Source organism: Mustelus asterias, unplaced genomic scaffold (genome assembly GCF_964213995.1).
Source record: "Mustelus asterias unplaced genomic scaffold, sMusAst1.hap1.1 HAP1_SCAFFOLD_47, whole genome shotgun sequence".
NCBI classification, from domain to species: domain Eukaryota; kingdom Metazoa; phylum Chordata; class Chondrichthyes; order Carcharhiniformes; family Triakidae; genus Mustelus; species Mustelus asterias.
The window spans coordinates 343982-484594 of NW_027590122.1; the positions used below are offsets into that span (position 1 = coordinate 343982).

At 45.9% G+C, this 140613-nt stretch overlaps 4 protein-coding genes, 1 long non-coding RNA gene, 2 other non-coding genes and 1 pseudogene across 8 annotated transcripts; 3 read left to right on the forward strand and 5 right to left on the reverse strand.

The window, feature by feature from the left end:
- Window positions 1–61201: 61201 nt before the first annotated feature.
- Window positions 61202–62972, reverse strand: LOC144483169 (uncharacterized). Its single transcript, XM_078201965.1, has one exon. The coding sequence runs from the start codon at window positions 62970–62972 to the stop codon at window positions 62022–62024; it is 951 nt and encodes a 316-aa protein (XP_078058091.1). The 3' UTR covers window positions 61202–62021.
- A 6104-nt stretch (window positions 62973–69076) lies between these two features.
- Window positions 69077–115601, reverse strand: LOC144483165 (uncharacterized). The gene is made up of 2 exons (XM_078201962.1): window positions 114855–115601; window positions 69077–69600 (listed from the first exon to the last, which is right to left on the reverse strand). The coding sequence occupies exons 1-2, from the start codon at window positions 115599–115601 to the stop codon at window positions 69094–69096; spliced, it is 1254 nt and encodes a 417-aa protein (XP_078058088.1). The 3' UTR covers window positions 69077–69093.
- LOC144483163 (uncharacterized) lies at window positions 75065–76357 on the reverse strand. Its single transcript, XR_013495977.1, has 3 exons — window positions 76133–76357; window positions 75421–75532; window positions 75065–75214 (listed from the first exon to the last, which is right to left on the reverse strand). It is a non-coding gene; the product is annotated as an uncharacterized LOC144483163 (long non-coding RNA).
- On the reverse strand, window positions 81184–81256 carry trnav-cac (transfer RNA valine (anticodon CAC)). The gene has a single exon. It is a non-coding gene; the product is annotated as a tRNA-Val (tRNA).
- trnar-acg (transfer RNA arginine (anticodon ACG)) lies at window positions 90999–91071 on the forward strand. Its single transcript has one exon. It is a non-coding gene; the product is annotated as a tRNA-Arg (tRNA).
- Window positions 100950–104900, forward strand: LOC144483155 (uncharacterized). Its single transcript, XM_078201950.1, has 2 exons — window positions 100950–101379; window positions 103585–104900. The coding sequence occupies exon 2, from the start codon at window positions 103908–103910 to the stop codon at window positions 104649–104651; it is 744 nt and encodes a 247-aa protein (XP_078058076.1). The 5' UTR covers window positions 100950–101379; window positions 103585–103907; the 3' UTR covers window positions 104652–104900.
- Window positions 115602–116965: 1364 nt separating the features above from the next.
- LOC144483152 (uncharacterized) lies at window positions 116966–121688 on the forward strand. The gene is made up of 2 exons (XM_078201947.1): window positions 116966–117445; window positions 117882–121688. Exon 2 carries the CDS (start codon window positions 118645–118647, stop codon window positions 119536–119538), a length of 894 nt encoding a protein of 297 aa, XP_078058073.1. The 5' UTR covers window positions 116966–117445; window positions 117882–118644; the 3' UTR covers window positions 119539–121688.
- Window positions 121689–124454: 2766 nt separating this feature from the next.
- On the reverse strand, window positions 124455–128109 carry LOC144483147 (uncharacterized; annotated as a pseudogene). The gene is made up of 2 exons (XR_013495976.1): window positions 128039–128109; window positions 124455–126590 (listed from the first exon to the last, which is right to left on the reverse strand). The product of XR_013495976.1 is annotated as an uncharacterized LOC144483147 (transcript).
- Window positions 128110–140613: the final 12504 nt, after the last annotated feature.

A 140613-nucleotide genomic window follows, 5' to 3' on the forward strand; every position in this document is an offset into this window, starting at 1 on the left:
TTTTCTATGTTTCCATGGGAAGATTAGGCTTCTTAATGGTCAACTCTCACAGGACAACAATGCCTCAATCATTAATGACAAGTGGGGATATGTACAGTGCGAAGATCATAATTCTTCACCCAGGAGGACCCTTAAGCCCGGGCTCATGCCCTGGTGCACAGGTTCAAACCCCATTACAGGAGCTGTGTTAATTTAAATTCACTTGGCAGAAAATACTATTTAAAGTTATTGTCAGTAATGCTGAACGTGAAACCATTGTAGATTGTTGTTAAACCCCATCCAGTTCCCTCATGTCCTTTTGTCATGGTTCAAGTTAAAAACTTCAACGCACTTTTTGGAGACTTTTTGCATCTTGGGTTTGGCTCGGATGAACAGGATAAGTTTCACTTCAGGTATGATTCACCAACCGACCACAGAGCTTTTATCAAACTAAGTTTCTTAAGAATATAGTTAACATGTATAGACAGAAAATTAGCAACACCTTTCATCAATTACAAACAAAAACAACAGAAGGAAAACAACCATAATGATGAATTAACCCTTAATTGAATATTAAATATGATCCAATAAACCAAAACCTTTCACAGTCAAAACCCTTTTCACAGGCTTCACACAGAATAGATTAAAATCTCACTTGAATGTTTCGAGACATGCACTTTCCTTCTGGAAGGTGAAACGTTGCCTTGAGATAACCATGATGTGGAGAATCCGGCGATGGACTGGGGTGAGCACCGTTAGATATCTCACAACACCAGGTTAAAGTCCAACAGGTTCATTTGGAATCACGAGCTTTTGGAGCGCTGCTCCTTCATCAGTCACCTGATGAAAGAGTAGCTCTGAGGACGCTCGTGATTCCAGATAAACCAGTTGGACTTTAACTGGTGTTGTGAGACTTTTTATTGAGATAACCAACAAACTTTCCATATAGAACAGGGAGACAGAGACTTCAGCTTCTTTCTTGCTTGATGCCCCTGTTAAAACTAAAAACTAAACTGCAGGCTTACAACTCTTCCAAATTAAACCTCAAACACACTGGAAAAAAACTGTCCAAAAACAGTTATTTTCTCTGAACAATGCAGGATCATAAAACAAACCCCAGAGTAAACACAAACAACCCAATGTACCACTTAAGTAGAAATGACAGCGGAAACATTATGCTTGGGCTTCTCCGGCCTACCCCAGGACTGGAAAATCCCGCCTGAGGTCAACGGACCTTTTCATGGTCAGTGTCCCGTCCGCTACGATACCCGTGATGGGCGGGACGGGAAAAAAACCCATATCATTATATAATTCATTTAACCCTTCATAAAGTTGAACACGTCGATCAACTCTCTCAATATTCTTCTCAGCTCTATGGAGAACAAAACCAGCTTCTCTAGTCTAACCAGGTCACTGTATAATCCGTCCTCCCTGAACAATTCGAGTAGATCTCTTCTGTACCCTCGCCAAAGTCTGTCCATCCTTCCCAAAGTGTGGAGCTCAGTATTGGACACAATATTCCATGTGGGATCAAAGTAGACTTTTATTGTTGTTTCCCATAACTTCTTTTTGAGCAGATTTATTATTGTCACATGTATTAGCACACAGTGGAAAGTATTGTTTTTTTGTGCTTTACAGACAAAGCGTGCCATTCATAGCGAAGGAAAGGATGGGCTGCAGAACGCAAAAGTATCTGTACACAGAGAAAAGAGCTGACGTTTCGAGTTCAGATGATGCTTTGTCAAAGCTGATTTGTTTCAGATTTCAGAATCCACATTAATTTGCTTTTATATGGGGAATGCAGAATATAGTGTTATAATCATAGCTAGGATGTAGAGAAAGATCAACATAATATATGGTAGGACCATGATGTTCTTGGGTTGGTTGATGCACGGCCCCAGACATACGTATCTTTTTCCTGATGGAGGAAGGTGGAAGAGAGTATGTCCGATGTGCTTGGAGTCCTTGATTATGCTGGCTGCTTTTCCAAATGATGTGGAGATGCCGGCGTTGGACTGGGGCAAACACATTAAGAAGTTTAACAACACCAGGTTAAAGTCCAACAGGTTTATTTGGTAGCAAAAGCCACACAAGCTTTCGGAGCTCCAAGCCCCTTCTTCAGATGAGTCACTCACCTGAAGAAGGGGCTTGGAGCTCCGAAAGCTTGTGTGGCTTTTGCTACCAAATAAACCTGTTGGACTTTAACCTGGTGTTGTTAAACTTCTTACTGCTTTTCCAAGGCAGCAGAAACTGTAGACAGGGTCAATGGATGGGACGTCGGATTGTGCAATGGACGTTTGCAGTTACTTGCGGTCCTGGACAGCGCAGGAGCCATACCAAGTTGTGATACAACCAGAAAGGATGCTTTTTATTTTGCATCTGGGAAAGTTGGTGAGCGTGGGAGCGGACATGCCAAATTTCCTTAACCTACTGAGAAAGTAGCGGCTTTGGTGGGCTTTCTTAATAATACTGTCGGCGTGAAGGGTCCAGGACAGGTTGTTGGTGATCAGGACACCTGCAAATTTGAGACTCTCTTGTACTGTGTACACCCATACATATTACAAGCAGGAGTAGGCCATTCAACCCCTCAAGCCTGCTCTGCTATTCAAAATGTTCAAGATCTGATTGTAAAGTCAATCACACATTCTTGCCAACCCCTGATAATATTCACACTGCCTTCTTAAAATCATTCAAAGACTCTGCTCCCACCGATTTTAAGGAGTAACCAACCAAGTAGAAGAGAGTAGTGCAGCTGACGTGGGACTTTAGCAAGGCCTTTGAAAAGGTACCGCGTGGTACATTGTTGCATAACGTTAAATCGCACGGGATCCAGGCTGAGGTAGCGAATCGGACACCAAATTGGCTTGATGACAGCAGAGAGCAGGTGCTTGTATCTAGCGGGGTGCCTCAACGATCAGTGCTGGTTCCACTATAATTTGACATTGATATGAATGATTTGGATGGAAATTTAGGAGCCATGGTTAGGAAGTTTGCAGATGACAAAGAACAAAGAACAAAGAGCAATACAGCACAGGAGCAGGCCCTTCGGCCCTCCAAGCCCGCGCCGCTCCCTGGTCCAAACTAGACCATTCTTTTGTATCCCTCCATTCAAACTCCGTTCATGTGGCTATCTGGATAAGTCATAAACGTTCCCAGTATGACAACAGGTTTGGTGGCATAGTGGATAGTGAAGAAGGCCATCTGGAATTGAAACGGGATCTTGGTCTATTGGGCCAATGCGCTGATGAATGGCAGATGGAGTTTAATTTGGATCAATGTGATATGATGGATTTGGTAGGTCGAATCGGGACAGTTAATGGTAGCGAGTTGAGGAGAGTTATAGAACAAAGAGATATGAGGGTATGAGGACGAGTTGTGAGGACCTCGTCTGTGGAAATGAAGTCCATTGAGGACACCAGGCAAGATCGAGGGCAAAGGTATGTGCCCCTTGGGCAGTATCCACTGGGCAGTACCAATGGGTGTGGCTTGAGGTGGTGGGGTCTACAGGAGGGGGCCTGAAAGTAACGGGGCTGACAGGCCGTGGCGTGTATGGGCGGGTCCTGAAGGGGCGGGACCTGAAGGGGTGGGGGGGCTGAAGGCAGCTTGGCCCTTGTGGGTGGGCCAATCCCGTAGGGAGGGTGGACCAATGCCAATCTGCGTGTCATTGGTGGTGGGGGAGAGGGGACCATGCCACTCTGTATGCGATCGGTGGCATAGAGAGGGCGGCCGCGCACCAATCTGGACGTGACTGTTGAGGGCACAGGGGGTCCTGCTTCCATCCTGCACGCGCTTGGTGAGGTAAGTTGGTCCCTGCGCCACTCTCACGTGCTGGTTGGGGGGACAAGGTCCCGCTGTCACTCTGCACGTTGTCTGTGGGTTGGGGTGGTCCCCGCTGCCACACTGCACGTGCGGTTGGTGGGCCCTACAGCCACTCTGCACGTGATTAGTGCTGTAGGGAGTGGGCATCGCTGCCTCTCTGCATGCACAGTGGGGCTTTGAGCGGGCCTCGCTGCCTCTCTATATGCACAGTGGGTTAAGGAGGGGGGTCTCACCGCCTCTCTGCATGGACAGTGGGATAGTAATGGGGTTCTCGCTGCCTCTCTACATGCACAGTGGGGTAGGGAGGGGGTCTCGCTGCCTCTCTGCATGCACAGTGGGGTAGGGAAGGGGTTCTCAATGCCTCCCTACATGCACAGTGGGTTAAGGAGGTGGACCTCGCTACCTCTCTGCATGCGCAGTGGGATAGGGAGGGGACCACTCTGCCCTTCTGCATGCACAGTGGGGTAGGGAGGGGGTCTCACTACCTTTCTGCATGCATAGTGGGGTAGGGAGGGGGTCTTGCTGCCTCTCTGCATTCACAGTGGGGTTAGGGAGGGGGTCTCGCTTCCTCTCTGCATCCACAGTGGGGTAGGCAGGTGGGGCCTCGCTGTCTCTCTGCATGGACAGTGGAGTAGGGAGGGGCTTTCATGCCCCTCTGCATTATCAGTGGGGTAGGGAGGGGGTTTTGCTGCCTCTCTGCATGCAAAGTGGGGTAGGGAGGGGGCCTCGGTGCCTCGCTGCATGCACAGTGGGCTAGGTGGGTGGCCTTGCTGCCTCTCTGCATGGACAGCGGGATAGGGATGGGGGTCTCGCTGCCTCTCTACATGGACAGTGGGGTAGGGAGGGGGTCTCGCTGCCACTGTGTATGGACAGTGGGGTAGGGAGTGGGTCTCGCTGCCTCTCTGCATGCACAGTGGAGTAGGGAGGGGGTCTCGTTGTCTCTCTGCATGGACAGTGGGGTAGGGAGGGGCTCTTGCTGCCTCTCTGCATGGACAGTGGAGCAGGGAGGGGGTCTCACTGCCTCTCTGCATGTAATTGGTGTGGAGGAAGGGGGCTGATAGTTCCAGGTGGTGGGGCTGGTTCTATATCCGGTCGGGGGCTCCTGACGACGAGCTGCAGCCCCTGGAATATCTGGGGGCAGCTGCTGTGTTGAAGCTGGCTGCATCAGCAGAGAGCTGACAGATGTCTTTCTCAGACAAGGCAGCTCACTGCTGGCTGCAACTGTACATTTTCAACCAGATAGGTTTGGTACGTGAACATGCAACATTACAGTGCAGTACAGGCCCTTCGGCCCTCGATGTTGCGCCGACCTGTGAAACCAATCTAATGCCCATCTAACCTACACTATTCCAAAATCATCCATACGCTTATCCAATGACCATTCACATGCCCTTTATGTTGTCGAGTCCACTACTTCTTTTGTGGGCAAAGTTTTGGAAAGGATTATAAGAGATAGGATTTATAATCAACTGAAAAGGAATAATTTGATTAGGGATAGTCAGCACGGTTCTGTGAAGGGTAGGTCGTGCCTCACAACCATTATTGAGTTCTTGAGAAGGTGACCAAAGAGCTGGGTGAGGGTAGAGCAGTTGATGTGGTGTATATGGATTTCAGTAAAGCGTTTGATAAGGTTCCCCACGGTAAGCTATTGCAGAAAATACGGACGCATGGGATTGAGGGTGATTTAGCAGTTTGGATCAGAAATTGGCTAGCTGTAAGAACAGTAAGAAGTTTAACAACACCAGGTTAAAGTCCAACAGGTTTATTTGGTAGCAAAAGCCACACAAGCTTTCGAGGCTCTGAGCCCCTTCTTCAGGTGAGTGGGAATTCTGTTCACAAACAGAACTTATAAAGACACAGACTCAATTTACATGAATAATGGTTGGAATGCGAATACTTACAACTAATCCAGTCTTTAAGAAACATGTGTTTCTTAAAGACTGGATTAGTTGTAAGTATTCGCATTCCAACCATTATTCATGTAAATTGAGTCTGTGTCTTTATAAGTTCTGTTTGTGAACAGAATTCCCACTCACCTGAAGAAGGGGCTCAGAGCCTCGAAAGCTTGTGTGGCTTTTGCTACCAAATAAACCTGTTGGACTTTAACCTGGTGTTGTTAAACTTCTTACTGTGTTTACCCCAGTCCAACGCCGGCATCTCCACATCATAGCTGTAAGAAGACAGAGGGTGGTGGTTGATGGGAAATGTTCATCCTGGAGTTCAGTTACGAGTGGTGTACCACAAGGATCTGTTTTGCAGCCACTGCTGTTTGTCATTTTTATAATTGACCTGGATGAAGGTGTAGAAGGAAGGGTTAGTAAATTTGCAAATGACACTAAAGTCGGTGGAGTTGTTGACAGTGCAGAAGAATGTTGCAGGTTACAGAGGGACATAGATAAGCTGCAGAGCTGGGCTGACAGGTGCCCAATGGAGTTTAATGCGGAAAAGTCTGAGGTGATTCACTTTGGAAGGAGTAACAAGAATACAGCGTACTGGGCTAATGGAATATACTTAATAGTGTGGATGAGCAGAGAGATCTCGGTGTCCATGTGCATAGATCCCTGAAAGTTGGCACCCAGGTTGACAGAGTTGTTAAGAAGGCGTACGGTCTGTTAGCTTTTATTGGTAGAGGGATTGAGTTTCGGAGCCATGAGGTCATGTTGCAGCTGTACAAAACTCTGGTGCGGCCGCACTTGAAGTATTGCGTAGAGTTCTGGTCGCCGCATTAGAGGAAGGATGTTGAATAATTGGAATAGGTGCAGAAAAGATTTACCAGGATGTCGCCTGGTATTTGAAAGGTGTTATGAGGAAAGGCTGAGGGATTTGAGGCTGTTTTCATTAGAGAGAAGAAGGTTAAGAGGTGACTTAATAGAGGCATACAAGATGATCAGAGGATTAGATGTGGTGGGCAATGAGAGCCTTTTTCCTCGGATGATGATGGCTAGCACGAGGGGACATAGCTTTAAATTGAGGGGTGATAAATATAGGACAGATGTCAGAGGCAGGATCTTTACTCAGTGAGTAGTAAGGGCATGGAATGCCGTGCCTGCAAAAGTAGTGGACTCGACAACATTAAGGGCATTTACATGGTCATTGGATAAAAATATGAATGATATTGGTAGGTTGGATGGGCTTCAGATTGTTTTCACAGGTCGGCGCAACATCGAGGGCCGAAGGGCCTGTACTGCGCTGTAATGTTCTATGTTCGAATTACCAAATTGCCCTGGATCCCCTCGAATATTACTTTCTTGTTCTTTCTCCTATGAGGAATTTGTCAAAAGTTTTTCTGAAGTCCATGCAGACTACGTAGGCTGCACTTCCCTCATCTACTCATCCAGTCACCTCCTCAGTATATTCCAGTAAATTGTTAGACATGATCTCCCCCTGACAAAGCCATGCTGACTATTGTTCATAAATCCTTTCCTTTCGAAGTGGAGATTAATTCTGTCCCTCAGATTGTTTTACAATCATTTCCCGACCACGGATATGCTGATAATGGTGTCCTGGGCACGATCTTGGATGTCTCCAGGGCAACTTGTAGGATGGCAGTATGGCACAGTGGTTAGCACTGCTGCCTTACAGCATCAGGGACCCTGGTTCAATCCCCGGGATTCGATCATCACCAGTGAAGCTTTTTTTTAAACTTTGAAACCATATTGCCTGTTGGGATTCCTCCTGTTACAAGAACGTGTCGTGAATCTCTGGAAAGGATCCATTTTGAGCAAGTCCAGTTTGTCGCATCTCCCCAATGTCCACATTGAGCCTTGTAACTCCATTTTCGATCACAGCCATCCTGTGTACATCAACAACCTGCATAAGGTCATTGGTAAGGCCCGGGCACATCGTGCTGATGTTCCAGTTTGAGATGTGAAAGCCTGATTTGATTTGATTTGATTTATTTTTGTCACATGTATTAGTATACAGTGAAAAGTATTGTTTCCTGAGTGCTATACAGACAAAGCATACCGTACATAGAGAAGAACAGAGTGCAGAATGTAATGTTGCAGTCATAGCTAGGGTGCAGAAAAATATCAACTTCATGCCATGTAGGTCCATTCAAACCTCTGCTGGCAGCAAGAAGAAGCTGTTCTTGAGTCATCAGCATGGTCGCACAATGGTTAGCAATGCTGTCTCACAGCGACCTGAGATCGATTCCCGGCTTGGATCATTGTCTGTGTGGAATTTCCACATTCTCCCAGTGTCTGCGTGTGTTTCCTCCAGATGCTCAGGTTTCCACCACAGTCCAAAGAGGTGCTGGTTTGGTTGATTGGCCATGTTAAATTGCCCATTAGTGTCCCGGGATATATATGTTAGGAGGATTAGCATGGTGCGAATGCGGGACCTCGGGGAGAGGGGTTGGCTGGGATTGTTGTCAGTGAAGACTCGATGAGTCGAATGGTCTCCTTCTGCACTGTAGTATTCCTATGATTCTATTAGTCGGTTGGTACATGTCCTCAGACTTGGTATCTTTTTCTTCCGATGGAACAAGGTGGAACAGTTTGTGTCCGTCGTGCGTGGGGTACTTAATTAGGCTGGCTGCTTTTCCAAGGCAGCAGGAAGTTGAGACAGTGTCAATTGGTGGGAGGTTGGTCTGAGTGATGTACTGGGCTTCATTCACGAAGCTCTGAATTTTCTTGCAGTCTTGGACAGAGCAGAAGAAATACCAAGCTGTGATACAAACAGAAAGGATGTTTGCTATGGTGCATGGTAAAAGCTGGTGAGAATCATAGCTGACATTCCAAATGTCTTTTTACCTCTGAGAAAATAGAGTCGTTGGAGGGCTTTATAACTACAGGATCATCATGGAGGGAGCAGGACAGGTTGTTGGTGACTTGGACCCCGAAAAACCTGAAGCTGTCGAACATTTCAACTTCATCCCATTGCTGTAGACAGGGACATGTACTCCACTCTGCTTCCTGAAATCGATGACTGTCTCCTTGGCTTTGTTGACATGGAGGAAGATATTATTGTGGTCGTATTAGTTCGCCAGATTTTCTGTCTCTTCCCTGTTCTCGGTCTCATTGTTCTTTGAGTCCCGACCCACTACGTGGTGTCATCAATAATCTTGGAAATTGAATTGGAGGGGAATTTGGCCACACAGTCATCGGCGCATAAGTAATATAGTAAGGGGCTGAGGACACAGCCTTGTGGAGCACCTCTGCAGATAATGATTGTGGAGGAGGTGTTAACATAGAACATAGAACAGTACAGCACAGAACAGAACGATGTTGTGCCAAGCTTTATCTGAAACCAAGATCAAGCTATCCCACTCCCTATCATCCTGGTGTGCTCCATGTGCCTATCCAATAACCGCTTAAATGTTCCTAAAGTGTCTAACTCCACTATCACTGCAGGCAGTCCATTCCACACCCCAACTACTCTCTGCGTAAAGAACCTACCTCTGATATCCTTCCTATATCTCCCACCATGAACCCTATAGTTATGCCCCCTTGTAGTAGCTCCATCCACCCGAGGAAATAGTCTTTGAATGTTCACTCTATCTATCCCCTTCATCATTTTATAAACCTCTATTAAGTCTCCCCTCAGCCTCCTCCGCTCCAGAGAGAACGGCCCTAGCTCCCTCAACCTTTCCTCATAAGACCTACCCTCCAAACCAGGCAGCATCCTGGTAAATCTCCTCTGCACACTTTCCAGCGCTTCCACATCCTTCTTAGAGTGTTGTGACCAGAACTGCACGCAATATTCCAAATGTGGTCTCACCAAGGTCCTGTACAGTTGCAGCATAACCCCACGGCTCTTAAACTCCAACCCCCTGCTAATAAAAGCTAACACACTATAGGCCTTCTTCTCAGCTCTATCCACTTGAGTGGCAACCTTTAGAGATCTGTGGATATGGACCCCAAGATCTCTCTGTTCCTCCACAGTCTTCAGAACCCTACCTTTGACCCTGTAATCCACATTTAAATTTGTCCTACCAAAATGAATCACCTCACATTTATCAGGGTTAAACTCCATTTGCCATTTTTCAGCCCAGCTTTGCATCCTATCTATGTCTCTTTGCAGCCGACAACAGCCCTCTACCTCATCCACTACTCCACCAATCTTGGTGTCATCAGCAAATTTACTGATCCACCCTTCAGCCCCCTCCTCTAAGTCATTACTAAAAATCACAAAGAGCAGAGGACCAAGCACTGATCCCTGTGACACTCCGCTAGCAACCTGCCTCCAATCAGAAAATTTTCCATCCACCACCACCCTCTGGTCTTCGATCAGACAATCAGTTACCTTTCCAATCGGCCAACTTTCCCTCTATCCCACACCTCCTCACTTTCATCATAAGCCGACCATGGGGGACCTTATCAAACGCTTTACTAAAATCCATGTATATGACATCAACTGCCCTACCTTCCTCAACACACTTAGTTACCTCCTCAAAAAATTCAATCAAATTTGTGAGGCACGACTTGCCGTTCACGAATCCATGCTGACTATCCCAGATTAATCCGCATCTTTCTAAATGGTCGTAAATCCCATCCCTAAGGACCTTTTCCATCAATTTACCAACCACCGAAGTAAGACTAACCGGTCTATAATTACCAGGGTCATTTCTATTCCCTTTCTTAAACAGAGGAACAACATTTGCCATTCTCCAGACCTCTGGCACCATCCCCGTGGACAGCGAGGACCCAAAGATCAAAGCCAAAGGCTCTGCAATCTCATCCCTTGCCTCCCAAAGTATCCTGGAATATGTATCATCAGGCCCCGGAGACTTATCGACCTTTAGTTTATTCAAAACTGCCAGGACATCCTCCCTCCGAACATCTATTTCCTCCAGCCTATTAGCCTGTAACACCTTCACTTCCTCAAAAACATGGCCCCTCTCCCTTGGTGAACACTGAAGAAAAGTATTCATTCATCACCTCGCCTATCTCTACTGACTCCATACACAAGTGTTGTTGACTGTCCTTATTTATTGCTGTCTGTGGGCTAGGAAGTTCAGGATCCAAATGCAGTGGCCGCAGTCGAACCCCGGACCATGGATATTGAACATGAGTTCCGTAGGAATAATGGCGTTAAAGGCTGAGCTGAAGTATGTGTTCTCGGTTTGACTGTAGGGCCAGGGACATGGTGTCTCTGGACCTGTTGCGGAGGTAGGTCAACTGTCCTGGATCCGGGCAATCTGGGAGGCCGGAATTGATTCATGCCATGACTATCCTTTCGATGCATTTCATAATTTTGGATATCAGAGTCACTGGACGATAATCATTAAGGCAGGCTGCTTGGCTTTTCCTTGCTACTGGCCTTGGTTTGAGTTTTTCTTCCCTGGTGCATACATTAGCAACTCTCCAACCGAGAGAGGACTCACTGAGCTTCAGTGGTCCAGTTGGCCATAGTGGGGCAGCAGCAAATGCACTGGGCACTATGGACGGTAGCTATTCCCAGAACCCTGAAGCTTTCTCCCACTGTGCAAATCAAACCCTGGCACTTGTGTTCTGTGCCAATCGAGTGTGAGATTACTGTTTCTTCCTGTGTTGTGCTAACGGTGGCCACAATGCTGTGGTCTCCTCTCCAGGGTACAGTTCTGGGTAAGTATAATAGAGTCGGAACTGTTGAGGCATCAGGATCGCCCTCTGACAACTGTTAGTATTGCCCAGAGGGAAGGGTGAAACCAGCACTGTTTGGTACCAGCTCTGCTGCAGGAGTTGTCAGTAAGCTGTCTGAGAGACAACAGATAACCACCTACAGGACTCCAGTTTGGATTTTCTATCAGGGTTTACTCCCTCAGTCTTCTTACCCTCCAAATCTCCCACAAGGTAGAGGGGCTATTTACTTGTAGTTAAATGAGGGTCAATGTTGTGGACTCCCCGGAAAGCTCGCTCCCAAATGTATACCATTGCGTCGCTACTACGAAGCAGCATGGCGACACAGTGGTTAGCACTGCTAACTCGCAGCATCAGGGACGTGGGTTCAATTCCAGGCAATTCCAGTCACTGTCTGTGTGGAGTTTGGACCTTCTCCCCGTGTCTGTATGGGTTTCCTCCAGATGCTCCTCTTTCCTCTCACACTGCAAATGACGTGCTGTATTTTTTTTAAAAAGAGATTTAATTCTTGCGCGTGTGTGCACATTTTATTTAATTTTAACCTATCCTCAGTCTAAATGGTAACTTCTTCCCCTGGATCATGTCTAATTCTATTCTTTATTTCCCTTCCTGACAGTGAACATAATCACAGTTGTGACACTGACGAGCAGAAACTGTGGTCTGTCCAAATGTGTCACTCGTTACCTGGTGGCCATGTCAGTGGGGGATCTGCTGGTCGTTATCCTCGACCTGATATTGAGACACATTCCCATTGTTTATCAGGAACAGTTTGATTTCCTGCTGTCGCTCCCCGTGTGTAACATCCATGCCGTCCTGCTTTATGCAGCCACTGACTGTTCTGTCTGGTTCACCGTCACTTTCACCTTTGATCGATTTGTGGCCATTTGCTGCCCCAAGTTGAAAAGTAAATATTGCAGTGAGAAATCGGCAACTGTGGTTCTGGGAACAGTGACGGTGCTGAGCTGTTTAAAGAACATTGTCTGGTATTTTATGTTATCAAATAGATATTGGGGGGGGAATGTCCCCTGGTTTTGTGGTTTCACAGTGGATGTTTTGTTCTCTCCGGTCTGGACAACAATCGAGTTCCTCCACCACATTCTAACCCCGACTGTCCCATTCGTCCTGATTTTGCTGCTAAATGTTTTCACCGTCAGACACATTTTAGTGAGCAGCAGAGCCCGCAGGAGACTCCGGGCTCACAGCAGTGGGGAGAATCCCAGCGACCCAGAGATGGAGAGTCGAAGGAAATCCATCATTTTGCTGTTTGTTATCTCAGCCAATTTTATCCTCTTATGGTCGACATTAATGGTTTACTTTGTATGGAGTCGAATGTTTTATTTCGGCATCCGTTCAGTATGGTTAGATGTTTTTGTGATGGAATTGGGCTTCATGCTGCAACTCACAAGTTGCTGCACAAACACTGCCATTTATGCTGTGACACAGACTCACTTCAGGCAGCAGCTAAAAAATCTGCTGAAATATCCCCTTACTGCAATTCTTCAACTCATTAAACCCTGAGAGGAAACTACAACTACAAGACACCTGACTCTTCCTATTTGGCATTCAAACTATAAATAACAAACAGCCTCACAAAGACAGAATGACAGATAGAGAGAGAGAGAGAGGGCAGTGAGAGCAACAGTGAGAGTGATAGAGAGAGACAGAGATTGACAGAGAAAGGGAGGTCACAAATACATGGAGCGTAACAGAGTTTGGAAGAGTTTCTAACAGGTACAGGGAAAGAAACAGAGAGAGCGAGAGAGAGACAGAGAGAGACAGAGAGAAAGGACAGAGACAGATAGGGACTCTCACAGAGCGAGAAAAACAGGGATAGAGACTGGGGGAAATGGGGAGGGAGATGAACAGGGAATGAGAAAGAGAGGCAGGGGGAGACAGATGGGAGGATATAATGAGAGAGGGAGACTAAGAGGGAAAGGAACACAGAAAGGGAGGCAGAGAGTAACAGATACAGAGACAGAGAGCGTCAGTGAATTTGAAAGATTGAGAGGGAATAAGTACAATGGACACAGCAAGAGCTAAAGACAGAGCGAGGTAGAGAGAAAGAAAGACAGAGACATAAGAAAAGGGGGACAGAGAAGGAGAGGGAGAAGGAGAGCGAGACTGAGAGGGGGAGGAGACACAGAGGAAGAGTGTAGAGAGAAGGTAAGTGAGGGAGATGCAGAGAGATAGTAAGAGACACAGAGAGACTGGCAGAGAGAGACAGAGAGAGAGAGAGAGAGATAGAGAGAGAGAGTGATGCACAGAAAGACAGAAAGAGACAGAGAGAGAGACATACTTAATTCCTTTAACGATAACCGTCAGGTGGAGTTATTGGAATATGAGCTCCCTGATTTACGCAGTTAATGCTGTCCAATCCGGGACCCCTGCAGGCGTATATAATATGGTGTGTCTAGGTTACCGGAGCTCAGGGTGTGTACACTGAGGATGTGGATGTGATTGATTGCTGGTTTTATCATTAGACTATTAATACAGAAACTCAGCTAATGTTCTGCGCTCCCGGGTTCGAATCCCGTCACGGCAGATGGTGGAATTTGAATAAATATATCTGGAATTCAGAATCTGCTGGTGACCATAAAACCGTTGTCGATTTTCCGAAAAACCCATCTGGTTCCCTGATGTCCCAGGAAAGGAAATCAGTCGTCCTTTCGTGGTCTGGACTAAATGTGACTCCAGGTTGTGACTCTTAAATGCCCTCTGAATAAAGGCAACTGGGCATGGGCAATAAATGCTGGCCGGCCAGCGACACCCAAGTCCCAAGAGTGAATAAAAATACTTTGTACTGGGAAATTTTAAACAAACGGTAAACTGTTTCTCGCAGCTGGATAAATAGCCAATCCCTCGGATCGAGGACCTAAACTCAAAGCTGGCAGGAGGATTCTTGTTTCCGATTATGAAATTATTCACGTGCACTTACACTAACAGCTAGATGAGGATTCCCAGCGATATCCAACAATTCATACTCAGAGGAAGTTTAACATTTATAAAGTGTCAAATGTAGGCTTACATTAACACTGCAAAAAAGTTACTGTGAAAATCGCCCAGTCGCCACACACTGGTGCCTGTTCGGGTACACTGAGGGAGAATTTAGCATGGCCAATGCACCTATCCACACGTCTTTCTGACTGTGGGAGGAAAACAAAGCAACCAGAGGAAACCCACGCAGATACGGAGAGAATGTGCAGACTCCCCACAGTGACCCAAGCCAGGAATTGAACTCAGGTCTCTGGCGTCATGAGGCAACAATGCTAACCACTGTGACACCTCGTCTATGGTGATAGTTTAGGCAAAGAAGTTCTAGAAGTACCTGCATGGCGGTGCAGCCCACAACATCGGCACAAATCTAGCTGTGGCTTTTATGACTGTCGGCATACCATTATCGATTGGAGCAAACTCTAGGAGTCCGAGTCGTTAGGGCAGATGCCTTGAGTCAGCGACTATTAACATACACTTGTCGCACCCCCAATGGAAGAGATGGTAATCATGAACTTTTCCAAAACTCTCCCAGTGGCTGCCGATAATATTGGCTGTTGACGTAAGACTCCAGCTTCCACCCTAAACACGTTAAAGACGCCATCCCCTACGGAAAAGCCCTCCGCATATACAGGATCTGCTCGGATGAGGAGGATCGCAACAGACACCTCCAGACGCTGAAAGATGCCCTCATAAGAACAGGATATGGCGCTCGACTCATTGATCAACAGTTCCAACGCGCCACAGCGAAAAATCGCACGGACCTCCTCAGAAGACAAACACGGGACACAGTGGACAGAGTACCATTCGTTGTCCAGTACTTCCCCGGAGCGGAGAAGCTACGGCATCTCCTCCGGAGCCTTCAACATGTCATTGATGAAGACGAACATCTCGCCAAGGCAATCCCCACACCCCCACTTCTTGCCTTCAAACAACCGCACAACCTCAAACAGACCATTGTCCGCAGCAAACTACCCAGCCTTCAGGAGAACAGTGACCATGACACCACACAACCCTGCCACAGCAACCTCTGCAAAACGTGCCGGATCATCGACACAGATGCCATCATCTCACGCGAGAACACCATCCACCAGGTACACGGTACATATTCTTGCAATTCGGCCAACGTTGTCGACCTGATACGGTGCAAGAAAGGATGTCCCGAGGCATGGTACATTGGGGAAACTCTGCAGACGCTGCGACAACGGATGAATGAACACCGCTCGACAATCACCAGGCAAGACTGTTCTCTTCCTGTTGGGGAGCACTTCAGCGGTCACGGGCATTCGGCCTCTGATATTCGGGTAAGCGTTCTCCAAGGCGGCCTTCGCGACACACGACAGCGCAGAGTCGCTGAGCAGAAACTGATAGCCACGTTCCGCACACACGAGGACGGCCTCAACCGGGATATTGGGTTTATGTCACACTATTTGTAACGCCCACAGTTGACTGGACCTGCAGACTTTCACTGGCTGTCTTGTCTGGAGACAATACACATCTTTTTAGCCTGTCTTGATGCTCTCTCCACTCACATTGTTTTGTTTCTTAAAGACTTGATTAGTTGTAAGTATTCGCATTCCAACCATTATTCAAGTAAATTAAGTTTGTGTCTTTATATGCTCTGTTTGTGAACAGAATTCCCACTCACCTGAAGAAGGGGCTTAGAGCTCCGAAAGCTTGTGTGGCTTTTGCTACCAAATAAACCTGTTGGACTTTAACCTGGGGTTGTTAAACTTCTTACGACGTAAGATAACCCATTCCTGAATGAATTGAAGCAGCTAGTGCTGATGGGAGAATCCAAAATGCCATTACAACCTGAATTGTACCCATATTGGAGTGGCAGAGAGCAGCTGACTGTGGAAGATGGCACACTCCTGTGGGGTTCAAGAGTGTCATCCTGAGTTAGGTTCACCATCCCATCCTGGCTGAACTTTACCATGGCCACCCAGGAGTTGCAAACTGAAGATCCTCCAAGTTGCCATGTCTGGTGGCCATGTATGGATACAGATATTTGACCGTAGGTCAGTGTTGGCAATATCAACAAGGGCAGAACTATCACCAGACACTACTCTTCACACATTTCGGAATGGCCAGGGCATCCGTAGACGTGGCTGCACATGGACAGTGCCGGTCTGCTCATGGGGTCAATGTTCCTGGTAATGGTAGATGCTGATTCAAAATGGATGGCCGTACACAAGGTGAATGAATCAAACACAAGGACAAGAGTGGAGAAACTTCACGCCTTTCTTGACACCCGGGATCCCGCAGGTGTTTGTTTCTGAAAATGGACGACCCTTCATCAGCCAGGAATTTGTGCATTAGATGAAGTTGATCAGAATTGAACACGTTAGGACAATGCCATATTACCCATCATCCAACGGCCTGGCAGAAAGTGCGGCCCAAACTGTAAAAGCAGTTTCAGAAAACCAGCCCACAGCCTCCTTGGATACCAAACCATCCAGATTAAGCTTCAATTACAGGATGACACCACCCCCTCCCCACCCCACCTCATTCCCTTCAATGACCGGAATAGCCCCCGCAGAGATGCTCATGGGAAGATGACTCTGCCCAAGGTTGAGTCTGATCTTCCCGAGGGCAGGAGGTTGGAAAGGTATCAAAACACCCAGTGCTGATCCCACCAGTGGGGAGAGGCACTTAAAGGCAGTTGACCGGTTATTAGTAAAGAATCATGACAATGGATCCGCGTGGTTATGAGGCCCGTTCGAGTCCGGAAGAGGGCCAGTTTCCTTTCAAGTCCGCTTGGGAGATACCATTCTATGGGAATGGTTCAATCATGTAGAAGCCATGAAACCCCAAGGCATGCAGGAAAAATCAATTCCCTGCACACCGGCAACTTTGGAAAGAATTCCAGGCACTCCGGCTACTGCTCTCCACCTCCGCCAGTGGGAACCTCGGAGTCTGAAATGGACACAGCAGGCTTAGCCTCTCCACCACATTGCCATCCGATAAAGGGAACTCGGGCCACAACGCTCATGACAGAAGTGGCGAGCTCCAGTCTGCTGAACCCCACTCACTTCCGAGGCTGAGCCGGAGGAACCGGACCCAGCATTGAAACTCCAAAAACGTCTTCCAATGAGGTCAACCAACGGCGGTTACTCAGAAAACGGAGGGGGAGGGGTGCAATGACGTCAAACAGGTTCATAGTTGGACATGCGCAAATACAAACTACAGAACTGAGGCCTGTGAAATCTGCCCACTCAGCTCCAAGCTGCAAAGGATGAAGCACTGAGAGTTGGGCAAGTGTGGGAGTTCAGGGATGTGGATGGAGTGGTGTTGCTGTGTCTTGTGTCCCTTACTACCCGGTGCCTTACGACCAGGTCCAGTGCGGGCAGGTGTCCCGCAGACATTACAGTTCAGAAAGTAATGTGAGCAGATGGGTTCATTGAGACGTTGGGAAGGCTTTCGACAAGGTCTCACATAACGGACTACCATGTAACGTGAAAGCGCATGGGATTGCAGGTAATGTTTTGAGATGGGTAGAAAGCTAGGTAGCAGATAAGAAGCAAAGAGTTGGAATAAATGGGCCTTTGTCTGATTCGCACTTCAGTGTCTAGTGGGGTGCTGCAGGAATCTGTGCACGGACCCTAACAGTTCACATTATATATTAATTATTCTGAAAATTGAACTAAATTTATGATCTCCAAATTTGCAGATGACAAAAGGTGGGTGAGGGTGAGCTGTGAGACGCATGCAGACATGCTTCAGTGTGATTTGAACAGGCTCAATGTGTGGGCATTTGCAAAGCAGTTGCAGTAAAATGTGGGTAAATGTGAGGTTATCCACTTTGGCAGCAATAATAGGAAGACAGTTTGTTATTTGAATGGGTGAAAATTGAGAGAGGTGGATACTCAGCGAGACCTTGGTGTCCGCATGCATCAGTAACTGAAAGTAAGCGCGCATGTACAACAGGCAGTAAAGAATGCCGATCGTATGCTGGCCTTCATCGGGAGAAGATTTGGGTACAGGAAGAGAGATGTGTAACTGCAATTGTACAGGGCATTATTGAGGCCACACTTCGAGTATTGTGTGCAGTTTTGGTGTCCTTATCTGTGGAAGGATGTACTTGCTATAGAGAGAGTACAGGGAATGTTTACCAGGCTGATTCCTGGGATGGCAATTTTTGATATGAAGAGAGACTAAGTCGGTTAGGGCTTTATTCATTGGACGTTATTGGGGTGAAACATACAATATTGGAACAGGTTTAGACAGGGAAGATTCAGAAAGAACGTTCGCGGTGCTCAGGAAGTTGAGGACGAGGGCTCATGGTTTGAAGATATCATCAAACCTTTAGAACAGAGATGAGGAGAAATTTCTCCACACAGATAATCTTTGGACTACACGACCACAGGAAGCAGTTGAGGCCAAAACCTTTAGTGATTTAAGGAAGAAATGATATCTAGCTATTGGTTCTAAATTGATCACGGGATATGGGAGGAAGGGGTGATCAGGATATTGAAGTTGATGATCAGCTATGATCAAACTGAATGGCGGAGTAGACTCGAAGGGCTGAATGGCCTGCTCCTGCTTTTACCATATTTCAATGTTTCTATGATTGTGAAGCTGAGGTGAGTCTGTACATGGTCTGAATCCGAACCTTGTGTAACTCTGAGCCTCGTCTGATCCGAACCTTATGTGCATCTGTACTGCGTCTCTGTCTGAACCTGAGTGGGTCTGAACCTGGTGCGGGCCCGAGCCTGGTGTGGGCCTGAACCTGGTATGGGGCCTCTCAACATGACTGCCAGCATTCCATTTGCCTTTCTAACTGCCGATTGAACCGACTGGTTAACCTTTAGAGATTCTTGAACAAGGAATCCCAAATTCCTTTGTGCATCAGATTTTCGAAGTATTTCCCCATTTAGAAAATAGTCTATGCCTCCATTTCTCCTTCCAAGGTCCATAATCGCACACTTTTCCTTATTGCCTTCCATCTGCCCCCTCTTTACCCACTCTCTAACAGGTCCAAGATCTCTGCAGCCCTCCTCCCCGCCACCCCCCCACCCCCGAATTCCTCAATACTTGCTGTCCCTCTACATTTCTTTGTATCATCTGCAAACTTAGCAACAGTGCTTTCATTTCTTTTTTTCCAAATCATTAATGTATATTGTGAAAGTTTGTGTTCCCAGCACCGACCACTGAGGCACACCACTCGGTCACTGGCTGCCTTCCGAAAAAAAGATCTCTTCATCCCCACTCTTTGCATTCTGCCAGTCAACCAATCCTCTATCCATGCCAGGATCTTGCCCTCAACACCATTGGCACGTAACATATTTAACAATCTACTATGCTGCGCCTTATCAATGGCCTACTGGAAATCGAAATAAAGCAGGTCCACTGGTTCTCCCCATCTAACTTCCTTCTTACCTACTCAAAGAACTCTAACAGATTTGTCAGACATGAGCTCCCCTTGACAAAGCCGTGCTGACTCAGTCCGACTTAATCATGCACTTCTGCGATCTCATCTTTAATAATGAACTCTAAAATCTTGCCAATGACCGAAGTCAGGCTAACCGGCCTGTAATTTCCCGTCTGCTTCCCCCCTCCCTTCTTAAACAGCGGTGTTACATTAGCTACTTTCCAGTCCTCTGGTACCGTCCCTGTCTCCAGTGATTCCTGAAGGATCACCACCAATGCCTCCACAATTTCCTCAACTATCCCTTTTAGAACCCTGGGGTATAGTCCATCCACTCCACGTGATTTATCCACCTTCTGACATTTCATTTTCCACACAACCTTCTTAGTCATGGCCACTACATTCAGCTGTGCCCCCCGACTCTCCTGGAGCTCTGGCATCCCACTGGTGACTTCAACCGTGACGACTGATTCAAATTAACTATTCAGTTCCTCTGCCATTTCTTTGATTCCTATTATTCCTTCTCCAGCCTCATTTTCCAGTGGTCCAATGGCTATTTGTGCCTGCCTCTTAGCTTTTTATATATTGAAAAAATCTCTTCCTATCTTCTTTTATATTACAAGCCAGCTTACACTCTTATTTCATCTTCTCCCCCCCCCCCCTCCCCCCGCCCCCCTTATTGCTTTTTTAGTTGTCCTCTGCTCGCTTTTAAAGGCTTTCCAATCCTCTGGCTTCTCACTAATCCTTGCCACTTTGTATGCTTTTGTTTTTGCGTTTATACTGCCCTTGACTTCCCTCATCAGCCATGGATGTCTCATTCTCCCTGTGGTATGTTTCTTCCTCCTTGGGATGAATTTCTGTTGTGCCTCCTGAATTTCTGTTGTGCCTCTCAAAAACTCTTGCCATTGCTGTTCCACTGTCTTCCTTGCTGGGCTCCAGTTCCAATCAACTCTGTCCAGCTCCTCCCTCATATCCTTGAAGCTACCTTTATGTAATTCCAATACTGTTACATCTGACCCCAGCTTCTCCCTCTCAAACTGTAGGGTAAATTATATCATATTGTGGTCACTGCTCCCTCAGGGTTCCTTCACCTTAAGTTCCCTAATCAAGTCTGCCTCATTACACATCACCAAATGCAGAATTGCCTGTTCCGCAGTCGGCTCTGTCACAAGCTGCTCCAAGAAAAACATCTCTTGGACATTGCACAAATTCAATTTCTTGGGATCCACTACCTACCTGATTTTCCCAGTCCACCTGCATATTGAAGTCCCCCCATGATTATTGTAACATTGCCATTTTCATATGCCTTATATATCTCCTGATTTATTTTCTGCCCCTCATTCTCTCACTATCCTCATCACTACCCTCAGACTGTACTTTGCCCTTTACTCCGACAATCGTACCCGACGTTTACATTTGAAGGCCAGTTTCCGATGTTGAAAGTCTCTCTATTTTTCCTTCTCCCTTTCCCTTGCCTCCTTTTTTTCCTTTTGCCTGTAATTCACATCGTTTTAATTATTTTGCTTGCTGTTCCTCCCGTTCCTTTCGCCTGTAATTCAGAGTTTTATTTATTTATCATATTCAGTCAGTTCCATTTGTAACTGAATTCTCGCCATTTCCAACGATTCTGACTGTACTTCTGACATTTCCAAATGCTGTGCTATCGCCACAATTATCTCTCCTTTCCGTACTCTGTCAAGCAATGTCAACTGCAATGTGTTTGCCATTTCCAAGAGCTTTGCTTTCGTCACTTTCTGTAAGGTAACTTGTGTGACTTCCTCCACCCGCAGAAACTTCTGAGCCTCTGAAAGAGCCATTAATCCAAACCACACTCCCTATTGAAACTTGAATACAACACCTGAAAATAAAACACAAATCTGCGCACCACTCACTGTCTTTGAGTTCATTAATCCCAAATCAATCAAAAAATACAGATTTCAACCCCGGAGCCCCCAATTGTTATTTCATATCGGTAACTAACTGGCAACACAAGTTCCAATAATTCATGGTGTTCAATGGTTGGCATCAAATGCAGATTGAAAATACTCAAGGACAACATCTTTATCTGTATTAACAACTGAGGTTTCTAACTGATTAATCTCCTGCAGTAACTTGGGATCATCAGAACTACTATTCATTTCACTAATTTCATACACTTCAAACTGACTCAGAGACAGTATATTCACCTTATTCATTTGTTCCTGCTTTTATTTGTTTTCACAAAATTACAGGCTGTCTTTTAACCCGTAATTAAACTCAAAACAGGAGTAAATTCAAGCAGTCTTATCACTTTAATCTCTGACCGTTTGTAACAAACACTTCCTCAGCATTTTCTTATCTCCTTTATTCCACTGAATTATTTCCCTCATCTCTAATTATATTGAATGGTCAATTTGGCATTATAGGCGGGCACTCCCTTTTAGTCCGTCTGGCATTTAATACAGCTTCAACCTTCCAATATTCCAAGTGTGCTTTGTGTTCAGAACTACTCCTCCAGTTTCTTATAACATGAAGGATTAATTTTCTGCTTTTTTCAGCAGAGAGGCGGAGGAGTAAATTCACTCAGATGAACATGAACAAGTGGTTAATGATCACTTCAAATACGCAGGAATAATTTTTTCCATTTATCTTTTCATTGTCAGTTCCATCAAAAATACATTTTCAAATTTAACAAAAGCCTGATCCAAATACTCCATTTCTTTTATCACTTTTGAATATGTCTACTAAATTAAGACATTTACACTTTCTTACAGGCTCTCCAGTTTAAGCTCAAAATCCCCATAGTTAATTATTTCTACAGTTCTGCTTTTGTAACCAACACAGGCAGATACAAGATCGAATCTACTGTGTGCCTTTGATTAACTTTCCTTACAATTTTCCAGATGTAATGTAATGCTACTTTTCCCACATCCCTCAAATCTCTGTCCGATGCCGCTGTCGTAAAATTTACTGGGGAACGTAATTTATTAAACTCGCACTCAAAGCAAACAATTCACTTTGATCTGCTGTACCCTATTCCACCACATGAGGCTCTCGATCGCAATTACATCTCTCTCCGAGAAAGAGAGAGAAAAACTTATAGCCTGCTGGTGTTTAACCCTTTACTCTCCCTTTTAGTCTCATCACGCTTCAAACTAACCAAGTTAGCCTGACTTGAGTAGTCCCTTCTGTCTTTGCAGCGGCACTGGCGCTGGTGTCTGTCTTATTCATCGGGGCAATGACGGCTACCTCAGATGTCTGGTGATTATCTACACTGGGTCAATTCCACCACTCCTGTTCATCCGTATCGGTATTTTGGAACAACGTTGGCAAGCCAGATACCACTTTATCTTTCCTTTGATTCTCACATACACTGATCCATCTTCTGTGTGCATTCTTCCCCCTCTTAATTGTTTTGTTGTGGTAATTCTGCTCCAATTAGTGGGAGCATTCCCTAATACTCTCTGAATCTCCCCTCTGAATCTCTGTTTTACACTGGGTGAAGGGTTTATAATTTTGCTTTTGGCTGCGCACCAATTCCCCTCCGGGTTACTGGCGCTGAGTTGTATTCCAGCACTTCCCACTCCTCTGGAGGAGCGGTTGGTCCCTGGGTGGACTCATTAGGAGGTAGAGGAACAGTTTCCCCTCTCCATTGTTTTTCTTCTAAGACTTGGTTTCGTTTCTCCAATTCTCTTATTCTGAATTATAACTCTCGAATATTTTCTTTATCTTGCTCAAATAGTCCAGCTAACTGATGTATTAACAATACTCCTCTCTTTGTCTTATTTCTCTTTTCTTCATCTACCCACGTTTCCTGCCACTCTGAAGTCTGAGACTTATCACAGGCATCCTTTTGCATCCTCTTTATTAATGATTTTTTCATTGATATGTACACGTCAATGAGAGGAACTGCAGATCCCCTCATTACTTCATTATCTGCCATTTCACAGACTTCACCACCCCCTTTGGAGCCCTACAGTGCCTGACACAGTGATCCAGTTTTCCACAATTATGGCACGCACCCTTTGGTTTAGCTCCTCCACTGTTTGCACTAACATTTTCCTGATCTATTTGTAGGTATGGTTTCTCATCTGGTACATCTCTAATTCCAGATGCCCAATCCACTAATTCATCATAATTCTGGGTATTGAGAACTCCCATTTTAAGGATTTTTTGGTGAGCTGGCGACAGCCCATCTTTAAATGCTTGGCAAAATGCTCTATCTGTTCGGATAGTTTCGGGTATTCCCCAACCTTCTTGGTCTACTCGAAAGAGTCGCTCCCTAAATTCGGAGGCTCTTTCACCCCTTTGTTGTTTAACATTGGTAATTCTGGACCAATTGGCTGGCCCCACTCCATCACTCATTTGTCTCCACGTATCCTGTGGGCCAGTGGCCCATACCAACTGGTGCATATCCCGCAAATATAAATGGAGCCTTCCCAGGAATGCCAAAACTTGTTGTCTTTCTTCTGGAGTAAAGGGTTCATATCGGGTGGGACTCTGCAATGTCCCACCCTGAGTTATGGGAGCGAGATCATAGAACATAGAACATAGAAAGCCACAGCACAAACAGGCCCTTCGGCCCACAAGTTGCGCCGATCACATCCCCACCTCTAGGCCTATCTATAGCCCTCAATCCCATTAAATCCCATGTACTCATCCAGAAGTCTCTTAAAAGACCCCAACGAGTTTGCCTCCACCACCACCGACGTCAGCCGATTCCACTCACCCACCACCCTCTGAGTGAAAAACTTACCCCTGACATCTCCTCTGTACCTACCCCCCAGCACCTTAAACCTGTGTCCTCTCGTAGCAACCATTTCAGCCCTTGGAAATAGCCTCTGAGAGTCTACCCTATCCAGACCTCTCAACATCTTGTAAACCTCTATCAGGTCACCTCTCATCCTTCGTCTGTCCAGGGAGAAGAGACCAAGCTCCCTCAACCTATCCTCATAAGGCATGCCCCCCAATCCAGGCAACATCCTTGTAAATCTCCTCTGCACCCTTTCAATGGCTTCAACATCTTTCCTGTAATGAGGTGACCAGAACTGCGCGCAGTACTCCAAGTGGGGTCTAACCAGGGTCCTATAAAGCTGCAGCATTATCTCCCGACTCCTAAACTCAATCCCTCGATCATGAACCTCTTCCTCATCGGGGTCTCCCACTGGTGCCGTGGATTGTACGGCCAGCCCAGAGGGAGGCAAGGATCCCCAGCCGGGTCCTCTAAACGTTGGTTGCGCTTGTCTAATTCTCTTTTTGCTTTGACATCAGCCCATTTCTTACCCAAGACTGAGGAACTGTTCAATTAATCCAGCCAATTGGTGACCGAAGAGAACTCAAATTTTCTTAGTTCTGTTGTTCTTTTCCTTTTCCAACCATTTTCGTTGTTGGTCGAGTGGGTGGTCTAAATCCCATCCCCCTTTTATCATCTGTTTAATGAGTTTGTCCCACTTAATCATATATTCGTTTAGAAGGGACCCAGGGGGTCTCCACTGTCTTTGTCCCGCCATAACACTGATCAGGTAATACTCACCACCTGGAATGATCTACTCTCCTTTCTCACTCTCCTCCTCCAAGGTCGCTCTTATCGGAGTCCGGTGATACCTGCAAGGGGTGATCAGATTCCTCCGTACCACCGCTTATACCATATATTTGTTCAGCCAGCTTCTCCACAGAAGGCTTTTCCTTCTAACTCTTTCACATGAAGGCTTTTCCTGCAAATTCCGGCGATCACTCAGACAGTCTCTATTTCACTCACGACTGAACATCACACACACTTTTCACAGATGATTACCTACTGCAGTTTGACCCATTCTATTTAAAGTTCGGTCATCTGTTCCGGTGTCCGGGTTGTGGCCATCCAACCGGACTGTAAACGGATTATCCCAGATGGGCCCCCAATTGTTGTAGGTAAAAAAAAACCTCTGACACTATTCGTGGATCAAAGTGCAGGTTTATCTTTACAATTGTGGGAGACGTGAGGTTCCTAACCGGACCTTGATTATCCAAAGGTTGGCCAGAATCCTCTCCAGTAACTTACCCGCCACTGTTGTCAGGTTCACAGGCCTGTAATTACCAGGTTCCTCTTTGCAACCCTTCTTAAACAACGGAACAACATGAGCCACACTCTAGTCTTCCAGAACTTCCAGAACGCGTCATCGCGGAAGAGACTGATTAATATTGGCTGATGCAGGCAGGCTCCATTGTGACGTCACAATGTGGAAGTTGGTCAATGAGCTTCAGAGTGAATCTTCCTCCTCTGGGACACATCTGGGAGGAAATCAATGTTTCCCCCTTTCCATTTCTTTTCTCATTCTGGGGGAAATAGGGGTCTTGCAGCAACTGAAGGGAATGAAGTGAATCCAGTCTGTACATTCCACACATTTTTACTCCAGTAATGTAGGCATTTATCTGTCTGGCAGCCTGCATGGAGATTTCCAGCTGTGTGACAGGAAGCACTGAGCATGGATCTGTCAATCAGCCTCAATCAGCACCTTCAGGAGAATTGGGAGGGTGAATATTAGATACAGCAGAGTGAGAATGGAGGGAGAGTGTGTGGGATGGAGATTTACAGCTTTTGGGGAATGAGAGAGGAAAGAATGTTCCATAGAAACTAGAACTGTCTGTTCTGAATTTCTATCCTGTGCTGACAGTGATGACTTTTGTAAATTCCCTTTGCAGGATATCAGAAGGTGAAAATTTAAAGACGAATATCAAACCAAACTTCACATCAAAATCTAACATCATCACTCAGTTCATTGGGACCTGAATATCATCGACCTTTGAATCTAGAATTGAAATGTTTCTCTGCTCTGTCTGCTTCAGGAGATTTTAAACATCAGTGTGAATGGAAAAGAACTGAGACACACACACACTGAAACATGCACACACCTGAGTGACTGTGGAAAGAACTTTAACCAGTTAAACAGCCTGAAAATACATCGCAGCAGAGAGACCGCACCCATGTTATGTTGTGACTGAACTGATTGTCAAGCCTGGAGAGTCACAAGGACACCCGCACCATGGAGAAATTGTGTAAATGTGGGGACTGTGGGAAAGGATTCAGGGACCCATCTGCACTGGAAACTGATCGGCGCAGTCACACTGGGGAGAGACCATTCACCTGCTCTGTATGTGGGAAGGGATTCACTCAGTTATCCCATTGACAAACACACCAGGGAGTTCACACCGGGGAGAGACCATTCACCTGCTCTGTGTGTGGGAAGGGATTCACTCAGTTATCCAACCTGCTGACACACAAAGTCTCTCACACTAATGAGAGACCCTTTAAATGCTCTGACTGGAGGAGTGGTTTCGAAAGTTCTGGAGATCTGGTGTCCCACCAGCGCATTCACACTGAGGAGAGACCGTTCAGCTTCTCTCACTGCACAAAGAGGTTTAGAAGGTCATGCAGCCTGCGAGTACACCAGGAAATTCACACTGGGGAGAGGCCGTTCACCTGCTCTGTGTGTGGGAAAGAATGCACTCGGTTAAACAATCTGCTGACACACCAACGGGTTCACACCAGAGAGAGACCGTACACCTGCTCTGTGTGTGGGAAGGGATTCACTCAGTTGCCCAACTTGTTGAGCCACAAGGTCACTCACACCCAAGACAGACCCTTTAAATGGTCTGACTGTGGAAGTGGCTTCAAAAGCTCTCAGGAACTGATGATCCACCAACCCATTCACACTGACGAGAGACCGTTTAGCTGCTCTCACTGCTCAAAAAGGTTTAGGAGGTCATCCACACGGCGGAGACACCAGCGAGTTCGCACCGGGGAGAGACCGTTCACCTGCTGTGTGAGTGGGAAAGGATTCAATCGGTCATCCAACCTGCAGAGACACCAACAAGTTCACAAGTGATTACAGGGGTTGGATTCTTTCTCTCTCAATCTTTCTCTCTCTCTCTCTCTTTGTTTCTCTTTCCCCCCCTGCTCTTTCCCACCCCTGCTCTTTCCTCCCCCCCCCCCCCCCCCCCTCCCGCCCTGCAGGGTGGATGAATCTCTGAATCCCTTCCCTCACTATGAGCAGGTGACTAGCCTCTCCTCAGTGTGAATTCGCTGGTGTCTCAGCAGATTCGATGAATGATTGAATCCCTTCCCACAAGTGGAGCATATGAACAGTCTCTCCCCGGTGTGACTGCGTCGATGAAATTCCACCTCAGATGGGGCTCTGAATCCCTTCCCACAGTCTCCACATTTCCATGGTTTCTCCATGGTGTCTGAGTCCTTGTGTCTTTCCACAATCAGTGCACTGGAACACTCTGATACGGGTGTGAGAATCTCAGTGCTTTTCCACTCACACTGATGTTAAAAAGGCTGATGATTTTCACGTCCTTATGAATCAAGTGACTCTTTTGAGATTTCCATTTTCAAAACCTCTCCTTCCGATATCCACTGAAAGGAGTTTACAAAAATCATCACTGTCAGCACATGATAGTAATTCAAAACAGACAATTGTAGTTTCTATGGAACATTCTTTAAATCTCCACCCACGCCCCTCACACATACACTCTCTCTCTCTCATTCCATTTAGCATTCTGCGGCACGGTGGCACAGTGGTTAGCACCATCAGCTCCAAGTTCCCCTCCAACTCACACACCATCCTGACTTGTCTGACATCCAGGACTAAGAGAACAGAAATGTTTTCCATATAAATACTGGGAAGTCTGAAGCCATTGTCTTCAGTCCCCACCACAAACTCCACTCCCTGTCGAAGCCGGAACCAGGCTGTTCACAACCATGGTGAAATATTTCACGATGTGGAGATGCCGGCGTTGGACTGGGGTGAACACAGTAAGAGTTTTAACAACACCAGGTTAAAGTCCAACAGGTTTATTTGGTAGCAAATACCAGTAGCTTTCGGAGCGCTGCTCCTTCGTCAGTTGGAGTGGAAATCTGCTGTCAAACAGGGCACAGAGACACAAAATCAAGTTACAGAATACTGATTAGAATGCGAATCCCTACAGTATTTGCTACCAAATAAACCTGTTGGACTTTAACCTGGTGTTGTTAAAACTCTTACTGTGTTCACCCCAGTCCAACACCAGCATCTCCACATCATGACTACCATCGACACCGCAAACTGTCGGCTCCAAGTGGAGAGGATCTCCAAGAAGATCGCGCATATCGACACAGACATCAAGTTTCTACAAAGATGCAAGAAAGCAGACAAGATAGTGAAAGGACTACAGATCACGAACACACTCAGGTCAACCTTTAATACAGACTACGCTGAGAGACTTTGCCGTCGCACCTCTCTCACACTCCTCAAACACCTCATTCACCAGCTCTACAGCAAACGCCGCAGCCTGGAAACCAAGATCGAATCCATATTCTCAACTTGCGCTCAGGATGCAGAACAGCTGCGAAACTCTGCCAAGCAGACGAGACAAAGGAACTACACCATCTACATGCACACCAAGAACAGGAAACTTGAGAAACTCGGCATCACCACCAGCAGCAACCAAGCCTCCCCCGGTACCACAGCAGAAAACAGTACCACTGCAGGGAAGTCCATTGTCAACTTGTCGGACTACACCCTTCAGCCAGATGAAATCGAAGTTCTCAGCCGTGGGCTCAACTTTTGCCCCACTACCAAAATAGACCCGATCAGTCTCGCAGCGGACACAGAGGAATTCATCAGGCGTATGAGGCTGCGGGAGTTCTTCCATCAACCCCAAGAGGCCAACAGCGAACACAATGAGACAGCCAATGAACCGGAACAGCCGACAGAGAGATCCGCAGTGCAACCGAAGAGGAAAGAGTCGAATTGGACTCCTCCGGAAGGCCGCTGCCCTCGACTTGACATGTATGCCCAAGCGATCAGGAGGTGCGTCAACACCAAATTCATCAGCCGCACTCACAAGACAGCACTGAACATCAGCCAAGCACAACGTAACGCCATCCACGCTCTCAAGACCAAACGCAACATTGTCACCAAACCAGCAGACAAAGGAGGGGCCATCGTCATATTGAACAGAACGGATTACTGCAAAGAAGTGTACCGACAACGGAACAACGAGGAACACTACAGACAGGTACCTGCAGATCCGAACAAAGAACACACCTGTCAACTCAACACTCTGATCAAGACCTTTGATCCGGACCTTCAGAGCACCCTCCGTGCTCTCATCCCACGTACTCCACGCGTTGGAGATCTCTACTGCCTCCCAAAGATACACAAGGCAAATACACACGGCCGTCCCATCGTATCGGGCAATGGGACCCTGTGCGAGAACCTCTCCGGCTATGTCGAGGACATCTTGAAACCCATTGTACAAAGAACCCCCAGCGTTTGTCGTGACACTACGGACTTCCGACAGAAACTCAGCACACATGGAGCAGTTGAACCAGGAGCACCCCTCGTCACAATGAATGTCTCGGCACTCTACACCAGCATCCCCACGATGATGACATTGCTGCAACTGCCTCAGTACTCAACGCCGTCAACTGCCAGTTTCCAGATGCGATTTTACAACTCATCCGCTTCATCCTGGACCACAATGTCTTCAGCTTCAACAACCAGTTCTTCATCCAGACACACGGAACAGCCATAGGAACCAAATTCGCACCTCAATATGCCAACATCTTCATGCACACGTTCGAACAAGACTTCTTCACCGCACAGGACCTTCAGCCGATGCTATACACTCGATACATCGATGACATTTTCTTCCTTTGGAGTCATGGTGAGCAATCACCGAAACAACTATATGATGACATCAACAAGTTCCATCCCACCATCAGGCTCACCATAGACTACTCTCCGGAATCGGTTGCATTCTTGGACACACGCATCTCCATTAAGGACGGTCACCTCAGCACCTCACTGTACTGCAAGCCCACGGATAACCTCACGATGCTCCACTTCTCCAGCTTCCACCTGAAACACGTTAAAGAAGCCATCCCCTACGGACAAGCCCTCCGTATACACAGGATCTGCTCGGATGAGGAGGATCGCAACAGACACCGCCAGACGCTGAAAGATCCCCTCCTAAGAACAGGACATGGCGCTCGACTCATCGATCAACAGTTCTGACGCGCCCCAGCGGAAAACTGCACCGACCTCCTCAGAAGACAAACATGGGACACGGTGGCCAGAGTACCCTTCGTCGTCCAGTACTTCCCCGGAGTGGAGAAGCTACGGCATCTCCTGCGGAGCCTTCAACATGCCATTGATGAAGACAAACATCTCGCCAAGGCCAGCCCCACACCCCCACTTCTTGCCTTCAAACAACAGCGCAACCTCAAACAGACCATTGTCCGCAGCAAACTACCCAGCCTTCAGGAGAACAGTGACCACGACACCAATCAACCCTGCCACAACAACCTCTGCAAGACGTGCCAGATCATCGACACGGATGCCATCATCTCATATTAGAACACCATCTACCAGGTCCACGGTACCTACTCTTGCAACTCAGCCAACGTTGTCTACATGATACGCTGCAGGAAAGGATGTCCCGAGGCATGGTACATTGGGGAAACCATGCAGACACTACGACAACAGATGAATGAACACCGCTCGACAATCACCAGGCAAGACTGTTCTCTTCCTGTGGGGGAGCACTTCAGCAGTCACGGGCATTCAGCCTCTGATCTTCAGGTAAGCGTTCTCCAAGGCGGCCTTCACAACACACGACAGCGCAGAGTCGCTGAGCAGAAACTGATAGCCAAGTTCCGCACACATGAGGATGGTCTAAACCGGGATGTTGGATTTCTGTCACATTATCACTAACCCCACAGCTTGCCTCCTGCACTTGCGGGCTATGCTGTCTGGAGACAATACACATCTCTTTAACCTGTGCTTAATGCTCCCTCCAACCACATTGTCTATATCTTTAGGATCTGGTTGGCTGTAGGGATTCGCATTCTAACCAGTATTCTGTAACTTGATTTTGCGTCTCTTTGCCCTGTTTGAGAGCACATTTCCACTCCATCTGACGAAGGAGCAGTGCTCCGAAAGCTAATGGTATTTGCTACCAAATAAACCTGTTGGACTTTAACCTGGTGTTGTTAAAACTCTTACTGAAATATTTCACTCCAGGGTGGGCTTCCAGCCACATCATCATCAAGACTGCCCATTTCCACCTCAGTGACATCATCCGACGCCAGCACCGACGCCTGAGGCAAACCACTGGTCACCGGCTGCCATCCTGAGAAAGACCCCTTTATCCCCACTCTCTGCCTTCTGCCAGCCAATCCTCTATCCATGCCAGGATTTTACCCTGAACACCATGGGCACTTAACTTATTTAACAGTTTCCTATGCAGCACCTTGTCAAAGGCCTTCTGGAAATCTAAATAAATCAGGTCTAACTTCATTGTTACCAGATACCATCTAAGGAGATCCATCAAAGATGCCAAAAGATAATACCGGACCAAGCTAGAGTCCCAGGCTCACCACACCAATCCCTGCTGACTATGGCAAGGTCTGCAAGACATAACAGGCTACAAGATGAAGACATGTAAAATCGCTGGCTCCAACGCTCCTCTCCCTGATGAGCTTAATGCATTCGTTTTGAGCAAGAGGTCAGCGAGAGCATGCTCTCCACCCTGGAAGCCCTGGATGAACCTGTATCTGGGGTCTCCATTGCAGATGTCAGAACAGCTTTCTTGAAGGTCAACCCACAGAAAGCAACTGGCCCGGATGGGATACCCGGACGTGCACTCAGATCCTGTGCGGATTAGCTGGCAGAGGTATTCACAGACATTTTCAACCTCTCTTTACAACAATCTGAGGTCCCTATCTGCTTCAAGAAGACGACCATCATCCCGGTACCTAAGAAAAACCAAGCAGCGTGCCTTAATGACTATCGGCCGGTGGATCTGACATCCATCATTATGAAGTGCTTTGAAAGGTTACTCATGGTACGAATCAATTCCAGCCTCCCAGACTATCTGGATCCACTACAGTTTGCCTACTGCCGCAACAGGTCCACAGCAGACGCCATTTCCCTGGCCCTGTACTCAACCCTGGAACACCTAACAAGGACACTGATGTCAGACTCCTATTTGTTGACTACAGCTCAGCCTTCAACACACTTCTTCCCACGAAACTCATCTCCAAACTCCGTGGCCTGGGTCTCGGCAGCTCCCGCAGCAACTGGATCCTGAACTTCCTAACTCACAGACCACAATCAGTAAGGATAGGTAACAACACCTCCTCCACGATCACCCTCAACACCGGTGCCCCACAAGGCTGTGTTCTCAGCCCCCTATTATACTCTTATACACCTATGACTGTGCGGCCAAATTCCCCTCCAATTCGATTTTCAAGTTTGCTGACGACACCACAGTACTGGGTCGGATTTCAAACACTGATGAGACAGAGTACAGGAATGAGATAGAGAATCTGGTGAACTGGTGCGGCAACAATAATCTCTCCCTCAATGTCAACAAAACAAAGGAGATTGTCATCGACTTCAGGAAGCATAAAGAAGAACATGCCCATGTCTACATCAATGGATACGAAGTAGAAAGTGTCGAGAGCTTCAGGTTTTTAGATGTCCAGATCACCAACAACCTGTCCTGGTCCCCCCATGTTGACACTATAGTTACGAAAGCTCACTAACGCCTCTACTTTCTCAGAAGACTAAGGAAATTTGGCATGTCAGCTACGACTCTCACCAACCTTTACAGATGCACCATAGAAAGCATTCTTTCTGGTTGTATCACAGCTTGGTATGGCTCCTGCTCTGCCCAAGACCGCAAGGATCTAGAAAAGGTTCTGAATGTAGCCCAATCCATCATGTGAACCAGCCTCCCATCCATTGACTCTGTCTACACTTCCCGCTGCTTTGGCAAAGCAACCAGCATAATTAAGGACCCCACGCACCCTGGACATTCTCTCTTCCACCTTCTTCCCTCAGGAAAATGATACAAAAGTCTGTGGTCACGGACCAACCGACTCAAGAACAGCTTCTTCTCTGCTGCTGTCAGTCTTTTGAATGGACTTACCTTGCATTCAGTTGATCTTTGTCTACACCCTCGCTATGACTGTAACACTACATTCTGCACTCTCTCCTTTACTTCTCTATGAATGGCATGTTTTCTCTGTATGGCGCACAAGAAACAATACCTATCACTGTATGTTAATACATGTGACAATAATAAATCAAATCAAATCAAAACCTCCTCAAAGAACTCGAACAGATTTGTCAGACGTGACCTCCCCTTGACAAAGCCGTGCTGACTCAGTCCTACTTTATCCTGCACTTCCAAGCACTCTGCGATCTCAGCTTTAATAATGGACTCGAAAATCTTGGCAATGACCGAAGTCGGGCGAATTTGGAACTCTCACCCATTCCACTGTGACGTCACACACTCACCCATTCCATTGTGACCTCACACCCTCACCGATTCCATTGTGACCTCACACTCTGACCCATTCCATTGTGACCTCACACTCTCACCCATTCCTTTGTGACATCACTCCGACCCATTCCATTGTGACGCCACACCCTCACCCATTCCATTGTGACGTCACACTCTCACCCATTCCATTGTGACGTCAGGGCTTCACTCTCCGATCACAATCCCTGCCGGCCTCCCACATGCAGCCTCAATGGCGGCAGTCAGCCCGGGTCTAACACTACAAGCTGCCGTTCCATTTGGTACAAAGGGGGGGACCGGGAAGATCTTTTCCGGGGACTGGGTTTGAACAACATGTTTACAAAGCCTTTCCACCCACCCGCCACATTTATCATTCCCCGCACGCCGCCCTCTACCTCGTATCGATCTCGCTTCCAACTTAAAACTGTCCGTCTGTCCGTCGCCATTACCCGCACTGCGCATCCTTCAGGTCCTGCCCCTCATTCACTCCGATTGGCTGGAGGACCAGCCGCACCCACTCGGTCGTCCAGCCCCGCCCCTTGATTGGAGGACCCGCTCGGTCCTCCAGCACCGCCCCCTCTTCCTATTGGTCCGGAGCTGCCGTCAATCAGTGCCCGGGAATTGTGATGTGGAGCATGCGCAGTGTCATTGCTGGCCTTGGCGCTTGCTTGTCCCGGAACAAAGAACAAAGAACAGTACAGCACAGGAAACAGGCCATTCGGCCCTCCAAGCCTGTGCCGCTCCTTGGTCCAACTAGACCAATCATTTGTATCCCTCCATTCCCAGGCTGCTCATGTGACTATCCAGGTAAGTCTTAAACAATGTCAGCGTGCCTGCCTCCACCACCCTACTTGGCAGCGCATTCCAGGCCGCCACCACCCTCTGTTTAAAAAAACATCCCTCTAATATCTGAGTTATACTTCGCCCCTCTCACATTAAGCCCGTGACCCATCGTGAACGTCACTTCTGATCTGGGAAAAAGCTTCCCACCGTTCACCCTATCTATCCCCTTCATAATCTTGTAGACCTCTATTAGATCTCCCCTCATTCTCCGTCTTTCCAGAGAGAACAACCCCAGTTTACCCAATCTCTCCTCACAGCTAAGACCCTCCATACCAGGCAACATCCTGGTAAACCTTCTCTGCACTCTCTCTAACGCCTCCACGTCCTTCTGGTAGTGCGGCGACCAGAACTGGACGCAGTACTCCAAATGAGGCCTAACCAGCGTTCTATACAGCTGCATCATCAGAATCCAGCTTTTATACTCTATACCCCGTCCTATAAAGGCAAGCATTCCATATGCCTTCTTCACCACCTTCTCCACCTGTGTTGCCACCTTCAAGGATTTGTGGACTTGCACACCTAGGTCCCTCTGTGTTTCTATACTCCTGATGACTCTGCCATTTATTGTATAACTCCTCCCTTCATTATTTCTTCCAAAATGCATCACTTCGCATTTATCCGGATTAAACTCCATCTGCCACCTCTCCGCCCAATTTTCCAGCCTATCGATATCCTGGTGTATTGCCCGACAATGCTCTTCGCTATCCGCAAGTCCAGTCATCTTCGTGTCATCCGCAAACTTGCTGATTACACCAGTTACACCTTCTTCCAAATCATTTATAAAAATCACAAATAGCAGAGGTCCCAGTATAGAGCCCCGCGGAACACCATTGGTCACAGACCTCCAGCCGGAAAAAGACCCTTCGACCACTACCCTCTGTCTCCTATGGCCAAGCCAGTTCTCCACCCATCTAGCCACTTCTCCTTGTATCCCATTAGCCTTAACCTTCCTAACCAACCTGCCATGTGGGACTTTGTCAAATGCCTTCCTGAAATCCATATAGACGACATTCACGGCCCTTCCTTCATCAACCGTTTTTGTCACGTCCTCAAAAAACTCCACCAAATTTGTAAGGCACAGAGAAGCGGAGTCAGCGTTAGGCGGTGGCTGGGAGGATTTGGAAACACTTTGTGGATCCGCAAACCCTTCAGAATCATTGTCAGCTCCCTGGTTTGCAGCTGCGGGGCTTCTCCCTCCCTCCCTCCCTCCCTCCCGGGAACAGGCCCAGGTTAACGGCCCCATCCTGGCTCAGCCACTGGAGGATGGTTCACATCAGAGGATGGGGGAGGGGGACAATAAATAAGAGGTTACACTTTGGCCTCAAATCAATGAGGACTCTCTTCTCTGGGAAGGAAGGAAACCCTGGGAGGTGGGCGGGGAGGATTCACAAACACCCGCTGGAAGCCCCAACACCCCCAGTAAAAAGCTGCAGCTCCCGAGTTTGCAGCTTTTTCCCGGGAGGGAGTTGGGGAAGTTTTGTGGAGACAATTCCCGGCTGGTTCAGTTAGTGGTTCCTGGAGCTCAGAAACCCTGAGTTAGAATCCTGAACCCCACAGTGAGTGGTTGTTTTATTAAATACTTTTTATTTATTAATCATCTGTTGAAGAAAATATTAATTTGTTTTGAAAAATCATTTTATAGACTTTGTGAAAATACCCATTAAAATAGCAATTCTCCCAATGTATTTCATAGAATCCCTACAGTGCTGAAGGAGGTTATTCGGCCCGTCGAGTCTGCACCGACAACAATCCCACCTAGGCCCTATTCCCATAACCCCACAGATGTAACCTGCTAATCCCTCTGACCTACTCATCCCAGGATACTAAGGGACAATTTAGCATAGCCAATGCAACTAACCTGCACATGTTTGGACGATGGGAGGAAGCTGGAGCATCTGAAGAAAACCCACGCCGACATGGGGAGAACGGGCAGACTCCACACGGACAGTGAGCCAAGTTGGGAATCGAACCCAGGTCCCTGGAGCTGTGAGGCAGCAGTGCTAACCACTGTGCCGCCTACATTGCTGATGAGAATTTTAATTTACTGACTTGGGAATTAATTCTCGGGAATAGTCATTCTGAAAATGACCATTAAAATGTGTTTTAATTTACCCCATAATTGCAGATTTCAGTTTGCTTTTCAAAATTGAATTGTGACTGTCTGGGAGCAAATGGTAAAATGAGGTTTGAGACACCAGCGGCAATTATTTTCTGTGACTGATGATACCCATGTGTCTGTGCAGGAGGTAATTCCCCTGGTGCTTGGCACAAATAAAATAGAGCCTTTCCTCTGAACAGGCCCATGTTAATGGTCACCGTGGTGTTTCATTGGTGAACAGAGGAGGAGGATTCACAGACAGGAAACTCAAGCTAAACTTCAGGTCAAGATCTGACAGAGCCATTCGATCCATCATGACCTAAATATGATTGCTTTTGACAGTGGCGGGAGAAATCGTTCCCTGTTTTGTCAGTGGAAGAAAATTTCAAAATTCAAAGTGACAGCAAAAGAACTGAAACACACCCAAGTGAGAGTGCTCCAGTGAACTGACTGTGGATAGAGCTTTAACCAGTTACACAGCCTGAAAAACACCACACCATTCACAGTGGAGAGAAACCATACACATGGTCTGTATGTGGATGAGGCTTCAAGTAATCATCCAACCTGGAGAGACAGAATGACACCAGCACCATGGACAAACCGTGGAAATGTGAGGATTGTGGTCAAGGATTCAATTATCCATCCCGGTTGGAAACCCCATCGACACGGTCACATTGGGGCTGGGAAAATGGAGAAACCATGGAAATGTGATGATTGTGGTAAAGGATTCAATTATCCATACTTGCTGGAAAACCATAGACACAGTCACACTGGAGAGAAGTCATTCATCTGTTCTGTGTGTTGGAAAGGATTCACTACCTCATCCCACCTGCTGTTACACCAGCGAATTCACACAGAGGAGAGACCGTTCAGCTGCACTCCCTGTGGAAAGAGGTTCAGGTCTTCATCCAACCTCAGTGCACACAAGCGAGTTCACGCTGGGGAAAGGCCGTTCACCTGTTCCACATGTGGGAGGGAATTCACCAATTCATCCGGCCTCCTGTCACATCAGCGAATTCACACTGAGGAGAAGCCATTTATTTGCTCATACTGTGGAAAGAGTTTCAGGCAGTTATCAATCCTCACTGCACATCAACCGACTCACACTGGGGAGCGACCATTCACTTGTTCCATGTGTGGGAAGGGATTCACTCAGTCTGGCAGCCTGCATTTACATGAGCTCACCCACACTGGGGAGAGGCCTTTCACCTGCTGTGTGTGTGGGAAGGGATACACTCGGTCATCCCACTTGCTGACACATCTGTAAGTTCACAATTGCCTGCAGGAGTTGGATTTTGCTATTACTGCAGCTGTTAATCACATCCAGGATTGATAGTCTGACAATATTTGGTTTGTTTCTGCTGACATTAACAATCGCTACAACTGGCTGAAGTTTAATATTCTGAGATGTCACTGATTTTCAGGGCTGTTGTGTCCCTTTTTAAAAGCACCATCTGTGATTTTTTTAAAATTCAGCAACTCTCAACAGGAACTTGTTTCTAATCATTTTATGAACTTTTCCTGCAATTTTAAATTGATGTTTGGTGCAAACTGTACAATTCAGTGTCTGAAAGGTTCCACTGATTAATATTTCCAATTAGAAAATGCTGACAATTCTTACTGACTTGCACATTATTCACAGTGACACTTCCACGATCACATTTAATTATCAAGGAACATAAAACAATGCACAGATACTTGTTAGAACTGAACTTGAATATTGCTGAAAGGAGAGACGTGTTGCTGAATCTCTTCATCATGCACTTATCAGGACAAACAGAAGAATGCCAAATTTCAAATGATCACTATTGGTGGACTCTCATTGACTTGAAACATTACCATGCAGAAATCAATAGAAGACTGTAGGTTTCTCAAGCTTCTGGGAAATTCAAAAAAGGTGCAAGGCTTGAAAATTCTCCTTTTGTTTGCAGGGAAAGGATCGCTGCGTATAAATGTAAGTTGCTTTTCGCGACTATAACTGAGCCGCATTATGAACTCGATTGATCATCTTCAATTGATTATGAGTGTAGCTATTGGCACACTCAGGATTGTTCAGCAAGTGCTGCCCAATCTGTAATCACAGTAAACATTGTATTTTTGGTTTTGTGAGTGTGGGCTGCTGAAAAAAAACCACTGCCTATTCTGACAAATCAAGGAACATGCTGTTTTATTCTATCAGCCACTCACTTGCTCATTTGTGTGGGAGGCTGAATGCCTTTTTGGTGCTGGCAGCTAATTAGTGGAAAGTATCACTCGTGTAACCACGACATGGTCGCAGAATGAAACAGATTAGTGTTCCCTCTGTATTGTGCAGCCTTGTGATTGTGGTAAAGGCCATCATTTTCAGATCTGAAAAGTGCCTGGGTCAAGGTCAAATTACCCCAGAAAGGGAAATTTTCTCTCAAATCTGAAGCAACAGGTGAAGCAAATCATTTCACACTGAAACACATCTTCAACGTTGCGGTAGTTTGTTCAGTTACACACTTGGTGACCACGTGACTCTGGTTGCAACATTCCTGAGCCTCATTGGAGGGATTCCTCACATGAGCCGAGTTTGAGGACAGTATCTCTGGCCTCCAGTGATGCAGCCGCTGAATCTATTCCTGGAAAAAACACATTTGGAATATTGTGATAATGCTGTCTGAATCCATCAGGACAATTTTGTATTCAAGTGTGGGGGGGATAATGTTCACTGTTTTATATTCGGGTCTGGGGGGGATAATGTTCACTGTTTTATATTCGGGTCTGGGGGATAATGTTCATTGTTTTATATTCGGGTCTGGGGGATAATGTTCACTGTTTTATATTCGGGTCTGGGGGGGATAATGTTCACTGTTTTATATTCGGGTCTGGGGGGGATAATGTTCACTGTTTTATATTCGGGTCTGGGGGATAATGTTCACTGTCTGGGGTTTGTTAGCTCGGGTTGATTCTGCCTATGGTGCATTCTCGGTAAGAAGTTTAACAACACCAGGTTAAAGTCCAACAGGTTTATTTGGTAGCAAAAGCCACATGGTGCATTCTCGGTTGTCAGAGCTCTCATTAAAAGACCTAATTTCCAGTCAGTGACTGAGTTGTCTCTGATGGGATGGAGAATCAGAGTGGGGGTAATGTGCTTCATGGACAGCGATGGGTGGGAGTGAGTATAAAATAAACCCAGACTACACCAGGTAATTGGGAGAACATTAAAACAATCTCAAAAAAATCATCGCACCATGTTGGAAAACAGAATATTTTGGCTCAATCTTTGATCAATTTTGTTTGATTCAATATTTTGTGTGGCTTTTTGGATTGCTGGTTATTTTCTAACGGCAGCTCAGCATCATCATTTTGACCATAAACTCGGCCCCGGTGACTGCTGCATTTTTCCAGCACTTTCTGTTTTAATTTTAAGTGGAACCTTAATATCTGCTTCGTACACAGGCCAATTTATCTTTCTAGGGGTGAGTGTGTGTTGTGCCTGCTGCACAGCCTGTTTCAACCCTTATATGATGGACAAAGAACTGCGAGTAGACGTCTTGTTAGTACAACCAACATTTATTTAAAACACACAATCAATAATCACCCACCCAACCAACAATAAGTTATCTTACAGAAAATAGTAAAGTTCAAATCCAATCCAAGACCTTGACTTAACTTTGCGTGACTGGCAAGGACCCAAGCAGATATTGGCCTTTATCTGTGCGCTGGCCTCGGTCGCCCTCTGCATAGTCTGGTCCTTTGGTCTGGTCTGGTACTCTGACTCTGGTCTTCCCTCCTTCTCGGGTGTGGTGGCTCTCCTCGTGCTGGTCGTTGCTGGCGATGGTCACCACTGTTGTAGCTCGTTCGTGGAGTCAGAGAGAGAGAGAGATTCTTGGTTACGCAGCACCCTTTATACCCCATTGGGTTTCGTGCCCCTTTTGGCCATTGCCAATCAATCGATCAGGACTTGATCACCCTGATCGATAAAGTCCAATCGGGTGCTGCCACACCAATCTCTGGGTGTATCCCCAACGGCCACGTCTGTAGGTGCTGGGGGCATGTAGAAAACACGCCTCCCTCCCAATAAGGGGTTACGGCACCCCTATGTCTGATAAACGACCCAGCTTGACCAGAAAGTCTCTATTGTCCTCGAGATGACCCATATCCTGTGTATTAACTCGTCTGGGTTGCAGCCCGTTTATCTCTGTCTTTTAGGCTGCAGCCTGTCGTTTTAGTTCTTGTCCAATTGTCCCAGAATGCTTTACAAATCATCATTTCAGGTGGCCGATTTGGCTACAGTGTGTCTGAGAAGTATGCAACTGGAAAACATTTTCCATTCACCTCCTGCATTGCTGCAGTAAATAGATATTGTTCTCACTCTGCCAGCAGGGCTGTGGGATTAACTGGATAGATCTTAAAGACAGCCCGACTGGGCAGGATTAGCCAAATGGTTTCCATCTGTGATGTATCATTCCATAAAACAGAATATTCAGCATCAGGAGAAAGAAAGTGAAAGAAACCAGTCTCTGTGGGATTTACCCAACCAGTGTGAGCACCTTCAGGACAGAAGAGAGAGAGAGGGAAACCAATGGGAAAAGTTTTAAAAACTCGGGCTATTCCCACAGGAGAGCACTGGTTTAAATCAATTTTAGAAATAGAGAATGGCAGCGCACAAATTCCGAGGAATGCATTTTTAAAAATTAATTGATCTGAATTGCACAAGATAATTTTCTATTATCGTCTGTGACAATGACGCCGTTAATTCCCAGGTGCCCCTGCGGTTGTGAACGTGCCCCAGTCATTCCACAGGAGCCTATTGCGCAGGCGCAGTGCTGTATCTGGAGCATGCGCAGTGTCACTTTGCTCGGAGTCCTGTGAATGTGGGAGACGCTTTTTTCAGTGGGTGAGTCGGTGGGGCTGCGGGAGTAATGGAGTCGGGGGAGGAAGGGAGCTGTGGCTTCCAAACACCCGCTCTCGGCCGCACGGCCCGAATAGACCCTGCAGGTCCAGACATCTCTTCTCTCAGAGGATTTCTCTTCCACAGGGACCAGTGGAGGCTGAGGATCATTGAATATATTCCAGTTAGACAGATCTTTGACTGACAAGGGTGTCAAGAGTTATGGGGAACAGACAAGAAGATGGAGCAAAAGCTAAGATGTGAGGGGATTTCTTCACTCAAGATGTGGTAAAACTTTGGGATTCTCAACCACTGAGGACAGTGAAGCCTCAGTCATCAACTATTTTCAAGAGAGAGATTGGTTTCTAGATATTGAAGATATCAAGGGATATGGCTTTAGTGTGGGGAGAATGATGCTGAGGTAGATGAATGAATTATCTAATTGAATAATTTAAAAGGCTCGATGGGCCAAATGGCCGACTGCAGCTCCTATTTGTTATGGTCTCTGTGTCCAGGACAGGAAGCAGTGAGCATGGATCTGTCAATCAGCCTCAATCAGCACCTTCAGGAGAATTGGGAGGGTGAATATTAGATACAGCAGAGTGAGAATGGAGGGAGAGTGTGTGGGATGGAGATTCACAGCTTTTTGGGACTGAAATAGGAAAGAATGTTCCATAGGAACGAGAATTGTCTGTTCTGAATTTCTATCCTGTACTGACAGTGATGACTTTTGTAAACCCATTTTACAGGATATTGAAAGAGGAATCACAGGCCGAAATCTCAAACGTCACGTCTAGATCTGACAGAGTCATATTCCTTGAGAGCTGAATATCATCGGACTTTGAATCCAGAAGCAGAAATGATTTGAAAAGATTTCAAACATCAGTATGACTGGAAAAGTACCAACACACTGCCACACTCGAGTGAGAGTCTTCCAGCGCACGGACTAAAGAGTTTCAACCAGTTACACAGCCTGAATAAATATCACATCATTCACAGCAGGGAGAGACTGTACTCGTGTTGTGAGTGTGTTCGAGGCTTCAACTGATTGTCCACCCAAGAGAGCGGCAAGGACACCCGCACCATGGAGAAACCATGGAAATGTGGGGACTGTGGGAAGAGATACAGTTACCCATCAGAGCTGGAAGCTCATCGACGCAGCCACACTGGGGAGAGACCATTCATCTGCTCTCAGTGTGGGGAGGGATTCACTCAGTCATCCAGCCTGCAGAGACACCAGCAAGTTCACACTGGGGAGAGACCGTTCACGTGTTCTCAGTGTGGGGAGGGATTCAGTCATTTATTCACCCTGCGGAGGCACCAGCGAGTTCACACTGGGGAGAGGCCCTTCAGCTGCTCTCAGTGTGGGAAGGGATTCGCTTGTTCATCCAACCTGCGGGCACACAAGCGGGATCACACTGGGGAGAGGCCATTCACCTGCTCTCAGTGTGGGAAGGGATTCACTCAGTCATCCAGCCTGCAGTCACACCAGCGAGTTCACACTGGGAAGAGGCCGTTCACCTGCTCTCAGTATGGGGAGGGATTCACTTGGTTATCCCACCTGCAGAGACACCAGCGAGTTCAGACTGGGGAGAGACCATTCACCTGCTCTCAATGTGGGAAGGGATTCACTCAGTTATCCAGCCTGCAGACACACCAGCGAGTTCACACTGGGGAGAAATCATTCACCTGCTCTCAGTGTGGGAAGGGATTCAGAGTTTCAGCCCAACTGTTGAGACACCATCAAGTTCACGAGTGATTCCAGGGGTTAGATTCTGCTGTCATTGTTTCTGCTCTCAATTACATCCAGGACTGCATTTTGTTCATTCTCACAGTTGGTCAATGGGGAGGGTCGGAGGGTTTCTTTCTGCTGGACTGGTCGGTCTCATGACTTTGCCTCCAGTGGGCTGCGACTTGTTGCGAATACCTGGTTTCAAATTTCACAAGGATCACAGAGTGACAGGATGTTAGGAGGTTCAGAGATATTTAGTCAGCATTTCTGTTTGAAACCCCCCAAATGTCCATCCAATTTCCTTTGTAATTGTTTATTGTCTCCACTTCCTCCACCCTCGTCGGCAGCAAGTTCCAGGTCATTACCATTCACAGCATCAAAATATTCTTCCTCACATCCCCCCCTGCATCTCTGACTCAAAAGTTTAAATCTGTGACCCCTCATCCTTGTCCCATCAGCTAATGGGAACAGCTTTTCTTTGTCCACCTGATCTAAACCTGTCAGAATCTTGTCAGGAATGTGTAGCTGGAAACCTCTCCCTAACAGCACTGTGGGTGTACTTACATCTCAAGCATTGCAGCAGTTCAAGAAGGCAGTGTTGGGGTTGACCATGGCCGAGGCAGCTACAGACAGCCACATATCCTGTTATAATTAAAGGACAGCAGATTGAATGTGAAGCATTATGTGACTGGACCATCTTAACCACATTCCTGTGACTGCTCAGATTCTGCTATCAGGGACCATTAAAGCTGCTTAGCAGGGCACCAACAGAGGAGCTGGTGAGAATATTTACTCAGAATGACTTAGAATTAAACTGGGGTGGCACGGTGGCACAGTGGTTAGCACTGCTGCCTCACAGCGCCAAGGACCCGGGTTCGATTCCTGGCTGGCTTGGGTCACTGTCTGTGTGGAGTTTGCACATATTCCCCGTGTCCCAGTTTCCTCCAGGTGCCCCGGTTTCCTCCCAAAGTCCAAAGATATGCAGGTTAGGTGAATTGGCCAAGCTAAATTGCCCCTTAGTGTCAGGGGGACTAGCTAGGGTAAATACATCGGGGATAGGGCCTGGGTGTGATTGTGATCGGTACAGACTCGATGGGCCAAATGGCCTCCTTCTGCACTGTAGGATTCTATGAATCTATGAATAACCAGCTGGTATTCAGCGGCTGAGATATCCAAATCTGTAAAAAGGGGGTCTGATCAATCAACAAACGGTGGTAAGTAGATTAAGAAGCGTTCTCAGGCATTGCTTAAATTATTTTATCATAGATTTGTGATAAGAACTGTGAAGGTCTTGTGACCCGGTAGTCGGTGAAGTGACAGTACACCAAGTAGCACTGGACTGAAAAGTGGACCTCTAAGAGTGGATTCTAATGCTTATAGTCCAACCCAAGCATGGCCAGTGACAAATCAGAGCTCGAGTGAGCACCAGACAAATTTCTTACCTGTCTTTTGGAAACTAAGAACAAGAAACCTATCGATAAAATGATAGAGCCAACATTTTGAGTCTGGGTGACACTTCATAGGAGCTCTCATGAAGGATAATCCAGACTTGAAACGTTGGCTCTATTCTCCCCCTACAGATGCTGTCAGATCTGCTGGGATTTTCCAGCACTTCCTGTTTTTGTTTTACTTTTATAATCAATGATTTGGTCTGATTGGAATCCCCACGACCCTCCCGCAAAACAGAGAGAGTGGTGGCAAAAGGAGAAAAAGGAAATGGATGATAGAGTCTGTGTTCTGATTGTCTGAGCCCATGTAGAATTAACAAAATGAGTGAACCAGTTTGTAAAGAATAGAAATTACCCATCCCTCACAAAAACTGATCAAATTAAAATAGGTTGAGGAATATAACAAAAACATTAATAGATGAAGTTTAAAATCAAGTTTCTTTTGTTGTTAGAGAGGGGATTTTTCACAGTAACTTCATTGCAGTGTCAATGTAAGCTTACTTGAGGCTAATTATAAACTTTAAGTTTTTTAAAGTTATTTTGTTAGAAGAGTTCAGAATACCTTGAGATTAAAAACTAATAAAGGCTATTGAAACAGGGTGGGCTGACTTAGACTAACGTAGAATAAGGACTACAACGTGCCTTATTTATATTATACAAAGGTACTGTCTGCATAGAGACACATATAACCACTGGTAGAGAATTTAAATATGTATTTCAGATTTAAATATGTACTTTTTGTACAAAAATGTATACCTTGGCCAAACTGCAGACTGCCCTAAAGCATAATGGGATAAAAGCTGAGTGAGACAGGCCACATTCTGTCAGAACAGTGAAGCCACAGAGCACAGTTTGTATCATAGAACCATAGAACCATAGAAAATTACAGCTCAGAAACAGGCCTTTTGGCCCTTCTTGTCTGTGCCGAACCATTTTATGCCTAGTCCCACTGACCTGCACTTGGACCATATCCCTCCACACCCCTCTCATCCATGAACCCGTCCAAGTTTTTCTTAAATGTTAAAAGTGACCCCGCATTTACCACTTTATCCGGCAGCTCATTCCACACTCCCACCACTCTCTGCGTGAAGAAGCACCCCCCCCCAATATTCCCTTTAAACTTTTCTCCTTTCACCCTTAACCCATGCCCATGCCCTCTGGTTTTTTTCTCCCCTAGCCTCAGCGGAAAAAGCCTGCTTGAATTCACTCTATCTATACCCATCAAAATCTTATACACCTCTATCAAATCTCCCCTCAATCTTCTACTCTCCAGGGAATAAAGTCCCAACCTATTCAATCTCTCTCTGTAACTCAGCTTCTCAAGTCCCGGCAACATCCTTGTGAACCTTCTCTGCACTCTTTCAATCTTATTTACATCCTTCCTGTAACTAGGTGACCAAAACTGTACACAATACTCCAAATTCGGCCTCACCAATGCCTTATATAACCTTACCATAACACTCCAACTTTTATACTCGATACTCCGATTTATAAAGGCCAATGTACCAAAGGCACTCTTTACGACCCTATCCACCTGTGACGTCACTTTTAGGGAATTCTGTACCTGTATTCCCAGATCCCTCTGTTCAACTGCACTCTTCAGAGTCCTACCATTTACCGAGTACGTTCTTCTTTGGTTTGTCCTTCCAAAGTGCAATATCTCACACTTGTCTGCGTTAAATTCCATTTGCCATTTTTCAGCCCATTTTTCTAGTTGGTCCAAATCCCTCTGCAAGCTTTGAAAACCTTCCTCACTGTCCACTACACCTCCAATCTTTGTATCATCAGCAAACTTGCTGATCCAATTTACCACATTATCATCCAGATCATTGATATAGATGACAAACAACAATGGACCCAACACCGATCCCTGCGGCACACCACTAGTCACAGGCCTCCACTCAGAGAAGCAATCCTCCACAACCACTCTCTGGCTTCTTCCATTGAGCCAGTGTCTTATCCAATTTACTACCTCCCCATGTATACCTAGCGACTGAACCTTCCTAACTAACCTCCCATGAGGGACCTTGTCAAAGGCCTTGCTGAAATCCAGGTAGACAACATCCACCGCCTTCCCTTCATCCACTTTCCTGGTAACCTCCTCGAAAAACTCTAATAGATTGGTCAAACATGACCTACCACGCACAAAGCCATGTTGACTCTCCCTAATAGGTCCCTGTCTATCCAAATATTTGTAGATCCTATCCCTTATCACACCTTCCAATAACTTGCCCACCACCGACGTCAAACTTACTGGCCGATAATTTCCCGGATTTCTTTTGGAACCTTTTTTAAACAACGGAACAACATGAGCCACCCTCCAATCATCCGGCACCTTCCCCGTGAATACTGACATTTTAAATATGTCTGCCAGGGTCCCTGCAAGTTCAACACTAGCTTCCCTCAAGGTCCGTGGGAATACCCTGTCCGGTCCTGGGGATTTATCCACTCTGATTTGCCTCAAGACAGCGAGCACCTCCTCCCCTTTAATCTGTAAAGGTTCCATGGCCTCCCTACCAGTTTGCCCTATTTCCGTAGACTCCATGCCCGTTTCCTCAGTAAATACGGATGCAAAAAAACCATTTAGTATCTCCCCCATCTCTTTTGGTTCCATACACAGTGTACCACTCTGGTCTTCAAGAGGACCAATTTAATCCCTCACTATCCTTTTGCTCCTAACATACCTATAGAAGCTCTTTGGATTTTCCTTCACTCTGTCTGCCAAAGCAACCTCATGTCTTCTTTTAGCCCTCCTGATATCCCTCTTAAGTAGCTTCTTGCACTTTTTAGACTCCTCGAGCATCTGATGTGTTCCTTGCTGCCTGTACATTTCATACAACTCTCTCTTCCTCTTAATCAGTGTTACAATCTCCCTCGAGAACCAAGGTTCCTTATTCCGATTTACTTTGCCTTTAATCCTGACAGGAACATACAAACTCTGCACTCTCAAAATTTCTCCTTTGAAGGCCTCCCACTTTCCATTTACATCCTTACCAGAGAACAGCCTGTGCCAATCCACACTTCCCAGATCCCTTCTCATTTCATCAAATTTGGCCTTTTTCCAGTTCAGAACTTCAACCCGAGGACCAGATCTATCCTTAGCCACGATCAGGTTGAAACTAATGGCATTATGATCACTGGATCCAAAGTGTTCCCTCACACTCACATCCATCACCTGCCCTAACTCATTTCCCAATAGGAGATCCAATATCGCATCCTCTCTAGATGGCACCTCTATATACTGATGTAGAAAATTCTCCTGAACACATTTTACAAACTCTACCCCGTCTAAACCTTTAACAGTATGCGAGTCCCAATCTATATGTGGAAAATTAAAATCCCCTACGATCACAACTTTGTGTTTCTTGCAGTTGTCAGCTATCTCTCCGCTGATTTGCTCCTCCAATTCTCGCTGACTATTGGGTGGTCTATAATACAAGCCCATTAATGTGGTCATACCTTTCCTGTTTCTCAGCTCCACCCATAGGGCCTCTGTAGACAAGCTCCCTAATCTATCCTGTCTGAGTACCGCTGTAACATTTCCCCTGACCAACAATGCCACCCCCCCCCCCCCCACCTTTTATCCCTCTGCCTCTATCCCGCCTGAAACATTGGAACCCTGGAACATTGAGCTGCCAGTCCTGCCCCTCCTGTAGCCAAGTTTCACTAATGGCTATAATGTCATATTTCCATGTGTCTATCCACGCCTTCAGCTCATCTGCCTTCCCCACAATACTCCTGGCATTGAAATAGACACACCTCAAAAAATTATTTCCACCACACTCTACCCTTCCATTTGTGATTTTGCTTGAACTAACCTGTCTTTTTACCCCTGCTCCACTATCTGCTCTGGCACTCTGGTTCCCATCCCCCTGCAAATCTAGTTTAAACGCTCCCCAATAACACTAGCAAATCTCCCTGCAAGTATATTGGTCCCCTTGTAGTTTAGGTGTAACCCGTCTCTCTTGTACAGGTCCCACCTACCCCAGAAGAGGTCCCAATGATCCAAGAATTGGAAACCCTGCCCCCTGCACCAGTTCCTCAGCCACGTGTTTATCCGCCCAAGCATCCTACTCCTGCCCTCACTGGCATGTGGCTCAGGTAGCAATCCTGAGATTACTACCCTCGGGGTCCTGCTTTTTAACTTCCTTCCAAGCTCTTTGTACTCACTCTTTAGGACTTCCTCACTCTTCCTTCCCACGTCATTGGTACTGACATGTACCAGGACATCTGGCTGATCACCTTCCCTCTTTAGAACGCTGTGCACGCGATCAGAGACATCGCTGACCTTGGCACCTGGGAGGCAACAAACCATGCGGGAGTCTCTGTCCCGACCACAGAACCTCCGGTCTGTACCTCTGACCATCGAGTCCCCTATCACTACTGCTCTCCTCTTCTTCATCCCACCCTTTTGCGCTGTAGCACCAGACTCAGTATCAGAGTTCCGGCTGTCGCAGCTTGTCCCAGGTAAAGCATCTGCCACAACAGTATCCAATTCAGTATACCTGTTGTGGAGGGGTATGTCCACAGGGGAACCCTGCTCTGCCTGTCCTTTCACACTGCCATTTCCTCTCCTTACAGTAACCCAATTTCCTGTGCTCTGCTGTTTAGGTGTAACTATCTCCCTATATCTACTGTCTATATACGTCTCATTCTCTCGAATTAGATGGAGGTCATCAAGCTCCTGCTCCAGTTCCCTAACACGCTTTGCTAGCAGCTGCAGCTGACTACATCTTTTGCAGGTGCTGTCGTCAGGGATACCGGAGGTCTCCCTGATCTCCCACATCCTGCAAGAGGAGCATTCCAACATCTTGCCTGGCATATTTTTTTTACTCTGGGGAAATACAGGAACAAACTTTCTGAAAAAGAAAAAATAACCTCCTCTCGCCTCTGCCTGTTCTCGCCAAAGCCCGTTTTGAGCCAAAGCCCTTCAGCTCTCACTCTGTCCCCTGCTCACTCCACTGCCCGCTAACGACGCTGCCCGCTCAAAGGTGCGGCCTACTTTTAAACCCTCCAAAACCTTCCCAGGCTGCTGCTGGGCCTATTTCCTGTTTTGAAAAAAACCTCCGATTTTTTTCACAAATTTAACTGAAAAATAAATAAATAAATTAGTGCACAAACAAGCTCCCTTACCCTCAGCCTGCTCCTGTGGAACAATGAGGCTGAAACCTCCAAGGTAAGCACTTTTAAACCCTCCAAAACCTTTCCAGGCTGCTGCTGGGCCTATTTCCTGTTTTGAAAAAAACCTCCGATTTTTTTCACAAATTTAACTGAAAAATAAATAAATAAATTAGTGCACAAACAAGCTCCCTTACCCTCAGCCTGCTCCTGTGGAAGAATGAGTTCAGTATGAGTTATAAAAGTAAACGCTTCCCAGAAACTAGAATGAATAGAATTATTCATTTTTTACTGATAAGGGATGGCTCAGCAGACAGTGGAAAGGAACGTTTGAACCCTATAACCTATGTAATAGAAGTTGCTGAGAGTCAGTTAGAAAGCAACCTTTGAACCCTATAGACCGACGTAAGTGAAAGTTGCAAAGTAACAGTGGGCATGAACTGTCAGATTCGACAGACCAATGAATTCCCATTCTGCCAGAAGATAGGATGTTATTGGCCAAGGTAAATATTGTGCATGAACATGATTGGAGCATCCAGTTGGGATGACAGAGTGGGTGGGTGAAATGAACTTTCAAAATAGTATAACTACACGGCCAATGTATTGTAACTTTAGAAAGGAGTTGGACTCCCAGCTGCCTTTCTCCCAGTGCGTGTTGGTCAATAAATAATGTCTTTAACCAGTATACTGTCTTTTGCAAATCTTTGTATTAACTGGGTTCAGCTCAATACTGAGCCTCTGAGAAAAACCCCCATCATATGTGAAGTGATGTAATTGTGGGCCAAGTTTTTTCTGCTCACTCCCGACCCCTTTAGGTTCTGTAGAAAAGTTAACCCTTTCAGCAGACAGTTCATTTGTTTTTAAATCACCTGGAAACTCATGTGTCTATTTTAGTTTTTGATTGAGGATTTATGGGAACCAGTGAAACGTGGAAATTTTAAGCATGGCCTGGAGGAATTTGGAAGAACTGTGAGGATTTTATCATGTTGTCACCTCAACCCCAGATAAAGAACAAACATTTTGCAGGTGGTAACGTGTTGAGGATTTTAAATCAACAAAGACGAGATGTTGCCTATAAATCAGGCTTTGGAAGTTAGCTTAAAAAAGATTAACTTATAATGAAGAGGAATGAAGGATCTTGTATCTTATTTTAATCAAGGACTTGTGAGCTTAGACCATAAGACCATAAGACATAGGAGCAGAATTAAGCCACTCGGCCCATCGAGTCTTCTCCGCTATTCAATCATGGCTGATATTTTTCTCATCCCCATTCTCCTGCCTTTTTCCCATAACCCATGATCCCCTTATTAATCAAGAACCTATCTATCTCGGTCTTAAAGACACTCAATGACCTGGCCTCCACAGCCTTCTGCGGCAAAGAGTTCCACAGATTCACCACTCTCTGGCTGAAGAAATTCCACCTCATCTCTGTTTTAAAGGATCATCCATTTAGCCTGAGGTTGTGCCCTCTGGTTCTAGTTTTTCCTACCAGTGGAAACATCCTCTCCACGTCCACTCTATCCAGGCCTCGCAGTATCCTGTAAGTTTTAATAAGGTACCCCCACATCCTTCTAAACTCCAATGAGTACAGGCCCAGAGCCCTCAAACGTTCCTCATACGACCAGCTCTTCATTCCAGGGATCATTCTTGTGAATCTTCTCCGGACCCTTTCTAAGACCAGAATATCCTTCCTTAGATGTGCGGCCCAAAACTGCTCCAAATACTCCAAATGTGTCTGACCAGAGCCTTATACTGTCTCAGGAGTACATCCCTGCTGTTGTATTCTCGCCCTCTTGACATGAATGATAACATTGCATTTGCCTTCCTAACTGCCAACTAAACCTGCACATCAGCCTTAAGAGAATCTTGAATAATGACTCCCAAGTCCCTTTGTGCTTCTGATGTCCAAAGCATTTCACCATTTAGAAAATAGTCTACGCCTCCATTCCTCCTACCCAAGTGCATATTCTCACACTTTTCCACATTGTATTCCATCCGCCACTTTGCCCACTCTCCGAGCCCATCAAAGTCCTTCTGCAGCCCCCCTGCTCCCTCAATACTAACTGTCCCTCTACATATCTTTGTATCATCTGCAAACTTAGCAACAGTGCCTTCAGTTCCTTCCTCCAAATCATTAATGTATATTGTGAAACTTTTGTGGTGCTCTGTCACTTTAAGAAGCTATAGCTGCGAGAGAGAATGCTGAGGATTCATTTGAAATTTACGAGCTGTGAGAATCTGTGTGTTTCATTTGTTTTATGTGGATGTTTGCAGATGTGTTTTATCATTGTTTTGGGCTACATTTGTTAAGGTTTATCTTTCTGGGGAATTAACCTTATCTTGAGTCTTTAATTAAAGGCATTTCTGGAAGTTTAGAAACAGAACCACAAGAACGCTTAAGGAATTAATTTCAGTTATTGTTGTAAAGCACATGCTATGTTTCTCTGTTTGTGTGTGGATGATATTTGTGGGTTGAATGCTTCAAGCTTTCAGGTTTTCTGTCTGTGATTTAAATCAAACAGATTTAAATAAAGGACGTGGAATTAATAAAGCTTTTTTTCACAAAAGTTGTGAACCTAGAGCCACATTCACTGGCCAGAGACATGATTCCAGGATACTTTGCTAAACTTGTGGGAATTTTAATCCGGATTCAAACTCACACATGTGAGTATGAGATAGTTTTAATTGTAATGGTTATTTAAAATTTGGGACATGTGAAATAATTCTGACCATTCCTGTGTTCATTGAATCATAGAATCCCTCCAGTGCAGAAGGGACCATTCGGCCCATCAAGTCTGCACCGAGTCTCTAACAGAGCACCTTACCCAGGCCCTCTCCCCCATCCTATCCCTGTAACTTACACAGTTACCATGGCTAACCCATCTAATCTGCACATCTTGGGACACTAAGAGGGAAATTAGCATTGCAAATCCACCTAACCCGCACATCTTTGGTCTGTTGGAGGAAACTGGAGCACCCCGAGGAAACCCACGCAAACATGGGGAGAACATGGAAAGTCCACATGGACACTCACCCAAGGCTGGAATTAAGCCCGGGTCCCTGGCGCTGTGAGGCAGCTGCGCTGACCACTGTGCCACCATGCCACCCTATAGTTGAGGCCAAAACATTGTCTGATTTCAAGAAGATATGAAATATAGCTCTTGGGACTAAAGGGATCAAGGGATATGGAAGGAAAGTGGGAATCAGGAAATTGAATTCGATGATCAGCCATGACCAAGATGAATGGTGGAGCAGGCTCAAAGGGCCGAATGGCCTACTCCTGCTTCTAGTTTCTATGTTTCTCTCCACTGGGCCAGCAGTCCATCCAGTGGCACAGTGGTTAGCACTGCTACCTCAAAAAAACAAATACAACAATGGCTTTGGCATCTGCTACAATGTGACTGACAGTTTGACAACGGAGTCAAGGGCATCAGAAGCAAAAGATACCCTGGGAGGTGTAGAAGAATGTGATGGAGATTACGAGCGGGTCCTTGATAGGTTTTCTAAAGAGATTCAGAAAGGAAATAGCGAGTTGAAAACGTCCAGAATAAATTAATTTCCAGTTACATTGGAAACCTGTTGCCTCACAGCTGAGTACAAAATATAAAGAGTTGAGGGAACTGGTGGATAAGCTGCAGAATGGAGCTGATTGCTGGCAGGAGAGCACGTCTGACCTGGACAATCAGTTACATTGGGAACAGGGGGCAGATGATAGGGTGAGTGGAGCTCAGAAAAATCTACTGCTGTTCGGCCAAACTCTGGAACAAGATATCAATTTACAGTCAGAAAATATCAGATCAAGTGAAGAGTTAGAAAATGCCATGGGGACATTGAGGAAGTGAATTCAGCCACAAAGTGACACCTCCCCTGAAGCAGACCACTCCCCGTGTTTAGCTAAAATCAAACAACCTGAGACACAAATCAGTCACCAGCGAGCAGATGTAGTTGTTTTCTCCAAAACCAAGGCCACTGAAAGCACTCCCCCCTCTCCTCTGCCTCTCCTGTGTGATAAGGAAATACCGGTGTATGAGGTTAGCCATGACTTCTGCACCATCATGATCCACAACCCTTACTCCAAGTTGGTTTGCCCAGTTGAAGGAATTCTTAAAGCAGCGTGTTTTTTGCAAGTATCATAGATTCGAAGAATTAGTTTGGAAAGGGAATAAAAATTAATTTAATTTGAACTGCCGTGTGTTTCTGTTTGAAATAAATTCAGACTGTACTAAAATGTGAAAGAAATTAAGTTGTTCAAGGTTAGAATTGTGAAGGCCAATTTGCTCCCAAAACACAAAGATAAGGCTGCAGTTTGGCAGCAAACCAGTTCCAACTTTCCAAAACATCTGAGTTAAAATTGTTGAGATTTGGTTAACAACACATTTCACAAAGTATTTCTTTCAACTTTGATTAAGTAGCAAATATTGGAAATTGGCATTTACAAAAAAGACAGACAAAAGAGATGAAATTTGAGCAAAATTGAAGAAAATAACACAAGAGAAGTTTTTTAAATTATGTAAGTTGATGCAGTTGCCAAGTTTCCTCTGCCCACTCCCCGCCTCTCTCGGTTCCACAGAGAAGTTAACCCTTTCAGCAGACAGTTGATTTTTATAAATCTCCAAACAGCCTTTGTTTTTCAATGTAACCTGTGATTGGACATATTAACTCACTGGGATCTTGGCCAGAGCCAGATGGATTTTTTTTTTAAACAGGTGATGACGGTTTCACTCACAAACAATCCGAGTGAAGGCCGCAGTTTTGAGAATTAAAGCAAAGAATAAAAGACTTTACCTTTCAGAAAGCCAACAAGCCTGCTTTTGAGATTAGAATTGATAAATATCTGACATGGGTTGCTATTTCAAGCATTTAAAATGGAAATTACCTGGTGTTTAAGGGAAAGAACAAAATTGATAATGCCTGGAATCAAACAGAAATGTTCGGTTTCTGTTAAAATATGTTATGAGAATACTTAATGATTTATTTGACTCCAAAGATTCTCCAGAACTCCTGAAAGTGTAGTTTAAAGCAATCCATATATTTGGGTGTTTATGAAGATTTGAGTGAAAGGGAAGTCCAGATGAGATGAATGAGGTGACAGTTTTCTCTTGGAGATATTTGTTTCTTTGTCTATGAACTATTTGAGAGAACTGAATTTGATAATCTGGCCATCATCTGAGACATTGGGACTGTACAGGGGGAAATAAGCAAAGACATTGAGATGAAGAACCCCTTTGACTCTGACTTTTGACTTTCTTCTGAAGATTCTTCCAGAATTATTTAATGGTGCTTCCTTTGTAAGAAAGTGGAATCTAGGATGATGAAACTGATTGGTAAAAAACATAGCACAATCCTAAAAGACCTGATAAACCTTCCACAAATGTAAAACAATGATTTGTTGGAGAGGGAAAAGAGATGCCAACAAGCATGACAAAAGAACACTGTCTGGTTAAAAATAAAATGAGAGGCAACGTTTAACAGGGAGGGACATGTGTGAAGATGGCTTATGAGCGTGAGACTCCAACAGAGGGTTAAGGAAGGAATTGGAATGTGAGATTGCAGAGGTGGTTTGTAAATTGTGAAGGAACTGACATCCGACAGTACACGGTGGAACTGCACTGAAGAATAAAGGGTGGCATGGTGTCACAGTGGTTAGCACTGCTGCCTCACAGCGCCAAGGACTCGGGTTCAATTCTGGCCTTGGGTGACTGTCTGTGTGGAGTTTGTACATTTTCCCCATGTCTGTGTGGGTTTCCTCCAGGTGCTCCAGTTTCTTCCCTCAGTCCAAGATTGGCAGGTTAGGTTGATTGGCCATAGTAAATTGTCCCTTCATGTCAGCGGAACGAGCAGGGTAAATAAGTGATATTATGGGGATAGGCCCTGATGGGATTGTGGTCTGGGGAAATACTTAGGAAATCAGAAGCACAAAGGGACTTGCAAGTTCTGGTTCAGGACTCTCTTAAGGTTAACATGCAGGTTCAGTTGACAGTTTGGAAGGCAAATGCAATGTTAGCATTCATGTCGAGAGGGCTAGAATACAAGAGCAGGGATGTACTTCTGAGGCTGTCTAAGGCTCTGGTCAGACTCCATTTGGAGTATTGTGAGCAGTTTTGGGCCCCTTATCTAAGGAAGGATGTGCTGGCCTTAGAAAGGATCCAGAGGAGGTTCACAAGAATGATCCCTGGAATGAAGAGCTTGTCGTATGAGGAACGGTTGAGGACTCTGGGTCTGTACTCATTGGAGTTTGGAAGGATGAGGGGGGGGGGGATTTAATTGAAACTTACAGAATACTGAGAGGCCTGGAGAGAGTGGACGTGGAGAGGATGTTTCCACTAGTGGGAGAGTGTAGAACTCGAGGGCACAACCTCAGAGTGAAGGGATGATCCTTTAAAACAGATGAGGAGGAATTTCTTCAGCCAGAGTGGTGAATCTTTGGAAGGAGAGCTGTGAAGACCAGGTCATTGAGTGTCTTTAAGACAGAGATACGCAGGTTCTTGATTAATCGCTGGATCAAGGGTTACAGGGAGAAGACAGAAGAAGGGGGACAAGAATCAGATCAGCCATGATTGAATGGCAGAGCAGATTCGATGGGCCAAATGGCCTAATTCTGCTCCTATATCTTATGGTCTTATGATTCCATTAGAACGGTCTGGGTATTCTGTATCTGAGATCATCAATATAATTTCTCCCATTGATCACTGGTTTTTAATAAAGTTTTACCTTTATACTGTGACATTGGTTTCCGGAGTATAATTGCCACCTTGTCGGAGAAACCCACTAACAAATGGTGTGGAAGGGGTTCTGGGTTAATTAGCAGAATGACAGGCAGAGTCTGAGGTTTAGCAACAGCTGGGGAGGAAAGAGTTACTGGGATTCCCTGTACTGCCAGGAGTGGTGGTGGAGGCAGATACAATAGGGGCTTTTAGATAAGCACATGAATTTGTAAGGAATAGAGGAATATGGACCAAGAGCAGGCAGAAGGGATTAGTTGAATTTGGCATCATGTTTAACGCAACATCGTGGGCTGAAGGGTCTGTTCCTGTGCTGTACTGTTCTACGTTCTATTTGTGATCTCCATTTAGAAAAAGGAAATAGAGGCACTGGAGAAGGGGCAAGAAAGATTCACAAGAATAATCCCAGAACTGTAATCACTTGTGAACTCACTGGTGTTTCACCAAGTTTGCTGACTGAGTGAATCACAGTCAGAGCAGGTGACCAGCCTCTGCCCAGTGTGAACTCACTGAAGTACCCATGGGTTGGATGACTCAGTGAATCCCTTCCCACACTGAGAGCAGCTCCCCACTGTGAACTCACTGGTGTTTCAGCAGTGCTGAAGATATTCTAAATCTCTTTGAGCAGTGAGAGCAGCTGAACGGTCTCTCCTCAGTGTGAATGCGCTGGTGGGACATCAGCTCTCCAGAGCTTTTGAAGCCACTTCCACAGTCAGAGCATTTGAAAGGCCTCAGATTGGTGTGAGCGAGATTGTGTCTGAGCAGGCTGGATGACTGAGTGAATCCCTTTCCACACACAGAGCAGGTGAATGGTCTCTCCCCAGTGTGAACTCGCTGGTGGGACACCAGTTCTCCAGAGCTTTTGAATCTGCTCCCACAGTCAGAACATTTAAAGGGTCTCTCATTGGTGTGAGTGAGATTATGACTCAGCAGGTGGGAGAACTGAGTGAATCCCTTCCCACAGTCAGAACAGGTGAATGGTCTCTCCCCCGTGTGAACTCGTTGGTGTCTCTGCAGATTGGATGAGCTTTTAAACCTCTTTGTGCAGTGAGAGCAGCTGAACGGTCTCTCCTCAGTGTGACACCTGGTGGGACACTGGTTCTCCAGAGGTTTTGAAGCCAATCCTACAGTCAGAGCATTTAAAGGATCCCTCATTGGTGTGAGTGAGATTGTGACTCTGCAGGCTGGATAACTGAGTGAATCCCTTCCCGCACACAGAGCAGGTGAATGGCCGCTCCCCAGTGTGAATGTGTCGATGAGATTCCAGCCGTGATGGGATCCTGAATCGCCTCCCACAGTCCCCACATTTACACAGTTTCCCCCTGGTGCGGGTGTCCTTGTGACTCTCCAGGTTAAACAATGAGTTAAATCTCACACAGAACACGGGTACAGTCTCTCCCCGCTGTAAATGCTGCGATGTATTTTCAGGCTGTGTAACTGGTTAAATCTCTTCCCACACAGTACACTGGAACACACTCACTCGGGTGTATCTGTGTCTCAGTGATTTTTCAGTTACATTTATGTTAAAAAAATAATTCTGAAGCAGACAGAACAGAAAAAGATTTCTCCTTTTAGATTCAAAGGCCAATGATATTCAGGTCCTGATCAAATGAATAACTCTGTCAGGTCTTGATGTGTTGTTTGATTTGAAATTTCTGCCTGTAAATCCTCACCTTCTGCAAATCTATCCTGCAAATGGAGTTTATAAAATTCATCAGTGTTAGTACAGGCTAGAAATTCAGAACAGACAATTCTCGTTTCTATGGAACATTCTTTCCTCTCTCATTCCCCAAAAGCTGTAAATCTCCATCCCACACACTCTCCCTCCATTCTCACTCTGCTGTATCTAATATTCACCCTACCAATTCTTCGAAAGGTGCTGATTCAGGCTGATTGACCGATCCATACTCACTGCTTCCTGTCCTGGATGTGAAGATGTCGGCGTTGGACTGGGGTAGACACCCAGTCTAAGAAAGAAGTTTCACAACACCAGGTTAAAGTCCAACAGGTTTATTAGTAGCAGGAGCTTTCGGAGCACTGCTCCTTCATCAGCTGTGTGCAGGATTTGGTTCGCAAACAGGGCATATATAGACACAAACTCCATTATAAGATAATAGTTGGAATGCGAGTCTTAACAGGTAATCAAGTCTTTCCAGGTACAATGTGAGTGGAGAGAGGGTTAAGCACAGGTTAAAGAGGTGTGAATTGTCTCAATGTTGTCTCAATTGTCTCACGTTGTTTGTATCTTAAAGACTTGATTAGTTGTAAGTATTCACATTCCAACCATTATTCATGTAAATTGAGTCTGTGTCTTTATATGCCCTGTTTGTGAACAGAATTCCCACTCACCTGAAGAAGGGGCTTAGAGCTCCGAAAGCTTGTGTGGCTTTTGTGACCAAATAAACCTGTTGGACTTTAACCTGGTGTTGTTAAACTTCTTACTGAATTGTCTCAAGCCAGGACAGTTAGTGAGATTTTGCAAGCCCAGCAAGTTGTGGGGGTTACAGATAGTGTGACGTGAACCCAAGATCGTGGTTGAGACCGTCCTCATGTGTGCGGAACTTTCTGCTCAGCGATTCTGCACGGTCGTGAGTCTTGAAGGCCGCCTTGGAGAACATTTACCCGAAGATCAAGGGCATTCAGCCTCTGATCTTCGAGTAAGTGTTCACCAAGGCGGTTTATAGTTTAGTTTTGATTGTTTATTAATTAGTGTCACAGGAGGCTTACATTAACACTGCAATTAAGTCACTTGAAAATCATGAAAAAAGTGCAAACAATCTATGAAGTTACTGTGAGAGTCGGTATGGACTCGAGTTGTCCAATGGACTCCTTCTGTGCTGTAATGACTCTATAACTGGAAATATATAATGTAGCTACAATACAATATGACAAGATTGGAATGATAAATGTATTTATTGCAGGACCAGGAATAAACCTGTCTGATACAACAACATTGGACATATCTCTGTCCGATATTAATTTACTGTCCCCTTAAATGTCAGCCATCCCCTGGGGAAACCAGCCATTTAATTGTGAACATTAGGAAAGAGACCATCCTTTTAGATAGACAAATAAATGTGTCAAACTGAGGGAGCAAAGGATGTCAATGTCTTTAAGAGACAGAGCCCTGGGCCAACCTTTCCAGAGTCTGCACCCTCCCTGGATTCACTTCCATTGCCTTCAGTTGCTGCAAGTCCCCAATTTCCCCCAGAATGAGAAAAGAAATGGAAAGGGGGAGAAAATAAAGTGTTTTACTCACAGATGTTGGAGACAGGAGGAAGTTTGAGTCTGTCTGAAGCTCAATCTTCATTCACGCAAAGCCGGTGCTCTGATCAGCTGGAGGACCAGTGTCCTTCCAGTCCTCCAACTCTTCCCATTGGTCAACACCTCAGGTCAGGGGGTGGGATCTGCCCTGCAATTCTCAGCATCCCCCTCCCTTGGACCTGCGCAGTCCCGGGCCGGGGGGAGGGGGAGATCACTGAGCGGCTTCTCGCTCTGGCCGGAGCCGTCAGCCGGTTGCCTGGAAACCTTGGCTCGATGTGGTGTAGGGGGAGGGGAACTATGGGTGGGGGCGGGGCTCCCGGGTCCGCGCGCCCGGGCCTGAGCACTGGAACCCGGAGACGTCACCGCGGAGCAGAGTGATTCCTATTGGCTGATTCAAAGATGGCTCCGCTGTGACATCACAAAGGGGAAGTTGGCCAATGATGATGTAATTTAAACAATGCCTGAGATCACTTCACTTCTTGGTCAGACCCCCTTTTCAGTCCAGTGCTACTTGGAGTTTACCGTCAATTCAACAACTATTGGGTTACAAGTCCCTCACAGTTCTGATCACAAATTTATGATAAAATAATTTAAACAATACATGAGAACGCTTCTTAACTAACTACCGACCACTGTTTGTTGATTGGTCAGACCCCCTTTTTACAGATTCGGGAATCTCAGCCACTGAACACCTGCCGATCCTGGAATAAGTTTAATTCTAACTCATTCTGAGTAAATATTCTCACCAGGTCCTCTGTTGGGGCCCTGCTATGCAGCTTTAATGGTCCGTGATTGCAGAAACTGAGCAGTAACAGGAATGTGGTCAAGATAGTCCAGTCCCATAATGCCTCACATTCAATCTGCAGTCCTTCAATTATAACAGAATATGTGGCTGTATGTAGCTGCCTCGGCCGTGGTCAACCCCAACACTGCCTTCCTGAACTGCTACAATGCCTGAGGTGTAAGTACACCCACAGTGCTGTTAGGGAGGGATTTCCAGCTACACATTCCACACTTCCTCTAGACTGTGGGTGGATGCGAGATTGATACATTTCATTCAACTGCACTCAAGCTGAGTTATTCAAATCCCTTTATTGTACGGGACAATATATTCACAATATCTTTAAAACAGAAATTAAACATTCCCATTTGATTTCAGGTATTAACATATTCTGTTAGTTTGTTCTTTATTGTCAATGTCAGGCTGAGGTTGTTCCCCTTGGAGCAAAGGAGGTTCAGGGGAGATTTGATAGAGGTGGACAAGATTCTGACAGGTTTAGATAAGGTGGACAAAGAAAAGCTGTTCCCATTAGCTGATGGGACAAGGACGAGGGGGGTCACAGATTTATGGTTTCGGGTCAGAGTGGAAGGGGGGAATGTGAGGAAGAATATTTTGATGCAGCGAATGGTAATGACCTGGAACTCGCTGCCTACGAGGGTGGAGGAAGTGGAGACAATAAACAATTACAAAGGAAATTGGATGAGCATTTGGGAGGTTTCAAACAGAAATGCTGACTAAATATCTCTGAACTTCCTCACACCCGGTCACTCGGTGATCTGTGTGAAATCTGAAACCAGGTATTCGCAACAAGACTCAAAGAGCATCAGCCCACTGGAGGCAAAGTCATGTGACCAGCCAGTCCAGCAGAAAGAAACCCCCCGACCCTCCCCATTGACCAACTGTGAGAATGAACAAAATGCAATCCTGGATGTAATTGAGAGCAGAAACAATAACAGCAGAATCCAACCCCTGGAATCACTCGTGAACTTGTTGGTGTCTCAGCAGGTGGGATGAATCTCTGAATCCCTTCCCACACTGAGAGCAGGTGAATGGCCTCTCCCCAGTGTGAACTCGCTGGTGTCTCTGCAGGCTGGACAACTGAGTGAATCCCTTCCCACACTAAGAGCAGGTGAATGACCTCTCCCCAGTGTGAATGCGCTGGTGTCTCCGCAGGCTGGATAACTGACTGAACCCCTTCCCACACTGGGAGCAGGTGAATGGCCTCTCCCCAGTGTGAATGCGCTGGTGTCGCTGCAGGTCAGATAATTGACTGAACCCCTTCCCACACTGAGAGCAGTTGAATGGCCTCTCCCCAGTGTGAACTCGCTGGTGTCTCCGCAGGACGGATAAATCAATGAATCCTTTCCCACACTGAGAGCAGGTGAACGGTCTCTCCCCAGTGTGAACTCGCTGGTGTATCCGCAGGGTGGATAACCGAGTGAATCCCTCCCCACACTGACAGCAGGTGAACGGCCTCTCCCCAGTGTGAACTCGCTGGTGTCTCCGCAGGGTGGATAAATCAATGAATCCTTTCCCACACTGAGAGCAGGTGAATGGTCTCTCTCCAGTGTGAACTCGCTGGTGTATCCGCAGGGTGGATAACCGAGTGAATCCCTTCCCACACTGACAGCAGGTGAACGGCCTCTCCCCAGTGTGAACTCGCTGGTGTGTCTGCAGGGTGGATAAATCAGTGAACCCCTTCCCACACTGAGGGCAGGTGAATGGCCTCTCCCCAGTGTGAACTCGCTGGTGTCTCTGCAGGTTGGATAACCGAGTGAATCCCTTCTCACACTGAGAGCAGGTGAATGGTCTCTCCCCAGTATGAACTCGCTGGTGTCTCTGCAGGCTGGATAACTGAGTGAATCCCTTCCCACACTGACAGCAGGTGAAGGGCCCCTCCCCAGTGTGAATTCGCTGGTGTGTCTGCAGGTGGGATGGTTGACTGAATCCCTTCCCACACTGAGAGCAAGTAAATGGTCTCTCCCCAGTGTGGCTGCGCCAATGAGCTTCCAGCTCAGATGGGTATTTGTATCTCTTCCCACAGTCCCCACATTTCCATGGTTTCTCCATGGTGCAGGTGTCCTTGCCTCTCTCTTCAGTTGAAGACTCGTCCACACACAGAACAGTCTCCCCCTGCTGTGAATGGTGTGATATTTATTCAGGCTGTGTAACTGGTTCAAGCTCAGTGCACTGGAACACACTCACTCCAGTGTGGCAGCGTGTTGGCTCTTTTCCAGTCACACTGATGTTTGAAATCTTTTCAAGTCATCAGACCGGACAACCATTTCTCCTTGATTCAAAGGCCGATGATATTCAGGTCCCAAGGAATGTGACTCTGTCAGATCGAGATGTGACGTTTGAGATTTCGGCCTGTGATTCCTCTTTCAGTATCCTGTAAAACAAGTTTACAGAGATCATCAGTATCAGTGCAGGATAGAAATTCAGAACACATAATTCTAGTTTCTATGGAACATTCTTTCCTCTCTCCAGACTCGAAACATTGGCTCTATTCTCTCTCAATCTGGGGGATAGCGTGGGAAATGATGCTGCGGTAGATCAGCCAATTCTCAATGAATGGTTGAGGCAGTTCGATGGGCTGAATGGCCAACTGCAGCTCCTGTTTCTTATGATTTGTGTGTGGTGGACAGGAAGCAGTGAGCATGGATCTGTCAATCAGCCTCAATCAGCACCTTCAGGAGAATTGGGAGGGTGAATATTAGATACAGCAGAGTGAGAATGGAGGGAGAGTGTGTGGGATGGAGATTCACAGCTTTTGGGGATTGAGAGAGAAAGAATGTTCATTAGAATCTAGAATTCCTACATCTTATCAACCGTCCCTGAGCCTTCAAAATGAATCTCTCTTCTCAGGACACTCTTATCTCTGACTTGTCTGTGCTGCTCGCAGTCTCACAAAGCAGCTGCCTGTGTGTTGACACAAGGGGCCCTGCGAGGCAAGTTTAATGCTCCATGACTGTGTCTTTAATGACTGAATAACTATAGGAATATGGTCAAGTCAGCTAAATCACATGATGCTTTATATTTCGGTTAGTAACTGTCCATTTTGTTAACATAGCACATTTGGATATATAAATACAGATAAAGGCAAAATGTTGCGGATATTGGAAAAAACAAAAACAGAAAATGCTGGAAAATGTCAGCAGGTCTGACAGCATCTGTGGAGAGAGAGTAGAGCCAACATTTAAAGTCTGGATGACCCTTGTTCTGACAAAGGGTCATCCAGACTCAAAATGTTAGTCTATTCTCTCTCTATAAATATATATACGACAGCTGCCTCAGGCTTGGCCCACTCTAACTCCCTGCAAAAGGAGATTACAAGAGTCATGTGTCAATTGTGGCTTGAAATTAAGAAATACACATTTTTTGGGGGGTTTGAGATTGCTGTCAAAATCCTCTTCTTCTAACCATCTGTAAAAGGAAATTCCAAAATCACAGAATCTCTGCAGTGCAGAAGGAGGCCTTTTAGCCCATCGAGTCTGCACCAAGTTTCTAACAGAGCACCTTTACTCAGGCCCTATCCCTGTAACCTGATGTACGTACATCACTAATCCTTTCCTTCCCCCTCATCTTGGGACACAAAGGGACACTTTAGCACGGTCGATCAACCCACTCTTTGGAGTGTGGGAGGAAACCAGAGCACCCAGAGGAAACCCACACAGACAGAGGGAGAATGTGCAAACTCCATACAGACAATCACCCGAGGCTGGAATTGAACCGGGTCTCTGGCGCTTTCAGACAGAACTGCTAACCACTGTGTCACCCCCAACAGTCATTTGTCAGACCTGAATATAAATCCATAACATTCTCCCCTCCTGTTTTCGAGCATAAGATTACTTAAGATGGAATATACTTACATTGGAAGCAATTCAGACAAGGTTCACTCGCTGATTTTGGGCATGAAGGGGTCTGTTTTTTGAGGAAAGGTTAGGCAGGGTGCATCTATGCTCGTTGGATTTTAGATAAATGAGATGAGTGTTGGAGTGAAACTAAGACTGCGACCTTTGAAAGTGAATGCGTACGGGACTGGCTGTGCCCAGCACTTATCCTGTGGTTAACAAAGATCATTCTGTTGCTGACTAAATAACGAACTAACCTTTGAGCTACATCCTGTTATTGTATAAAAAATACGGAACAGACAAAAAAAACCAGACCGCGAGGTCCAGATGGTCAGCTTAGCTTAAGATAAAGGTGAACTGAAACAATAAGTTGTGGGTTTCTGTTAACGGTTGTTTTTGAAGGAATGTGATTGGAGGTCAATTATTGCGAGGGGAGCCCAATTGGCTAAGTACAGGTAACCACCCAAAGCTAATGACGAAGTAACCGCTAATGTCTGTATGATCAAAGTGTATAAAAGACGGCGAGCCGCCGCTCCAAATTGAGAAGGTGAAAGGCAGCATCCATGAACCCGGCCTGTCAGTCAATGACTCAAACATTGTCTCTCCTGGTCACCCAAATCCTGAAACCCCGCCCACTGGCCGCGCATGCGCTCTGCTCCCCGCTAAACAAAGATGGCAGCCGCGGCACCGCGCCTGATCCCGGATAAAATCCACGGAGCTGCAAAGCCGGGACCGGAAGGCTCTTATTCAGATCTTGCGGCCTACAGCAGATGTTTATGAAGCCTCTGTTCCCTCCCCACCCCGAGTCCCGGCTTCATTCCTCCCGCCGTCCCACCGATTCTCACCCCTTGAAACAAGTGTCTCCCGGACTCGCGGGCTCCGAGCAAAGTGACACTGCGCATGCTCCAGATACAGCGCTGCGCCTGCGTACTGGGCTCCTGTGGAGTGAATAGGGCACTTTCACACCCGCAGCGAATGCTGGGCAATAAACGCCATTGAAACTTCATACAGTTAATTCAAAATAGCATTGTTAGCATTTAGAACATAGAACAGTACAGCACAGAACAGGCCCTTCGGCCCACGATGTTGTGCCGAGCTTTATCTGAAACCAAGATCAAGCTATCCCACTCCCTATCATCCTGGTGTGCTCCATGTGCCTATCCAATAACCGCTTAAATGTTCCTAAAGTGTCTGACTCCACTATTACTGCAGGCAGTCCATTCCACACCCCAACCACTCTCTGCGTAAAGAACCTACCTCTGATATCCTTCCTATATCTCCCATCATGAACCCTATAGTTATGCCCCCTTGTAATAGCTCCATCCACCCGAGGAAATAGTCTTTGAACGTTCACTCTATCTATCCCCTTCATCATTTTATAAACCTCTATTAAGTCTCCCCTCAGCCTCCTCCGCTCCAGAGAGAACAGCCCTAGCTCCCTCAACCTTTCCTCATAAGACCTACCCTCCAAACCAGGCAGCATCCTGGTAAATCTCCTCTGCACTCTTTCCAGCGCTTCCACATCCTTCTTATAGTGAGGTGACCAGAACTGCACACAATATTCCAAATGTGGTCTCACCAAGGTCCTGTACAGTTGCAGCATAAAGGTAAATGACTGAAATATTGAGAATTGATGATATGCTGTGCTCTAGTTCTCAAAGTTCTGCTGCAGGACCATGCAATGGTTTCAAAGCTTTTATACCGTTTCCCCCTCACTCCTCCCTTTATGGTGCTGATTCTGGCTGGGTTCAATCGCACAGTCACTGGTTCTTCTCTCTGTCACTGATACTGAATACTCACCCTTTTAGAGAATGATACAGCATAAATAGAAACCATTTGGCCCATTTTGTCTCTGCTGGCTCTCTGGAAGATCTATCCAACTAATTCCACAGCCCGGCTGGTCGAGTCAGAACAATGCATATCTGCTGTAGTAATCTGAGACCTTAATGGAAAAGGGTTTCCACAGTTAAGCATACCAGGTGGCTGGTAGAATTTAATTGAATGTTTCTGCAGATCCCATATACTGCAGTGACATTATCCTGAAGGGCCAAGGGAGTATTCCAGTGTGTTAACCAGAATACTCCAGGGCACAACCTCAGACTAAAGGGACGATCCTTTAAAACAGAGATTAGGAGGAATTTCTTCAGCCAGAGAGTGGTGAATCTGTTGGAACTCTTCGCCACAGAAGGCTGTGGAGGCCAGGTCATTGAGTGGCTTCCACAGAGATAGATAGGTTCTTGATTAATAAGGGGATCAGGGGTTATGGGGAAAAGGCAGGAGACTGGGGATGAGGAAAATATCAGCCATGATTGAATGGCAGAGCAGACTCGATGGGCCAAGTGGCCTAATTCTGCTCCTATGTCTTATGGTCAAGAGTGGATGAATGTTGGAATTACAAAAAGGCATTCATATTCTGAATCTTCATAGTTATCACTTATCTGGGATGTTTCAATATGAAAGAATCCCATGTACTTGTCAGGTGAGAGGTCGTGTCCAATAGAACTGTGAAAGACCTGTTAGATTACACTGGGGTTTATGTGATCAGGTCGTTAAATGAACAAGGTCTTTATCAGACTGGAGCTGTGTCTTTGATTCTCCACAACAGTTGTAGGTAGTGTCCTTACTAAATATCCACCACAAACAAAATAGTCCGGAGGTCTGAGGTTATTGTGATCACAGCCCTTCAAATTGGATGCATAAATTCTTTCCCACACGGAGCAGGTGAATGGCCTTTTCCTATGTGTGTACATTGAGGAGGCAGTGGCATAGTGATATTGTCACTAGCACAGTAATCCAGAGACCCAGGGCAATGCTCTGACCATGAAACCATAGAAACCCTACAGTACAGAAAGAGGCCATTCGGCCCATCGAGTCTGCACCGACCACAATCCCACCCAGGCCCTATATCCCTACATATTTTACCCACTAATCCCTCTAATCTACACATCCCAGGACACTAAGGGGCAATTTTAGCACGGCCAATTGCTGATTGCTCACTAATGTCCTCTGGGGAAGGAAATCTGCTGTCCCTCTCCCCACCCTATACCCGTAATCCCATACATTTAGCATGGCCATTCCACCTAGCCTGCACATCTTTGGAGTGTGGAAGAAACCGGAGCACACGGAGGAAATCCACACAAACTCAGAAAGAATGTGCAAACTCCACAGAGACTGAAATTGAACTCAGGTGCCTGGATCTGTGAGGCAGCAGTGCGATCCACCATGCCACCTTGCTGCCCAAATAGGAGACCAAAAGTATATATCCTTGGGAGACACCAAGTTCAAAGACTTTGGAGAGGAAAGGGAGACTGGAGATGGGGCCATAATTTGCAAGCAAAGTGGGATCAAAGGGTTTTTTTCATAAAGGGTGATGTTTGTGTATTTAAAAGTGAGAGGAACAAAACCAGAAGAGAGGGAGAGAATCATTAACAATATCAGCCAATATGGGGAAGTTGGATGGTCAGTAATTTAATGAAAATAGAGTCAGGGCCAAGACAGGAAAGAAACTGTTGAAAGATGCAGGTTCAAGGCTCAGACAGGGAGAGGCTTTAGATACATTAGTTTGGCTCAGTGGGAGGGTGGAAGAGAGGGAAGCAGCAGGGACAGCTGAATGGGTTGGCTCAATCCTAGTAACAAAGAAGCTCCATGACTTCATCACACTTTTTGTTGGGGGTCAGGATGGAGGAGACAGGGGAGAGGGAGAGCCATTCGAAAGGAATGGACTTGAGTCAGAGATAATAAAAAGTTTCAACAGATTGTTTGTTTAACATAAAAGCAGATTGATTTGACTTTCATCCAGGACATTCGTATTTATTTGTGGGCTCAAATTTATTTACATCAGAGGCGAATGACCACAATCAACATGTTTGTGATTTGTGATAAACAGCAGAATCAAACTCCAGCAGTCACTTGTCAACTCGCTGATGGCTCAACAGGTTGTATTTCTGAGTGAATCCCTTTCCACATTTGGAGCAGGTGAACGGCCTCTCCCCAGTGTGAATTCGCTGGTGGACAGTGAGTTGGGATGGTCGCCTGAACCCAGTCCCGCAGTGAGTGCACTTGAACGGTCTCTCATCAGTGTGACCACGTTGATGAGACATCAGATCACTGCAGCTTTTATAGCATTTCCCGCAGTCTGGACATTTAAAAGGTCTCTCCTCACTGTGAACACGTTGATGGGACACTAGACTGCTGGAACTTTTACAGCACTTCCCGCAGTCTGGACATTTAAACGGTCTCTCATCGGTGTGAACTTGCTGATGTGCCATGAGGTGTGATGTCCGAGTGAATCCCTTCCCACAGTCAGTGCAAGTGAACGGCCGCTCCCCAGTGTGAATTCACTGGTGTTCAGTGAGTTGAGATGACCACCTGAACCCAGTCCCGCAGTGAGAGCACCTGAACGGTCTCTCATCAGTGTGAACACGTTGATGGAACATTAGTTCTCTGGAACCTCTATAACACTTCTCGCAGTCTGGGCATTTAAATGGTCTCTCCTCAGTGTGAACACGTTGATGGAACATCACTTCCTTTAAACTTTTATAGCACTTGCCACATTCTGGACATTTAAATGGTCTTTCCTCTGTGTGAACTCGCTGGTGTGTCTGCAGTGTAGATGACTGAGTGAATCCCTTCCCACACTCGGAGCAGGTGAATGGCCTCTCTCCCTTGTGAATCCGCTGGTGTCTCAGCAGGTTGAATGACTGAGTGAATCGCATCCCACATTCAGAGCAGGTGAATGGCCTCTCTCCAGTGTGAACCCGCTGGTGTGTCAGCAGGTTAGATGATTGAGTGAATCCCTTTCCACACTCGGAGCAGATAAATGGCCTCTCTCCAGTGTGAACTCGCTGGTGTGTCAGCAGGGTGGATGACTGAGTGAATCCTCTCCCACACTCAGAGCAGGTGAACAGCCTCTCCCCAGTGTTACTGTATTGGTGAATTTCCAGCTCAGACAGGTCTCTGAATCCTTCCCCACATTTCCACGGTTTCTCCTCAGTGTGACTGCACTTGTGTCTTGACAGGCCAGATGATTGTCTGAATCCTTGTCCACACACAGAACACGTGTACAGTTTTGCCCCATTGTGAATGGTGCTTTTTCCTTCCATGCTCAAGGTTCAGTGGTATTCAGGTAACGATAAGTTGGGCGACTCAGTCAGATCTGGATTTGATGTTTGGTTTGAGTTTCCTGACTGCAAATCATCCCCTTCTAAAACCCTGTGAAATTGATTTAAAACAGCGAAAAGGGAGTGAGAGAGATCCCACAAAAACACAAAGGCAGGTTGTGAAATTGAGCCGAATGAATCTGGTCATTTGTGGGGCCGGCACCAGGAAAAAGTTACCATGGAAACTGCTGGATTGTCATAAAACCTCAACTGGTTCACTAATGCCTTTCAGGGAAGGGAATCTGCCATCCAGTCTGGGACTACACAAGGCTCAGGCCTCAATGGATGGAGAGAGAGATGGGGGCAAAGGAGGGACTTTATGTATCTTACAACTCAACCAGTGGTTTGAACCTAAAAACCGTTAACCTGCCCACCGAGAAGGATCAGGGTAAGAGGTGTATGTGAACACCATCATCTCCAAATTCCCTCCAATTTTACACACCATCCTCCCTTGTCTGACATCCAGGACTGGATGAGCAGTAATTGCCTTTGTTAAATATTGGAAGATGAAGGCTGTCATCTTCAGCCCTGCAACAAATTCCACTTCCGAACCACTGACTCCATCTGTCCCCATTGCGACTGTCTGAGGCTGAACCGGAGTATTCACAACCTCAGTGACATGTTTCACTTCAAACTGAGCTTCTAAACATATCCTCATAGAATCTACAGCACGGAGACAGGCCCTTCGGCCCAAACTGGACAATGCCCACCAAAAATGCCCATGTGAGCTAACTCCATTTGGCCCATATCCCTCTGAACCTTTCCTATCCATGTATCTGTCCAAATGCCTTTTAAATGTTGACAATGTCCCTGTCTCAACCACTCCCTCCGGCAGCTCATTCCACATACGTACCACCCTCTGTGTAAAAAAGCTGCTCCTCAGGTTCCCATTAATTCTTTCCCCTCTTAACTTAAACTTATGCCCTCTAATTCTTAATTCCCCAACCCTGGGAAAAAGACTGAGTGCATTCAACCTATCCATGCCTCTCATGATCTTACACACCTCTATAAGATCACCCCTCAGTCTCCTACGCTCCAAAGAAAAAAGTCCTAACTCATCCAATCTCTCCCTATAACTTGAGTACTGGCAACATCCTTGTAAATCTCTTCTGCACTCTCTCCAGTTGAATAACATCTTTCCAAATCAAGGTGACCAAAACTGAACACAATATTCCAGGTGCAGCCTCACCAAAGTCCTGTACAACTGCAACATAACTTCCCAACTCCTATACTCAATGCCCTGACTGATAAAGGCCAGCATGTCAAAAGCCTTCTTCACTGCCCTATCTACACGTGACTCCACCTTAAGAGAACCGTGCACCTGGACTCCAAGGTCCCTCTGTTCCACGATACTCCCTGAGGTCCTACCATTCACTGTGAAAGTTCTACCTTGGTTTGACTTCCCATGATGCAACACCTCACACTGATCTGTATTTAACTCTATTTGCCACATCACCACCTACACTACCTATTTCCACCTCAGTGACATCGCCCCACTTTGTCCTGGCCTCAGCTCACCTGCTGCTGAAACCAGGTGGAGGAAGGAATTGCTAAGCAGATTATGGATATCTGTGGGGGCACAGGGTAGTTGTCATGGGGGACTTTAACTTTCCAAATATTGATTGGTACCTTTGTAGGTCGAACAGTTTGGATGGGGCAGTTTTTGTGCAGTGTGTGCAGGAGGGTTTCCTGACACAATATGTGGATAGGCCGACAAGAGGTGGGGCCACAGTAGATTTGGTACTGGGAAATGAACCGGGCCAAGTGTTAGATTTGGTTGTGGGAGAGCACTTTGGAGATAGTGACCACAATTCGATGTCTTTTGTTATTGCAATGGAGAAGGATAGGGCCGTACGGCAGGGCAAGGTTTATAATTGGGGGAAGAGGTAATTATGATGCGATTAGGCAAGAATTAGGGGGCATAAGATGGGAACAGAAACTGTCAGGGAAAGGCACTAATGAAAAGTGGAATTTTTTCAAGGAACAAATACTGTGTGTCCTTGATAGGTATGTCCCTGTCAGGCAGGGAGGAAATGGCCGAGTGAGGGAACCATGGTTCACAAAAGAGGTGGGAAGCTTATGAGGAAACAAGGTTCAGATGGCTCGATTGAGGGTTACAAGTTAGCAAGGAATGAGCTGAAAAAGGGGCTTAGGAGAGCTAGGAGGGGACATGAGAAGTCCTTGGCGGGTCGGATCAAGGAAAACCCCAAGGCTTTTTACTCTTATGTGAGGAATAAACAAATGACCAGGGTGAGGTTAGGGCCGGTCAAGGACAGTAGTGGGAACTTGTGTATGGAGTCAGTAGAGATAGGAGAGGTGATGAATGAATACTTTTCTTCAGTGTTCACCAAGGAGAGGGGTCATGTTTTTGAGGAAGAGAAGGTGTTACAGGCGAATAGGCTGGAGGAAGTAGATGTTCGGCGGGAGGATGTACTAGCAGTTTTGAATAAACTGAAGGTCGATAAGTCTCCTGGGCCTGATGAAATATATCCTAGGATTCTTTGGGAGGCAAGGGATGAGATTGCAGAGCCTTTGGCTTTGATCTTTGGGTCCTCACTGTCCACGGGGATGGTGCCAGAGGACTGGAGAGTGGCGAGTGTTGTACCTCTCTTTAAGAAAGGGAATAGAAATGACCCTGGTAATGATAGGCCGGTTAGTCTTACTTCGGTGGTTGGTAAGTTGATGGAAAAGGTCCTTAGGGATGGGATTTACGACCATTTAGAAAGATGCGGATTAATCCGGGATAGTCAGCACGGATTCGTGAAGGGCAAGTCGTGCCTCACAAATTTGATTGAATTTTTTGAGGAGGTAACTAAGTGTGTTGACGAAGGTAGGGCAGTTGATGTCAGAAACATGGATTTTAGTAAGGCGTTTGATAAGGTCCCCCATGGTCAGCTTATGATGAAAGTAAGGAGGTTGGGATAGAGGGAAAGTTGGCTGATTGGATAGGTAACTGGCTGTCTGATCGAAGACAGAGGGTGGTGGTGAATGGAAAATTTTCGGATTGGAGGCAGGTTGCTAGCGGAGTGCCACAGGGATCAGTGCTTGGTCCTCTGCTATTTGTGATTTTTATTAATGACCGAGAGGAGGGGGCTGAAGGGTGGATCAGTAAATTTGCTGATGACACCAAGATTGGTGGAGTAGTGGATGAGGTGGAGGGCTGTTATAGACTGTAAAGAGACATAGATAGGATGCAAAGCTGGGCTGAAAAATGGCAGATGGAGTTTAACCCTGATAAATGTGAGGTTTTTCATTTTGGTAGGACAAATTTAAGTGTGGATTACATGGTCAAAGGTAGGGTTCTGAAGACTGTGGAAGAACAGAGAGATCTTGGGGTCCATATCCACAGATCTCTGAAGGTTGCCACTCAAATGGATAGAGCTGTGAAGAAGGCCAATAGTGTGTTAGCTTTTATTAACAGGGGGTTGGAGTTTAAGAGCTGTGGGGTTATGCTGCAACTGTACAGGACCTTGGTGAGACCACATTTGGAATATTGTGTGCAGTTCTGGTCACCTCACAATAAGAAGGATGTGGAAGCGCTGGAAAGAGTGCAAAGGAGATTTACCAGGATGCTGCCTGGTTTGGAGGGTACGTCTTATGAGGAAAGGTTGAGGGAGCTAGGGCTGTTCTCTCTGGACCGGAGGAGGTTGGGGGGAGACTTAATAGAGGTTTATAAAATGATGAAGGGGATAGATAGAGTGAACGTTCAAAGACTATTTCCTCGGGTGGATGGAGGTATGACAAGGGGGCACAACTATAGGGGTCATGGTGGGAGATATAGGAAGGATATCAGAGGTAGGTTCTTTACGCAGAGAGTGGTTGGGGTGTGGAATGGACTGCCTGCAGTGATAGTGGAGTCAGACACTTTAGGAACATTTAAGCGGTTATTGGATTGGCACATGGAGCACACCAGGATGATAGGGAGTGGGATAGCTTGATCTTGGTTTCAGATAAAGCTCAGCACAACATTGTGGGCCGAAGGGCCTGTTCTATGTTCGATGTATGACTTACTCAGTTAATGGTATGTGTTGGGGAGAGTTACAGAACAGAGAGATCTAAGGGTACATGTTCATAGCTCCTTGAAAGTGGAGTCACAGGTGGACAGAGTGGTGAAGAAGGCATTCGGCATGCTTGGTTTCATTGGTCAGAACATTGAATACAGGAGTTGGGACATCTTGTTGAAGTTGTACAAGACATTGGTAAGGCCACACTTGGAATACTATGTACAGTTCTGGTCACCCTATTATAGAAAGGATATTATTAAACTAGAAAGAGTGCAGAAGAGATTTACTAGGATGCTACCGGACTTGATGGTTTGAGTTGGAAGGAGAGGCTGGATAGACTGGGACTTTTTTCTCTTGGGCTGAGGAGGCTGAGGGTGATGTTATAGAGGCCTATAAAATAATGAGGGGCATAGATCAGCTAGATAGTCAATATCTTTTCCCAAAGGTCGGGGAGTCTAAAACTAGGGGGCATAGGTTTAAGGTGAGACGGGAAGATAGAAAAATGTCCAAAGGGGCAATTGTTTCACACAGAGGGTGGTGAGTGTCTGGAACAAGCTGCCAGAGGTAGTAGTAGAGGGGGTACAGTTTTGTATTTTAAAAAGCATTTAGACAGTTACATGGGTAAAATGGGTAGAGAGGGATATGGGCGAAATGCGGACAATTGGGACTAGCTCAGGGGTTTTAAAAAAAGGATGGCATGGACAAGTTGGGCCGAAGGGTCTGTTTCCATGCTGTAAACCTCTATGCCTGTTTGCCCTGGATCAAACTGACACCCAGGAACTCCCAAATGCTGCAGCTTGAATGTGTACTAATAAACTATTTCTTTTATCCAATGATAATTTATTTTTGTTTTTAAGTATTTTATTAACTTTACCACCTGTTGCTATACTATTGTGATCCTTAGGAACAGAATAAATCTTAGTTACTTCGCAGATACTCACCAAAAATCTGGCTTCTTCTCCTGTAGAAGAGTAAGATCACTTCCTAAAGGCTGAGAAAGTTAGAAAGCAAAAGGGCACCTCTTTCCCTTCCTTCCCTAACTCCCTTAATTACCCAACTCCCAGAACTCTATTCTAAGCTGCACTCAAGTGATGCCGCTTCAGAGCTGTTTCTGAGCTGTAGATTCAATACAATACTCACTTGCAGACATGGACATCAAGGCCTGTATAGGTCTCCAGGCCATCATGCACACCATCATGATAGGGAGGATGGAGATGTTGTTGCCAGCCATGTACATGATGTTGGGACATCTTGGGCAGCTGTTTCAATGGGCCCAAGGCGATGTCCCAGCAGGACTGAAAACAGAAAGCGAGCAGGGTATCAGTAAAGGGGGCCGGTTACGGGAGGCCATATGCTGATCTTATACCCAGGCCTGGAAGTTAGGATGATGATTAACCCTTTATCACACAGGGTGCTGTGGTTCACCAAGGTACTTCACCACCGTGAACAAACCAGGGGCGTTGTCAGCCACACACTAAAGACACATTCAAATCTAACTTACTTTCTCGACCAGGATCCGGTCTGTTTCTTGGACGCAGATGTCCGGTAGCTGTTTGTCCGAATATGCGACTGGGCACATGGAGTCTCTCTGGCCACACTGTTGATCACGGCTCCTATGAGAAACAGAAAACACAAGTTGGTCACTCTTTCAAGACCTTCTTTAAAAAGGGAGTCTCTCTTTTGCGGACCCCAACGTGGTGGCAATAGTGCCAGCACAAACTAAAGCTTGGGCAAACCTCAGACACACACTGCCATTGCGTGTACCAAACTGCCAGGGGAATGGAGGGATGTAGAAGTAGATTTAGTGTGAATTGATAATCAGGGTGCCAATCCGCTTGCCCTCCATTTAGGGACAAAGCGACAAATCACCAGATGTACCAAATTGTATCTTGAAAACAAACATTGCAGGACATTGAGAGAGATCCAGTTCAGCACCCGGCCCTGGAAACGAGCAATCGTTCCTCCAACCACCACCGCAGTTGGCATCTGATCAGGTGGAGGGGCTGAAACCAAAAGGGCATCTCAGGGTCATGACCTGGGGAAAAGATGCCAAGTGGGGTCTGAGTGGTTTCTGGGGGATTTGAGGGGCTGCTTTGTGCTGAGGAGCTCGGTGAGGGGTAAAAGCGACGTGAAAAACCCGGGGTTGGGAAGTTTTGGGTTGGTGTCACATCCCCAGGTCGCCTTCGCTGGAGAGGCGGGCTGACCCGACTTGCCTCCTACTCGAGCCCCCGGCTCCCCGCGCGGCCTCCGCATCTGCTGCTGCTGTCGCTCAGGTTGCGCTCGAGGGTCCACTTGTGCCAGCGCGCGCTGTTGGCGAGCACCCGCCCCCCCTGCCGCCATGGCAACGCCTGCCACCGTTAACCGTCCCCCCCTTTCAAATCTGATTCCGATCCGGAGAAGAACCCGCGCGCTTCCGTCAACAAACCACACCCGCTGCAATGCGCATGTGCGATCTCAACCTCCTCAGCGTTCTGCGTACACTGCCCATTGCCCCGCCCCCCACGTCGCCGCCATCTTTGTTAAGGGCACATTGGTTCTTCATCTTCCGTCCAAACGGAGGACGTCTGCCCCACACAAAGATGGACATCACTTACTATCAGAGATATTTAAAATATTGCTTTTATCGCTTCAACCGTAACGCCGCATAAAGCGTCAATAAAACCGAAAGGACCTTGTCTCCTCATTCAGCAACCAAAATCATAAGAATCCATTGTTAATCGGTTTCTCCACAGATGCCGCCAGGTCTGCTGAGTTTATCCAGTATTTTCAGTTTAAATTTCCCAATTCCAACATCCGCAGTATTTTACTTTTATTTCCTTCCCATTCTACCTCCAGTGCAACTGGATATCATGAGTAAAGCTAGCACCAGGCTGATCCTTCCGGGTGGAACAGTGGTTAGCATTGCTGCCTTACAGTGCTCGGGACCTGGGTTCAATTCTTGCCTTGGGTGACTGTCTGCACGGAGTCCACCCACTGTGGTTGACAGGGCTCTTGACTGTGTCCAACACAGTTGGGGCGGCACGGTAGCACAGTGGTTAGCACTGCTGCTTCACAGCTCCAGGGTCCCGGGTTCGATTCCCGGCTTGGGTCACTGTCTGTGTGGAGTTTGCACATTCTCCTCGTGTCTGCGTGGGTTTCCTCCGGGTGCTCCGGTTTCCTCCCACAGTCCAAAGATGTGCGGGTTAGGTTGATTGGCCAGGTTAAAAATTGCCCCTTAGAGTCCTGAGATGCGTAGGTTAGAGGGATTAACAGGTAAATATGTGGGGGTAGGGCCTGGGTGGGATTGTGGTCGGTACAGACTCGATGGGCCGAATGGCCTCCTTCTGCACTGTAGGGTTTCTATGATTTCTATGAACTCATGCCCCAGGCCACTGCTTGCACTCCCTCCCAGAAAGAGGACAGGGTTCCCCTTGTCCTCACGTTTTACCAGACCAGAGACCAGCCTCCGTGTTCAAAGTATCATCCTCCGCCATTGCTGCCAATTCCAGCATGAAGCTACTCCTCAACACATCTTCACCTCACCCCTCACACCCATCAGCATTCCACAAGGAAGGTTCTCTCTGGGACAGCCTGGTCCACGCCTCCATCCCACCCAACATCCCATCCCCTACCCACAGCATCTTCCCGTGCAATGGTAGAAGGTGCAGCAGCTGCCCCTTTACCTCCTCCCTGCTCACCATCCCAGGTCCTAAACACCCCTTTCAGGTGAAGCAGCGCTTCACATGCATCTCCTTCAATCTGGTCTATTGCATTTGCTCCTCCCCATGAAGTCTACTCTCCTACATTGGAGAGACCAAACACAAACTGGGTGATTGATTTGCTGAACACCTTCAGCCTGTCTACAAGCAGGACCCAGAACTTCAAGTCCCTTGCCACTTCAACACACCGCCCTGCTCTCCTGTCCACATGTCCGTCCCTGGCCTTTTGCAATGTTCTAGTGAACCCCAACGCAAATTGGAGGAACAGCAGCTCATCTTCCAATTGGGCACTTTACAGCCTTCTGGACTAAACATTGAGTTCAACAACTTCAGAGCATGAACTCTCCCCTCCACCTTTATCCCCTTTCCATTTATTTTATTTCATTCTGTTTCTTCTTTTTTTATCATACTTCTTTCTCACTTCCATTTTATCACTTCTTCATTCCTGCTCTCCTTCTTGCCTCTCCCCGCCCCCCACCACCCCCCCCCCCCCCCCCCCCCCCCCACTCCTCTTTCAGGGCAACTGCCTTAACCACCTTTACCTCTGCTCTGCTATTCTGATCGCTTATGGACATTTTTAGCATCTCTCTGAGCCGTCTTTATCCTCATTTGTATTCCCTTTGTCCAATTACAGCACCCCCTTTCCAACCTCATAATTTAAATCTTTTCTGCTTTTCTTTGCTCTTAGCTCTGATGAAGGGTCATCCAGACTCGAATTGTTGGCTAGTTACTCAATATTTGTTTTGTTATTCGATATTAAATATTAATACATGTATTTAATACATACATCTTCATTCTGAATTGAATATCTCGGGAATATGCAACATTGAATTGCAAACATGACTGACCAATAAAAGAAATCGAGTCACTGGGTAATACACGTCCCATGGTGCTTATTTGAGACAGTCAGCATTTAAACAAAATCAGATATCTTTAAAGGGAAGAGATTTAATAATAAGACCATAAGACATAGGAGCGGAAGTAAGGCCATTCGGCCCATCGAGTCCACTCCACCATTCAATCATGGTTGATTTCAACTCCATTTACCCGCTCTCTCCCCATAGCCCTTAATTCCTCGAGAAATCAAGAATCCATCAATTTCTGTCTTGAAGACGCTCAATGTCTCGGCCTCCACAGCCCTCTGTGGCAATGAATTCATGATGTGGAGATGCCGGCGTTGGACTGGGGTAAACACAGTAAGAAGTTTAACAACACCAGGTTAAAGTCCAACAGGTTTATTTGGTAGCAAAAGCCACACAAGCTTTCGAGGCTCTGAGCCCCTTCTTCAGGTGAGTGCACTCACCTGAAGAAGGGGCTCAGAGCCTCGAAAGCTTGTGTGGCTTTTGCTACCAAATAAACCTGTTGGACTTTAACCTGGTGTTGTTAAACTTCTTGCAATGAATTCCACAGACCTACCACTCTCTGGCTGAAGAAATGTCTCCTCATCTCTGTTCTAAAGTTACTCCCTTTTATTCTAAGGCTGTGCCCCCGCGTCCTAGTCTCCCCTGCTAATGGAAACAACTTCCCTACGTCCATCCTATCTAAGCCGTTCATTATCTTGTAAGTTTCTATTAGATCTCCCCTCAAACTCCTAAACTCCAATGAATATAATCCCACGATCCTCAGACGTTCATCGTATGTCAGGCCTACCATTCCTGGGATCATCCGTGTGAATCTCCGCTGGACCCGCTCCAGTGCCAGTATGTCCTTCCTGAGGTATGGGGCCCAGAATTGCTCACAGTACTCCAAATGGGGCCTAACCAGTGCTTTATAAACCCTCAGAAGTACATCCCTGCTTTTGTATTCCAAGCCTCTTGAGATAAATGACAACATTACATTTGCTTTCTTAATTACGGACTCAACCTGCAAGTTTATCTTTAGAGAATCCTGGACTAGGACTCCCAAGTCCCTTTGCACTTTAGCATTATGAATTTTGTCACCGTTTAGAAAATAGTCCATGCCTCTATTCTTTTTTCCAAAGTGCAAGACCTCGCACTTGCCCACGTTGAATTTCATCAGCCACTTCTTGGACCACTCTCCTAAGCTGTCTAAATCTTTCTGCAGCCTCCCCACCTCCTCAATACTACCTGCCCCTCCACCTATCTTTGTATCATCGGCAAACTTGGCCAGAATGCCCCCAGTCCCGTCATCTAGATCGTTAATATATAAAGAGAACAGCTGTGGCCCCAACACTGAACCCTGCGGGACACCACTTGTCACCGGTTGCCATTCTGAGAAAGAACCTTTTATCCCAACTCTCTGCCTTCTGTCTGACAGCCAATCGTCAATCCATGTTAGTACCTTGCCTCGAATACCATGGGCCCTTATTTTACTCAGCAGTCTCCCGTGAGGCACCTTGTCAAAGGCCTTTTGGAAGTCAAGATAGATAACATCCATTGGCTCTCCTTGGTCTAACCTATTTGTTATCTCTTCAACGAACTCTAACAGGTTTGTCAGGCACGACCTCCCCTTACTAAATCCATGCTGACTTGTCCTAATCCGACCCTGCACTTCCAAGAATTTAGAAATCTCATCCTTAACGATGGATTCTAGAATTTTGCCAACAACTGAGGTTAGGCTAATTGGCCTATAATTTTCCATCTTTTTTCTTGTTCCCTTCTTGAACAGTGGGGTTACAACAGCGATTTTCCAATCCTCTGGGACTTTCCCTGACTCCAGTGACTTTTGAAAGATCATAACTGACGCCTCCACTATTTCTTCAGCTATCTCCTTTAGAACTCTAGGATGTAGCCCATCTGGGCCCGGAGATTTATCAATTTTCAGACCTTTTAGTTTCTCTAGCACTTTCTCCTTTGTGATGGCAACCATATTCAACTCTGCCCCCTGACTTTCCTGAATTGTTGGGATATTACTCATGTCTTCTACTGTGAAGACTGACGCAAAGTACTTATTAAGTTCCTCAGCTATTTTCTTGTCCCCCATCACTAGATTACCAGCGTCATTTTGGAGCGGCCCAATGTCTACTTTTGCCTCCCGTTTGTTTTTAATGTATTTAAAGAAACTTTTACTAATGATCTGCTCGTTATACTTAATCCCTCTTCATTCTGCATGTGAAACATTCTGGCGTCGAAATCCCGTTCATCTATAGGAAAGTCCAGCAGATCTACGCTGAGTTTCGATTTACTCATCTGCCTGAGTGCTTTTTCCTATTTCTTTATTATGAAGAACAATTTTTAAAATATGCTTCCGGGAAATGTGCGCCATTTCCTCCAGTTCAGTTACAGTTTCACCTGTGTCTGTCTTTATGAGCACACACTGCTATTACACATGTTTCAGATGGTGATTAGCTATGTTAGACTGCATTTATAAAACCATTCAATTCTGGTATGGACTGAACAAGTTGCTAATATGCGCACGGTGTCAAAGTACAAACATTTATTTCCTCACTGCGTCTTAAAATACAGCATTTCTGATTTTGCTGAGAGCATTTGTGGCCGAGGTCAGACCAAAGATAATATGGCTGCAACATCGAGATTCGGATAATGTTCAGCAACAACTGAAACCATGCAAAACTTCCCTCATACTCACTGAATAATTTCAATAAATGTTTCAGCCCGGTTTCGAACCGGGGACCTTTCCCGTGTGAGGCGAATGTGATAACCACTACACTACAGAAACAACTGACAGCATAGCGCCGCCAATTGGCCTGACCACAATGTTCAACTCCACTGTGTTGCTGCAGGTTCTATGGTTATACTGAGACCCCATGTCACTTAATACAAGACAAAAACCGTTTCTTTCAATCTGATTTCTCAACTCATCTTGAACTTCAACATTTATAAGCGGTCGTCCGGCAAATATCTAAGGAGCAATGATTTCTGCTCAATAATTAATGCATCATTCTCATCTTCCTTTGAATAATTTCAACCAGTTCTACCCAATATTTGTTCGCTGTTCAATGTTTAATATTAATATATTTTTATTAATTACATATCTCCTCATTCTGAATGAAATAGCTCCGAAATAGGCAACATTGAGTTGCAAACATGACTGACCAACAAAAGGAATCGAGTCACTGGGTAATACACATGTCACGGTGCTTCATTGAGATTGACCACAATCAGCTTTTAAACAAAATCAAATATCTTTAAAGGGAATAGATTTAAGAATGATTTGTTCGTTATACCTGATCCCTCTTTATTCTGTGTGTGAAATACTCAGGCGTCCAAATCCCGTTCAGCTGTAGGAAAGTCCAGTGGATCCGCACTGATTCTCGATTTCCTCAACTGTCTGAGTGGTTTTCCCTATTTGTTTCCTCTGAAGAACGATGTTAAAATAATGGTTCTGCGCAATGTGCGCCATTTCCTCGAGTTCAGTTACAGTTTCACTTGTCTCTGCCTTTTTAAGCACACAATACTATTAGACATGGTTCAGATGATGATTCACTTTGTTAGTCTGCATCGACAAAGCCATTAAATTCTGTTGTGGACTGAATGAGTTGCTGATATGTCCACGGTGTCAAAACAGGAACATCTATTTCCGCTCATTGCGTCATAAAAATACAAGATTTCTGATTTTCCTGAAAGATTTTGAGGCCCGAGGTCAGAGCAAAGATAACATGGCTTTAATATCGAGTTTCGCATAATGTTTAACAACAAATTTCAATCATGTAAACTTCCCTCACCTTAATGAACAAATTTTAACAAAATTTCGGCATGGTTTTGAACTAGGGACCTTTCCTGTGTGAAGTGAATGCAACCACCATTACACTACAGAAACTGCTGGCGCCCGTAGGACCCAATGGGACTCTCTTGAAATGTTGCAACACTCATTGGGACTGCTGTTGACATATTGATCGAAGAATGATTTTGATTTGATTTGATTTATTATTGTCACATGTATTAACATACAGTGAAAAGTATTGTTTCTTGCGCTATACAGACAAAACATACCGTTCATAGAGAAGGAAATGAGAGTTTACAGAATGCAGCGTTACAGTCATAGCTAGGGTGTAGAAAAAGATCAACTGAATGCAAGGTAAATCGATTCAAAAGTCTGACAGCAGCAGGGAAGAAGCTATTCTTGAGTCGGTTGGTACGTGACCTCAGACTTTTGTATCTTTTTCCAGAAGGAAGAAGGTGAAGCAGAGAATGTCTGGAGTGCATGGGGTCCTTAATAATGCTGGCTGTTTTGCCCAGGCAGCGGGAAGTGTAGACAGAGTCAATGGATGGGAGGCTGGTTTGTGTGATAGATTGGGCACATTCATGACCTTTTATAGTTCCTTGCAGTCTTGGGTAGATCAGGAGCCATAGCAAGCTGTGATACAACCAGAAAGAGTGCTTTCTATGGTGCATCTGTACAAGTTGGTGAGAATCGTAGCTGACATGCCAAATTTCCTTAGTCTTCTGAGGAAGTAGAGGTGTTGGTGGGCTTTCTTAACTATACTGTTGGCATGGGGCGGGGGGGCATGAGGGGGACCAGGACAGATAGTTGGTGATCTGGACACCTAAAAACTTGAAGCTCCCAACCTTTTCTATTTCGTCCCGTTGATGTAGACAGGGGTATGTTCTTCTCTATGCTTCCTGAAGTCGATGACAATCTCCTTCATTTTGTTGACATTGCGGGAGAGATTATTGTTGCTGCACCAGTTCAGCAGATTCTCTACCTCATTCCTGTACTCTGTCTCATCATTGTTTGAGATCCGACCCACTACGGTGGTGTCGTCAGCAAACGTGAAAATCGAATTGGAGGGGAATTTGGCCGCACAGTCATAGGTATATTAGGAGTATAGTAGGGGGGTGAGAACACAGCCTTGTGGGGCACCGGTGTTGAGGACGATCGTGGAGGAGGTGTTGTTGCCTATCCTTACAGATTGTGGTCTGTGAGTTAGGAAGTTTAGGATCCAGTCACAGAGGAGGTGCTGAGGCCCAGGCCACGGAGTTTGGAGATGTGTTTCGTGGGAATAATAGTTTTGAAGGCTGAGCTGTAGTCAATAAATATGAGTCTGTCTTTGTTATCTCGGTGATCCAGGGTTGAGTGCAAGGCCAGGGAAATGCCGTCTGCTGTGGACCTGTTGCGGCAACTGTAGTGGATCCAGGTAGTCCGGGAGGCTGGAATTGATTCGTGCCATGACAACCTTTCGAAGCGCTTCATAATGATGGATGTCAGAGCCACCGGCCGATAGTTATTAAGGCACGCTGCTTGATTTTTCTTAGGTACCGGGATGATGGTCATCTTCTTGAAGCAGATCGGGACCTCAGATTGTTGTAATGATTGAAAATGGTTGGCAATGGCAGAGAACAATAAGAGGCCTTTCGACCCACCATGCCTCTGCCAGTTATTTTATGACGAGCTACCAAACTGACGTGTCGGTGCGAGCTTGGTGGGCCGAAGGGCCTGTTCCTGTTCTGCACTGTTCTTTCTTCTCATTTCAATTTCCTCCTCTCATTCCATGAAGCTGATTTTTCTCCCTTTCAAGTCATTGTCCAATCCCCATTGGGGAATGGGGGTGTTGGGGGGAGAGGGCTGGGTGTTTGGGGGGGGCCTGTTGGGGGGGGGGTGTTGGGGGGGGATGTTGGAGGGGGGTATTGGAGGGAGAGCACAATCTTTGTCTGAGCATAAAGACTTCCCAAAGCACTTCTGGTGACGACAGCAGGCTTTTAACAAGAGCCTTTCAGGTATGTGGGCATCGCTGGCTGGGCCGGTCTGTATTGCCCATCCCTAGTTGCGCTTCACAAACTTTCTGACAATCTTCTCAATTAGGTTTTTGCATTCAGTTGGTTATCTTGCCAAATGTTCCAGTGTCTAGAGCACAACAAACCTGCTCTTAGAGATAATTGACTTAATAATCATTGCTCATCGGATTGTAATCATGTATTGAAATTAACTTTTGTACATTTTATGTTAAGAATTCTTAGTTTCAATCCGTGTCAAGTGTTCATTGTGTTAACTTGAGTCACATTCTACCGAACATTTTCTAACTCTTCCCCAGTTGATATTTTTGCTTCATTACTGTAACATTGAGAGATGTTTAATCGGGCTGTTGTCATTATTAGGATTTGCCTCAGCAGGCGGGCATCAGTTTACACTGTCGACTGATATTTCAAACCAATGATGATTGGTTCCTTTGCCCCAAGTATTCTTTGAAACATCAGAACAAGAATACAACTAGTTCAAGGCTACCTGCAGCATTTTGTATTCTCAATGTTAGTGCCGAGTTCCCGGTGATCCGAAATAAACAGCAGCCAATTCTTCCCTCGCACAATGAATGTAATAATCAGGCGTAATCTGTGAACGATTGTAGATCGTGTCTGTGTGAATTGTGGTCGGGTTTGCGCTGACAGCAAAGTATTGACGTGTCAGTGTATGACCCGCTGTGAGAAACACCTCTTGACAGACAGCAGCTGTGACCCAGAAACCTGCAGCAGTTTTTGTACGAATATTTCACTCGTTCTCATCAATGTGAGACTTTGTGCACAGTAATAGACCGCGGTGTCAGACAGCCGCAGCATCGACATAGCTAATCGGTCCAACTTGTCTAACTGCTGGGCTGAATCAGGAAATCGGGTGCCAGTGAAATCCGCCTTTAATTCAAAACCGCCGTTCTTGCCTCTTCGGACTGCAAACTCGGGCTGTCTGCCTGGGTATTGACAATACCAGAATAAATAATAAGCATCGTCGGTATAGGTGCAGATTAAAGTGACATCTTCTCCCTCTGTCTGTGTGAGTGAGGATTCCAGCTGAGTAACAGAATGTCCATCGTTCAGATCGAGAACACAAGGTTAACAAACAAAAGTCATTGATTAAAAGTTCACTTGAAGCGAGGGTGAAAAATCAGTGCAACATAAAAGAAGGTATTAAATTCTAACACATTCACTCCAACTGATCTATGTCCCCTTTCACAATCCCTCAGAGAATCCTCCCTCCTGCCTCATCTCAAATACCTCTATCCCTTTCTACCTCAGCGGTTTCTCTAGTTTGCCCTCAAATGCATCGTTACTCCTCTCCTCAACAGTTCATTGTGTCGATGTGAGTCACTTCTACAGAACTCTTTCAAAAAAAGTTTCTCTGTAATTCCCAGTTGATCTTTTTGTTTCACTTAGATTTATGGGACACAGATATGTAATTCTCCCCAAATGGAATCATCCTCTCCCCGTCCAGCACACTAAATCTCTTTGATTTGATTTATTATTATTTAAATTGATTTGATCATCATTGTCCAGAAATCAGTCAGATTACCTGATTGTCTTCTCGTCCAGAGAGAGAGAGTAATCATAATTTTTATAATGCTTTCTGATAGCTCTCATCTTCCAACCCTGGGACCATCTCTTTAAATCGCCTTTGCTGTGCGCTTTTAGAACCTGTTCTCCAAAAGACCAAAGCCACAAACAAAGATTCATTTGTGCTCTAAGGCAGGTCTAATACTTGTTTAACACGAAAGTCCTGCTTTTCAAACTTATTCCTCCATAAATTAAACTTCTTTTTACTCTTTTTCAAGTTTCAAACTTCTTACCAACAACGAATGTCACCCAGAAAACAGCGCGAACGGAGATCCGCATCGGTGCTGCTGCTCCTGGATTCCAGGGATTTGTGTCTCCGAAAGTTGCAGAATATCGAACGAGATAAAGCTGAGGGCAGTGGACGAGGCTAGTTTGATGTCACATCTACAGAATCAATGGGAGGAAGAGCTGAGATCACTGGATCGAGAATCAAGAGAATATTAGACAACACCATCTGCTTATTGGCTTATTGCTGACAGAGTCTTCAGGTGGTACCCAATCATCCCCTCGGCTCTACCCTAAATAGAAATGACTGTCTTCTTGAAGCCGGGTCAAACCATTCGCGCAGGAGGAAACTTAATGGAGCTGTAAATACTCGCTGAGGTTTTTGTACGGGGTTTTAGCTTTAATCTAACGCTGTGCCTCACTGCACAGTAATAGACCGGCCCGTCCTCCACACTGAGGGCGCTTATATTGAGGTAACCGTTCTGTTTAGACGCGTCAGAAGCCGCCAGATATCGTCCTGAAACTTCATCTTCCTTCACTGTTAATGCTTTGGTAATAATCCATGTCGCGGGTTGTGTCGGTTTCTGCTGATACCATTGCATGCTGTACATATCCTTGTCTGTGTATTCACAACCCAACTGCACTGAATCCCCTTCTGATGCGGTTATTGTCAGCGATGACTGTGCTACTGGATCTGCGCACAGTCCGCCTGTGAAGGTAGAGGAATGAAATATCGAGAGTTAATGTTTGTGTCTGCGATCGTTTCTGCAGCACCCGCCCCCCATCCCCTGCCCCATTCACCCCTCACATCGATATTTGTGATCGTTAATTATATTACCATGTATGTGTGTTAATGTGTTTATCTGGCTTGATGTACGTTACCCAGTACTTATCGTGCAAGAGCACCGCCAGGAAGATCAGTGATGCGCGTCAATTGGACACGAGGCACGAAGCTTCGGTAAAAGAAGGCTTTTATTAACTAACAATGGAACTAACAGAACTTTAACACACTATCCCAGACTGAAGAGGTCCCGCCCGAGCAGGGGGTCTTATACCTCTCCCAGGAGGCGGAGCCCGACTGGGATGTGCCACAACAGTAACAACCACAGGTGTATCAATCCCACCCTAGCCCAACAACAACATTAGAACAATCCCACAGTGGGAACCAACGATGGTTCACCACAATCAGAAACATATCTGAGTGAATCTATCTCACTGAATGGGAACGGAGTGAGTCAGAGATTGAGAAGGAGAGAGGGAACCCGGGCTCTGTTCAAATGATTGCAGTGAGTGTGTTTGTGAGAGTGTCAGTGTGAGTTTCTGTGTCTGTGCTTGTGTGTGTTGGGGGGGGGGGGGGGGCGGTCGTGTCTATTGTGACCTCACAAGCCTACCATCCATACAGGTTTCGGTGATAATATCACGTGAGTTTCTGGCGCCCAGGCTAGAATGTGGCGCCCTCTGATGGCGGGTTCTGCACGCTGGAATTTGGCTGTTGACTGGATTCCTCACCACAATAAGGAGTCTAACAATACCAGGTTAAAGTCCAACAGGTTTATTTGGTAGCAAACGCCACTAGCTTTCCACTACATTCCTCACTACAATACATACTAAGATACACATGCTGCCGAAAAATCTCAATTGCAGCTCTTCAGACACGGTCTTTGTGACTGTTGATATTTATTTGGGAAAATGATGGTAAATCTGTGAAAATCATGGCTGGAGTTCGCTGTTCAAATCCTGGGACGACAAAATCGGGAGAACGCCCATACTTTGGACAAATTGGTTACAAATCAGAATAGTGTCAGGGATTAACAGACTAATTTGGTTTCTTTTGCTTATAACTAGGAAGGTACGAAAAGCAACTTAATTGACGTGTTCAGAATGTTGCCCTTTTCAGAGAGTAAATTGTAGTATTATAAGTCTATTTTAAAGTCACCTGTTCTTCAGTTTTAACTGCTGTGGACCGCGGCTGAGTAACGGAATCTCCATGAGCCACATCTGGAAAAGTTTGCCTTTTCCAGAAGAGGTAGATTCATGAAAAATGATTCTACACCCGAGGTGCAGTCTCAGATTTGAAAAAGGGAATAAATAAAAACGCGGAAGAATTTATCGTCGGAAATTGTCGAACACAAACATGAGTCTTGAAGATTCACAGGTGGGAGAAAGCTGCACTTTGTAGTTCCATATCTCTGCCACCAGAGGGCAGGACGATACCATGTTGCGTTCAGGCTCGGGGCGATTTGCAGTCTCCAGTAGTGGCCAGTAACATTATTGAGAAAATGTAATTAAAAGAGCAAATGTCGGAACAGAAATATTTTAGCATTGATAGCAAACTTATATTGTTTCACGAGATATATTATGAGTTTTCAAAGTTGCTATTACTGTTGGTATACTGCAAATATTCTTGTTCGTTCAGCTTGGCGCTCGGCATTCTTTGTGCAGCTGAGCGGGTAATATGTGTACTTTTTACACAAAAGCTTCCAGTTGCAAACAGTCGAGTTCGCAATATTGGACGGATATTTTTCTGGAGTTTTAAGTCCACAAATGCTGATGTGGTGGGTTATTTCAACAATTTCGGCTTTCACCAGAGATGTCTGAACTGCTTTGGCGAAAGAGAAATGAGCTATATTTTGGTTACGCTTGGTTTCGTGTAGGTTGGTTGGTCTAAGAGCATGATTATTGCTTCGGGTGTTTTAGTTGATGAGACATGCGAGAGATCCCGGGTTCAAATCCGAGACGAGCCCTTTAATTGCCTCCTTTTGACCAAGTCAGGTATTGTGATTTGTTTCGGGTGCAAACGGCGGGATTGCTTTCTGGTGGCCAACTCCGAAAAAGGATCATAGAGGCACAAAGTTTTACAGAACGGAAAGGGGCCCTTCGGCCCATCGTGTCCGGGTTGGCCATCTGACATCTGGACTGGAAACGTTAACTCTGTTTCTCGCTCCGCAGATACTGCCAGAACTACTGAAATAACCCAGCATTTCCTGTTTTTATTTCAGATTTACAGAGTTTGCAGTATGCTGCATTATATACAAATACATATATATATATAAAGCCTGACATAAGGCAGCATACTATATCTATCTCGATAGATCCCTATGGGAGGAAACCACAGGGAGAAAGTGCAACCTCCACACAGACAGTGTGGCCAAGGCCGAGAATTGAACCTGGGACCCTGGCGCTGTGAGGCAGCAGTGCTAACCCAAAATGCATCTGCCCAGAAACAGCCAGGATCAGTTGATCAATTGGCAGGCAATGCATTTGTCAGTGTTGTACACCTGCATTCCAGATGGGACTCGAACCCACAATCCGTGGTTTATCAGTGTCTTACCCATTACAGCAATGGGGTTGCATTCGTGCTCTTGCTGCAGCTTGTAAAAGTTGCAAATCTTCATCATCACAGATAGTGACTAAGCCAGGAATCGAAACAACGTACCTGGCATGCTGAGGCAGCAGATCTAACCATCGTGCCGTCCTCTCCCACAAATATTCTATGAGATTCTATAAATTGCAGATTTTGTTTATTTCCTTGCGGTGCGGGATTGGTTCCCATGGGGTTTCGTTTGAGAACCTCATAGAAACCCTACAGTACAGAAAGAGGCCATTCGGCCCATCGAGTCTGCACCGACCACAATCCCACTCAGGCCCTACATAATTACCCACTAATCCCTCTAACCTACCCATCTAAGGGCATTTTTTAGCATAGCCAATCAACCTATCCCGCACATCTTTGGACTGTGGGAGGAAACCGGAGCACCCAGAGGAAACCCACACAGACACGAGGAGAGTGTGCAAACTCCACACAGACAGTGACCCAAGCCGGGAATCGAACCCAGGTTCTTGGAGCTGTGAAGCAGCAGTGCTAACCACTGTGCTACCGTGCCGCCCAGAACCTGCGCACAAACTGCAGGGAATCTATCAGCACAACACACTCGCTGGAAAATCAAGATACGTTCAGCAGGGTTGGCGATGCAACTGGACATTCATTTTATGCCCATTCACCTCTTCAGCTGACCCCATTATTGCGGGTTCAGGGAGCTGGCTGGATGTTTCTTTTTGTTCATGTGGGTGTCGCTTGGTTAGATCAGCATGGACTGCCATTCAGTAATTACCGTTGAGAACATGGTGGTCAGCTGTCTTCTTGAAACGTTGCAGTGTATTTGTGTAGGTACACCAACAGTGCTGTTGGGGAGGGAATTCCAGGAATTTATCCCAATGACAGTGAAGGAGTGGTGATATATTTGCAAATCAGAATGCTGAGTGACTTGAGGTGAGGGGGGGGGGGGGGGGGGGCCGGGGGGTAGTACTGGGGGGAAACCTGCTAGTGGTCGTGCTCTTGGGTTTTGAAGGTGCTGTCTAATGTGCATTTGGTGAGTTCCTGCATCCTCCAAACAAGTGGAAAGTATTCTAACACACTCCTGATTTGTGCCTTGTAGATCGTGGTCTGTTGTTTGGGAGTCAGGAGGTGAGTTACTCGCCGCAGGTTTCCCAGCCTCTGACCTGCTCTTGTAGCCACCTCGAACTGATAAAATGTCTGCTGTGTCACAATAAGAGCATCTTCTTTCCTGTTCATTTTGTTGTGAATTTTCAGCACTTCTCTTTTTCCCTGAATGTACTTTGAGGCATAAGTAAGAGCCAATGTCTTTGATTGTAAGATATTCTACTCAGGTAATGTTCGGCAGTGGATTCACAGAGGGAGTAGTTAGGGGTTGAGTCGTGTTACTGTCGCTGGACTGATAACGCAGAGAAGCAGGCTGAATTCCAACACAGCAGATTGACTGAATTCAAGGGCCATTAGGGATGGCAGTAAATAAAATATTAATTAAGCAACCTTTCCTCACTTAAACGTATTGGTTTCTGCCCGGCTTTGAACCGTCTGGCCAATATGTAGCAAATGTTGCAAGCCGGGCATAGATGGGCCAGTGGCGCAATGGATAACGTGTCTGACTACGGATCAGAAGATTCCAGGTTCGACTCCTGGCTGGCTCGCTATAAATTTTAAAAATAGTTCGTAAACTCCATTTTAGTTTCGATGAAAAAATGTATTTTCAATAACTTTAGACCAATTCAGACAAATGTTCACTAAATCCAGTCACCTTATATGAAGACATTTATCTTAGGTCATTACTTTTCAAAAAAAAGTTGGCTATTTTAAGTAAGATTCCACTGATAAACTTTCATTGAGTATGTTTAAATTATTTTCTTAAAATTACGAATTCTCGTTAAATTATTTGGAAAAAGTATTTTAAGCTATCTTTTAAAAAGTTGGGAATTTCTAGATAAATAACGTGGAAATCTTACATTTTTCAGAATGGTGAAAATAGTTTCTAATAAGTTGATCAAAATTTGTAAAACGCTGCGGAGGAATTTAATTTAAATACATTTAGTATTAAGAAGTTCACAAAATACTCAAGTTCTATCGAAAAGTTTTTTCAAAAGTTGAGAAATTCTAGTTAAATTCCATTGAGGAATTTCTTTGAAGTAAGTTTAGTTTAGAAAAGTTCAAATTAGCGAGAAGGTTGTGGTTTATGACCCTGCGATTATTCTCCATTGGAGTGAAGAAGATTGAGGAGTGATTTAATCGAGGTGGACTAAATTAGGGCAAGATTTGAGAGGGAAGAGGCAAATTTTAAGATTTTTGGCAAGGCGGGCGAAGAGAAGATTTGGAAGGAACATTTTTCCACAGCGAGCGCTGAGAACCAGAAACTCATTGCCTACGAGAGTGTTAGATGCAGTTAATTTAGGTAAATATAAATTCTGAGGCCGGAGATGGATTTCCTGAGAAAGGAGATGTTTCCAGGAACATTCTGAGGCAAGTATAAAGTTTATTTATTCGTCACAAGTAGGCTTACATTCACACTGAAATTAAGTTACTGTGAAAATCCCCGAGTCGCCAAACTCCAACGCCTGTTCAGAGTCTCCTCGATGATATTCAATCTGGAAGATCAACCTGTGGAACCAAACCCCTTCCCCTTCCCCCGCCACCGCCCCCACCCGCTGCTGTGATGTTTGATACGAACCCCGCTGATGTTAAATGCGAGGCATCCCAAAATCAAAAAAGGATATTTTGGGACATTGGTTCTTAGTTGAGTATGTTTTCAATTTGATATAATATGAAAAGAGATATGCAAAATATTGAAACTATCGAATTGGAACTTCCGACATTGTTACAACAACATTAACTGTTTCCCCTCACTGCCACCACCTCCCACGCTGGATAGGCTAAAGGGCCGACATTGCGGTGAATTCTCGTCTCTAAAAAACAACTTGACTGATTCGCTGAAGCTGCTCTGACGTAATGAATTGGAGATCAAAGGGCCTGTGAGCCGATTGGATGAATTGGCCATGATGTGGAGTTGCCTGCGTTGGACTGGGGAAGGCACAATAAGTAGTCACGCAACACCAGGTTAAATTTGGTAGCACGAGCTTTCTGAGCGCTGCGCCTTCATCAGGTGACGGATGAATTGGGGAACAGGAGACCGTGGAGCTGATTAGACGTCACCAGTTGATTCTTTCAGGACTGAATCAATAGCTGGAGAGACCGGATATATATGGATATCATAGAAACATAGAAAAACTACAGCACAAAACAGGCTCTTCGGCCCCACAAGTTGTGCCGAACATATCCCTATCTTTTAGGCCGACCCATAACCCTCCATCCTATTAAGTCCCATGCACTCATCCAAGAGTCTCTTAAAAGACCCTATTGAGTTTGCCTCCACCACCACTGACGGCAGCCGATTCCACTCGCCCACCACCCTCTGTGTGAAAAAGTTACCCCGTACATCTCCCCTGTACCTACCCCCCAGCACCTTAAACCTGTGTTCTCTCGTAGCAGCCATTTCCATCCTGGGAAAAAGCCTCCTAGAATCCACCCGATCTATGCCTCTCAACATCTTATATACCTCTATTAGGTCTCCTCTCATCCTATGTCTCTCCAAGGAGAAAAGACCGAGCTCCCTCAAACTATCCTCATAAGGCATGCCACTCAATCCAGGCAACATCCTTGTAAATCTCCTCTGCACCCTTTCAATCTTTTCCACATCCTTCCTGTAATGAGGTGACCAGAACTGAGCACAGTACTCCAAGTGCGGTCTGACGAGGGTCTTATATAGCTGCATCATTATCCCCTGACTCCTAAACTCAATCCCTCGATTGATAAAGGCCAGCACACCATACGCCTTCTTAACCACCTCCTCCACCTGCGGGGCCGATTTTAGAGTCCTATGGACCCCGACCCCAAGGTCCTTTATCTTTACCGAAACAATTACAGATTCACCCATTCTGTTTAATTCCGCAATAAACTTGCTACAAACACGTAGGGTCTCATTTTGTATTAAGTTCTCACTGTTTCAGCTCTCTTACTTGCTCAGTCAGCAATTTACACAATCTTCCTCTTGCAAGCAACTTCGACATTAATTTAATTTCACTTTGTTGCTAATTACAATACGATCCGTTCCCTAATGCTATTATTTACAATCAAATGATAATGACATCTTAACGCTTGATGTTTCTAAATTGCTGCAGGTGTCATTGCTGCAGACTCGATCTCACAGGAGCCGGTGATAGCGGTGGAGTTTGAAGGAGACTCGGTGCCCTTTAAGTTCAACTGCTCAGCAGCTGGTGCATATTACATTCAATTGTACCGCCAGGACTGGGAGAAGCCCCCACCTCCAATTATGGAGATATTTCCAGTGCCGAGGACGTGGGGCCCCGATTTTCTGTATCTATCGACAGATTGAAAAGCAAGGGGAAGTTCACCACCCGTGAGCTGTGGCTGTCTGACAGTGCGGTGTATTGCTGGGGACTGAGAAACAGTGACAGAAACCAGAGGGAGCCTCGTATAAATAAAACTGCCGCAGAGTGACAGGGTGAATGGAGCAGCGAATGGTAAAATTCTTTAAACGCAGCATGATTCACTCTGTGGTCCCTGTTTACATTTTCAGTATTGCTGATATTCACAACAGGAGAGGCGACCCCACAGCCTGAGCCGCCTCGCGGAAATGCCCTCCGTGCCTTTTTCTACCGCGCGGAGGCGTTTCCTGTGCGGGCTGCTGCTGCACACCTTCCACTACCGCCTCCTCGCCTGTCGCCCGGATACACCTTGGCGGGCCTTGTTGCCGCCGGGCGGCAGAGGTCCCCGCTGGAGGTCCCTCTACGGAGGGATCTCCCCCAATTACGTCGGGGACCTGGGGTGGAGGGTGATGCATGCAGCAGTTCCGCACAACCGTAGGATTCACTGGTTCACGGGCTCCGAAGACTGCCCTTTCTGAGGCCTTGTGGAGTCCGTGGACCATGTCTATGTTGAGTGTCTTAGGCTGCACTCCCTTTATGTTTTCCTAAAGAACCTTTTGTTGATGTTTTGTCTGCACTTCAGTCCCACGCTCCTGATCTATGGACACCCGGTGCGGAGAGGGGAGGGTCGGGATGGCGACCTCCTCGTGAACCTGCTCCTGGGCCTGGCGAAACGCGCCATTTACCGGTCCAGGCAGCGGGCGATCGAGGGGGCCGTCCATCCTGACTGTCTTCCCCTCTACCGCGGCTACGTTCGCAGCCAGGTGTCCCTGGAGAGGGAGCATGCGGTGTCCACGGGCGAGGTTGACTCTTTCCGCGCCCGCTGGGCACCGCAGGGGTTGGGGTGCGTTCCCGACCCTAATAATTACATTATGATTTGATGTTTTTAAGTTTCCTTTGTACTTTGATTTCTGTTCGGGCTGTTCCCCCTCTTTTTGGGGAGCTGCCCCTTTTACTTTGTCCTGATTTAATCTGAGTTTGTTTACTTGGTTTGGTTTGACCTAAAAAGAGGACAACAGGAGAGACGATGGCTTTATGGTATTCGCGTGAGGTTATTCAGAAACTCAGCTAATGTTGTGCGGACCAGATTCAATGAAAACAATATCTACAATTAACAATCTACTGATGACCATGAAACCATTGTCGGAAAAAACAATCTTGTTCAATAATGTACTTAAGGGAAGGAAACCTGCCGTCCTTACCTGGTCCGGCCTACGTGTGACTCCAGAGGCACAGCAATGTGGTTGGCTCTCAACTCGTGATGGGGAATAAATGCTGGCCAACCAGTGGCACCCATGTCCCACACACAGAAAAAGGAAATCACTGGAATCACTGTTGAAACTGTCCTGATAATAAGGCTAATGGACATATTGAGGAAAAGCAATGATATAATTATTTAGCCTTCCTTAACTTCCGTGTCACAATAAGAAAATAAGCATTTTTTTGTAGAATGTCAATTATTGAGCATGTTCAAAAAATTCAGTAGCTTCATGGAGCATCATCTCATCAAGGGCCATGCAGATAGCGCGGGAAAGTGGCGTTCAGGCTGATCAGCCCTGATCTAACTGAATGGCGACACCAAATCGAAGGACCGAATGGCCGACTGCTGCTCCCATGTTCTTTTACCCGATTTTTCGATATTCCTCCCCAAGTAAATCGCTAAATCTGGAAGTTCTCGCAGTAGGATAGTGACTTTACTGTTCGTCTGTTTCCTGTCCGTTATCTCACCACCTGGGCGTCACACAGCACCACTCGGGACAGTTGAAATACTGTGTCCAGTTCTGGTCGCTCTACTATTAAACTAGAAAGAGTGCAGAATGTATGCTTTAGGATGAACGCTTTAAACATTTGAAGTTCAAGATAAGTTAATAAATTGAAAGTGACGGTTTTCTTCTTAAATTGACTGACATGGGCTTTCAGTCTAAACACAGTGCAGTTGAACAATACAGATAGCCGATTTGCTGGAGCGTGTAGTCTTCTGTTTCTGTGGTGCTGTGGTTATCACGTTTACCTCACACGCGAAAAGTCAACGGTTCGAAACCGGCCAGAAGTACTGTTGGATTTATCTCGCTGAGCGTGAGCTAAATCTGCAGAATTTAAGTTCGTTGCTCCATATTATGTGAATCTCCATGTTACGTCAGCTAAAATGCTTTTCGGAAAATCAGAATTGCTGTATTTTAGGATGCAAAAGCAGGAAATAAATGTATGTACTGCTTATACACATATTCGCAACTCGTTCAGTCCACAATAGAATTTAATGGGTTCAGAGATGCAGACTAACATAGTTAATTAACATCTGAAACACGTCTCTTAGTATTATGTGCTCATAAAGACAGACACAAGTGAAACTGTAACTGGACTAGAGGAAATGGCGCACATTTCCCAGCAGCATCTTTTTAAAATTGTTCTTCATGATAAAGAAATGGGAAAAACCACTCAGACAGATGAGGAAATCGAGAATCAGTGGGGACCTCCTAGAGATGAACGAGATTTCGGCGCCAGAATGTTTCACACGCGGAATAAAGAGGCATCAAGTATAACGAACAGATCATTCTTAATTCTCTTCCCTTGAAATGAATTTGATTTTGTTTGAAAGATGAGTGTGGTCATTCTCAGATAAGCACCATGGGATGTGTATTACCCAGTGACTCGATTTCTTTTGTTTGTTAGTCATGTTTGCAATTGAATGTTGTATATTTCAGAGAGGTTCAATTCAGAATGAGGGCATCTGTGTTAAATAAAAGTATTGAAATTAAATGTTGAATAACTACAAATGCAGGATATAACTGGTTGAACGTATTCTACGAAGATGAGATGATTGAGCAGAAATCATTGCTCCCTTTGACATTTGACAGACGAACGCTTTTTAAGTTTTGAAGTTCAAGATAAATTGAGATATCAGGTTGAAAGTAACGGATTTGTTCTTGTATTGGTCCTTCAATCTTACCGTCTGAACCGGCAGCAACACAGTGGAGTGAAATATTGTAGTCAAGCCAATTAGCGAGTCGGTGCTGTCTCTTGTTCCTGTAACATAGTGGTTATCACGTTCGCCTAACACGCGAAAGGTCCCCGATCTGAAAACGGGCAGAAACATTCATTAGCTTTTCTCATGAAGGGTGAGTGAAATCTGAATGATTTCAGTTGGTTGCTGAACATTATCCGAATCTCGATGTTAAAGCCACGTTATCTTTGCTCTGACCTCTGCCTCAAATGCTTTCTGTAAAATAAGAAATGCTGATTTTTTTTGACGCATTGAGAGGAAAGAAACGTTTCGTTTTGACACTCTGCACATGTTAGCATTTCGTTCGGTCTCCAGTAGAATTTAATGGGTTTATAGGCGCAGACTAACATAGTTAATTACCATCTGAAACATGTCTAATAGTAGTGTGTGCTCAAAAAGACAGACACAAGTGATACTGTAAGTGAACTACAGGAAATAGCACACATTTCCCAGAAGAATCTTTTTTAAATCAAAATAAATAAATAACAAAGAATTAGGAATAACCACTCAGACAGATGAGGAAATCGAGACTCACTGCGGATTTACGGGACTTTCCTACAGATGGCCGGAATTTATGCACCTGAATGTTTCACACTCATAATAACAAGCCTCAAGTATAACTAACAGATAATTCTTCTATCTCTTCCATTTAAATATAGATGACTTTGTTTAAAAACTGACTGTGGTGAATCTCAAAGAAGCACGATGGGATTTGTATTACCCGGTGACTCGATTCCATCTGTTGGTCAGTCATGTTTGCAATTCAATGATGTTCAATTTCAGAGATATTCAATTCATAATGAAGACGCATGTGTTAAATAATGTATTGATATTAAATATTAGAAACATAGATAGAAACATAGAAAACTACAGCACAAAACAGGCCCTTCGGCCCCACAAGTTGTGCCGAACATATCCCTACCTTTTAGGCCTACCTATAACCCTCCATCCCATTAAGTCCCATATACTCATCCAGGAGTCTCTTAAAAGACCCAAACAAAATACCCTATTTAATAACGAAAAAATACTGAGTACAATTGGTTGGAATTATTCGAAGGACGATGAGAATGATGCATTAATGATTGAGCAGAAATCATTGCTTCCTTAGCCATTTGCCGGGCGAACGTTTTTTAATTTTGAAGGACAAGATAAGTTGCGATATCAGGTAGAAAGTAACGGATGTCTTCTTGGATTAAGTGACATGGACTCTCAACCGAAACATCAGAACCTGCAGCATCACAGTGGAGCTGAATATTGTAATCAGGCCATTTGACGACGCTGTGCTGTCCTTTGTTTCTGTAATGTCGTGGTTATCAATTTCGCTCAACACGCGAAATGGCGCCGCTTCGATGCCAGGTAGAAACATTCGTTAAGCTTTCTCCTGTAGGGCGAGGGAAGTCTGTCTGATTTCAGTTTGTTGCTGAACATTATCCGTAATCTCAGTGTTACAGCCATGTTATCTTTGCTCTGACATCGGCCTCAAATGCTTCCCCCAAAATCACAAATGCTGACGCTCCTATTTTGGCACCGTTCACAGGTTAGCATCTCGTTCAGTCTGCAACACAATTTAATGGGTTTATAGGTGCAGACTAACATAGTTAATCACCATCTGAAACATGTCTAACAGTATTGTGTGCTCAAAAGACGGACACAAGTGAAACTGTAACTGACGTAGAGGAAATGGCACACATTGCCCAGAAGCATCTTTTTATTTGCATATATATTTATTTTTGCAATCTTTTAAGTTAAGAGCTACAACGAAAGGTGAGGAATTTTCTTGTGCAATTCTTTTCTAATAACAAGTAACGAATGCGATAATTGGGTCGCAGCATTTTAACACGAGTGCTGAGTGTTCAGACATAGTTTCTCTGCTTCCTCCTGCACCATCTGACCGCGCCATTGCTCTGTGCCGGGCTTGGGTTTGGCAATTGCCCCACCCCTTCCCTCTTCACACCATTTGTTCCAACAGGCAAATATTCGGGCAGCTTCATTGCACGTTGCTGAAGGTGCAAAAGAAGAACGAAAATTAAATTCAACGAGAGAAACTGAGAGAGGAAACAGGACTGAAATTGAGGAGCAAAGGGAGATGGTACAGACACAAATAATAAAAGGAAGAATGAATATTATAGAGGAAACAATCATGTGGTGATTCTCAAAAAATGTCAGCCGTTTTGTTTAAGTTTTAGTTTGTTTGTTTTGTGATGCATATTCCCTAATTATGGGCGATTATGGCCAGATTAGCATTACTCGTCCATCGCTATCTTGACCCACCATCGTGTAAATGGTGACGGTGCTGTTCTGGAGATATTTTCAGGATTTTGAGTGAGAGACAAGAGGAACGGCGCTTGTGCCGGAGTTAGAATTGAATGTGACTTATGGAATCGCTGGATAACATAGGCAGGAAGTAGGGCCTTTGGGAAAGTGTGTCTGTGCTTCCAGTTTGCAGCGCTGTACAATCAAGTCAACTACATCTCCATTGCCTATGGAGCTGCACTTTTTCATTTTCAAACATATATTGAATCACATTTTATTTAATCTTCCTCTACCACGCTTCTGGGCAGTGTTTTCAAGATGATCACAACTCGATTTGAAAATTATGGCAAATCCAAGCCCCCCTCCAGAAATTTTTGATCAATTACCTATAATTCGTAAGCCCTCATCGGCATTCCTGATGACAGTGGAAATAATTTCCTAATATCTACATCCAGAGATAAACTCTCATAAATCTGGTCACTTCCATGACAATTCCTCTTAACAGCCTTCTTTCCAAGGAAATCAATTCAGTTTATCTGCTCACTCTGCGACACCTTGGCACAATTGTGACAGATAATAAGAATGGGTATCCTGAATGAGCAATTTTACTCTACAAGTGTCGCACGGTGGTCGATGCCATCAAATAACTCTCCTGTTATGTCGTGTTTTGTCAGGTTTCTTGTGTGGGCTCGTGTGGTTGTGAAGCATTGTGATCCTCAATCCGCAGATATAGAGGGCGCTGTCTTTCGTCTCCACTGCAGAAATTGCAAAGGGAAAATCTGATATTGACTGAAACGACGAGCATCGAATTTTCTTTTGAAAAACTCGGCATCACAGCGTCTGAAGTTATCCGATACAATATAAAATAGAGTGGCTGTTTCGGTTACAGCATGTACCAATAGCGACCCGGTTCAACAGAACTGGAGTTATGATTACAGTTCAATTCCAGATTAGCTCCCGCAGTAGCCTTCAATTCATGTTGCCCCTATGTGACCGAACTCTCTTAGATTTGACCAGTGAGATAATATATTAAACATCAGGTGACCTTATTGATTACTTGCATTCCCTCCAACATAAGGAACACCAATCAAAATCTAAATATGACACATCAGATAAAGAAAAACGTCCCGATATTTACATATTACAAGGGGCAGAATGACAGAATGTTCACATGTTCCAGAATATAAATAAGAATGGACATCAGGAAGAGCTCAACAGGCATCATCTCTAAACTGCTGTCAAGGTATTACAGCAGCTCACGTGAATGTTTTCTTCACCACGTGCAGAAATTGAAGTTGTTTTTATTCCTTGGGACACGATCAACCAATTGATGCCCTGAAAGTTGCTCAGCTACAAACAGCAGATATGTTCACGTGAGAGTGAGCAAAAAACAAACACAGTTACCGTCAGTCCAGTTGAACAGCAAAGAACGCTTTAAGTGCGTGTTTACGTCACGGTCTAGTACAGGACTCGTGACACACAACCCAGTGCTTTATAAATAGCTACATGACCCTGCTGCATTTCAACGAAATGCACGGTGCCTTGCGGCAATGACTAAGACAGGCCGTGTGTAATATGAACTGTAACAAGGGATAATATATTTTAAGCAGAGCCATATTCTTATTTAGACATTGCATTATGATATAAGCATGGATGTTGTACACTGCAGCAAAAACTGACACAGAGATTAGTGGAATATAAACGAAGACATAGTTTAGCTTTGGTGTAATTGACACAGCCAAAGACGAAGTTTAAACACTGACAGGACATTTTCGAATAGAAAAAGATATATTTATCAATGCGGCAATAGCTAATAGATAGACCAGTGCGACATAAAACTGGAACTGGTCTATCACCATAATAACTGAGTCAGGGGTTCGCCTAATATGATGAAAAACACTTTCGGTTTGAACATAAACAAAGGGATTGTCTTGTCTGCAGTAAGTGAGTCAGATTCTATCACAACATGAGCAAGAACATGGTTTGAAACAGGACACAAAAAAACAGCATGGTCATGGTGCAGTATAACAGATAGAGAGACATGGTGCAATGATAACAAAGCCAGATCATCCCAAGCAATACATCTCGAGGTAAGGCCTGGTATAATACAAATGAAAACATGCTCTACTGTCGCACAAGCAGAGGCAAGGCCTAGCCTTTCATAAACTGAAGCATATTCGAATGCAGTCATATATAAGGTATGATAATTCAAACAGAGGCAACCCGGCTACAGCAATGAGTGAAACAGGGTGAGTGTAAATATAAAAAGTTGAATACTGTAATTTCCTATACCGAACAGTACCTGGTGTAATGTAAACAGTTGGTGTATTATGAGCCTGGTGTAACTGTACCTGGACAGGGTCACAAGTATGATAAACAGTTGCTCGATGTGGACCACTAATAAATAATATATGGACAAGAGTAATACATGAAAAGTCACGTTCGAGAACAATATAAACAGGAGCAGCGTCTACTATCATGTCAACCTCGATGTCGCTGAGTGCTTGAATAAGCGAATCAGGCCCTTCTGCCATTATGCTGAAGCACAAATCAATGCATTAATATCTAAGATCGGGCTGACAGTAATGTCAACAGAGATATGCCCAACTGCAGCAATATCTGACGCCGACTCTTCCCTCACGCAAGCAAAAACGTTGTCGTGGAAAAAAATGAAAGAGGGAATATCGGACTTTACTTGGAGACATATTTCAGAGTAGAAATGAATTAGGTAGACGCTGAGGCAAGCACGGCTTGAGACACAGTCCAGGTCAATAAAAAAAACTGATATGCAATCAAGTTCAGCAATTACTGATTCCAGATCGAGTTTAACACAAAGAACAGACTTGATCAAGTAAAAATGAAATGGGAAGTGATATTTTGTAGTTTGCAACGAACAGATAGAGAATGAGATTTACAAAGAACTATAATCAATTACAGTAATAAATGAAGCAGGCCCTGCTGTGATATGAGCAGAAGCTGAAGCTCTTACTGTGACAAGAGAGAGTTCAGTGCAATATCAAGAGAAACATGGTCTAGTGTAAAGCAAATAGAGAAATTGGCAAGTGCAGTAAAAACAGGGAGAGGATCTCCATTAAAATAATTACATGCTGCAGTGTATTTTTAACGAAAAGATCTCCTGTAATAGAAGATAATGTCTGGTTCCACTGACAGCTGGTGGACGCAAAATTCAATGACATCAGATTGCAGACGCCATAAAATTAGCTGGTGTCTTTGATTAGCCTGAGGAGGACGCTAAGAGTGTGGAAATGAGGAGAGACAGGTTAAATGCATGAACAGGATATTTTGAATTGTGAGAGATGGGAACGTAGTTGCTAATGTACAGGCACAGCAAGCAATTGGGAGATCAAATTGTATGTTCGACTTTAATAAAAGCAATAGATTGATTGACTTTTTAAATTTCTTAGTTTCATAAGTAGGCTTACATTAACACTGCAATGAAGTTTCTGTGAAATCCCCTGGTCGCCACATTCCGGCGCCTGTTCGGCTACACTGAGGGAGAATTTAGCATGGCCAATGCACCTAACTAGCACATCTTTCACTGTGGAAGGAAACTGGAGCAAGCGTAGGAAACCCACGGAGACATGGCGAGAACGTGCACACTCCACTCAGACAGTGACCCAAACCGGGAATCGAATCCCCGGCACTGTGAGGCAGCAATGCCTAGCACTGTGCCATAACGTTGTCCGATAGAAAGATAGATAGACAGGTAGAGAGACAAACAGAGACACAGACAGACAGATAGATAGGTAGATAGATAGACAGACGGACAGACAGATAGATAGACAGACAGACGGATGGACGGATGGATGGATGGATGGGTAATGCCGGTGGTTCTCCTGACCAGCTTCAAAGCAGCTTCTGTCGACTTTCAGAGATGGTAGACTTGGGCGAAGGTTGAAAGTATTTTTAGGTGGTGATAGCGAATCTATCGATCTTACTGTCGGACACTGTAGAAGATTACAGCACATTGAGAATCAATGAAGAAAGATACAATGAGCCTGTTCAATCCCTGACTCGACATGCAGACTGAGGAGACAAGTCCACGGGCTTGAGAAGTGACAGCAACACAGCCAATATTCCTCAAATATGTTATTGAGCTTTATCTGAAACCAAGAATGTTGTGAATTTCCCAGAATTGTTACAACACAGAAAGAGGCCATTTGGCCCATGTGTCTGTGCTGACTCTTGGAATGAGCAATTCATGGAGAGCTATTCCCCTGTCTCCTCCCTGCAACTCAGTTCATTTGTCCCCTTCAGATAACCAAATTCAGAGTTTGTATCCTGGACTGACAGTGATGGATTTTGGAAACTCCTTTTACAGGGGGCGAGAAGGGGAGGATTTACATATAGCAAACGCAAAGCAAGATAAATATTTGTTCGGAATGTTCTCCTGTCCTTACATTGACAGCTTTTTTACACACCTTTTTCGACAGGAAGTTGCAGTCGGAAAACACGTCAATATCTGACAAATTCACTCGATTTATCAGGATCTGAATATCTTTGACCTTTGAATGTGGAAGAAGAAACGTTTGTTCTGTCTGTGGGAAAAGATTCCAAACATCAGTGTGACTGGAAAAATACACACACCCGAGTGAGAGTGTTCCAGTGAACTGACTGTGGAAAGAGTTTTAACCAGTTACACAGCCTGAAAAACCATCGCACCATTCACAGTGGGGAGAGATTGTACATGTGTTCTGTAGGTAAACAAGAATCAAAGTGATCCTCCATCTTGGAGAGAAACAAAGACATCTTAACCATGGATAAACCGTGGGAATGTAGGGACTGTGGGGAGGGATTCTGTTACCCATGCACACTGCAAATTCATCGACGCAGCCACACTGGGGAGAGACCATTCACTTGCTCTCAGTGTGGGAAGGGATTCACAAATTCATCTGACTTTCTGGCACACCAGCGAATTCACACAGGGGAGAGACCATTTATCTGCTCTGAGTGTGGAAAGGGATACACTCGGTCATCCCACCTGCTGATACACAAGCGAGTTCACACAGGGGAGAGACCGTTCACCTGCTCTGTTTGTGGGAAATGTTTTACAAATTCATCTGATCTTCTGACACACCAGCAAGCTCACACTGGGGCGAGACCATTCACCTGCTCCATCTGTCGTAAGAGATTCACTCGGTCAACACTCCTCACTGCACACCAACTTGTTCACACTAACAATAGACCTTTTAAATGTTCTGATTGTGAGAAGAGCTTTAAAAGCAGGCGTGAAGTGCTGTCACACCAACGTACACACACTGGGGAGAGGCCATTCACCTGCTCCGAATGTGGGAAGAGATTCACCAATTCATCCAACTTTCTGAGACACCAGCGAGTTCACACTGGGGAGAGGGTGTTTACCTGCTGTGTCTGTGGGAAGGGATTTGCTCTTCAAACAACCTGGTTAGACACCAGCGTGTTCACAAGTGACTCAAGGAGTTGGATTCTGTCGTTATTGCTGCTGTTAATCACATTCGGGACTAAACCATGTCCATTCTGACTGTTGTGTTTTTTCTGCTGATAATAATTGAACTGAAGTTTAATATTCTGGATATATCTCACATTAATTAACTTTGGTTTAAACACATTGTTGTAGATTTTGTTTAACATCACCTGTCTGGACCTCAAGGACAATCCAGGGGAAGATCATACAGCAGGAACAGAACTTCAGCCTGGACACAGTCCAGGAGTATAATGACCATCAACATCTTGTCCCTGTTGAATAAAATCAAACATAGCATTTATCTTCCTTCGAGTTATCTGACCTTTTCATTTTGTACATTTCACACTGATCCCCGTGGTAACATAGATATTATGTTCCTTCTTCATTTCCATGTGGTTATTTTTGTTTTCTCCAAACAAACCCAGAACATCATATGGACCTTCACAACTAGCTTCCCAGTCACACTTCTTTCATCAATGCTTTCAACTTTAAATGTTCAATAGGTGATGAAGTGATGTACTGTTCTTGGTGGTTCAGGGGCAGTACCGATCTTCTCTACTGCCTGTAGCAGGGAGGTGCTATGGTTTGTTGGAGTTTTTGTAGAAACTGGTCATGAGTCTATTGTGCAGCAATGGGGGGTGGGACCCTGGTGGAAAGCACAATCTGGATTGGCCGACCAATCATGAACCGAAATGGGCTGTGAACAGGGTTTTGAAAAGGAGGGATATGAATGGTCATTTCGACACCAGGCGAGGCAGTGATCCAGTCATTGACCCTGAACAGATCATCAGTTCCCTTCATGACAGCTTTTTTCAGTGTTGTTTCTCCAGAGTCATCTAGGATGTGCAGAATTATTGAATTAAGCACTAAATGATACTCTGTGTGCTTAAGTAACCAAATGAACCCTTAATATCTGGACAATTGATTTTGATTTGATTTGATTTATTATTGTCACATGTATCAACGTACAGTGAAAAGTATTGTTTCTTGCGCGCTATACAGAGAAAACATACCGTTCATAGAGAAGGAAATGAGAGAGTGCAAAATGTAGTGTTACAGTTATAGCTAGGGTGTAGAGAAAGATCAACTTAATGCAAGTAAGTCCATTCAAAAGTCTGACAGCAGCAGGGAAGAAGCTATTCTTGAGTCGGTTGGTACGTGACCTCAGACTTTTGTATCTTTTTCCTGATGGAAGAAGGTGGAAGAGAGAATGTCCAGGGTGCTTGGGGTCCTTAATTATGCTGGCTGCTTTGCCGAGGCAGCGGGAAGTGTATAGATGGAGTCAATGGATGGGAAGCTGGTTTGCGTGATGGATTGGGCTACAGTCACGACCTCTTGTTGCTCCGTGCGGTCTTGGGCAGAGCAGGAGCCATACCAAGCTGTAATACAACCAGAAAGAATGCTTTCTATGGTGCATCTGTAAAAGTTGGTAAGAGTCATAGCTGAGATGCCAAATTTCCTTAGTCTTCTGAGAAAGTAGAGGATTTGCTTGACTTTCTTTACTATAGGGGCAAGTGTGTTTGAGAACTGTCAACTGGAAAACTCATGTACTCTGGCACGAGAAAGAAACTGTTGATTCTGGAATCGAAGCCACTCAGGGTACGGTCAGGGGCGGAGTGGTGAGTGGAGGGACGTTAATGTGCAGTTGGAAAAGTTTAGAAACCTGTGCTTATTTGCAGAGGAGAGTAGGGGTTTAAATCACTTTGAGAAATGAAACATAGATCATCTATTCAAAAGAATTAATGCATCTCAATTGGGGAGCAAACTTATTTCATATTCCCTGTTTCACTGTGCAATGGCGCTGTAGGTACCCAGCATTCGCTGCGGGTGTGAAAGTGCCCAATTCAGTCCACAGGAGGCCAGTGCGCAGTCGTGGTGCTGTATCTGGAGCATGCGCACTGTCACTTTGCTTGGAGCCCTGTGGGTGCGGGAGATGCTTCTTCCAGCGGGTGAGAGTCAGTGGGGCGGAGGGAGCAATGGAGTCGGAGTGGGGAGGGGGGAATGGAGCCGGGAGTCGGGATGGGGAGGGAGGAATGGAGCCGGGAGTCAGGGTGGGGAGGGAGGTATGGAGCCGGGAGTCAGAGGGGGGAGGGAGGAATGGAGCCGGGAGTCGGGATGGGGAGGGAGGAATGGAGCCGGGAGTCAGGGTGGGGAGGGAGGAATGGAGTCGGGGTGGGGAGGGGGGAATGGAGCCGGGAGTCGGGGTGGGGAGGGAGGAATGGAGCCGGGAGTCGGGGTGGGGAGGGAGGTATGGAGCCGGGAGTCAGAATGGGGAGGGAGGAATGGAGCCGGGAGTCAGAGTGGGGAGGGAGGAATGGAGCCGGGAGTCAGAGTGGGGAGGGAGGTATGGAGCCGGGAGTCAGAGTGGGGAGGGAGGAATGGAGCCGGGAGTCGGGGTGGGGAGGGAGGAATGGAGCCAGGAGTCAGAGTGGGGAGGGAGGAATGGAGCCGGGAGTCGGGATGGGGAGGGAGGAATGGAGCCGGGAGTCGGAGTGGGGTGGGGAGGGAGGAATGGAGCTGGGAGTCGGGATGGGGAGGGAGGAATGGAGCCGGGAGTCGGGGTGGGGAGGGAGGTATGGAGCCGGGAGTCAGAGTGGGGAGGGAGGAATGGAGCCGGGAGTCGGGGTGGGGAGGGAGGTATGGAGCCGGGAGTCAGAGTGGGGAGGGAGGAATGGAGCCGGGAGTCGGGTTGGGGAGGGAGGAATGAAGTCGGGGTGGGGAGGGAGGAATGGAGTCGGGTGGGGAGGGAGGAATGGAGCCGGGGTGGGGGGGGAGAAATAGAGCCGGGAGTCGTGGTGGGGAGGGAGGAATGTAGCCGGGAGTCGGGGTGGGGAGGGAGGAATGGAGCCGGGAGTCGGGGTGGGGAGGGAGGAATGGAGCCGGGAGTCGGGGTGAGGGGGGAGGAATGGAGTCGGGGTGGGGAGGGGGGAGGAATGGAGTCGGGGTGGGGAGGGGGGAATGGAGCCGGGGTGGGGAGGGGGGAATGGAGCCGGGAGTCGGGGTGGGGAGGGAGGAATGGAGCCGGGAGTCGGGGTGGGGAGGGAGGAATGTAGCCGGGAGCAGGGGTGGGGAGGGAGGAATGGAGCCGGGAGTCGGGGTGGGGAGGGAGGAATGGAGCCGGGAGTCGGGGTGGGGAGGGAGGAATGGAGCCGGGAGTCGGGGTGGGGAGGGAGGAATGTAGCCGGGAGCAGGGGTGGGGAGGGAGGAATGGAGCCGGGAGTCGGGGTGGGGAGGGAGGAATGTAGCCGGGAGCAGGGGTGGGGAGGGAGGAATGGAGCCGGGAGTCGGGGTGGGGAGGGAGGAATGGAGCCGGGAGTCGGAAGAAAACCAGGCAGACACGGGAACAACGTGCAAAGTCCACAGAGTCTCCCAAGCCGGGAATCAAACCCAGGTCCCTGGCGCTGAGGCAGCAGAGCTAACCAGTGAGCCACCGGGCCACCCTTCTGTGTTCAAATTTACATTCTCGCCTTTCTAACATCTGTATTAATGAATCATTTATTCTTTAATTGTCTCTCAATTCAGGCTGTCCATTTAACTAATCTCCTGCTTTACAATTTGGGAACTTCAGTCCACAAATAAGGTAGTCAAATGCATTGTTAAAAGCAGAATGTTATTTATATAAATAAATAACAAAGTTTAAAAATCATTGGCAAACAAAAGGGAACAGGAGCATTGGAACCAGCCTGGACTTGCAGATTGAAACCCCGCCCAAAGCCCACACGTGCTCAGAAGGGAGAGAGGTTGTGAAGAACACTCTGTAACACTTCTCCTCCCCTTAAATTTCAATCCCCCATCAGGACAGAAATACAACAAAGTAATGTCTTTAACAATACGGAAGTCTGTCAGGAGCTTTGTGGTTACATTGCGACCTGTACAATACCACTGGTAAATCTTGTAATGGTGGATCTGGAATGGGAGGTGAAGAGGTAATTTGAGAATCTGTACATGAACATTCCTCTTCCACTCCCACAGCAGAGTCAACTGGCAAAGCTGGAACCACTTCCTGGTGAACATCCATAGCAGCATGACCCTCTGCCATGTTCTCAGTAATGGTTGCTGACTCTGAAACTGTTCCTGACTCGGGGTCACACCGCAAGCGAATATGGTCTTGGTGTCTGCGAACAACTCTTCCGTTTTACAGTCTCACCACCCAAGATACTGGACCACTTTGGTTTAAAATTATTCCCGGTAACCACCTTTAGTTACTCCCAAAGTTTCTGATGTAAACCTGATCACCCGGTTTGAACTGCCTCTCTTTGGCGCGGTAGTCGTGTCCCTCCTTCTGCTTCTCTTGTTTCCTGCTCACTTTTGCTCTGAGATCTGGATGAAGCAGATCCAGATGAGAATTCAACCTTCTACCTAAAAATTCCACAGGAGAGAGTCCGGTTGTGGATTGTGGTGTGATGTGAAACTGGAACAAAAATCTTGAGAGCTTGTTCTTAAAGTATCGCCTGCCATTCTCTTCAATCCCTCCTTCAGAGTTTGAACAGCTTTTTCTGTGAGACCATTTGTACAGTAAGAAGTTTAACAACACCAGGTTAAAGTCCAACAGGTTTATTTGTTAGCAAATGCCACGAGCTAACAAATGCATTTGCGAACAAATAAACCTGGTGGACTTTAACCTGGTGTTGTTAAACTTCTTACTGTGTTTACCCCAGTCCAACGCCGGCATCTCCACATCATGAAGACCATTTGTAGCCAGATGAAACGGTGAAATGAAATAGAAACCCTACAGTACAGAAAGAGGCCATTCGGCCCATCGAGTCTGCACCGACCACAATCCCACCCAGGCCCTACCCCCATATCCCTCTATATTTACACAACTAATCCCTCTAACCTATGCATCTCAGGACACTAAGGGCAATTTTTAGCATGGCCAATCAACCTAACCCGCACATCTTTGGACTGTGGGAGGAAACCGGAGCACCCGGAGGAAACCCACGCAGACACAAGGAGAATGTGCAAACTCCACACAGACAGTGACCCGAGCCAGGAATCGAACCCAGGTCCCTGGAGCTGTGAAGCAGCAGTGCTAACCACTGTGCTACCGTGCAGTACGCACATGGCATAGACCATTCCTTTACAGGAATTCCTGAAACACCTCACTTGTAAACAGAGTGTCGTTATCTGAAACAAGCCAATCTGGTAACCCAGGGCTTGTGAAAATTTGACAGAGCTTCTCTATTGTCACAGGAGCTGGAATATTACTCATGATCTGTGCTTCCAACCATTTTGAATGCACATTTACAACGACCAAACACATGTGATTCATGAAAGGCCCCCCCAAAGGCCACATTTAGTCTGGACCACGGCCTATCAGGCCACTCCCAAGGATGAAGTGGTAATGGACCCAGTGTGTTGTGCCTGATTCAATCGACAAACAGTTTATTGAGTTACGCCAGCGGGGAGAAGCCACAGGGGCTGACCATGTGCAACTCCACCCAACAAAGAATATCATCAATTCGTATCCAGTTACTCAGCCCATCCCGGCTGGACACAATCCAATCAGAATGGCGATAGATTACATACATTATAGGCTCAATAAAATTAGTATCTGGGCATTATGGGGATTTGTGATCATCTCATGGACAGGTGCCCCCATCATGATGCTTTCCAGACCCCCCTTGGGGGGGGGTCTTTCTTGGGCTTTCTTTGTCCATAGACTCCCTTAGTTAGAAATGGGGTGGATTAAAAGTTCTCAAATGGATGTCAGCACTCTTCCTTTGTTTTAATCTAACAACCACATGGTCTGGGAACATTTCTATTTAATAATCTCTCCTTTTAAACTCTTTTCTTCAGTATCCAATTCCAAAATTTTCCTTTTCATTGTGTTACTTGCGTCAGGAATAAATCTTTGGACCTGACAGGAAGTTTAACCCAAGATCAATCCAACACAGGATTGGTCAGAATCATTTCACATGTGTCAAATTTTAAATAACCATTACAAATTAAAACTCTCATTCTCACATGGGTGAATTGTATCCGGATTAAAATTTCCACATGTTTAGTAAACTATCCTGGAATCCTGTCTCTGGTCAGTAAATATGGCTCCAGGTTCATAACTTCTGAACCAAAAAAGTTTTATTAATCACACTTCCTTTTTTAAAAATCTGTTTGATTTAAATCACAGACAAAAAACCTCAAAGCTTGAAGCATTCAACTCACAAATATCATCCACACACAAACAGAGAAACTTAGCATGTGCTTTACAACAACAATAACCAAAATTAATTACTTAAGTGTTCTTGTGATCCTGTTTTTAAACTTCCAAAAATGCCTTTAATTAAAGACTCAAGGTAAGGTTAATTCCCCAGAAAGATAAACCTTAACAAATGTAGCCCAAAACAATAATAAAACACATCTACAAACATCCACATAAAACAAACAAAACACACAGATTCTCACAGCTCGTAAATTTCAAACAATGAATACTCAGCATTCTCTCTCGCAGCTATAGCTTCTTAAAGCGACAGAGCACTACAAGCTCACAACTCCATGATTAAAATAAGATACAAGATCCTTCATTATAACTTAACCTTTTTTAAGCCAACTTACAAGGACTGATTTTAGAGGCAACATCTTTGTTGATTTAAAATCCCAAACACGTGACACCCAAACACCGGCAAAATCTTTGTTCTTTATCTGGGGATAAAATTCTCAGTTATTCCAAATTCCTCCAGGCTATGCTTAATATTTCCGCATTTAACTTATTCCCAGAAATCCTCAATTATAAACTAAAATAGACACATGAGTTTCCGGGCAGTCACAGGAATATGGTCAAGATAGTCCAGTCCCACAATGCCTCACATTCAATCTGCAGTCCTTCAATTATAACAGAATATGTGGCTGTATGTAGCTGCCTTGGCCATGGTCAACCCCAACCCCAAGGGTGCCTTCTTGAACTGCTGCAATGCTCGAGGTGTACTGAGTTACTGAGAGACAAGAGATGAAATTGCTGGGCCTCTAACAGAAATCTTTGTTTCTTCATTGGACACAGGTGAGGTCCCAGAGGATTGGAGGATTGCAAATGTGGTCCCGTTATTTAAGAAGGGTAGCAAGGATAACCCGGGTAATTATAGGCCAGTGAACTTGACGTCCGTGGTAGGGAAATTGTTGGAGAAGATTCTCAGAGATAGGATCTATACACATTTAGAACTGAATAATCTCATTAGCAATAGACAACATGGTTTTGTGCGAGGGAGGTCATGCCTCACAAATTTGGTTGGGTTTTTTGAGGAGGTGACAAAAATGATTGATGAGAGAAGGGCCGTGGATGTCGTCTACAGAGATTTTAGTAAAGCATTTGACAAGGTCCCTCATGGCAGGCTGGTGCAAAAGGTTAAATCTCACGGGATCAAAGGTGAACGAGCTAGATGGGTACAGAACTGGCTTAGCCATAGAAGACAGAGGTTCGCAGTGGAAGGGTCTTGTTCTGATTGAAGGTCTGTGACTAGTGGTGTTCCGCAGGGCTCTGTACTGGGACCTCTGCTGCTTGTGATATATATAAATGATTTGGAAGAAGATGTAGCTGGTCTGATTAGTAAGTTTGCGGACGACACAAAGATTGCTGGAGTTGTGGATTGTGATGAAAATTGTCAGAGAATACAGCAGGATATAGATAGGTTGGAAAATTGGGCGGAGAAATGGCAGATGGAATTTAATCCAGATAAATGCGAAGTGATGCATTTTGGTAGATCTAATGCAGGGGGTAGCGATACAATAAATGGTAGAACCATCAGGAGTATAGACACGCAGAGGGATCTGGGTGTACAAGTCCACAGATCATTAAAGGTGGCAGCACAGGTGGAAAAGGTGGTGAAGAAGGCATATGGCATGCTTGCCTTTATTGGACAGGGCAGAGTATAAAAGTTGGCATGTGATGTTGCGGTTATATAGAACGTTGGTTCGGCCACATTTGGAATACTGCGTCCAGTTCTGGTCGCCGCACTACCAGAAGGACGTGGAGGCTTTGGAGAGAGTGCAGAAAAGGTTTACCAGGATGTTGCCTGGTATGGAGGGTATTAGCTATGAGGAGAGATTGAGTAAACTAGGGTTGTTGTCCCTGGAAACACGGAGGTTGAGGGGCGACCTAAGAGAAGTTTATAACATTATGAAGGGCAAAGATAGGGTGAACAGTTGGAAGCTTTTTCCCAGGTCAGAAATGACAAACACAAGGGGTCACAAGTTCAAGGTAAGGGGGGCAAGGTTCAATACAGATATGCGGGGGACGTATTTTACACAGAGGGTGGTGGGGGCCTGGAATGCACTACCAAGCAAGGTGGTTGAGGCAGACACGCTAGGATCATTTAAGACTTATCTAGATAGCCACATGAACAGACTGGGAATAGAGGATACAAACGGATGGTCTAGTTAGGAACACATGATCGGTGCAGGCTTGGAGGGCCGAAGGGCCTGTTCCTGTGCAGTATTGCTCTTTGTACATACTCCAGACTTTCACTAGACTGTAGGTGGATATCAGGTTGATATATTCCATTCAACCACACCCAAGGTGAGTTATTCCAATTCCTTTATTGTCCAGGACAATATATTCACAATATCTTTAAAACAGAAATTAAACATTCCCATTTGATTTCAGGTATTAACATATTCTGTTAGTTTGTTCTTTATTGTCAATGTCAGGCTGGGGTTGTTCCCCTTGGAGCAAAGGAGGTTGAGGTGAGATTTGATAGAGGTGGACAAGATTCTGACAGGTTTAGATAAGGTGGACAAAGAAAAGCTGTTCCCATTCGCTGAAGGGACAAGGAAGAGGGGGACACAGATTTCTTGTTTTGGGTCAGAGATGCAAGGGAGGGGTGGGGTGGGGAGATGTGAGGAAGAATATTTTGATGCAGCGAATGGTAATGACCTGGAACTCGCTGCCTATGAGGGTGGAGGAAGTGGAGACAATAAACAATTAAAAAGGAAATTGGATGGGCATTTGGGATGTTCCAAACAGAACGAAGAACAAAGAAAATTACAGCACAGAAACAAGCCCTTTGGCCCTCCAGCAACCATGCTGCCCGTCTGAACTAAAACCCCTACCTTTCCGGGAACCATATCCCTCTATTCCTATGCTATTCATATATTTGTCAAGACACTTCTTAAAAGTCACTATCGTATCTGCTTCCACTACCTTCCCCGGCAACGAGTTCCAGGCACCCACCACCCTCTGTGTAAAAAACCTGCCTGGTACATCTCCTTTAAACCTTGCCCCTCGCACCTTAGACCTATGCCCCTCGTAATTGACTTTTCCACCCTGGGAAAAAGCTTCTGATTATCCACTCTGTCCATGCCCCTCATAATCTTGTAGACTTCTATCAGGTCGCCCCCCTCAACCTCCATCATTCCCGTGAGAACAAACCAAGTTTCTCCAACCTCTCCTCATAGCTAATGCCCTCCACATCAGGCAACATCCTGATAAATATTTTCCGTACCCTCTCCAAAGCCTCCACATCCTTCTGGTAGTGTGACCAGAATTGAACACTAGATTCCAAGTGCGGTTTAAGGTTCTATGAAGCTGCAACATGACTTACCAATTTTTAAACTCAATGCCCCGGCCAATGAAGGCAAGCATGCCGTATGCATTCTTGATTATCTTCTCCACCTGCATTGCCACTTTCAGTGACCTGTGTACCTGTACACCCAGATCCCTCTGCCTATGAATACTCTGAAGGGTTCTGCCATTTACTGTATATTTCCCATCTGTATTAGACCTTCCAAAATGCATTACCTCACATTTGTCCGGATTAAACTTCATCTGCCATCTCTCCGCCCAAGTCTCCAACTGATCTATATCCTGCTGTATCCTCTGCCAGTCCCCATCGCTATCCGCATTTCCACCAACCTTTGTGTCGTCCACAAACTTATCAATCAAACCAGTTACATTTTCCTCCAAATCATTTATATATATTACAAACAGCAAAAGTCCCAGCACTGATCCCTGAGGAATGTCACTTGTCACAGCCCTCCATTCAGATAGGTACCTTTGCACTGCCAACCTCTGTTTTCTTCCGACTAAATATCTCTAAACTTCCAAACACCCTGTCACTCTGTGATCCTTGTGAAATTTGAAACCAGGTATTCGCAAAAAGACTCAAAGAGCATCAGCCCACTGGAGGCTGAGACCAGCCAGTCCAGCACAAAGAAACCCTCTGACCCTCCCCATTGACCAACTGTGAGAATGAACAAAATGCAATCCTGGATGTAATTGAGAGCAGAAACAATAACAGCAGAATCCAACCCCTGGAATCACTCGTGAACTTGCTGGTGTCTCAGCAGCTGGGATGAAACTCTGAAACTCTTCCCACACTGAGAGCAGGTGAACGGCCTCTCCCCAGTGTGAACTCGTTGGTGTGTCCGCAGGGTGGATAACTGAGTGAATCCCTTCCCACACTGAGAGCAGCTGAATGGCCTCTCCCCAGTGTGAACTCGCTGGTGTGTCTGCAGGTGAGATGACCGAGTGAATCCCTTCCCACACTGAGAGCAGGTGAATGGCCTCTCCCCAGTGTGAACTCGCTGGTGTCTCAGCAGGTGGAATGACCGAGTGAATCCTTTCCCACACTGAGAGCAGGTAAATGGCCCCTCTCCAGTGTGAACTCGCTGGTGTCTCAGCAGGTCGGATAACTGAACGAATCCCTTCCCACACTGAGAGCAGGTGAATGGTCTCTCCCCAGTGTGAACCCGCTGGTGGCTCTGCAGGTGGGATGACCGAGTGAATCCCTTCCCACACTGAGAGCAGGTAAATGGCCTCTCTCCAGTGTGAATTCGCTGGTGTCTCTGCAGGTTGGATAACTGACTGAATCCCTTTCCACACTGAGAGCAGGTGAATGGACTCTCCCCAGTGTGAACCCGCTGGTGTATCCGTAAGCTGGGTAACTGATTAAATCCCTTCTCACACTGAGAGCAGATAAACGGCCTCTCCCCAGTGTGGCTGCGCCGATGAGCTTCCAGCTCTGATGGGGTTCTGTATCTCTTCCCACAGTCCGCACATTTCCATGGTTTCTCCATGGTGCAGGTGTCCTTACCTCTCTCTTGAGTGGACAATTAGTTGAAACTTCGTCCACACACAGAACAAGATTACAGTCTCTACCCGCTGTGAATGGTGTGATGTTTATTCAGACTGTGTAACTGGTTAAAGCTTTTTAGTCAGTGCATTGGAACACACTCACTCGAGTGTGGCAGTGTGTTGATGCTTTTTCACTCGCACTGACATTTCAAATCTTTTCAAATCGACAGACTGGACAATCATTTCTCCTTCTGGATTCAAAGTCCGATGATATTGAGGTCCCAAGGAATATGACTCTGTCACGTCTAGACGTGACGTTTGAGATTTCAGCCTGTGATTCCTCTTTCAATATCCTGTAAAATGAGTTTCCAAAAGTCATCAGTGTCAGTACAGGATAGAAATTCAGAACAGACAATTTCTATGGAACATTCTTTCCTCTCTCATTCAGAGGGTGGGTTCTCCCCTGCACATGCGCAGCTTCCCCTCTCCCTCGCACATTTTGCAGTCCCGGGCCGGGGGGAGATCACCGAGCGGCTTCTCGCTCTGACCGGAGCCGTCAGCCGGTTGCCTGGAAACCTTGGCTCAATGTGGTGCAGGGGGAGGGGAACAATGGGTGGGGGCGGGGCTCCCGGGTCCGCGCGCCCGGGCCTGCGATTGGAACCCGGAGACGTCACCGCGGAGCAGAGTGATTCCTATTGGCTGATTCAGGCAGGGCTCTATCGTGGCATCACAATGCGGAAGTTGTCCAATGAGCTTCAGAGTGAAACTTTGCTCTCCGATCACATTCCATTGTGACGTCACACCCTCACCCAGTCCACTGTGACGTCACACCCTCACCCATTCCATTGTGACGTCACACTATCACCCATTCCATTGTGACGTCACACCCTCACCCATTCCATTGTGACGTCAGGGTTTCCCTCTCCGATCACAATCCCTGCCGGCCTCCCACATGCAGCCTCAATGGCGGCAGTCAGCCCGGGTCTAACACTACAAGCTGCCGCTCCATTTGGTACAAAGGGGGGAACCGGGAAGTTCATTTCCGGGGTCTGGGTTTGAACAACATGTTTACAAAGTCTCTCCACCCACCCGCCATATTTATCATTCCCCGCGCGCCGCCCTCTACCTCGTATTGATCTCGCTTCCAAGTTAAAACCGTCCGTCCGTCCGCCGCCATTACTCGCACTGCGCATGCTTCAGGTCCCGCCCCTCATTCACTCCGATTGGCTGGAGGACCAGCCGCTCCTGCTCAGTCCTCGAGCCCCGCCCCCTCTTCCTATTGGTCCGGAGCTGCCGTCAATCAGTGCCCCGGCATTGTGATGTGGAGCATGCGCAGTGTCATTGCTGTCCTTGGCGCTTGTTTGTCCCGGAGAAGCGGAGTCAGCGTTAGGCGGTGGCTGGGAGGATTTGGAAACACTTTGTGGATCCGCAAACCCTTCAGAATCATTGTCAGCTCCCTGGTTTGCAGCTGCGGGGCTTCTCCCTCCCTCCCTCCCGGGAACAGGCCCAGGTTAACGGCCCCATCCTGGCTCAGCCACTGGAGGATGGTTCACATCAGAGGATGGGGGAGGGGGACAATAAATAAGAGGTTCCACTTTGGCCTCAAATCAATGAGGACTCTGATCTCTGGGAAGGAAGGAAACCCTGGGAGGTGGGCGGGGAGGATTCACAAACACCCGCTGGAGGCCCCAACACCCCCAATAAGACCCATTGGTTTTATTGTCAGTCTGCAGACAGCAGCTGGAGAACGGAACCCAGTGAGAAGACTCACAACACCAGGTTAAAGTCCAACAGGTTTATTTGGTCGCAAAAGCCACTCGCTTTCGGAGCGCTGCTCCTTCATCAGGTGAGTGGGACTTGTGTTCATAAACGGGGCATATATATTGACACAAACTCAATTTACAAGATAATGGTTGGAATGCGAGTCTTTACAGGCAATCAAGTCTTAAAGGTACAGACAATGTGAGTGGAGAGAGGGTTAAGCACAGGTTAAAGAGATGTGAATTGTCTCCAGCCAGGACAGTTAGTGAGATTTCCACATCAAGAACTGAACCCAGACAGAGGAGAGGGAGGGAGAAAACTGGGAGTGGAGGGAAGAAATGGTGGAGATGTTGAGATGGGTTTGGATTTCAGCCCAGGGGAGGGGGGAGAGTGTGTGGGACGGGGATTTATAGATTTGGGGGAACAAGAGAGGAAAATATGTTCCAGAGAAACCATGAATTGTCTGTTCAGAATTTCTATCCTGCACTGACAGTGATGGTATTTGTAAACTGTTTTTGCAGGGTATTATGAAGCAGGATTTACAGATGTGAAACTCAAAACAAACTTCAAATCAAGATCTGTTTCAGTTATATAATTCATCAGAAACTGAATATCGTCAGCCTTTGTCTCCAGAAGGAGAAATGTCCATTCTGTCTGCGGGCAAAGATTTCAAACATCAGTGTGACTGAAAAAGCACCTACACACAAACACACCTGAGAGTTTCCAATGTGCTGAATGTGGAAAGTGGTTTAAAAAGTCTGAAAAATAATCACATCATTCTCAGTGAGTAGTGACCCGACTCATATTCTGTGTAAACGTGGCTTCAACTCATCATCCAACCTGGAGTCACACGAGGATACCCGCTCCACAGAGAAACCATTGAAATGTGGGGACTGTGGGAGGGGATTCAATTACCCGTCCGAATTGGATATTCATCGTCGCATTCACACTGGAGAGAGGCCGTTCACCTGCTCTGAGTGTGGGAAAGGATTTGCTTACTCATCCAGCCTGTATACACACCGGCGTGTTCACACTGGAGAGAGGCCGTTCACCTGCTCTGTGTGTGGGAAAGGATTTGCTTACTCATCCAGCCTCTATACACACCGGCGTGTTCACACTGGTGAGAGGCCATTCGCCTGCCTCGAATGTGGGAGGGGATGTCATGCTATATCAAGCCTCCTGATTCACCGGCAGGTTCACTCCGATCAGAGACTGTTTCAGTGTTCTGAATGTGAGAAAAGCTTTAAAAGCACAAAGGACCTCCTGAGACACCAGCGCACTCACATGGCGGTGAGACCGTTCACCTGCTCAGTGTGTGGGAAGGGATTCACTCAGTCATCCCACCTTCTGACACACCATCTTGTTCACACTGATCAGAGACCATTTCAATGTTCTGACTGTGAGAAGAGATTTAAAAGTAAAAATGATTTACAAGTCCATCAGCGCACTCACACTGGGGAGAAGCCATTCACCTGCTCCGTGTGTGAGAGGAGATTCGGACGTTTATCCCAGCTGCAAACACACCAGCGAGTTCACTCTGATAAGAGACCATTTCAGTGTTCTGACTGTGAGAAGAGCTTTAAAAGTAAACAGGATTTGGTGACACACCAGCGAGTTCACACTGGGGAGAAACCGTTCACCTGCTCGGTGTGTGGGCTGGGATTCACCCATTCATCCCACTGTCTGAGACACCAGCGAGTTCACACCGGGGAGAAGACATTTATTTGCTCTGTGTGTGGGAAGGGATTCACTGATTCGCCCCACCTTCTGATACACGAGCGAATTCACACTGGGGAGAAACCCTTCGCTTGCTCCACATGTGGGAAACGATTCACTCAGCCACCCCAGTTCATTGCACATCAACTGGTCCACACTGATCAGAGACCTTTTAAGTGTTCTGACTGTGAGAAAAGTTTTAAAAGCACGAAGGACCTGCTGAGACACCAGCAAATTCACACTGGGGAGAGATCATTCACCTGCTCCATGTGTGGGAAAAGGTTCACTCAGTCATCCCACCTGCTGAGACACCAGCAGATTCACACAGGAGAGAGATCGTTCACCTGCTCCGTATGTGGGAAGAGATTTGCTCGGTCAGCCAATCTGCTGAGACACCAGCAAGTTCACAAGTCACTGCAGGGATTGGATTCTGCTGTTGCTGCTAACCCCATGCAGGACTGAATCATGTTCATTCTGTTATTAAGGAGGCTGGGAGGGTGGAACACATAGATAATCTCTGTACAATCAGGCAGAGTCAACATGGTTTTGTGCAAGGGAAATCACCTTTAATTGATTTATTGGATTTCTTTGAGGAAGTTACAAGCAATGTGGATAAAGTGGAACCTGTGGATGTGGTGTATTTAGATTTCCAGCAGGCATTTGACACATCAAAGTTTACCACACTAAATAAGAATTCGTAGCATAAGGCATATTAGCATCCCATCCACATCGGTTCTTTGTATTAGCATGGATAGAGGATTGATTAGCTAATGGGAAACAGAGAGGAGGGAGAAAGGAGTAATTTTTGGGATGGCAAGATGTAGCTTGTGGAGTGCCACAGGGATCAGTGCTGGGGCCTCAACTATTGACAAACTATTTTCATGACGTGGATGACAGGATCAAAATTTGCTGATAACACAAAGGTAGGTAGAAAAATGAGATGTGAATGACCATAACAAGCCTGCAAAGCGACATAGTGAATGAGTGGGTTAGAAGTTGGCAGCTGGAACAAGATTTTTGGATAATGTGAACTTGTCCATTTGGACAGGAAGGATGGAAAAGCAGTTGATTATTTAAAGAGAGCGATTGCAGGTACAGAGGGATCTGGGTGTCCTGGTACTGTAATCAGGAAACGTTAGTGTGTGGACACAGCAAATGATTAGAAAGGTAAATGAATTATTGTTTATTGCAGGGATGTTTTGCTGCATTTGTTCAGGGTATTGGTGAGACCACATCAAGAGTACTGTGTATAGTTTTGGTCTCCTTACGTAAGAGAGGACTTGTGTGAGAAGTAGTTCAGAGAAGGTTTACTTGACTGATTCGTGGGATGAGGGAGTTATCATACAAGGAAAAGTTGGACATGTTCGGCCTGTATCTATTGGGGTTTAGAAGAATGAGAGAGGATCTGATTGAAACATATAAAATTCAGAGGGGACTTGACAGATGTTGATTGTAGAGAGAGGAGAACTAGAGGCACAGTTTAAAAATAAGGGGTCTCCCATTTAAGACTGGGATGAGGAGAAACCTTTTCTCTCAGAGGGTTGTTACAGTGTGGAATTCTCTTTCACAGAGAGTGGTGGAGGCTCGCTCACTGAATATTCTGAAGTCTGAATTTAATAGATTCTTGATTGACAAGAGAGCCAAAGGGTACGAGGGGTAAGAAGGAAAGTGGAGTTCAGACCACAATCAGATCAGCCAGGATCCTATTGAATAGTGGAGCAGGCTCGAGGGGCCGAGTGGCCTTCTCCTGCTCCTAATTCACATGTTCACATTGTGAGAGTTGGAGTTTGTTTCTACTGACTTTCATTTCCCATAAATCTGAGCTGCAGCTTAATCTACAGAATAGAATCAAATAAATCTTGATGATAAACTGATTGATCAGCCAGAGTCTAACTGAATGACAGAGCAGACTGGAAGGGCTGAACAACCTCCTCCAGTTCCTGTGTAGTTTCTCCCCAGGATTCTCCCACTCTCTAACTCTGCTCCAGTGCTGGTTTCTGATGAAGTCTCTTCTCCCCAGGTCTCCCATCACTTTCCATTCATCAGCTGGTGTCTGAGTCCAAGTTTACCAGGAACAGGAGGAGGTCATTTATCCCTCGAGCCTGTTCTGTCATTCACTGAGGTCAGGGCTGATCTTGAGACCTAACTCCATTTACCCAGATATTGTTTTAATCTTGACTTCCCCAGTCTGTTACAATGTGATTTAAAAATAACTTTCATTTCCATCAGACCGTTAATGTAGGAGAGTGTCCCAAAGTGAATCTCAGAAACATTAACTGACACTGAGTCAAAGAAGGGGATGTTAGGAGGGCTGACTAGAGACTTGGTGCAGTGTAAAGGGTTCATGTTAAATTTGTAAATATTCTACACAGTGATGTATGATCAGATGACAAGAGCGTGCTGAGAGATGGTTCTCTGTGAAGCCTCGTGCTGATCTTGTATTGTACATAGTTCGAAGAATGTGCAATTAAAGGTTACGTTTATCAGCAGCCTTGCCTCCAGCAGTCTCTGTAGATTCTGACCAATTTCCTTCTTCACTTGATCTAAACCCACAAGGCTGTGTTCTCAGCCCCCTTCTATACTCCTTATACACCTATGACTGTGTGGCCAAATTCCCCTCCAACTTGATTTTCAAGTTTGCTGATGACACCGTAGTGGGTCGGCTCTCAAACAATGACGAGACAGAGTACAGGAATGAGATAGAGAATCTGGTGAACTGGTGCGGCAACGATAATCTCTCCCTCAATGTCAACAAAATGAAGGAGATTGTCATCAATTTCAGGAAGCATAGAGGAGAACATGCCCCTGTCTACATCAATGGAGATGAAGTAGAAAGGGTCGAGAGCTTCAAGTGTCCAGTTCACCAACAACCTGGCCTGGTACCCCCATGCTGACACTATAGAACAAAGAACAAAGAAAATTATAGTGCACGAACAGGCCCTTTGGCCCTTCAAGCCTGCACCGACCATGCTGCCCGACTTAACTAAACCCTCTACCCTTCCGGGGACCATATCACTCTATTCCCATCCTATTCATGTACTTGTCAAGATGCCCCTTAGAAGTCACAACCGTATCTGCTTCCACTACCTCCCCCGGCAACGAGTTCCAGGCACCCACTACTCTCTGTGTAAAAAATCTGCCTTGTACATCTCCTTTAAGCCTTGCCCCTCGCACATTAAACCTATGGCCCCGAGTAATTGACTTAGTTAAGGAAGCCCACCAATTCCTCTACTTTCTTAGAAGACTAAGGAAATTTGGGATGTCAGCTACGACTCTCACCAACTTTTACAGATGCACCACAGAAAGCATTTTTTCTGGTTGTATCACAGCTTGGTATGGCTCCTGCTCTAACCAAGACCGCAAGGAACTGCAAAAGGTCATGAAATCCATCACGCAAACCGGTCTCCCATCCATTGACTCTGACTACACTTCCCGCTGCCTCGGCAAAGCAGCCAGCATAATTAAGGACCCCACGCACCCCAATCATTCTCTCTTTCACCTTCTTCCCTTGGGAAAAAGATACAAAAGTCTGAGATCACGTACCAACCGACTCAAGAACAGCTTCTTTCCTGCTGCTGTCAGTCTTTTGAATGGACTTCCCTTGCATTAAGTTGATCTTTCACCACACCTTAGCTATGACTGTAACACTGCATTCTGCACTCTCTCGTTTCCTTCCCTATGAACAGTATGCTTTGTCTGTATAGCGCGCAAGAAACAATACTTTTCACTATGGTAATACATGGGACGATAATAAATCAAATCAAATCAAACCTGCCATAATGGTGTTCACCTCTATCAGATCTCCCCTCCACCTCCTCCGTTCCAAGTAGAACAACTCCAGCTTCTCGAACCTGAGCTTGGAGTTAAAATTCTTCATTGCTGGAACCATTCTGATAAGTCTCCTCTGCACCTTCTCAAGGACCATCCCATCCTTCCTGAAGGAGCAAGAGCCATACCAAGCTGTGATACAACCAGAAAAAATGCTTTCTGTGGTGCATCTGTAAAAGTTGGTGAGAGTCGTAGCTGACATCCCAAATTTCCTTGGTCTTCTAGTGGTTTAAACACTACTTTATAAAGCTTCAGCGTAACAACCTGCTTTTAACAGAATGGCCCTATTGAAAACCAATGTATTATCTAAATGTGCAATCATAGAATCCTACAGTGCAGAAGGAGGCCATCAAGTCTCCCACAATCTGACCACAATCCCACTCAGGCCCTATCCCCATAACCCCATGCATTTACAATAGTTAGTCCCCCTGACACTAAGGGGTAATTTAGCATGGCCAATCCATGCAATCCACACACCTTTGGACTGTGGGAGGAAACCAGAGCACCCGGAGGAAATGCACGCAGACACGGGGAGAATGTGCAAACTCCACACAGACAGTAACCCAAGCCGGGAATTGAACCCGGGTCCCTGGTGCTGTGAGGCAGCAGTGGTAACAACTGTGCCACCATGCTGGCCCAATCAGTTGTAACTTGCTTATTTCTTTTATATGAAGTGTAGATGGGTTGCGGTGTGACCCTGTGTGGAGACTGTCTCATGGCGGTAACATGGAACATCGAGGGTGATAGAAGAACCCAGATGGAGGATATCTGAAGAACTGCACTGAACTGCATTGTGGGTTCAAAATGGAGTGCATGCTGGTCATTGTAGTCAAGTCGCAGCCTTGCCGGAATTAGCAATGTCTGCAAAATGAGTTAAATTGTGCAGGAGAACTGGCCTCAAACTGTGAGAATGATGTGTTGGTTTGAGCTAATAAAGATGTCTGTAGCAGCTTGGGGATTGAAACAGTGTCAGAGGTAACACAGTGGAGTCAGGCTGGCTCTATTCCTTCAAGCATAACTGTGTAATAGGCCCAGGACATAAGAACAAGTCAGAAGGCAATGCTGTCATTGAAATTCAATAGGCTAAAAACAGATATTACCTTATTTTTTATTCATTTACAGAGGCCAAAGCCCACAGCCTGCCCTGAATAATAAAACGTGGCGTCACCGGCTAGGCCAGCATTTATTGCCCATCCCTAATTGGCCTAGGGAAGCTGTTGGTGAGCTGCCTTCTAGAACTGCTGCAATCCCTGTGGTGTAGGTACCCCATAGTGCTGTCAGGGAGGGAGTTCCAGGATTCTGACCCAGTGACAGCGAAGGAACAGCGATATATTTCAAAGTCAAGATGGTGAGTGTTACAATCCCAGTTGATGTTATAGCTGGACAGGAAGATCCCAGAATGGAACCCTGGCTCAAAAGACCATAACTTTTATTTTCTTTGAAAACATAGAGGAACAGAGTCACAGGACTGCCAATTAGATTTTAACAATAAAATATTTATTAAATACGAAGAGTTTGATCATAAGACAAGACTTCTTCACTCCCACTTACCTTCACAAATGTACACAGATTTCAAGGATAACACAGGTAGAAAATTTCTTATGCTATAATGTTCTCAGTAAACACACAGTCCCTTTAAACCCACAGGTTGACTGTAATCAGATAACCCCCACTCTGAAGTTAAGTGGCAGATGCAACTCAATCGATCCTCTGTGGATTTCGTCTCAAATTTCCCCTGAAATTATTGTCACACGAGTGTTTCCAAACTCCGCTCTCAAAAAGGTACTTTACAATCTTCTTCCAAAACAATGGATGATGTCACCCAGTGGCAGCACGGGAAATGGGAGGGGCCAAGGAAAGATCCTTGGGAGACACAAAGTTCAAGGACTTTGGAGAGGAAAGGGAGGTTGGAGTTGGGACAGTAGTTTGTAACGACAGTGCGGTTAAGGGTTTTTTCCTTAGGATGGATGATGAGGGTGAATTACAGGTGAGATGGAGAGTATCAAAAAAGACAGGTCCATTAACAGTACCAGGTAATGCGGGGAAGTTGGGTTATCAGTGGTTTAGTGGGAAAAGGGTAAAGGGAGTTGAAAGCAGGTCTCATGGACAAGATGGGCAATGAGAGGGACTGACAGGAAATAGGAGAGAAACTGGAAAAAGATGTGAGTTCAGAGCTTGGATACAGAGGAGCTTTACAGAAAGTCTGGCCCAGAGGCTAGTGGAAGGGAGGGAAGCAGCAGAGGCAGCTGATCAGATTGTCTCAATCTTAGTGACAAAAAAACTCCATGAGCTCCTCACACTTTGTTGTTGGAGGTGAAGATGGAGGAGACAAGATAAAGTCCTTCAAAAGGAACTAACTTGTGTTAGAGATATTAAAAGGTTTTGACACAGCATGTTTAAATCAAAGACAACATATTTGATTTTTGTCCCAAATATTAGCCTCTATAACTGACCTGAAGTTTATTAACATCAGCAGAAATAGACCCTAATGGACATAGCTCAGTTTTCAATCTGATTGACAACACAATCCAATCTCTGGAGTTAATTGTGAATTCGCTGGTGTCTCAGCAGGTTGGATGTCTGAGTAAATCCCATCCCACACACAGAACACGTGAATGGTCTCTCCCCGGTGTGAACTCGCTGGTGTGTCAGCAGGTTGGATGACTGAGTGAATCTCTTCCCACAATCATTACAGATGAACAGCCTCTCCCCAGTGTGAACTCGCTGGTGTCTTAGCAGTGCTGATGATTGAGTGAATCTCTTCCCACACCTGGAGCAGGTGAATGGTCTCTCTCCAGTGTGAACTCGCTGGTGTCTCAGCAGAATGTATGACTGAGTGAATCCTTCCCCACACTCAGAGCATGTGAACGGTCTATCTCCCGTGTGAGTGCGCTGGTGAACGGTGAGATGAGATGATCGCTTGAACCCAGTTCCGCAGTGAGAGCACCTGAACGGTCTCTCGTCAGTGTGAACTTGTTGATGGTACATCAGTTCCTGAGAGGTTTTATAACACTTCCCACAGTCCAGACATTTAAATGGTCTCTCGTCAGTGTGATTTCTTTGGTGTGTCGTCAGGTTGGATAAATTAATAAATCCTTTCCCACACTCAGAGCAGGTGAACGGTCTCTGCCTAGTGTGAACTCGCTGGTGTGTCAGCAGGGTGGATTGGTGAGTGAATCCCTGCCCACAGTCAGTGCAGATGAAAGGCCTCTCCCCAGTGTGAATTCGCTGGTGTGTCAGCAGTGTGGATGATTGAGTGAATCCGATCCCACACACAGAGCAGGTGAATGGCCTCTGCCCAGTGTGTGCGCTGGTGTGTCAGCAGGGTGGATGACTTAGTGAATCCCTTCCCGCAGTCCGAGCAGGTGAACGGCCTCTCCCCGGTGTGACCACGCCGATGAGTTTCCAGCTGGGATGGGTAATTAAATCCCTTCCCACAGACCCCACATTTCCACGGCTTCTCCCCATCATGACTGCATTTATGTTTTGACAGGTCAGATGACTGGTTGAATCCTTGTCCACACACAGAACACGAGTATGGTTTCCCTCCGCTATGAATGGAGCTTCTTCCTTCCATGTTCAAAATATGACAATATTCAGGTTACGATAAATTGGTCGACTGTATCAGTCCCTGATGTGATGTTTGGTTTCAGTTTCCCAATTGCAAATCGTCCCCTTCTAAAACCCTGTGAAATTAATTGAGAACAGAAAAAAGGGAGTGAGAGAGAACCCACAAAAACACAAAGGCAGGTTGTGAAATTGAGCTGAATGAATCTGGTAATTTGTGGGGCCTGCACTTGGAAAAAGTGACTATGAGAGCTGCTGGATTCAATTGATTCACTCATGTCCTTCAGGGAAGGAAATTTGTCAACTGATCTGGACTCTGCACCGAATCTCTGACCCAGAATCCCACCCAGGTCCTATCCCTGTACCCACATATTTATACCATTACCTCCCCAACCTACACATTTTGGGGCACTAAGGGGCAATTTAGCATAGCCAATCCAGCTAACCTGCACATCATTGGACTGTGAGAGGAAACCGGAGCACCCGGATGAAACCCCACACAGACAAGAGGAGGCAGAGTCACCCGAGGCTGGATTGAACCTGGGTCCTTGGAGCTGTGAGGCAACAGTGCGGACCACTGTGCTACCCCTTTTCAAAGAACTGTAACAATTTTGTGAAATTTCTGAGGCTATTTTATTTTGTTAAAGACACATAAGAATACAAATGATCTTCACTGCCCTGATATTGTTGTTCTGCCTCATCAGTAAGAAATTGGAAGTGAAAGAGTGACACGGTTTAGAACCATAGAACCTTACAGCACAGAAACAGGCCATTTGGCCCTTCTTGGCTGTGCCGAACCATTTTTCTGCCTAGTCCCACTGACCTGCACCTGGACCATATCTCTCCACACCCCTCTCATCCATGTACCTGTCCAAGTTTTTCTTAAATGTTAAAAGTGAGCCCGCATTCACCACTTCATCTGGCAGCTCATTCCACACTCCCACCACTCTCTGCGTGAAGAAGCCCCCCCCCAATATTCCCTTTAAACTTTTCCCCCTTCACCCTTAACCCATGTCCTCTCGTTATTTTCTCCCCTAGCCTCAGTGGAAAAAGCCTGCTTGCATTCACTCCATCTATACCCATCATAATTTTATACACCTCTATCAAATCTCCCCTCATTCTTCTACGCTCCAGGGGATAAAGTCCCAACCGATTCAACCTTTCTCTGTAACTCAGTTTCTCAAGTCCCGGCAACATCCTTGTAAACCTTCTCTGCACTCTTTCAACCTTATTAATATCCTTTTGATGTGTGATGGACAAGTTGTTCACATTCTGTCTCTGGGAAGATGTCAAAACATTGCCCCCAACAAACATGGCAGCTACGCATGCGCCCTGCTGCGAGTGCCCCGAATAAAGATGGCGGCCGCGCATGCTCCCCATTGGGTGTGCCCAGATAAAAATGGTGGCGGTTAATCCGGATCCGTAACTGGAAGAAAACTGCTCTGTGCAAAGGGCTGGGATCAGCCCCGGATATCGGTAGGTTTTTTTTGCAGAAGCTGATCGTGATTACAAAGCCTCTCTGATCCCCCGCCTGATCCACTGCTCCCTCCGACAAGCAAATTCTCACCTTTTTCTGATTTTGGACCCGAACAAGAATTTCTCCATCGCCATTAATCTCACTGCGCATGCTTCACTCAGTCCAGCCCCGCCTCTTCATTCACTCCGATTGGTTGGAGGAGCAGTCCGTTCCGCTTGGTCCTCCAGCCCCGCCCCCTCCTCCTATTGGCCCGGAGCTGCCATCAATCACTCGGGCATTGTGAGGTGTCGGGTGAGAGGTCAGTACCGGCGCGGCGGGGGGGTTCACAATGAACATTCTCCACTCTCACTATCCGCCGCTTCTGGCTTCTCCCCGCCAACAAAGAGAGCAGGGGAGACACACTGACCGAGTGGCAATGTCACTGCATGAGTAATTCAGAGAGTCAGCACAATGTCCTGGGGACAGGGCTTCAAATTCATTCAATTAATACGATCTGCAATTTAAAGTTAGTCTCAATGATGGTGACTGAGGCTCCTCTGCGAAAATCTCCACACACTCAGTTCTGGACACAAGGTTAACGTCTGTGGTTCTGTCTGATCAGCCAGGGTGACTCAGGTTGATGTTTTTCACAAGTCATGAATGAAATTATCTCCTTGATAGATGCAGGCGAACAGAGTGATAGAAACCGCGTATCGACGCAGGCTTGGTGAGCCAAAGGGCCCTTTCCTGTGCTGCATTGTTCTTCGGCTACATTCATGGATCTGTGGCTATGGGAACATATGAATTCGGAACAGAAGTAGGCAAATTCAGCCGTTTGAGCCTGCTCTGCCATTCAATCAAATCATGGCTGATCTCTCCCTGGTCTCAAATCCACCTCCCCACATGTTCCCCATATTCCCTTATCCATTTTTATAAATTAGAAATATATCTATCTCCTCGAAACCATTGAACGATTCAGACTGCATTGTGCTATGGGGCAGCGAGTTTCACAAATTAACCACCATCTTCGAGAAGTCGTTCCTCCTCATCTCAGTTTTAAATCTACTGCCTCTCAAGCTATACCCGTGACCTTCTACACTCCAACATCCCTCTGTTCTTCTACAATTCTATAGTTCTGCCACTTATCAGTAATCCTTTGTCTTGTTTTCCCTCCAGCTTTCTGCCTCACTATCAAGTGCACAACCATTTTTAGTATAATCGGCAAAGTTCTTAGTCATGTCCCTACACGGCGGCACGGTAGCACAGTGGTTAGCACTGCTGCTTCACAGCTCCAGGGACCTGGGTTCGATTCCCGGCTTGGGTCACTGTGTGGAGTTTGCACATTCTCCTCGTGTCTGCGTGGGTTTCCTCCGGGTGCTCCGGTTTCCTCCCACAGTCCAAAGATGTGCGGGTTAGGTTGATTGGCCAGGTTAAAAATTGCCCCTTAGAATCCTGAGATGCGTAGGTTAGAGGGATTAGCGGGTAAATATGTGAGTGTCGGGCCTGGGTTGGATTGTGGTCGGTGCAGACTCGATGGGCTGAATGGCCTCCTTCTGCACTGTAGGGTTTCTATGATTTCTATGATTTAATTTCAAATCAATGATATAAACCAAGGATGAAGGACCCAGTATTGAGCCCGATGAAACCCCCTCTGGACACAGCCTTTTGATTCTTTACTGGATGTGGGTGTCACTGGCAAGACCAGCATTGTTGCTCAATCCTAGTTGCTCTCAAGCTGAGTGGCTTGCTGTGCTTTTTCAGAGCGCAGTTCATAGAATCATAGAAGAATCATAGAAACCCTACAGTGCAGAAAGAGGCCATTTGGCCCATCGAGTCTGCGCCAACCACAATCCCACCCAGGCCCTAACCCCATATCCCTATATATTTACCCGCTAATCCTTCTAACCTACGCATCTTAGGACACTAAGGAGCAATTTTAGCACGGCCAATCAACCTAACCTGCGCATCTTTGGACTGTGGGAGGAAACTGGAGCACCCGGAGGAAACGCTGGACGTTCTGGAAGGCAACCACAATGCTGTGGGTCTGGATTCACATGGAGACCAGATCAGTTAAGGGCACTGGTGAACAGGATGGGTTTTTACAATTGCCAATGACTTCATGTTCTCCCAGGGATTCGTTTTCAATTCCAGATTTATTAATTCAATTTCCACCAGCTGCCATGTTGGGATTTGAATGCATGTCCCCAGTCCATTAGCTTGGGCCTCTGGATTACTCGTCCAATTACATGACCACTGCATCAGCATCTTCCAGTCACAAAAAAACACACATCAACTGTCATTCATTGTCTTGTGCAACTGAAACAATTTTGTATCCAAAACGTAGCTTGCTCTTGGATCTTTATTTGTTGACCTTGTAGATGTGGCACAAATGTTTCCATTTGCAGGAGAATCCAAAACAGATTTGATTTGATTTATTGTCACGTATTAGTATAAAGTGAAAAGTATTTTTTCTTGCATGCTGTCTAGACAAAGCATACCATTCACAGAGAAGGAAAGGAGACAGTGCAAAATGTAGTGTTACAGGCAAAGCTAGGGTGTAGAGAAAGATGAACTTAGTGAGAGGTTAGTCCATTCAAAAGTCTGATGGCAGCAGGCAAGAAGCTATTCTTGGGTCGGTTGGTACTGACCTCAGACTTTTGTATCTTTATCCCGTTGGAAGAAGGTGGAAGAGAAAATGTCCGGGGTGCGTGGGGCCCTTAATTATGCTGGCTGCTTTGCTGAGGCAGTGGGAAGTGTAGACAGAGTCTGATTTGCGTGATGGACTGGGCTTCTCGACCTTTTGTAGTTTCTTGCTGTCTTGGGCAGAGCAGAAGTCATACCAAGCTGTGATACAACCAGAAAGAATGCTTTCTATGGTGCATCTGTCAAAGTTGGTGAGAGTGGTAGATGATATGCCAAATTTCCTCAGTCTTTAGGAAAGTAGAGGCGTTGGTGGGCTTTCTTGACTATAGTGTTGGCATGGGGGTACCAAGATAGGTTGTTGGTGATCTGGACACCTAACAACTTGAAGCTTCTGACCATTTCTACTTTGTCCCCATTGATGTAGACAGGGGCATGTTCTCCTCTACGCTTTCTGAAGTCGATGATTATTTTGTTGACATTGAGGGAGAGATTGTTGTTGCTGCACCAGTTCACCAGATTCTCTGTCTCGTCATTGTTTGAGATGCAACCCACCACAGTGGTGTCATCAGCAAACTTGAAAATCGAGTTGGAGGGGAATTTGGCCACACAGTCATAAGTGGATAAGGAGTATAGAAGGGGGCTGAGGACACAGCCTTGTGGGGCACCGGTGTTGAGGATGATCGTGGAGGAGGTGTTGAGGGTGACTGTGGAGGAGGTGTTGTTGCTTATCCTTACTGATTGCGGTCTGTGGGCTAGGAAGTTCAGGATCCAGTCACAGAGGGAAGAGCCGAGACCCAGGCCATGGAGTTTGGAGATGAGTTTCATTGAATCATGGTGTTGAAGGCTGAGCTATAGGGCCCGATTTAACCATTGCAGGTGTGAAAACATAGTAAAGTTGGGTGTGAGACCATTAACACGCTCCGCGCCCGCGCAGATGGCCACTTTACTGAGACCCGGGAATGGCCATGATCTGATTCACGCCCGAAACTGGCGCAACTGCATGCATTTAAATTGAATTAATGAATTGCCCGCCCAACTTTATCAGCATTTCTCCCTTTACCACCGTGTTCACCGATCCGGAATCGCACCGAAATGGACCTGCTGAATAAAAGTCTGGTTCGGGCACTCCAGCTGCTGAAGAGGCGCGTTCAGTGCTTCCAACGGCTCTCTGACTCAGATCGACGGGGGGGGGGGGGGGGGGTAGGGAGGAGGAGGCGGGTCAGATGTACCTCGGGGGAGGGGGGAGTAAAGCAAGATCATTCTCTTGGGGGGTGGGGGAGGATTAGGCCAAATCGTTCCCTGGCCGGGGGGGGGGGAGGCCAGATCATTCTCTTGGAGGGGGGAGGGGAGGAGGGAGGAGGGAGGTGGGTAAGATGTATCTCTGGGGGGTGTGGGGGGTGGGCATCGTCCTCTGGTGGCGGGGGGGGGGGGGGGGGGGGAGTGAGGCCAGATCATTCGCTGGGGGGTGGGGAGGGAGGCGGGTAACATGTATTTCTGGTGGGGGGGAGGGGGAGCCCGATAGCTCTCTGGCAGGGGGACAGGGGGGGTCTCTTCCATTGTTCAGTGCTCCTAGACACGGAACAGAAACTCCTTTACAACTGGGTTTAGAGTCAGGAAGAACAATGGTGGATGCTGTAAATGTGCTGTCAAATCAGAGATTGGTGTAAAACTGGGATCTGTTCCTGACTGAAAGTGAAATGCTGTTTAAGTTTAAACAGAAAGAAACTTTACAAGTGTTTTGTGTGTGGACAAGACTTTAACTGATCATCCAACCTGGAACGACACAAGGCCACTGGCACCATGGAGAAACTGTGGAAATGTGGAGACTGTGGGAAAGGATTCAATTACCCATGCCAGCTGGAAATTCATCGACACAGACACACTGGGGAGAGACCGTTCACCTGCTCTGTGTGTGGGAAGGGATTTGCACAGTTATCCAAGCTCCCTATCCACATGCGGGTTCACACCAGCGAGAAGTCATTCCCCTGCCTGGTGTGTGGGAAGGAATTTGTTCAGTTATCCAGCCTGCTGACACATCGGCGTGTTCATTCTGATAAGAAACCTTTCAACTGTCCTGCATGTGAGAAGTGTTTTGCGGAAGTGAGGTACTGATACACCAGCGCAGTCACACTGGAGAGAGACCATTCACCTGCTCCATGTGCGGGAAAGGGTTGTCAGTCAGTCATCCAGCCTGCGGAAACACCGGAGAGCTCACACTGTTGAAAGACCGTTCAGCTGCTCCATAGGTAGGAAGAGATTCACTCAATCCTCCACTCTGGTGGAACATCAAAGAGTTCACACTGGGGAAGAGGCCATTCATCTGCTCTGTATGTGGGAAGGGATTCACTCATTCATTTGTTGTAGGGAAAAATCCCTGACCAGCACAGAATAGAAGCCGAGTCGCAAATCAAGGTTCAAAGCGTGTCTTTATTGTACAATTTACTAGGATCCTAGGGAGACCCCCGTAGCCAGCTCAGAAACAGTGGCTTGGCCACGTTGATCTCAATTGGATTACATCAGCCCTGGATCTTTATAGGGCTCCAAATTTGAGCGGGAACATTTGATTATGCATCTTTTTACAATATGTATAAAGTGGTCTGTCAGGTCAGGAAGTTCTCTGGGAGGCTTGTCAATTTGCATTTGTATGGTGTGTGTTCGTGTTAATGGGATTACTTGGTCCTGCCCCGGTGTCTAAATGCGTTTCCCATTATCATCTTTATGTGTCCCCTTATTTGAATTTGATCCTATTGTCCCGTGTCTGTGTTTCCTGCTTGTGAGATTGAGTGTTAATGTTATCCTGTCTTGTTGGATGTCTGGAGTACTTCATTCTAACCTTTTATTCTTATATCTTGGTTTATCAGATTTTTATGTCTGCCTTGGCCGAATTAGTAATGTTTCAGTGATAGCTTGGTTTTGATAACCCACTCTGTGTCTCGTTTCATAGGGATCTTGATCGTCCTTGACCAGTTTAAAATGCAGCTACAGGCTGTTGCTAGGCAGATTAGGGATCTCCCGCAGTTTCTGAAATTCGTGAGTCTCTCAGCTGTACAGGGGGGGACCCGATCGAATATCCATCCGGGGGTGCCCCTGTGCATTGTTGGCCCGTTATGAGTGGTGCCAATTAGTCCAATATGTAAATATGTTTGACGATGTAAAATATGGTTTTCTGTAAGATTTTCTCCTTCAGTCCCTCCTCTCGTCCAGGGGGTGCCATTCATGGCTGGCCCCCCATGGACGACCTTCAGAGGAACAGTGATTTGTACAGCTGTTGTCCTTGTCGTTGCTCCTCTTCTTCTGTATCGTTGTTAAGTTCTTGCATCTGGATACTGGCAGTGGGTAGCATTCTTGATGTAATATTTGCACATATCACTTTAATACAAGTTAGGCCAAGGCAGACTGTGAACAGGATGGCTACTACTAGGATTAATCCCTTCATAATGTATGCTCCCCAAACGGTGTTAAACAGCCATCCTAACCACCCATCAGTCCCTGTTAACCCCTGTTTAAAGTTATCCAATTGCTTTTGTATCCCGGACATGGCTGCTGTTATGTTTAGTGTCTCGTCGTGTACGTATGTGATGCATTTGTCCTTGATGATGGTGCATACCCCCCCTTGTCTGGCTAGCTGATAGTCCACCGCATATCTTGTTTGTTGTGTGTATAGTCTGAGTTCTGCGAGTTCTTGGTCAATTGCGCCTAATGCTTGTAGGGTGTTGTTTCCTAAAATGGTCAGTCCACATATGAAGAAGTTCCTATTACTGGCACTGATCACCCCTGCGGCGCCTCCCAGGGATAGTGTCCCCAGAAATCCATATCCTAAAGAAGACCCTAGTGTGACAGGGGCCTGCCAGTCGGAGCAAAATTCTGCGCTGATGGCCCTGGTCACTATGCGTTTCTGGACATGCCCCTCACTTGGGCATGGAACCGTGAGAGGTCTGATTGTCCCTACGGAAAAGAACCTTGGAGGCCTGTCTGTGGCCGTCATGTATACATTTTTAAATAAAAACACGTACCCGTCTTTAACCCGATAACATGCATTTCCCCGGGGTCGTTTGACCGCATGGCCCCATCTTGTGGAACCTTCCCTCCCCCTGGACTGTCCACTTGATTGTACCTCTTGGTGAGAATCAAATGGATATGTCCCTGAGGCTGAGCTGACGTGGGTGCTGTTGCACTTGCCACACATAAGCTGCCTACCCGCGGTGACTGCAATGCATTTTTGTTGCTTGCAGTCACAAGTGAAGTGTCCTTCCCGGACCCGGCACTCCTGGAGAGCACAATGTGCCTCAGTGCATGAATCATTTTTAGGGACAAAGGCATGCACGCACCCCCATCCCTCTCCCTTAAAACATTGTGGGTAGTTCCCATGTGTCTCCTCCGGTTGGGGTCCCGTCCCCCTTAGAATTCCCGGCTCAGTGAGCTCTACACACCTTCCTTGTATCCCTTGCTTAAAGTACCCAATATGTTCTTTGCAGGGTGCCCCCGATGTGTCAATAGTGAATAACTCTTGTGGGAGCCACCCTGGTGTTGCTATGAATAGGGAGTTTACTGATCGCGCTGAGGGGTAACAAGCGGTCCTATTCCCATAGATCTGGATGTGTGTTTTCAGGAATAGGTTTCCTTCCATGATTGGTGGTTCTGCTCCCCTAACCCTCGTATGCTGGAGTGTATTTACAATGGTCAGGGTTATTATCAGATATGTCCCTGTTCCCATATCGCTCTTTTTTTTTTTTTTTCAACAGTATTTTACAATTACAGTATATACAGAAAATAAACAGGCAATTAAATTAAAAGTAGTTGGTTCCGACGTCTTGATAGTAGATCTGGTCCTGGTTCCTGTGGAAGTTGAATGAGCAAAACGGTATTTTTTAGTTCATTTGTCCTCATATAGTTTCAATTGGGTCCAGTGTTTCCAGACCCCTTGTCCCCTTATATCTATACAGGCACAGGTATCTCCGCTAATAATGACCTCGTAAGGTCCGTGCCATCTTGGGGCAAATCCTGGTTTTGCAGGAAGCACTTTTGTTAATACCCGGCTCCCGGCTTTTGGGACTTCTGGTAATATTTCTGAGTCCCCCTCTGCGTCGACCTGTGCCTGATTAGAAATTACGGACCGGCGCATCCCCTTCAATTGGGTGCTAAGGTCTCGGATGTATTGTCGGATCCTATCTTTTATCGGACCCACATCTGTCCAGCCTGTAATAATGTTTTCGGGTAAGTGCATTGCTCGCCCGGTCATCAGCTCGTATGGAGTCAAGCCGGTAGTTCGATTTGTGGTCGCCCTAAGCCTCATCAGAACTGCAGGTAGGACTTCTGTCCAATTTCTACCTGAGGATTGCATTGCTTTTGCCATTGTTATTTTTAGAGTCCGATTCATCCTCTCCACCATCCCGGAACTTTGTGGGTGATAGGGGATGTGAAATTTTTGTTTTATTCCTAATAGTTGGCAAATGTTTTTCAGAACCTTTCCTGTGAAATGTGTTCCCTGGTCCGAATCAACTTGAATTGGCATCCCCCATCCATAGCAAGCTTAGTGTGAATTAAATAACACTTTGTACTGGCCTTTTTTGGCTGCAATTGGACATCCATTCATTTGTCTGTAATCTTATCAAAAGACATCGCTTTCCCCATTAAAATCACATGCCATACAGTTCCGATCTTTATATGAGTACTCTTACACTATCTCTAATTTGATCATTTGTTTGCGTGCAAGCGCTACACCACAGTACTTCACAAAATAATTATGTCTTTATCAATGCCCAATATAGTATATGAATATATCATACAAAGTTGGTTAAGGCTTTTCAGGATTTGATGTTATTCTTGTGTCTTTATGGCAGTGCTATACTGTATAATAAAAATAATCAAGCGGCAGTTGTATCATACCACTTTACACATCGTACCCGTGATATCCAAACCCTTTTAATTTAAGCCGTTTCTTTTTTTTAAACTGAGCTCCAGATCGAAACCCCCGCACTCTAGGAAAAGTAACAGGCGCCGAATCAAAATCAAAGCAGGTACAATACATACCAGTTATTTGATTAGGAACATTTTGGTTTCTTAACTGGCTAGGTTTTAAGCTTTGCAGTGCTTTTATATTTGGCAAACCTTGAACCTTGATGGCTCATGAAATTCCGACGGCAGTACATAATTTTAACTAGTTCAGAATACTAAACTATCTGACGTTCGCAAATCGCGATATTCTGCGATTAATACTGTATTTCACTGACTTGATACACTTTAAACTGATTCATAGACCTCAGTCTTTTGTTCCTGCTTTTCTACCTTTCCACAAAATAACTTATTTTCTTCTCTTAACTCCTCAACTAACTCTTATAATTTCTACTTCAAGACAAAGGAAAGAGCACATGCTTCCTTCCAAGGTTTAAATCCTTTCTTAACATTAAAACAAACAACAACAAAGCATCCACGCAACCACTTTGTTTAAACACACACAGACACACACATGGAAGCTTCCAAAAGTCATTCCACAGTACATCCTTTTTCATTCAAACTTATCATTTCAGACTGGGATGAGTGTAAAACATTCAAAGAGAATACTGAACATTGATTAAGACAATCGCTTTTATTCTTCTTTCTTCCAAACTGTAATTGACTCAAAGCAGAAGTAAATTCAAGAAATCCTATCACTTGAATCTTTACAGTTTTAACACTCTCCCAGCCCCCCTGAGGCTAAACCAAGGTGCAATGTACTGCACCTACTGCCTGTAGCAAACATTCCACAGGAACAAAGAGCTCCCTGCTCTCAATCTAATTACTACAACAACCACCTACATTCGACAAGCTACCAGATCTCACAAACACACTGAAATACAAAAACTAAGATCTCTCCTATCCATCTGCTGCCTTTCCCCTGGCGTAAAAGGCTTATAGGTTGCCTTTGGTTGTGCTAACGTCCCTCCTCTCGTGACTGGCGCTAGATTATAATTGTCTATGTTTTCTTTTGATGCTGGAGTGGCTGTATGTTTCTGCACTGACTCGTATGGGCGCCGAGGGTCCGTTTCCTCTGATCTCTGCGTTATCTCCGCAGTGTTGTTTCTGTATTCTAACTCCCTCACTCTCTCCTGTAATACTTTAATTTGTTCTGTCTCTTTGTGTCTCTCCTCCATGGAGGCATTTACTTCCTCAATTAGTCCAGCTAACTGGGTCACTAATATTACTCCCATTACTTTTGTTTTGTCCCGTTTAACTCCGTCTACCCACTTTCTTTGATCTTCTAAAGTTTGTGATGCGTTCCACCCGTTCCGTTTCATCTTTGCAACAATCGCTTCTCTGGCTAACAGATACTTTAAAATGAGAGCTACTGCAGTTTCTCCCTTAACAACGTGGTCTGCCATTTTTCTGTCTAGCAGTCCTGCAACCCCCGTATGCTGGCTGCTACAGTAAAAGTGCCTCAACTCCTGTCACTGATACTGCCCCAGCACCGTCTGTATTGCTGTAGAGCCTCGTAGTGAGGTTCCAGTGGGTCTCTTTCCCCTGGGCTCCCCCAACTATTCCTGACACCTCACGCTTGGACTATTTTGTGTTGTCTTATTGGGATGTGTGCTGGTTGTTTAGTGGGTTTGTCCGCCCCTGTTCCCAGCCCCTCTAAGTACAACGCCTCCCGCTCGGCCACCACCCCCACTAGCAGGGTTGATCCGTTACCCCCCAAAACCGGGTATCCTGCTATGGGCTGTGGTGTTCCCTACAGACGAACAAGGTTATCAAACTCCGCCCGGGTCCCTAATGGATCCTCCGTCGTCGTGTCTCTTGGTCAGGATGGATCGGGTCCACTTTTCCTCAACACTTACACACCTGTACTCTGTTATCAAAGCCCCTGTTATAGTTAGTAACTGTATCGACTCTGAGGTTGTTCGTCCCTTCAGAGTCAGTGTTGTTACCCGATTTACACTGTCCGTGCCTTGCACCCTGAGTGCCTGTCCCTCTTAGCGCCCGCTTCAAAACCCAACCTTAGCGTGGGAGATTTCTCCTCTTAACGTCCAGTTTAGGGTAGGGCACCTTGAGTCAAGCACTCCCTTGTCCTATTGCCTTGGCACAGACAGCGGTTTCATTTACAATCCTGGGTTAGTTACACCAATTAGTTCTGCATGCGGTACTTATCTTTATATTAGTCTTAATTCTTTGTTATCAAATAGCCCAAAACCTGTTATCTTTACCTTTGGTCCTTTACTCCTATTAAAGTTAACAGTTACTTACCTTCTTCCACGCGGTTGTTCTGACCTGTACCTCTTTAGTGCGGACTTCTGTTTCAATTTAAAACTTAGGCAAGATTATACAGTTCTACAAGACAACAATACTCAAAACAGACAAACCCTAACCCTTAAAGGTACCTCACTTTGAACGGAGACCTGCACTCGCCTCTGACTGTTCTGGATTTGTATCAGATTCGTTTAAATTTGATCCCGACTTTCAAACTGTGGCCATCAGTCAGAAGTCAGATATCAAATCCTGCCGTGACTACGCCATTTTGTTGTAGGGAAAAATCCCTGACCAGCACAGAATAGAAGCCGAGTCGCAAATCAAGGTTCAAAGCGTGTCTTTATTGTACAATTTACTAGGATCCTAGGGAGACCCCCGTAGCCAGCTCAGAAACAGTGGCTTGGCCACGTTGATCTCAATTGGATTACATCAGCCCTGGATCTTTATAGGGCTCCAAATTTGAGCGGGAACATTTGATTATGCATCTTTTTACAATATGTATAAAGTGGTCTGTCAGGTCAGGAAGTTCTCTGGGAGGCTTGTCAATTTGCATTTGTATGGTGTGTGTTCGTGTTAATGGGATTACTTGGTCCTGCCCCGGTGTCTAAATGCGTTTCCCATTATCATCTTTATGTGTCCCCTTATTTGAATTTGATCCTATTGTCCCGTGTCTGTGTTTCCTGCTTGTGAGATTGAGTGTTAATGTTATCCTGTCTTGTTGGATGTCTGGAGTACTTCATTCTAACCTTTTATTCTTATATCTTGGTTTATCAGATTTTTATGTCTGCCTTGGCCGAATTAGTAATGTTTCAGTGATAGCTTGGTTTTGATAACCCACTCTGTGTCTCGTTTCATAGGGATCTTGATCGTCCTTGACCAGTTTAAAATGCAGCTACAGGCTGTTGCTAGGCAGATTAGGGATCTCCCGCAGTTTCTGAAATTCGTGAGTCTCTCAGCTGTACAGGGGGGGACCCGATCGAATATCCATCCGGGGGTGCCCCTGTGCATTGTTGGCCCGTTATGAGTGGTGCCAATTAGTCCAATATGTAAATATGTTTGACGATGTAAAATATGGTTTTCTGTAAGATTTTCTCCTTCACATTCAACCTGCTGAGACACCAGCAAGTTCACAAGTGAGAGCAGGGGCTTGTTATGACTGTTGTTAATCACATCCAGACAGAAGCATGTTGATTTGGATAATTGGAGTTTGTTTTGCTGATGTTCAAAGCCCTATAACTTGGGTGGTGTTTAATGTTCAGGATAAATTTTAAACTTGTTTTAAACACATTGTAGATTTTTGTCTTTCCCACCTCCATGTTTAACATCACCAGGCTGGAACTCAGAAAGGATAATCTGCAGAAGGATCACACAGTAGGAACAGAACTTCAGCCTGGATACAATCCTTCAGGGTCACACTGAGAGGGACAAAGAGCACTTGGCTCTTTCACATCGCTCTTCACTGACAGCAAAATCCCCATGTGGTTGAATCCTGAGGTGTGGAAGAAATGTGTCCCAGCTGCTCTCTTCCATGGCTCAGGGCTCCTAGACACGGAACAGAAACTCCTTTACAACTAGGTTTAGAGTCAGGAAGAACAATGATGGATGCTGTAAATGTGCTGTCAAATCAGAGATTGGTGTGAAACTGGGATCTGTTCCTGACTGAAAGTGAAATGCTATGTTTAAGTTTAAAAGATAACTTGGTAACCAGGGTTTCTCAATGACTTAGAAGAAGAATCTGAAGGAGAGTCAGACTGGCTTGTGTCCGTAACTCTGTTTCTTTGTCCACAGTTACTGCCAAACTTGCTGAGTTTTTCCAACATTTC

What these genes read in the sequence shown, in the direction of transcription:
- LOC144483169 (XM_078201965.1), bottom strand. Translation starts at nt 62,972, where the DNA reads ATGGAGAAACCATGGAAATGTGGGGACTGTGGGAAGAGATACAAATAC.
- LOC144483155 (XM_078201950.1), top strand. Translation starts at nt 103,908, where the DNA reads ATGGATAAACCGTGGGAATGTAGGGACTGTGGGGAGGGATTCTGTTAC.
- LOC144483165 (XM_078201962.1), bottom strand. Translation starts at nt 115,601, where the DNA reads ATGGAGAAACCATGGAAATGTGCGGACTGTGGGAAGAGATACAGAACC. An exon ending in AGCTGCTGAGACACCAGCAA is followed by an intron (nt 69,601 to 114,854) that starts GTTCACGAGTGA and finishes CTGACACACCAG; the next exon opens with CGAGTTCACACTGGAGAGAG.
- LOC144483152 (XM_078201947.1), top strand. Translation starts at nt 118,645, where the DNA reads ATGGCGGTGAGACCGTTCACCTGCTCAGTGTGTGGGAAGGGATTCACT.